The 144179-nt window shown below is 43.4% G+C and overlaps 4 protein-coding genes across 4 annotated transcripts; all 4 read right to left on the reverse strand.

The window, feature by feature from the left end:
- Positions 1–24194: 24194 nt before the first annotated feature.
- Positions 24195–49811, reverse strand: LOC105946392 (vomeronasal type-2 receptor 26; the record flags this gene model as incomplete). Its single annotated transcript, XM_018089655.2, has 3 exons — positions 49608–49811; positions 29390–29513; positions 24195–24886 (listed from the first exon to the last, which is right to left on the reverse strand). Coding segments are annotated over exons 1-3 (1020 nt in total), but the record flags the coding sequence as incomplete, so codon positions are not given.
- Positions 49812–50137: 326 nt separating this feature from the next.
- LOC100492199 (vomeronasal type-2 receptor 26) lies at positions 50138–72868 on the reverse strand. Its single transcript, XM_031895142.1, has 6 exons — positions 72618–72868; positions 64607–64898; positions 57724–58527; positions 57097–57324; positions 56322–56445; positions 50138–51045 (listed from the first exon to the last, which is right to left on the reverse strand). The coding sequence occupies exons 1-6, from the start codon at positions 72866–72868 to the stop codon at positions 50138–50140; spliced, it is 2607 nt and encodes an 868-aa protein (XP_031751002.1).
- Positions 72869–87004: 14136 nt separating this feature from the next.
- LOC116408369 (vomeronasal type-2 receptor 26-like) lies at positions 87005–87538 on the reverse strand (the record flags this gene model as incomplete). The annotated part of the gene is made up of 1 exon (XM_031895143.1): positions 87005–87538. A coding segment is annotated over one exon (534 nt), but the record flags the coding sequence as incomplete, so codon positions are not given.
- Positions 87539–103540: 16002 nt separating this feature from the next.
- Positions 103541–125649, reverse strand: LOC116408370 (vomeronasal type-2 receptor 26-like). The gene is made up of 2 exons (XM_031895144.1): positions 124820–125649; positions 103541–104024 (listed from the first exon to the last, which is right to left on the reverse strand). Exons 1-2 carry the CDS (start codon positions 125647–125649, stop codon positions 103541–103543), a joined length of 1314 nt encoding a protein of 437 aa, XP_031751004.1.
- Between the last annotated feature and the right edge of the window lie 18530 nt (positions 125650–144179).

The raw sequence follows: 144179 nt of genomic DNA on the forward strand, positions 1-144179 counted from the left end.
ATGCTGGGAGACAAGCTGACAGGAAGGAAGATCTGCAGAGGAAATGCTGGGAGAGGAGCTGATAGGAAGGAAGACCTGCAGAGAATGTGCTGGAAGAGGAGCTGACAGGAAGGAAGGCCTGCAGAGGAAGTGCTGGGAGACAAACTGACAGGAAGGAAGGCCTGCAGAGAAAGTGCTGGGAGACGAGCTGACAGGAAGGAAGGCCTGCAGAGAAAGTGCTGGGAGAGGAGCTGACAGGAAGGAAGACCTGTAGAGGAAGTGCTGGGAGAGGAGCTGATAGGAAGGAAGACCTGCAGAGAAAGTGCTGGGAGAAGAGATGGAAGGAAGGAAGGCCTGCACAGGAAGTGGTGGGAGAGGAGCTGACAGGAAGGAAGGTTTACAGAGGAAGTGCTAGGAGAGGAGCAGGCAGGAAGGAAGACCTGTAGAGGAAGTGCTGGGAGAGGAGCTGATAGGAAGGAAGAGCTGTAGAGGAAGTGCTGGGAGAGGAGCTGATAGGAAGGAAGACCTACAAGGAAAGTGCTGGGAGAGGAGCTGGAAGGAAGGAAGGCCTGCACAGGAAGTGGTGGGAGAGGAGCTGACAGGAAGGAAGGCCTACAGAGGAAGTGCTAGGAGAGGAGCTGACAGGAAGGGAGGCCTGCAGAGAAAGTGCTGGAAGAGGAGCTGGAGGAAGGTCTGCAGAGGAAGTGTTGGGAGAGGAGCTGACAGGAAGGAAGGCCTGCAGAGAAAGTGCTTGTAGAGAAGCTGACAGGAAGGAAGGCCTGCAGAGGAAGTGCTGGGAGAGGAGCTGAAAAGAAAGGAAGGCCTGCAGAGGTATTGCTGAGAGAGGAGCTGACAGAAAGAAAGGCCTGCAGAGATATTGCTGAGAGAAGAGCTGACAGGAGGAAAGGCCTGCAGAGGAAGTGGTGGGAGAGGATCTGACAGAAAGGAAGGCTGCCAGAGGTAGTGCTGGAAGTGGAGCTGACAGGAAGGAAGGCCTGCAGAGGTAGTGCTGAGAGAGGAGCTGACAGGAAGGAAGGCCTGCAGAGGTAGTGCTAGAAGAGGAGCTTACAGGAAGGAAGGCCTGTAGAGGTAGTGCTGAGAGAGGATCTGACAGAAAGGAATGCTGCCAGAGGTAGTGCTGGAAGGGGAGCTGACAGGAAGGAAGGCCTGCAGAGGTAGTGCTGAGAGAGGAGCTGACAGGAAGAAAGGCCTGCAGAGGATATGCTGGGAGAGGAGCTGACAGGAAGAAAGGCCTGCAGAGATATTGCTGAGAGAAGAGCTGACAGGAGGAAAGGCCTGCAGAGGAAGTGGTGGGAGAGGATCTGACAGAAAGGAAGGCTGCCAGAGGTAGTGCTGGAAGTGGAGCTGACAGGAAGGAAGGCCTGCAGAGGTAGTGCTGAGAGAGGAGCTGACAGGAAGAAAGGCCTGCAGAGGAAATGCTGGGAGAGGATCTGACAGAAAGAAAAGGCTTCCAGAGGTAGTGCTGAGAGAGGAGCTGAGAGGAAGAAAGGCCTGAAGAGGAAATGCTGGGAGAGGAGCTGACAGGAAGAAAGGCCTGCAGAGGAAATGCTGGGAGAGGATCTGGCAGAAAGAAAAGGCATCCAGAGGTAGTGCTGAAAGAGGAGCTGACAGGAAGGAAGGCCTGTAGAGGAAGTGCTGGGAGAAAAACTGACAGGAAGGAAGGCCTGCAGAGGAAGTCCTGGGAGAGTAGCTGACAGGAAGGAAGGCCTGCAGAGGTAGTGCTGGGAGAGGAGCTGACAGGAAAGAAGGCCTGCAGAGGATGTGTTGGGAGAGGAGCTTACAGTAAGGAAGGACTGCAGAGGAAGTGCTAAGAGAGGATCTGACAGGAAGGAAGGCCTGCAGAGGATGTGTTGGGAGAGGAGCTGACAGGAAGGAAGGCCTGCAGAGGAAGTGCTAAGAGAGGAACTGACAGGAAGGAAGGCCTGCAGAGGAAGTGCTAAGAGAGGAACTGACAGGAAATAAGGCCTGCAGAGGAAGTGCTGGGATTAGATCTGACAAGAAGGTAGGCCTTCAAAGGAAATGCTGGGAGAGGAGGTGACAGGAAGGAAGGCCTGCAGAGGAAGTCCTGGGAGAGTAGCTGACAGGATGGAAGGCCTGCATAGGTAGTGCTGGAAGAGGAGCTGACAGGAAAGAAGGCCTGCAGAGGTAGTGCTGGGAGAGGAGCTGACAGGAAGGAAGGTCTGCAGAGGTAGTGCTGGGAGAGGAGCTGACAGGAAGCAAGGCCTGCAGAGGTATGGCGTAGAGAGTAGCTGACAGGAAGGAAGGCCTGCAGAGGTAGTGCTGGGAGATGAGCTGACAGGAAGCAAGGCCTGCAGAGGTAGAGCGTAGAGAGTAGCTGACAGGAAGTAAGGTCTGCAGAGATAGTGCTGGGAGAGGGGCTGACAGGAAGGAAGGCCTGCAGAGGAAGTGCTGGGATATGAGCAGACAGGAATGAAGGCCTGCAGAGGTAGAGCGTAAAGAGTAGCTGACAGGAAGGAAGGCCTGCAGAGGAAGTGTTGGGAGAGGAGCTGACAGGAAGGATGGCCTGGAGATGAAGTGCTGGGAGAGGAGCTGACAGGAAAGAAGGCCTGCAGAGGAAGTGTTGGGAGAGGAGCTGACAGGAAAGAAGGCCTGCAGAGGAAGTGCTGGGAGAGGAACTGACAGGAAGGAAGACCTGCAGAGGAAGTGCTGGGAGAGGAGCTGACAGGAAGAAAGGCCAGCAGAGGTAGTGCTGGGAGAGGAGCTGACAGGATGGATGGCCTGCATAGGTACTGCTGAGAGAGGAGCTGACAGGAAGGAAGACCTGCAGAGGAAGTGCTGGGAGAGGAACTGACAGGAAGGAAGACCTGCAGAGGAAGTGCTGGGAGAGGAGCTGACAGGAAGGAAGGCCAGCAGAGGAAGTGCTGAGAGAGGAGCTTACAGTAAGGAAGGCCTGCAGAGGAAGTGCTAAGAGAGGATCTGACAGGAAGGAAGGCCTGCAGAGGAAGTGCTAAGAGAGGAACTGACAGGAAGGAAGGCCTGCAGAGGATGTGTTGGGAGAGGATCTGACAGAAAGGAAGGCTGCCAGAGGTAGTGCTGGAAGTGGAGCTGACAGGAAGGAAGGCCTGCAGAGGTAGTGCTGAGAGAGGAGCTGACAGGAACGAAGGCCTGCAGAGGTAGTGCTAGAAGAGGAGCTGACAGGAAGGAAGGCCTCCAGAGGTAGTGCTGAGAGAGGATCTGACAGAAAGGAATGCTGCCAGAGGTAGTGCTGGAAGGGCAGCTGACAGGAAGGAAGGCCTGCAGAGGTAGTGCTGAGAGAGGAGCTGACAGGAAGAAAGGCCTGCAGAGGTAGTGCTGAGAGAGGAGCTGACAGGAAGGAAGGCCTGCAGAGGCAATGCTAGAAGAGGAGCTTACAGGAAGGAAGGCCTGCAGATGATGTGCTGAGAGAGGAGCTGACAGGAAGAAAGGCCTGCAGAGGTAGTGCTGGGAGAGGATCTGACAGAAAGGAAGGCTTCCAGAGGTAGTGCTGAGAGAGGAGCTGACAGGAAGGAAGGCCTGCAGAGGAAGTGCTGGGAGAAAAACTGACAGGAAGGAAGGCCTGCAGAGGAAGTCCTGGGAGAGTAGCTGACAGGACGGATGGCCTGCAGAGGTAGTGCTGGGAGAGTAGCTGAAAGGAATGAAGGTCTGCAGAGGTAGTGCTGGGAGAGGAGCTGACAGGAAAGAAGGCCTGCAGAGGAAGTGCTGGGAGAGGGGCTGACAGGAAGGAAGGCCTGCAGAGGAAGTGCTGGGATTTGAGCTGACACGAAGGAAGGCCTGCAGGGGTAGAGCGTAGAGAGTAGCTGACAGGAAGGAAGGCCTGCAGAGGAATTGCTGGGAGAGGGGCTGACAGGAAGGAAGGCCTGCAGAGGAATTGCTGGGAGAGGGGCTGACAGGAAGGAAGGCCTGCAGAGGAAGTGCTGGGATATGAGCTGACAGGAAGGAAGGCCTGCAGAGGAAGTGTTGGGAGAGGAGCTAACAGGAAGCAAGGCCTGCAGAGGTAGTGCTGTGAGAGGGGCTGACAGAAAGGAAGGCCTGCAGAGGAATTGCTGGGATATGAGCTGACAGGAAGGAAGGCCTGCAGGGGTAGAGCGTAGAGAGTAGCTGACAGGAAGTAAGGCCTGCAGAGGAAGTGCTGTGAGAGGGGCTGACAGGAAGGAAGGCCTGCAGAGGAATTGCTGGGATATGAGCTGACAGGAAGGAAGGCCTGCAGGGGTAGAGCGTAGAGAGTAGCTGACAGGAAGTAAGGCCTGCAGAGGAAGTGCTGGGAGAGGGGCTGACAGGAAGGAAGGCCTGCAGAGGAATTGCTGGGATATGAGCTGACAGGAAGGAAGGCCTGCAGGGGTGGAGCGTAGAGAGTAGCTGACAGGAAGGAAGGCCTGCAGAGGTAGTGCTGAGAGAGGAGCTGAAAGGAAGAAAGGCCTTCAGAGGTACTGCTGAGAGAGGAGCTGACAGGAAGGAAGGCCTGTAGAGGTAGTGCTGGGAGAGGATCTGACAGAAAGGAAGGCCTGCAGAGGTAGTGCTGAGAGAGGAGCTGAGAGGAAGAAAGGCCTGCAGAGGAAATGCTGGGAAAGGAGCTGACAGGAAGAAAGGCCTGCAGAGGAAATGCTGGGAGAGGATCTGACAGAAAGAAAAGGCTTGCAGAGGTAGTGCTGAGAGAGGAGCTGACAGGAAGGAAGGCCTGCAGAGGAATTGCTGGGAGAGGGGCTGACAGGAAGGAAGTCCTGCAGAGGAATTGCTGGGAGAGGGGCTGACAGGAAGGAAGGCCTGCAGAGGAAGTGCTGGGATATGAGCTGACAAGAAGGAAGGCCTGCAGAGGAAGTGTTGGGAGAGGAGCTAACAGGAAGCAAGGCCTGCAGAGGTAGAGCGTAGAGAGTAGCTGACAGGAAGTAAGGCCTGCAGAGGAAGTGCTGTGAGAGGGGCTGACAGGAAGGAAGGCCTGCAGAGGAATTGCTGGGATATGAGCTGACAGGAAGGAAGGCCTGCAGGGGTAGAGCGTAGAGAGTAGCTGACAGGAAGTAAGGCCTGCAGAGGAAGTGCTGGGAGAGGGGCTGACAGGAAGGAAGGCCTGCAGAGGAATTGCTGGGATATGACCTGACAGGAAGGAAGGCCTGCAGGGGTGGAGCGTAGAGAGTAGCTGACAGGAAGGAAGGCCTGCAGAGGTAGTGCTGAGAGAGGAGCTGAAAGGAAGAAAGGCCTTCAGAGGTACTGCTGAGAGAGGAGCTGACAGGAAGGAAGGCCTGTAGAGGTAGTGCTGGGAGAGGATCTGACAGAAAGGAAGGCTTCCAGAGGTAGTGCTGAGAGAGAAGCTGAGAGGAAGAAAGGCCTGCAGAGGAAATGCTGGGAAAGGAGCTGACAGGAAGAAAGGCCTGCAGAGGAAATGCTGGGAGAGGATCTGACAGAAAGAAAAGGCTTCCAGAGGTAGTGCTGAGAGAGGAGCTGACAGGAAGGAAGGCCTGCAGAGGAAGTGCTGGGAGAAAAACTGACAGGAAGGAAGGCCTGCAGAGGAAGTCCTGGGAGAGTAGCTGACAGGAAGGAAGGCCTGCAGAGGTAGTGCTGGGAGAGGAGCTGAAAGGAAAGAAGGCCTGCAGAGGTAGTGCTGGGAGAGGAGCTGACAGGAAAGAAGGCCTGCAGAGGAAGTGCTGGGAGAGGGGCTGATAGGAAGGAAGGCCTGCAGAGGTAGTGCTGGGAGAGGAGCTGACAGGAAAGAAGGCCTGCAGAGGAAGTGCTGGGAGAGGGGCTGATAGGAAGGAAGGCCTGCAGAGGAAGTGCTGGGATATGAGCTGACAGGAAGGAAGGCCTGCAGATGAAGTGTTGGGAGAGGAGCTGACAGGAAGCAAGGCCTGTAGAGGTAGAGCGTAGAGAGTAGCTGACAGGAAGTAAGGCCTGCAGAGGAAGTGCTGGGATATGAGCTGACAGGAAGGAAGGCCTGCAGGGGTGGAGCGTAGAGAGTAGCTGACAGGAAGTAAGGCCTGTAGAGGAAGTGCTGGGAGAGGGGTTGACAGGAAGGAAGGCCTGCAGAGGAAGTGCTGGGATATGAGCTGACAGGAAGGAAGGCCTGCAGAGATGGAGCGTAGAGAGTAGCTGACAGGAAGGAAGGCCTGCAGAGGAAGTTTTTGGAGAGGAGCTGACAGGAAGGAATGCCTGAAGAGGAAGTGCTGGGATATGAGCTGACAGGAAGGAAGGCCTGCAGATGAAGTGTTGGGAGAGGAGCTGACAGGAAGCAAGGCCTGTAGAGGTAGAGCGTAGAGAGTAGCTGACAGGAAGTAAGGCCTGCAGAGGAAGTGCTGGGATATGAGCTGACAGGAAGGAAGGCCTGCAGGGGTGGAGCGTAGAGAGTAGCTGACAGGAAGTAAGGCCTGCAGAGGAAGTGCTGGGAGAGGGGTTGACAGGAAGGAAGGCCTGCAGAGGAAGTGCTGGGATATGAGCTGACAGGAAGGAAGGCCTGCAGAGATGGAGCGTAGAGAGTAGCTGACAGGAAGGAAGGCCTGCAGAGGAAGTTTTTGGAGAGGAGCTGACAGGAAGGAATGCCTGAAGAGGAAGTGCTGGGAGAGGAGCTGACAGGAAGGAAGGCCTGCAGTCGTAGTACTGGGAGAGGAGCTGACAGGAAGGAAGGCCTTCAGAGGAAGTGTTGAGAGAGGAGCTGACAGGAAAGAAGGCCTGCAGAGGAAGTGTTGGGAGAGGAGCTTACAGGAAAGAAGGCCTGCAGAGGAAGTGCTGGGAGAGAAACTGACAGTAAGGAAGACCTGCAGAGGAAGTGCTGGGAGAGGAGCTGACAGGAAGGAAGGCCAGCAGAGGTAGTGCTGCGAGAGGAGCTGACAGGATGGAAGGCCTGCATAGGTAGTGCTGAGAGAGGAGCTGACAGGAAGAAAGACCTGCAGAGGAAGTGCTGGGAGAGGAACTGACAGGAAGGAAGACCTGCAGTGGAAGTGCTGGAAGAGGAGCTGACAGGAAGGAAGGCCAGCAGAGGTAGTGCTGGGAGAAAAGCTGACAGGAAGGAAGGCCTGCAGAGGAAGTGCTGTGAGAGGAACTGAGAGGAAGGATGGCCTGCAGAGGATGTGTTGGGAGAGGAGCTTACAGTAAGGAAGGCCTGCAGAGGAAGAGCTAAGAGAGGATCTGACAGGAAGGAAGGCCTGCAGAGGATGTGTTGGGAGAGGAGCTGACAGGAAGGAAGGCCTGCAGAGGAAGTGCTAAGAGAGGAACTGACAGGAAGGAAGGCCTGCAGAGGATGTGTTGGGAGAGGATCTGACAGAAAGGAAGGCTGCCAGAGGTAGTGCTGGAAGTGGAGCTGACAGGAAGGAAGGCCGGCAGAGGTAGTGCTGAGAGAGGATCTGACAGAAAGGAAGGCTGCCAGAGGTAGTGCTGGAAGTGGAGCTGACAGGAAGGAAGGCCTGCAGAGGTAGTGCTGAGAGAGGAGCTGACAGGAAGAAAGGCCTGCAGAGAAAATGCTGGGAGAGGATCTGACAGAAAGAAAAGGCTTCCAGAGGTAGTGCTGAGAGAGGAGCTGACAGGAAGGAAGGCCTGCAGAGGATGTCTGGGAGAAAAACTGACAGGAAGGAAGGCCTGCAGAGGAAGTCCTGGGAAAGTAGCTGACAGGAAGGAAGGCCTGCAGAGGTAGTGCTGGGAGAGGAGCTGACAGGAAGGAAGGCCTGCAGAGGTAGTGCTGGGAGAGGAGCTGACAGGAAGGAAGGCCTGCAGAGGTAGTGCTGAGAGAGTAGCTGACAGGAATGAAGGTCTGCAGAGGTAGTGTTGGGAGAGGAGCTGACAGGAAAGAAGGCCTGCAGAGGAAGTGCTGGGAGAGGGGCTGACAGGAAGGAAGGCCTGCAGAGGAAGTGCTGGGATATGAGCTGACAGGAAGGAAGGCCTGCAGGGGTAGAGCGTAGAGAGTAGCTGACAGGAAGGAAGGCCTGCAGAGGAAGTGCTGGGAGAGGGGCTGACAGGAAGGAAGGCCTGCAGAGGAAACGCTGGGATATGAGCTGACAGGAAGGAAGGCCTGCAGAGGAAGTGTTGGGAGAGGAGCTGACAGGAAGCAAGGCCTGCAGAGGTAGAGCGTAGAGAGTAGCTGACAGGAAGTAAGGCCTGCAGAGGAAGTGCTGGGAGAGGGGCTGACAGGAAGGAAGGCCTGCAGAGGAAGTGTTGGGATATGAGCTGACAGGAAGGAAGGACTGCAGGGGTAGAACATAGAGAGTAGCTGACAGGAAGAAAGTCCAGCAGAGGAAGTGCTGGGAGAGGGGCTGACAGGAAGGAAGGCCTGCAGAGGAATTGCTGGGATATGAGCTGACAGGAAGGAAGGCCTGCAGGGGTGGAGCGTAGAGAGTAGCTGACAGGAAGGAAGGCCTGAAGAGGTAGTGCTGAGAGAGGAGCTGACAGGAAGAAAGGCCTGCAGAGGTAGTGCTGAGAGAAGAGCTGACAGGAAGGAAGGCCTGCAGAGGCAATGCTAGAAGATGAGCTTACAGGAAGGAAGGCCTGCAGAGGATGTGCTGAGAGAGGAGCTGACAGGAAGAAAGGCCTGCAGAGGAAGTGCTGGGAGAGGATCTGACAGAAAGGAAGGCTTCAAGAGGTAGTGCTGAGAGAGGAGCTGAGAGGAAGAAAGGCCTGCAGAGGAAATGCTGGGAGAGGATCTGACAGAAAGGAAGGCTTCCAGAGGTAGTGCTGAGAGAGGAGCTGAGAGAAAGAAAGGCCTGCAGAGGAAGTGTTGGGAGAGGAGTTGACAGGAAGCAAGGCCTGCAGAGGAAGTGTTGGAGAGTAGCTGACAGGAAGGAAGGCCTGCAGAGGTAGTGGTGGGAGAGTAGCTGACAGGAATGAAGGTCTGCAGAGGTAGTGCTGGGAGAGGATCTGACAGAAAGGAAGGCTTCCAGAGGTAGTGCTGAGAGAGGAGCTGAGAGGAAGGAAGGCCTGCAGAGGAAGTGTTGGGAGAGGAGTTGACAGGAAGCAAGGCCTGCAGAGGAAGTGTTGGGAGAGTAGCTGACAGGAAGGAAGGCCTGCAGAGGTAGTGGTGGGAGAGTAGCTGACAGGAATGAAGGTCTGCAGAGGTAGTGCTGGGAGAGGAGCTGACAGGAAAGAAGGCCTGCAGAGGAAGTGCTGGGAGAGGGGCTGACAGGAAGGAAGGCCTGCAGAGGAAGTGCTGGGATATGAGCTGACAGGAAGGAAGGCCTGCAGGAGTAGAGCGTAGAGAGTAGCTGACAGGAAGGAAGGCCTGCAGAGGAAGTGCTGGGAGAGGGGCTGACAGGAAGGAAGGCCTGCAGAGGATGTCTGGGAGAAAAACTGACAGGAAGGAAGGCCTGCAGAGGAAGTCCTGGGAGAGTAGCTGAAAGGAAGGAAGGCCTGCAGAGGTAGTGCTGAGAGAGTAGCTGACAGGAATAAAGGTCTGCAGAGGTAGTGTTGGGAGAGGAGCTGACAGGAAAGAAGGCCTGCAGAGGAAGTGCTGGGAGAGGGGCTGACAGGAAGGAAGGCCTGCAGAGGAAGTGCTGGGATATGAGCTGACAGGAAGGAAGGCCTACAGGGGTAGAGCGTAGAGAGTAGCTGACAGGAAGGAAGGCCTGCAGAGGAAGTGCTGGGAGAGGGGCTGACAGGAAGGAAGGCCTGCAGAGGAACGCTGGATATGAGCTGACAGGAAGGAAGGCCTGCAGAGGAAGTGTTGGGAGAGGAGCTGACAGGAAGCAAGGCCTGCAGAGGTAGAGCGTAGAGAGTAGCTGACAGGAAGTAAGGCCTGCAGAGGAAGTGCTGGGAGAGGGGCTGACAGGAAGGAAGGCCTGCAGAGGTAGTGCTGAGAGAGTAGCTGACAGGAATAAAGGTCTGCAGAGGTAGTGTTGGGAGAGGAGCTGACAGGAAAGAAGGCCTGCAGAGGAAGTGCTGGGAGAGGGGCTGACAGGAAGGAAGGCCTGCAGAGGAAGTGCTGGGATATGAGCTGACAGGAAGGAAGGCCTGCAGGGGTAGAGCGTAAAGAGTAGCTGACAGGAAGGAAGGCCTGCAGAGGTAGTGCTGAGAGAGGAGCTGACAGGAAGAAAGGCCTGCAGAGAAAATGCTGGGAGAGGATCTGACAGAAAGAAAAGGCTTCCAGAGGTAGTGCTGAGAGAGGAGCTGACAGGAAGGAAGGCCTGCAGAGGATGTCTGGGAGAAAAACTGACAGGAAGGAAGGCCTGCAGAGGAAGTCCTGGGAAAGTAGCTGACAGGAAGGAAGGCCTGCAGAGGTAGTGCTGGGAGAGGAGCTGACAGGAAGGAAGGCCTGCAGAGGTAGTGCTGGGAGAGGAGCTGACAGGAAGGAAGGCCTGCAGAGGTAGTGCTGAGAGAGTAGCTGACAGGAATGAAGGTCTGCAGAGGTAGTGTTGGGAGAGGAGCTGACAGGAAAGAAGGCCTGCAGAGGAAGTGCTGGGAGAGGGGCTGACAGGAAGGAAGGCCTGCAGAGGAAGTGCTGGGATATGAGCTGACAGGAAGGAAGGCCTGCAGGGGTAGAGCGTAGAGAGTAGCTGACAGGAAGGAAGGCCTGCAGAGGAAGTGCTGGGAGAGGGGCTGACAGGAAGGAAGGCCTGCAGAGGAAACGCTGGGATATGAGCTGACAGGAAGGAAGGCCTGCAGAGGAAGTGTTGGGAGAGGAGCTGACAGGAAGCAAGGCCTGCAGAGGTAGAGCGTAGAGAGTAGCTGACAGGAAGTAAGGCCTGCAGAGGAAGTGCTGGGAGAGGGGCTGACAGGAAGGAAGGCCTGCAGAGGAAGTGTTGGGATATGAGCTGACAGGAAGGAAGGACTGCAGGGGTAGAACATAGAGAGTAGCTGACAGGAAGTAAGTCCAGCAGAGGAAGTGCTGGGAGAGGGGCTGACAGGAAGGAAGGCCTGCAGAGGAATTGCTGGGATATGAGCTGACAGGAAGGAAGGCCTGCAGGGGTGGAGCGTAGAGAGTAGCTGACAGGAAGGAAGGCCTGAAGAGGTAGTGCTGAGAGAGGAGCTGACAGGAAGAAAGGCCTGCAGAGGTAGTGCTGAGAGAAGAGCTGACAGGAAGGAAGGCCTGCAGAGGCAATGCTAGAAGATGAGCTTACAGGAAGGAAGGCCTGCAGAGGATGTGCTGAGAGAGGAGCTGACAGGAAGAAAGGCCTGCAGAGGAAGTGCTGGGAGAGGATCTGACAGAAAGGAAGGCTTCCAGAGGTAGTGCTGAGAGAGGAGCTGAGAGGAAGAAAGGCCTGCAGAGGAAATGCTGGGAGAGGATCTGACAGAAAGGAAGGCTTCCAGTGGTAGTGCTGAGAGAGGAGCTGAGAGAAAGAAAGGCCTGCAGAGGAAGTGTTGGGAGAGGAGTTGACAGGAAGCAAGGCCTGCAGAGGAAGTGTTGGGAGAGTAGCTGACAGGAAGGAAGGCCTGCAGAGGTAGTGGTGGGAGAGTAGCTGACAGGAATGAAGGTCTGCAGAGGTAGTGCTGGGAGAGGATCTGACAGAAAGGAAGGCTTCCAGAGGTAGTGCTGAGAGAGGAGCTGAGAGGAAGGAAGGCCTGCAGAGGAAGTGTTGGGAGAGGAGTTGACAGGAAGCAAGGCCTGCAGAGGAAGTGTTGGGAGAGTAGCTGACAGGAAGGAAGGCCTGCAGAGGTAGTGGTGGGAGAGTAGCTGACAGGAATGAAGGTCTGCAGAGGTAGTGCTGGGAGAGGAGCTGACAGGAAAGAAGGCCTGCAGAGGAAGTGCTGGGAGAGGGGCTGACAGGAAGGAAGGCCTGCAGAGGAAGTGCTGGGATATGAGCTGACAGGAAGGAAGGCCTGCAGGAGTAGAGCGTAGAGAGTAGCTGACAGGAAGGAAGGCCTGCAGAGGAAGTGCTGGGAGAGGGGCTGACAGGAAGGAAGGCCTGCAGAGGATGTCTGGGAGAAAAACTGACAGGAAGGAAGGCCTGCAGAGGAAGTCCTGGGAGAGTAGCTGACAGGAAGGAAGGCCTGCAGAGGTAGTGCTGAGAGAGTAGCTGACAGGAATAAAGGTCTGCAGAGGTAGTGTTGGGAGAGGAGCTGACAGGAAAGAAGGCCTGCAGAGGAAGTGCTGGGAGAGGGGCTGACAGGAAGGAAGGCCTGCAGAGGAAGTGCTGGGATATGAGCTGACAGGAAGGAAGGCCTGCAGGGGTAGAGCGTAGAGAGTAGCTGACAGGAAGGAAGGCCTGCAGAGGAAGTGCTGGGAGAGGGGCTGACAGGAAGGAAGGCCTGCAGAGGAAACGCTGGGATATGAGCTGACAGGAAGGAAGGCCTGCAGAGGAAGTGTTGGGAGAGGAGCTGACAGGAAGCAAGGCCTGCAGAGGTAGAGCGTAGAGAGTAGCTGACAGGAAGTAAGGCCTGCAGAGGAAGTGCTGGGAGAGGGGCTGACAGGAAGGAAGGCCTGCAGAGGTAGTGCTGAGAGAGTAGCTGACAGGAATAAAGGTCTGCAGAGGTAGTGTTGGGAGAGGAGCTGACAGGAAAGAAGGCCTGCAGAGGAAGTGCTGGGAGAGGGGCTGACAGGAAGGAAGGCCTGCAGAGGAAGTGCTGGGATATGAGCTGACAGGAAGGAAGGCCTGCAGGGGTAGAGCGTAAAGAGTAGCTGACAGGAAGGAAGGCCTGCAGAGGAAGTGCTGGGAGAGGGGCTGACAGGAAGGAAGGCCTGCAGAGGAAATGCTGGGATATGAGCTGACAGGAAGGAAGGCCTGCAGAGGAAGTGTTGGGAGAGGAGCTGACAGGAAGCAAGGCCTGCAGAGGTAGAGCGTAGAGAGTAGCTGACAGGAAGTAAGGCCTGCAGAGGAAGTGCTGGGAGAGGGGCTGACAGGAAGGAAGGCCTGCAGAGGAAGTGTTGGGATATGAGCTGACAGGAAGGAAGGCCTGCAGGGGTAGAACATAGAGAGTAGCTGACAGGAAGTAAGTCCTGCAGAGGAAGTGCTGGGAGAGGGGCTGACAGGAAGGAAGGCCTGCAGAGGAATTGCTGGGATATGAGCTGACAGGAAGGAAGGCCTGCAGGGGTGGAGCGTAGAGAGTAGCTGACAGGAAGGAAGGCCTGCAGAGGTAGTGCTGAGAGAGGAGCTGACAGGAAGAAAGGCCTGCAGAGGTAGTGCTGAGAGAAGAGCTGACAGGAAGGAAGGCCTGCAGAGGCAATGCTAGAAGATGAGCTTACAGGAAGGAAGGCCTGCAGAGGATGTGCTGAGAGAGGAGCTGACAGAAAGGAAGGCCTGCAGAGGAAGTTTTGGGAGAGGAGCTGACAGGAAGGAAGGCCTGCAGAGGAAGTGCTGGGAGAGGAGCTGAAAGGAAGGATGGCCTGGAGATGAAGTGCTGGGAGAGGAGCTGACAGGAAGGAAGGCCTGCAGTCGTAGTGCTGGGAGAGGAGCTGACTGGAAGGAAGGCCTTCAGAGGAAGTGTTGGGAGAGGAGCTGACAGGAAGAAGGGCCTGCAGAGGAAGTGTTGGGAGAGGAGCTTACAGGAAAGAAGGCCTGCAGAGGAAGTGCTGGGAGAGGAACTGACAGGAAGGAAGACCTGCAGAGGATGTGTTGGGAGAGAAGCTGACAGGAAATAAGGCCTTCAGAGGAAGTGCTGGGATAGGATCTTACAAGAAGGTAGGCCTTCAAAGGAAGTGCTGGGAGAGGAGGTGACAGGAAGGAAGGCCTGCAGAGGAAGTCCTGGGAGAGTAGCTGACAGGATGGAAGGCCTGCATAGGTAGTGCTGGAAGAGGAGCTGACAGGAAGGAAGGCCTGCAGAGGTAGTGCTGGGAGAGGAGCTGACAGGAAGGAAGGCCTGCAGAGGTAGTGCTGGGAGAGGAGCTGACAGGAAGAAAGGTCTGCAGAGGTAGTGCTGGGAGAGGAGCTGACAGGAAGCAAGGCCTGCAGAGGTAGAGCGTAGAGAGTAGCTGACAGGAAGGAAGGCCTGCAGAGGTAGTGCTGGGAGATGAGCTGACAGGAAGCAAGGCCTGCAGAGGTAGAGCGTAGAGAGTAGCTGACAGGAAGTAAGGTCTGCAGAGGTAGTGCTGGGAGAGGGGCTGACAGGAAGGAAGGCCTGCAGAGGAAGTGCTGGGATATGAGCTGACAGGAACGAAGGCCTGCAGAGGTAGAGTGTAAAGAGTAGCTGACAGGAAGGAAGGCCTGCAGAGGAAGTGTTGGGAGAGGAGCTGACAGGAAGGAAGGCCTGCAGAGGAAGTGCTGGGAGAGGAGCTGACAGGAAGGAAGGCCTGCAGAGGAAGTGCTGGGAGAGGAGCTGACAGGAAGGAAGGCCTGCAGAGGAAGTGCTGGGAGAGGAGCTGACAGGAAGGAAGGCCAGCAGAGGTAGTGCTGCGAGAGGAGCTGACAGGATGGAAGGCCTGCATAGGTAGTGCTGAGAGAGGAGCTGACAGGAAGAAAGACCTGCAGAGGAAGTGCTGGGAGAGGAACTGACAGGAAGGTAGACCTGCAGTGGAAGTGCTGGAAGAGGAGCTGAGAGGAAGGAAGGCCAGCAGAGGTAGTGCTGGGAGAAAAGCTGAAAGGAAGGAAGGCCTGCAGAGGAAGTGCTGTGAGAGGAACTGAGAGGAAGGATGGCCTGCAGAGGATGTGTTGGGAGAGGAGCTTACAGTAAGGAAGGCCTGCAGAGGAAGAGCTAAGAGAGGATCTGACAGGAAGGAAGGCCTGCAGAGGATGTGTTGGGAGAGGAGCTGACAGGAAGGAAGGCCTGCAGAGGAAGTGCTAAGAGAGGAACTGACAGGAAGGAAGGCCTGCAGAGGATGTGTTGGGAGAGGATCTGACAGAAAGGAAGGCTGCCAGAGGTAGTGCTGGAAGTGGAGCTGACAGGAAGGAAGGCCGGCAGAGGTAGTGCTGAGAGAGGAGCTGACAGGAAGGAAGGCCTGCAGAGGTAGTGCTAGAAGAGGAGCTTACAGGAAGGAATGCCTGAAGAGGTAGTGCTGAGAGAGGATCTGACAGAAAGGAATGCTTTCAGAGGTAGTGCTGAGAGAGGATCTGACAGAAAGGAAGGCTGCCAGAGGTAGTGCTGGAAGTGGAGCTGACAGGAAGGAAGGCCTGCAGAGGTAGTGCTGAGAGAGGAGCTGACAGGAAGAAAGGCCTGCAGAGAAAATGCTGGGAGAGGATCTGACAGAAAGAAAAGGCTTCCAGAGGTAGTGCTGAGAGAGGAGCTGACAGGAAGGAAGGCCTGCAGAGGATGTCTGGGAGAAAAACTGACAGGAAGGAAGGCCTGCAGAGGAAGTCCTGGGAATGTAGCTGACAGGAAGGAAGGCCTGCAGAGGTAGTGCTGGGAGAGGAGCTGACAGGAAGGAAGGCCTGCAGAGGTAGTGCTGGGAGAGGAGCTGACAGGAAGGAAGGCCTGCAGAGGTAGTGCTGAGAGAGTAGCTGACAGGAATGAAGGTCTGCAGAGGTAGTGTTGGGAGAGGAGCTGACAGGAAAGAAGGCCTGCAGAGGAAGTGCTGGGAGAGGGGCTGACAGGAAGGAAGGCCTGCAGAGGAAGTGCTGGGATATGAGCTGACAGGAAGGAAGGCCTGCAGGGGTAGAGCGTAGAGAGTAGCTGACAGGAAGGAAGGCCTGCAGAGGAAGTGCTGGGAGAGGGGCTGACAGGAAGGAAGGCCTGCAGAGGAAACGCTGGGATATGAGCTGACAGGAAGGAAGGCCTGCAGAGGAAGTGTTGGGAGAGGAGCTGACAGGAAGCAAGGCCTGCAGAGGTAGAGCGTAGAGAGTAGCTGACAGGAAGTAAGGCCTGCAGAGGAAGTGCTGGGAGAGGGGCTGACAGGAAGGAAGGCCTGCAGAGGAAGTGTTGGGATATGAGCTGACAGGAAGGAAGGACTGCAGGGGTAGAACATAGAGAGTAGCTGACAGGAAGTAAGTCCAGCAGAGGAAGTGCTGGGAGAGGGGCTGACAGGAAGGAAGGCCTGCAGAGGAATTGCTGGGATATGAGCTGACAGGAAGGAAGGCCTGCAGGGGTGGAGCGTAGAGAGTAGCTGACAGGAAGGAAGGCCTGAAGAGGTAGTGCTGAGAGAGGAGCTGACAGGAAGAAAGGCCTGCAGAGGTAGTGCTGAGAGAAGAGCTGACAGGAAGGAAGGCCTGCAGAGGCAATGCTAGAAGATGAGCTTACAGGAAGGAAGGCCTGCAGAGGATGTGCTGAGAGAGGAGCTGACAGGAAGAAAGGCCTGCAGAGGAAGTGCTGGGAGAGGATCTGACAGAAAGGAAGGCTTCCAGAGGTAGTGCTGAGAGAGGAGCTGAGAGGAAGAAAGGCCTGCAGAGGAAATGCTGGGAGAGGATCTGACAGAAAGGAAGGCTTCCAGAGGTAGTGCTGAGAGAGGAGCTGAGAGAAAGAAAGGCCTGCAGAGGAAGTGTTGGGAGAGGAGTTGACAGGAAGCAAGGCCTGCAGAGGAAGTGTTGGGAGAGTAGCTGACAGGAAGGAAGGCCTGCAGAGGTAGTGGTGGGAGAGTAGCTGACAGGAATGAAGGTCTGCAGAGGTAGTGCTGGGAGAGGATCTGACAGAAAGGAAGGCTTCCAGAGGTAGTGCTGAGAGAGGAGCTGAGAGGAAGGAAGGCCTGCAGAGGAAGTGTTGGAAGAGGAGTTGACAGGAAGCAAGGCCTGCAGAGGAAGTGTTGGGAGAGTAGCTGACAGGAAGGAAGGCCTGCAGAGGTAGTGGTGGGAGAGTAGCTGACAGGAATGAAGGTCTGCAGAGGTAGTGCTGGGAGAGGAGCTGACAGGAAAGAAGGCCTGCAGAGGAAGTGCTGGGAGAGGGGCTGACAGGAAGGAAGGCCTGCAGAGGAAGTGCTGGGATATGAGCTGACAGGAAGGAAGGCCTGCAGGAGTAGAGCGTAGAGAGTAGCTGACAGGAAGGAAGGCCTGCAGAGGAAGTGCTGGGAGAGGGGCTGACAGGAAGGAAGGCCTGCAGAGGATGTCTGGGAGAAAAACTGACAGGAAGGAAGGCCTGCAGAGGAAGTCCTGGGAGAGTAGCTGACAGGAAGGAAGGCCTGCAGAGGTAGTGCTGAGAGAGTAGCTGACAGGAATAAAGGTCTGCAGAGGTAGTGTTGGGAGAGGAGCTGACAGGAAAGAAGGCCTGCAGAGGAAGTGCTGGGAGAGGGGCTGACAGGAAGGAAGGCCTGCAGAGGAAGTGCTGGGATATGAGCTGACAGGAAGGAAGGCCTGCAGGGGTAGAGCGTAGAGAGTAGCTGACAGGAAGGAAGGCCTGCAGAGGAAGTGCTGGGAGAGGGGCTGACAGGAAGGAAGGCCTGCAGAGGAAACGCTGGGATATGAGCTGACAGGAAGGAAGGCCTGCAGAGGAAGTGTTGGGAGAGGAGCTGACAGGAAGCAAGGCCTGCAGAGGTAGAGCGTAGAGAGTAGCTGACAGGAAGTAAGGCCTGCAGAGGAAGTGCTGGGAGAGGGGCTGACAGGAAGGAAGGCCTGCAGAGGTAGTGCTGAGAGAGTAGCTGACAGGAATAAAGGTCTGCAGAGGTAGTGTTGGGAGAGGAGCTGACAGGAAAGAAGGCCTGCAGAGGAAGTGCTGGGAGAGGGGCTGACAGGAAGGAAGGCCTGCAGAGGAAGTGCTGGGATATGAGCTGACAGGAAGGAAGGCCTGCAGGGGTAGAGCGTAAAGAGTAGCTGACAGGAAGGAAGGCCTGCAGAGGAAGTGCTGGGAGAGGGGCTGACAGGAAGGAAGGCCTGCAGAGGAAACGCTGGGATATGAGCTGACAGGAAGGAAGGCCTGCAGAGGAAGTGTTGGGAGAGGAGCTGACAGGAAGCAAGGCCTGCAGAGGTAGAGCGTAGAGAGTAGCTGACAGGAAGTAAGGCCTGCAGAGGAAGTGCTGGGAGAGGGGCTGACAGGAAGGAAGGCCTGCAGAGGAAGTGTTGGGATATGAGCTGACAGGAAGGAAGGCCTGCAGGGGTAGAACATAGAGAGTAGCTGACAGGAAGTAAGTCCTGCAGAGGAAGTGCTGGGAGAGGGGCTGACAGGAAGGAAGGCCTGCAGAGGAATTGCTGGGATATGAGCTGACAGGAAGGAAGGCCTGCAGGGGTGGAGCGTAGAGAGTAGCTGACAGGAAGGAAGGCCTGCAGAGGTAGTGCTGAGAGAGGAGCTGACAGGAAGAAAGGCCTGCAGAGGTAGTGCTGAGAGAAGAGCTGACAGGAAGGAAGGCCTGCAGAGGCAATGCTAGAAGATGAGCTTACAGGAAGGAAGGCCTGCAGAGGATGTGCTGAGAGAGGAGCTGACAGAAAGGAAGGCCTGCAGAGGAAGTTTTGGGAGAGGAGCTGACAGGAAGGAAGGCCTGCAGAGGAAGTGCTGGGAGAGGAGCTGAAAGGAAGGATGGCCTGGAGATGAAGTGCTGGGAGAGGAGCTGACAGGAAGGAAGGCCTGCAGTCGTAGTGCTGGGAGAGGAGCTGACTGGAAGGAAGGCCTTCAGAGGAAGTGTTGGGAGAGGAGCTGACAGGAAGGAAGGCCTGCAGAGGAAGTGTTGGGAGAGGAGCTTACAGGAAAGAAGGCCTGCAGAGGAAGTGCTGGGAGAGGAACTGACAGGAAGGAAGACCTGCAGAGGATGTGTTGGGAGAGAAGCTGACAGGAAATAAGGCCTTCAGAGGAAGTGCTGGGATAGGATCTTACAAGAAGGTAGGCCTTCAAAGGAAGTGCTGGGAGAGGAGGTGACAGGAAGGAAGGCCTGCAGAGGAAGTCCTGGGAGAGTAGCTGACAGGATGGAAGGCCTGCATAGGTAGTGCTGGAAGAGGAGCTGACAGGAAGGAAGGCCTGCAGAGGTAGTGCTGGGAGAGGAGCTGACAGGAAGGAAGGCCTGCAGAGGTAGTGCTGGGAGAGGAGCTGACAGGAAGAAAGGTCTGCAGAGGTAGTGCTGGGAGAGGAGCTGACAGGAAGCAAGGCCTGCAGAGGTAGAGCGTAGAGAGTAGCTGACAGGAAGGAAGGCCTGCAGAGGTAGTGCTGGGAGATGAGCTGACAGGAAGCAAGGCCTGCAGAGGTAGAGCGTAGAGAGTAGCTGACAGGAAGTAAGGTCTGCAGAGGTAGTGCTGGGAGAGGGGCTGACAGGAAGGAAGGCCTGCAGAGGAAGTGCTGGGATATGAGCTGACAGGAACGAAGGCCTGCAGAGGTAGAGTGTAAAGAGTAGCTGACAGGAAGGAAGGCCTGCAGAGGAAGTGTTGGGAGAGGAGCTGACAGGAAGGAAGGCCTGCAGAGGAAGTGCTGGGAGAGGAGCTGACAGGAAGGAAGGCCTGCAGAGGAAGTGCTGGGAGAGGAGCTGACAGGAAGGAAGGCCTGCAGAGGAAGTGCTGGGAGAGGAGCTGACAGGAAGGAAGGCCTGCAGAGGAAGTGCTGGGAGAGGAGCTGACAGGAAGGAAGGCCTGCAGAGGAAGTGCTGGGAGAGGAGCTGACAGGAAGGAAGGCCTGCAGATGATGTGCTGGGAGAGGAGCTGACAGGAAGGAAGGCCTGCAGACGTAGTGCTGGGAGAGGAGCTGACAGGAAGGAAGGCCTGTAGAGTTAGTGCTGGAAGAGGAGCTGAGAGGAAGTAAGGCCTGCAGAGGTAGTGCTGGGAGAGGAGCTGGCAGGAATGAAGGCCTGCAGAGGATGTGCTGGGAGAGGGGCTGGCAGGAAGGAAGGCATGCAAATAAAGAGCTGGGAGAAAAGCTGACAGGAAGGAAGGTCTGCAGAGGAAGTGCTGGGAGAGGAGCTGACAGGAAGGAAGGTCTGCAGAGGATATGCTGGGAGATGATCTGAAAGGAAGGAAGGAAGGACTGCAGAGGTAGTGCTGGGAGAGGATATGAAAGAAAGGAAGGATTGCAGAGGTAGTGCTGGGAGAGGAGCTGACAGGAAGGATGGCCTGCAAAGAAAGTGCTGGGAGAAAAGCTGACAGGAAGGAAGGCCTGCAGAGGTAGTGCTGGGAGAGAATCTGAAAGAAAGGAAGGACTGCAGAGGTAGTGCTGGGAGACGAGCTGACAGAAAGGAAGGCCTGCAGAGGAAGTACTGGGAGAGGAGCTGACAGGAAGGAAGGCCTGCAGAGGATATGCTGGGAGAGGATCTGAAAGGATGGAAGGAAGGACTGCAGAGGTAGTGCTGGGAGAGGATATTAAAGAAAGGAAGGACTGCAGAGGTAGTGCTGGGAGAGGAGCTGACAGGAAGGAATGTCTGCAGAGGAAGTGCTGGGAGAGGAGCTGACAGGAAGGATGGCATGCAAAGAAAGTGCTGGGAGAAAAGCTGACAGGAAGGAAGGCCTGCAGAGGTAGTGCTGGGAGAGGAGCTGGCAGAAAGGAAGGCCTGTAGAGCAGTGCTGTCCAACTTCTGCGGTGCCGAGGGCCGGAATTTCTCTTGCATACATAGTGGAGGGCCGCTAATGGAAGCCAGTTTTGGCCACTCCCCCATTTTAATCCACACCCACTTCAAACCACACCCATTTTATCACTATGGTCGCTGCAGGAATATCAACCATCATTCATATGTTAAAGAATTATATTATGTCATATTAAGACACACCCTTAAATCCATATGCCTCCTCCTCCCCTGTGGATAGCACAGCAACCCCCAGCATATAATTACACACCTTAGGGACCATTTAATGGCTATTTCCAACTGCTAACAAACTCCCAGAACAAACCCCTGCCAGGTTCACCTCCCACAGGCAGCATAGGGTAGGCAGAGTATGGCACACACAGGCAGCACTCTGCCTGTCCTATGCTGCCTGTGTGTGCCATACTCTGCCTGTCCTATGCTGCCTGTGGGTGCCATCCTCTGCCTGCTCTGCCTGTTTGTGCCATACCCTCCCTGCCCTATGCTACCTATGTGCCATACTCTGCCTACCCTATGCTGCCTATACACATAGGCCAGGCAGTACATACAATGAGGTGTGAAGAGGTGAACAATGTGAGTGATTACAGCCTGAGCCTGAGGTGTGAACACTGCAGGGGGGGAACAATGCAGAGATTAAAAGGTGTGAACAACACAGGGGTTTACATGTTTAAACAATACAGAGGGATTACAGCCTGAATCTGAGGTGAGAACCATGCAGGGGGCCAGTTAATCACAGTACTGATACCATTTAAAGCTAACACAAAATTAAGCCATCAAAGCAGCCAGAGAGGTGGGGGGCCACACAGAGGGGGGTCGAGGGCCGCATGCGGCCCGCGGGCCGCCAGTTGGACAGCACTGCTGTAGAGGATGTGCTGGGAGAGAATCTGAAAGAAAGGAAGGACTGCAGAGGTAGTGCTGGGAGATGAGCTGACAGGAAGGAAGGCCTGCAGAGGAAGTACTGGGAGAGGAGCTGACAGGAAGGAAGGCCTGCAGAGGATGTGCTGGTAGAGTATATGAAAGAAAGGAAGGACTGCAGAGGTAGTGCTGGTAGAGTAGCTCACAGGAAGGAAGGCCTTCAGAGGATGTGCTGGGGAGGATATGAAAAAAGGAAGGACTGCAGAGGATGTGCTGGGAGAGGATATGAAAGAAAGGAAGGACTGCAGAGGTAGTGCTGGGAGAGTAGCTCACAGGAAGGAAGGCCTTCAGAGGATGTGCTGGGAGAGGAGCTGACAGGAAGGAAGGCCTGCAGAGCATTGGCTGGGAGAGGATATGAAAGAAAGGAAGGACTGCAGAGGTAGTGCTGGGAGAGTAGCTCACAGGAAGGAAGGCCTTCAGAGGATGTGCTGGGAGAGGAGCTGACAGGAAGGAAGGCCTGCAGAGCATGTGCTGGGAGAGGATATGAAAGAAAGGAAGGACTGCAGAGGTAGTGCTGGGAGAGTAGCTCACAGGAAGGAAGGCCTTCAGAGAAAGTGCTGGGAGAGAAGCAGTAACACTTGGCAAGGTCAACAAATCCCAGGAAATGTGCATTAGGTAAACCTCAGACTAAATACCTGGGGTACGTAGTAGGTAGTAGTAGGGATGAATGTGATAGAGAAATGTTATAGAGGAAGAATGTTTGGCAGATAAATGCACCATTGAATCACTAATATGCTACCTGCCAATTGTATAAAATCGCAAACCGCAGATTGATGCTGTGTATTTGTAAGGTTGCCACCTCTCTGGTTTTTACCTGGACAGCCCGGTGTTTGAAAGGAAGGAGAGACTGGAAGAGTGTGAGGCAAAGCCCAGAGCAAGGTCCATGCACCTCTACACATTGTTACCTGGTGAGAGAGTCAGTTGGGGTGACAGACAAACAGATTTACTTGTTTAAAATGAATATGTTTCATCAAACAAGGCAGAGAGTGTGGGGATGAATACTGACCCCAAGTCATCAGGGATATAATGAGCCACTGCCGATGTTTCAGTGCACTAAACAGTTGTGCCTCTGGGCAATGGCCTGTGATTAAGGACATGGGAGAGGTCCCAAAGACAACAGAAATGTGTCTGTAAAATACAAACCGGATTCCAAAAAAGTTGGGACACTAAACAAATTGTGAATAAAAACTGAATGCAATGATATGGAGGTGCCAACTTCTACTATTTTATTCAGAATAGAACATAAATCACGGAACAAAAGTTTAAACTGAGAAAATGTACCATTTTAAGGGAAAAATATGTTGATTCAGAATTTCATGGTGTCAACAAATCCCAAAAAAGTTGGGACAAGTAGCAATAAGAGGCTGGAAAAAGTAAATTTGAGCATAACGAAGAGCTGGAAGACCAAATAACACTAATTAGGTCAATTGGCAACATGATTGGGTATAAAGAGAGCTTCTCAGAGTGGAAGTGTCTCTCAGAAGCCAAGATGGGTAAGAGGATCACCAATTCCCACAATGTTGCGCAGAAAGATAGTGGAGCAATATCAGAAAGGTGTTACCCAGCAAAAAATTGCAAAGATTTTGTATCTATCATCATCAAATGTGCATGACATCATCCGAAGATTCAGAGAATCTGGAATAATCTCTGTGCGTAAGGGTGAAGGCCGTAAAACCATACTGGATGCCGTTGCCAGCTGAAACTCTACAGTGCAAAGAAGAAGCCATTTCTAAGCAAGATCCACAAGCTCATGCATTTTCACTGGGCCAGGGATCATTTAAAATGGAGTGTGGCAAAATGGAAGACTGTTCTGTGGTCAGACGAGTCACGATTCGAAGTTCTTTTTGGAAATCTGGGACGCCATGTCATCCGGACCAAAGAGGACAAGGACAACCCAAGTTGTTATCAATGCTCAGTTCAGAAGCCTGCATCTCTGATGGTATGGGGTTGCATGAGTACGTGTGGCATGGGCAGCTTGCATGTCTGGAAAGGCAGCATCAATGCAGAAAAATATATTCAGGTTCTAGAACAACATATGCTCCCATCCAGACGTCATCTCTTTCAGGGAAGACCCTGCATTTTTCAACAAGATCATGCCAGACCACATTCTGCATCAATCACAACATCATGGCTGCGTAGGAGAAGGATCCGGGTACTGAAATGGCCAGTCTGCAGTCCAGATCTTTCACCTATAGAGAACATTTGGTGCATCAGAAAGAGGAAGGTGCGACAAAGAAGGCCCAAGACGATTGAACAGTTAGAAGCCTGTATTAGACAAGAATGGGAGAGCATTCCTATTCCTAAACTTGAGAAACTGGTCTCCTCGGTCCCCAGACATCTGTTGAGTGTTGTAAGAAGAAAGGGAGGTGCCACACAGTGGTGAAAATGGCCTTGTCCCAACTTTTTTGGGATTTGTTGACACCATGAAATTCTGAATCAACATATTTTTCCCTTAAAATGGTACATTTTCTCAGTTTAAACCTTTGTTCCGTGATTAATGTTCTATTCTGAATAAAATATTAGAAGTTGGCACCTCCACATCATTGCGTTCAGTTTTTATTCACAATTTGTTTAGTGTCCCAACTTTTTTGGAATCCGGTTTGTATATAAATATTAGAAAACACCAGGGGGTACAATCATTATACAAAGGCCAAAGGTTTTAAGACAATAATAGGCACTTGAATTACAGGACTTTAGAATATATTTAACATTAAAGTGGTGCACTACTTCTTATAATACAGAAATTAATCATGTAGCATGTGATACCACTAAGTGACACATATATGGATATAATTTACAGGTTATTTCTGGCTTTTAAAAATGTATATGCATAATAACTACATAGTATGCACAACTTGTAATGGTGTTTGTAATATTATTTCTATTAGTTTCTAAGCAAACTAGTTTTCATATTCAGTTCTGGCCTGAGTAGTATTGTGTAACATTTGGGCAGAAATATACAGGCTAAAAGCCCCGCGCTTGAGGTGAGTATGGCAAATATCTCCACACACACAGTGTTTTTGCCTTTGGTGCTCAGATAGGCCGGGATCATTGTGATCCAAACACTGCAGAAGAGCAGCATGCTGAAAGTGATGTACTTGGCCTCATTAAAACTGTCCGGTAAGCTCCGAGCTAAAAATGCTAAAACAAAACTAACAGCTGCCAGAAGCCCCATATACCCAATTACTGAGTAAAAGCCAATAGCTGAGCCCTCATTGCACTGAATGATGATGGTTCCAGGGGAAGTGTGAATGTCCAGTTCCTGAAAGGGAGGAGAAATGGCCAACCAAGTCATGCAGATGATTATTTGAATGGATGAGCAGAACAAGACTACAGAATTGGACAGTTTGACTCCCAGCCATTTTCTCCATGAGCTCCCTGGCTTGGTGGCTTTGAAAGCAACACAAACCATGATAGTCTTGGCCAGGAGAGAAGAGACAGCTATGGAGAAGGTGATTCCAAAAGTGATGATGCGCAGCATGCAGGTTATATCCACAGGGCGACCGAGGAACAGAAGCACACTGAGGAAGCTCAGCTTGATGGAGACAAGGAGGACGAAGCTCAGGCCCCTGTTGTTGGCTCTCACAATGGGGGTGTTGCGGTGTTTAGTAAAAACTCCCAATATTTGCCCAGTAATAAGTAGAAAAAGAACTGAGATGAATGAAAAAATGATAGATATTACATCATCACTGTATGAAAGAAATTCTTCAGTCTTGGCAATACATTGAATCTTCTTCTCATTAGGCCATTCCATATCTGGGCATTGGATACAGCTCTCACTGTCTGTATATGTAGAAAAGAAATTGTGGTAAAATATATATGTCAGATAATGACATAGAGGCATGCTAGACTTCAAAGAATTGTCCCTTAAACACTCAAACTATATAGCTTATTTAGTTATAGGTAGGTGCAAGAGATAAAGCTGCACTAAATTGTCCCCTTTGAGCAGTGATCCCCACCCCTTGGATGTTGCTCTCAGTGCCCCCCAAACAAGGGAGTTATTTTTGAATTCCTGACTTGGGGGCAAGTTTTGGATGAATTAAAATAAGATTTACCACCAAATAAAGCCCCCCTGTAAGCTGATAGGGTGCATAGAGGCTGCCTAATAGCCAATCAAAGCCATAATTTGGCTCCTCCATGAACTTTTATGGTTCTTGTGTTGCTCTCCAAGTCTTTTTACATTTGACTGTGGCTCATGAGTAAGAAAGGTTGGGGACCTTTTTTTGTACATCAGATGTAATGCAAAGTACAGCACCCAATGTTGCTGGGTTACAAGCAATAAGCACAGGGCTCCAGATTTGCCTTACAGATACAGGTGGTCCTTCTTGTGCACATAGGGGGTGTGCATGATGCATATATGTGGGTTTCCATGGGCTGCCTACATGCATCCCCGTATAGTAGGTGCAACTACCACATGTATGTTTGCATGTTTATTGTTTTTACTGTGTTTTTATGAAAGTATAGTAATTTTAGGGTTGATGGGTGGGTGTGTTGACCCTAGTTTTTTCCCTACTTTTGGTCACTTATCTTGTTTCACTACCTATCCAATGTGGAATTATGTATGGTTGTAATTTTTAGTAGTGCAATTTGCCTGTTAAGTTGATAAACATAATTTTTCTCCATATTGGAACACAGGAGGGTCCATGATAGGCTGCTGGGATTGTAGGGAAGAGGTTTGCCATCAGGGTTTGGTATAGTCAGAAAATGGCTACTATGAAAAAAATCTATTGCAAACTACTTGGACCAGATGCTGCGATACCTGAAATATTCAACCACCACCTGTTATGGCAAGTGTATGATGAACATTATTCATAGTCCATATGCATGCTCTCTTAAATCACTTTAAGGTTCAAGAGACAGAACAAATTTATCTGTCTCAGGCCAGGACCTCTACTCCTCTTATTTTACAGAATATCCTGATACAAGTTGTAGATTTCAGACTCCTCATCAGTTTCCTACTGAAAAGTAACAGGTTGCCTACATTGCTGCTTTGTTTGTTAGGAAGGATTTTGCCTTTTTTTTCCATATAGGAAAGAGATTGCCATCTCGTCCATATTGTTGCAGCCTTTTTGGCCACCTTTCAAGAGATCTCCGATGCCCCTTGATGCAAGTTTAAAGCTTCCATACATCTTATGAAGATTTCCAAAGGGTTATTCCCTGCAGCAGAATATGCCACAGATTTCTGCACATTCGATGCTGAAGTTTTCTGGAACAATGATGCCTTAATGACATAGTCTGACAACCTTACAGATGAGTTAGCAGCCCAGGATTTTCCCTTCTAAATTCAAGGAACTGGTGTGCTTCATGGCCTGTATTGACACCAGAATAAAGGAAAGATAATCACAGAAACCATGGAGTCGCAAATCGGCGTCTGTCTCTGTTCCAGGTTCCCTTCTGTATCACCCGCTTTAGCTGTATGTTTTTGAGAAGAAAACTGCTTAGATTCTGCCTTCTCAAAGGCCATTTGATGGTCCCATTGACCTTATTCCTGGCCCTGTGGCTTCCACAGGTAGAATCTATCCACTGTCTCTTACAAAGACTTGGACTAGGAAAGAATACATTTAAGACTGAAAGACATTATCCAAACTACACCTACAAGGGGCTTACAACCTTATTTGTATCTGCCAAGGAGATAAGTGGAAAACTGTATTCAATACCAGGGATCATCATTATGTATACCTTGTCATGCCATTCAGCATATGTAATGCTACATCAGTGACATTTTATGTGATCTACTTTAGTCTTTTGTCATGTTCTTCTTAGATGACATCCTGGTGTTTTCTTCCTCTCTGTCTGAACTTACCTATAAAGTCATACTTATTCTACAATGTCCGAGTGAGATCCTTTATGCCAAGATGGAGAAGTGTAAATTTCCAAAAAACAATATTTTAGTTCTAAGTTACATCATCTCATCTCATTTTGAGATGAATCCTGCCAAAGTATCTGTCTTGGACTGCCAACTTTAATTGAAAAATATTAAGGGGTTTTCAAAGACAAGTACCTTCTCTTAAATCATCCCCCTTTTTTATTGGTCCCCTTAAGTTTAAAAAAGTTTTTAATCCTATATGTGTTAAATTCAGCCTTCGTTAAAGCATGAAAATCTCCAACTCCTTCCATGTATCCTTGTTTAAATCTATGGTGAAGAATATTTTTTCCTCTGACTTGTCTCCGCCTCCTCCAGTCTCAGTTAAGGGGCACCAGGAGTATTAGGTTCAAGAAATTGTGGATTCCTGTAAGGTTAGAGGTTATACTGAATATTTAATTTAAGGTGTTTGGTCCTGAGGAGAGGGTCTCAGTTTTAGCTAGAGACACTCTTGCTCCCTATTTAGTTAAATTATTGTACAAAATGTTTTCAGGGAAACCTTGGGAGCCCCAAGTGAGGTGCTCAGGGAGATCAGCACACCTTTCTACCTCTTGGTGTGGTGGTCCATGTGCAAATGCACACAAATCGGCACACACACTTAGGCATGTGCAATAATACATGCTTTTTAAAGCACAATGTTGGCACCATCACTTTGGCACCAAATTTGAATTTAAAAGGCCATTTCTGGATGTATTCATTGGCTGAGTTGGCTTTGTGTTCCAACAACCCTTGAGAATTGTGTTCCTGTTGCTCTTCTGGTTATCGACTACGTGCCCATTCCTGATTCTTATTGTTCACTGTCTGTCCTGACTCTAACTCAATTTTTGACCACAATGCTATCTGACCCTTTTTCAATCAAACTTTGCCATGTTTAGGTTCCCTCAGAAAGTTCTGGGCTCCAAAAGGGTGTTGGTGAAGACCAGTCCTGGCAGGGGTCTCCTGCACAATAAAGAGAGTGATCATCCAAATAGTCCCATAGTTCTTGCTTTTTAAAATATGTTTCTGTCATTTTTTTTCTAGAAATTAAAAAAAAAATTAATGACATGAATGGTAGTAATTAACCTGACTATGAATAATAAATTTAATAATGACTTTTTCAGTGACAAAAGGGGAAACCAACATTAAAAATGAATAACTGACTTTTGTTTCTCTCACTTTTCAAATATCCCTCTCTCCATTTCTCTCTCTCTATCACTTTCTCTTTCTCTCTTTTCTCTTTCTGCCTCTCTCTCTCTCTCTCTCTCTCTCTATATATATATATATAGAAAATAATCATCTGTGGCCAGCACACCCTTCAATGTTTCATCAAATTTTTTTTATTGTAGATATATTGTTAAAACCAACGTTTCGGTCCTTATTAGGACCTTTCTCAAGGATAAAACATTGAGAAAGGTAATAATAAGGACCGAAAGGTCCTAATAAGGACCGAAAACATTGTTTTATCCTTGAGAAAGGTCCTAATAAGGACCGAAACGTTGGTTTTAACAATATATCTACAATAAAAAAATTTTTGATGAAACATTGAAGGGTGTGCTGGCCACAGATGATTATTTTCTATACAGACATAATTTTGGCTAGCACCCCGCCGAATATTGAGCCTTGGAGTGCGGACACCATTTGGATTGATATATATATATATATACTACATTCTCTTTGACTCAAGGTATAATACTTTTACTTTACATTTAAAAAAGAAAAAACATCCATTTGTACCAGTTGTGTTGGAGATCTCTCCCTCAGAACATGGAACACAGAGATAACAGCAGGACTGGGCTCCGGGCTTTGGTGCCTTCCTGTAGCCGGGGGGACAGTTGTCTGAACATTGAGCTCTTGGGATCTAGAATAATCATAAAACAATACACAGAAAGCTGTAAGAATTTTCATAGCCAGTAGTAAGTAATATTATGTAATGTAATTAAATGGCAAAATATAACCAATATGCAGGTAAGTGACATATAAAAAAAACATATTATTCAGAACACACTCAATTATGGGAAGTCTATCTCCTGTAGAGGCCTATTTAAACCAATAATTCCAATATTTAAAATGGTTTTATATTTCTCTGTATTAATAAAACAGTACTTGTACTTGAACCTAACTGAAATTTTGGTTATTTTGTTATTTTCATGTTTATTAACTACAACTTAGCACAAAAGCAATCAATGGGTCACATTAGTACTAACCTGGAAAACATTTTGTGATACGGTTGATTGCTGCTACTGTGCACTACATAGACTTATACACTTGTAGAAATGTCCCTTAATTTTCAAGTGATCCAGTCACCCTAATTAAGTATAAAAAGAACAATATTCTTACTTTATTGTTATTTGTCTTCCATTGTATAAATGATGATGTGATGTTCAGCTGCTGATCTGGGGGAGCCCTGGGGGAGAATTCCCCAACAATCTTCCTATTCGGGTCACGCTTAGATGATATAATGTAGTTATAGATCTGTAACCCAGAGATGTACTCCCCATGTTCATCAAACAGGAAGGTTGGTCCAGTTTGGGTGCTGTATTGATGTTTCTTTAAATAACGGTGCAACTCCTACATAAAAAAAGATACTTATTTAAATCAGAATTCATTTGGACACTGCTGACCTGTCAGACATATCAATAAGGCAGTAGCACACGTTCATATATTACTATTATGCTTCCAGCTCATATTACACTGTTAGGGGAGTCAGATAATCCCCTTTGATCTATTGTTAATTTAATTTCTATTATCATACATGTTGAGAATTTTTATAATGATATAGTCATTGCTTTGCACTTTGGTGCATCATCTGGTCCAATGAACAATTCTCTCAATTACACTTTATTCTGCAGCATCTGTTCTACAGTCCAGTATTTCTGGTGACACAGAAGGGGTTCAGAATCTCACATTATAGATTCTTATATCACAACCCTAGTCATACACAGTTTTCTAATATTTAGATAATTACCTGGTACTTATAGGGATACTGTATGGATTCCTTGATAAACAACATCTCATGAAGTGCCTGAGACATCATATCAACTGCCAGATGCACTCGGGGAGAGTTGTACCTTTCTCTGAAATAGGGAAGGTCTGTAATACGCTCCTGCCCAGTGCAGTTACGGAGAGTTTGGAAATAAATATATTGATACAAATCATTCTTATTTTGGTCTTTTGACAAACACAAATAAAAAATTATAAAGATATCTTCAATTAACTTGTCATTCAGGAATTTTGAAAAACCTAAATCCTCTAAAAATCTGCTCATTTCAGGAGTCCCGAGATCATAATGGTAACGTGGCACAAACACCAAACTGTAATTAAATATGTCCATGGCGTATCCAATAATGAAATCGTTATTCCCCCAATTAGATGAGAGGATCAAAGTCTTTTCTTGAAGTACCCTGTTAAGAACAGGTAATTCTATGACAAACATTGTAGAAGCTGTTCCACTAAGTATAATGACACTGGTAGAGGATTCCTTAATTGTCATTTCATGCAGTTTTGGTTTCCTTGTATATTCTATATTGGTCTTAATCCTTATTGTAAACTCAATGCAGACGCCTTCCCTGGAGAGATATTTGGCCAAACTGTGATGTTCTCTCTCCCCACTCATATCATCAGATGTAATTATTCCAACCCAGGTCCAGCCAAAATGTCTCAGTAATTTACTTATAGCAAAATAATTGGCTTCATCACTCTGTACTGTGCGGAATACATAGGGGAAGGTGACTCTGTCTCTGAGCGATGGGTCTGTCGCTCCGTAACTGATCTGTAGATATGGAGAGATGATAAAGCTCCCAACCAAACAAAACTAAACAAGCAACTTTACAGAATAGCAATGAGAAACAGTAAAATATCACCTTTGGGGTTGCCTTGTAAAAGCTAAGATTGTAATTATAAATATTTAGACAAATATCTGAGAAAATAACCTGAAAATAGAAATGTATTTTGTCTTTATTTTAATCCATTCTGCTTTTAATTGTTTTGTCTACATAAACAAAATTAATTCCATGACAACCCTGTTGGGACAATTTTCCTTTCATCCCAAGTTCTGCTCATTGTAACATAGACTTCAGGGTCAGTGGGGAATCACCCTGGGTCAGTTCACGAAGAGCATCTTATGAAGAAACCATTTAAATATATTGTTAATTGAACTTTTTCTCTATTTATCTGTTTCAATTTGGCCCAGTATTCATTTTGCTGCAATGTTTTTAGAGTTGGAAGAAGAAAGGGAGAGAATGAATGCTCCTCACATTCAAGTTCCTATCCTTAGGAAAGATTCCCTAAAACCTACATGCAATATATACTAGCCAAAAAAGTCATGTTAAGATAACATGGATCCTTCAAAACCTGCTCATTTTCTGCAACACTGGCCCAATGGTATCCCACAGAACATCTGCCCCAGAAGGCAGGAGTCAGCATGTAGTAGAGTTCCCTGACAAAGAGCAGAAAACTGCTGTTACTTTATTGTACTACTACTTTATTTGGATACATTTTGTTAGTAACTGACAAGGAATTTGGGGAGTTCATTAATATATAGAAATATATTTTTCACATCAATTCACATTTATGTCTTTAGTAGGGGTGCATCAGATTCATAAGTTTTGCATCTGACTGAATACTGAATCCTATGTAAATGGTTTCTTCCAATACCAAACCAAGTACAAATCCTAATTTTTATATTTAATAAAATTGTATCATCTGTGAACAAAATTTTTGTTGTATTGAATTGTTACACATCAGCCCACATGCTAGCAGCTCCTCCTACTATCCCTGTGTTGTCCAAGGAGCCTACAGAAACTTGTGTGGATCATTCTCTATACCACAATGGAGAAGGAAGTAGTTGAAAAGCTGACTGTACATACATTTATCAGCCACTTAATTCTAAAAGATTATCTAATTATCTAAAAGATAATTTTACATGCCAATCCGCCTCCAAAATGGGTGACCATGGAGGAAACACTTATCAGCCCAGCAAAGCTGGCAGCGATTATATGGCTTCCCTATGTACATAGACCTGAAGGTTTAACTCCTATGCTAGAACAAACCCTAACTATTTGGGACAAGATAAAGCATAAAGCAAAACTGTTCTCCCCCCATTATCCATCTGTCCCGATAGTGGGAAACCCAGAATTCCTCCCAGGATTAGACCAGGGATCTTTCAGGTGGTGGGTATCTAAGGGTCTCACGGTATTAAGGCATATGTATGGAATCTCTGGCCCCTTGAAGTGGGATAGATTCCAACAACTGTACTCCCCCCCGGTGAACTTTTTAGGTACATACAGGTTCAACATTACCTAAAATCCAAATTCAAGGATGCAAATACACCACCCTCAATGTACCTGGAAACAATATGTACCAAATACCCATACTCCAAAGGGGTCTTGTCAAAACTATACAACATTTTATCTGAAACTAATCTCCCACCTACCTTACCGTACGTAAAAGCCTGGGAAAAAGATCTGGGTCATACAATTGATGAAAAGGATTGGCTTAAAGTATGGGACCAAGCAGCGCATAGCTCAATCAATACTGCCCTGCTGGAAGCAGGATACAAAGTTCTTTTATATTGGTACCTGGTCCCAGCCAGGCTATATAAAATAAACAACCAATACAACCCGCAATGTTTAGAAACTATAGAGGGGAAGGCACGGTTTATCACTTATGGTGTCAGTGCCCCAGGGTACAAAGATTTTGGACAAGGGTCCACAAAATGATATTTTCAGTAACAGGAGTTCACCTCCCCAAATCTCCAGAACATGCTTTATTGGGGAAGAAAATACCTAATGTAAATAAATATACTTGGAAGCTGGTAAACCAAATCTGACAATATCAAGATCGTGGAAATCCCCATTCTTGCCTATTCTACAACTAAAAAATAAGGTTAAGTGGATCTACGTTAATGAAAAATTAACCAGTATCTTAATTGATAAGCAAGAACGGTTTCAAAAAGAGTGGGCCCCCTGGGAACAATACTTTACTTCCACTACTTGAACCATGCCTTCCCCATATATAAGTTATATAAATTATGTGGGTTACTTCAGTTATGTAAACCATAGATGGTTAATCATATAATCACCCCTCCAGTAGGAGGGCAGGGAAGCAGAAGGGATAAAGTCAAATCAGATAACGACCTAAGAGTCTCAGGCATAGGTCACGATGGAAGCAAAATGGAATAATGACCAGGTTGGACCCGGATCCCGGAGAAAAGTGGAGAGGAGCAATGAGAGACACCCCACCCGGCATGGTTTAGTTATAGTTTAACTAGTTAAAACCTTAATATTTTTCTCTTGTATGCATCTATATTTTCTGTGTATTTACCCACCATTCCCCGGCAAGTCAGGATTCTGAAAAACAAGACCCTGGCTTGCACATCCCTCCCCACCTACCCAATCCCCCTCCCCACCCCCCTTTTCCCCCCCCTTAAGGAATGACACGTCAAAACCAATTTCGATCAACAATGGTACTCTTTATTGACAAAATTATATACAACTGGAAATGTCATTGTATATGTCATGTACTTTGTTATCTCCAATAAAAAAGTTAAAAATAAAAAAAAAACCTTTACTTTGATATTTTTTTCTCACCTGGGAATATCCATAGAGAGTCAGTATCTGGGCTATGGGTACAGTTGTCTCTGAGGTGAGATCCCCAATAAACCCAGCAATGTGTCTCTTTCCCACACAGGAGTAATTGGGAACCGGCTCCCTGGTACCAGATAATATCTGTAATATGCTCCTCACTGCCTTCCGGGGGTCCCCACAGGAGTCGTATATATGGTACCCCAGGGTCAGGTTGGGTAACCGGGCCGGATCCTTGTTAGTTTGCTCAATGGCATAACGAAAATCCGCCAAGTAGCGGTAAGCCTGTTGATTCGGACTGAGATAATGAATAAATATCTTTACTTTAAAAATTATTATTATTGTCATTACATAGTTACATAGGGTTGAAAAAAGACCAGAATCCATCAAGTTCAACCCTTCCAAGTAAACCCAGTACACACAACCTATACTTACCAATCTATACACTCACATACATAAACTATTTATACAAACATTAATATTAACTGTAGGTATTAGTATCACAATAGCCTTGGATAATCTGATTGTTGAAGAACTCATCCAGGCCCCTCTTAAAGGCATTAACAGAATCTGCCATTACCCCATCACTAGGAAGGGCATTCCCCAACCTCACTGACCTCACCATAAGGAACCCCCTACCCAACATCCCCCGGCAGGGCATTCCCCAACCCCCTCACTGTCCTCACCGTGAGGAACCCCCTACCCAACATCCCCCGGCAGGGCATTCCCCAACCTCACTGCCCTCACCGTGAGGAACCCCCTACCCAACATCCCCCGGCAGGGCATTCCCCAACCCCCTCACTGCCCTCACCATGAGTAACCCCCTACCCAACATCCCCCGGCAGGGCATTCCCCAACCCCCTCACTGCCCTCACCGTGAGGAACCCCCTACCCAACATCCCCCGGCAGGGCATTCCCCAACCCCCTCACCGTGAGTAACCCCCTACCCAACATCCCCCGGCAGGGCATTCCCCAACCTCACTGCCCTCACCGTGAGGAACCCCCTACCCAACATCCCCCGGCAGGGCATTCCCCAACCCCCTCACTGCCCTCACTGTGAGGAACCCCCTACCCAACATCCCCCGGCAGGGCATTCCCCAACCCCCTCACTGCCCTCACCCTGAGGAACCCCCTACCCAACATCCCCCGGCAGGGCATTCCCCAACCCCCTCACTGCCCTCACCGTGAGGAACCCCCTACCCAACATCCCCCGGCAGGGCATTCCCCAACCCCCTCACTGCCCTCACCGTGAGGAACCCCCTACCCAACATCCCCCGGCAGGGCATTCCCCAACCCCCTCACTGCCCTCACCGTGAGGAACCCCCAACCCAACATCCCCCGGCAGGGCATTCCCCAACCCCCTCACTGCCCTCACCATGAGGAACCCCCTACCCAACATCCCCCGGCAGGGCATTCCCCAACCCTCTCACTGCCCTCACCGTGAGGAACCCCCTACCCAACATCCCCCGGCAGGGCATTTCCCAACCCCCTCACTGCCCTCACCGTGAGGAACCCCCTACGCTGCTTCAAATGGAAGCTCGTTTCCTCTAATCTATAGGGGGGGCCTCTGGTGCGCTGATTGTTTTTATGGGAAAAAAGAACATCCCCCATCTGCCTATAATCCCCCCTAATGTACTTGTACAGAGTAATCATGTCCCCTCGCAAGCGCCTCTTTTCCAGAGAAAACAATCCCAACCCTGACAGTCTCACCTCATAGTTTAACCCTTCCATCACCTTTACCAGTTTAGTTGCAGTCTCTGCACTCTCTCCAGCTCATTAATATCCTTCTTAAGAACTGGAGCCCAAAACTGCCCCCATACTCACTGTAACTGCCCCCCATACTCAAGGTGAGGCCTTACCAGGGACCTATAAAAAGACATAATAATGTCAAAGGAAAATGACATAATAATATCTCTATATGTAAGGGACTCTAAACCCAACCGTAAAGCTGCCCCACTGCGCCCCTAGTTCTCTATAGAAGTTGATGAAAAACATAATTACACATGGAAACCAATTCCCCAATGAGAATTCTACTGACTGAAAACTTAATTATAGATGCAAGAGAAGTGACCAATGAGAATGCTGATTCCCAGCACTGTGTCAGGCCCCTTGCTGGTACCTTACATATAGAGATAATTATGGCATTTTTCCCATCATTATATGGCACAGGAATCAGACATGGGGATAAAGGGACAGACTTGTTCAGTGCTGGGAAACTGTGCTTATTGCTCCCAACTCCAATTGTAGGAACAGAGAACAGGGAGCCGGATTTACTCACATCAGCTGGGATTCTCATTGGAGGATTCTTTTGCATTTCAATGCTGCCAATGTGGGCACTGGGGAGCCTGAAAAGTTTTATTGGGCAATATTGCTTTAAATATACAACCCTGTCATATATCTCCATAAAGCAAACAATGTGAGAATGGCTGTGATTCATCCATCAAAGTAATTTCACTATTGGCTGAAGCTTATGGCTCTCACATCTTCAAGTCTGCAATGAGGAATTGGGCAAGATACCAGCAACAAGATAAAAAAATGAAGGGCAGTAGTAGAAACTGCAGAACTGTTGTATTATCTCTTAAATGCTGCACAAATCAACATATTTAGGATATAGATTTTATGATATTTCCTCCTTTTAATGGAAGAGAATTGCCATCATTTGCCTATTTATTTGACTATGGGCTATATTTGTTGGAAATGGAATATCTGGCAATATGTAGGTAATAATCAGAATATCCCAGGAATATACCAATGGTTACCAGCCTTCCATGCCGGCAGGGCCCCTTACTGGCTGCTGTTATCCCCTTTCTTTCCCTTAGTGCCAATAGGAGATAAGACTTACGAAATACAGAGGAATCCATTGGAATTGTCCCATGGAAATGTAACATTAATCATATAGAAATGTGAAGTCATCACCCCTCCGATAATGATGTCTCCTTCCTGCATGTATTCATATTCCTTCAGTGGTTTAATGATCTGCAGGCAACAGGCAGGATTCAGGGGCTGAATCCTAGATCTACAGGGTCCCACACACAGGAATATCAGGTAGATCAGAACTTTCACACAATAAGAGACAGCTGTGACTCCCAGCATTGTACCCCATACAACCCAATGTACCCCAATATAAAGCAGAAGATCGGAAAATTCCCCCAGTAGCAGTCAGTGGCACAGAGAGACACAGGGGCCCCAGGGTTGGGCTGTGTGTGTAGAACAGAGTAAGGGGCCCGGCTCATCCAACCCTCATTTTATAGAGAGCAGAGAGAGGATTTGCCCCAGTAACAGTCAGTGGCACAGAGAGACACAGGGGCCCCAGGGTTGGGCTGTGTGTGTAGAACAGAGTAAGGGGCCCGGCTCATCCAACCCTCATTTTATAGAGAGCAGAGAGAGGATTTGCCCCAGTAACAGTCAGTGGCACAGAGAGACACAGGGGCCCCAGGGTTGGGCTGTGTGTGTAGAACAGAGTAAGGGGCCCGGCTCATCCAACCCTCATTTTATAGAGAGCAGAGAGAGGATTTGCCCCAGTAACAGTCAGTGGCACAGAGAGACACAGGGGCCCCAGGGTTGGGCTGTGTGTGTAGAACAGAGTAAGGGGCCCGGCTCATCCAACCCTCATTTTATAGAGAGCAGAGAGAGGATTTGCCCCAGTAACAGTCAGTGGCACAGAGAGACACAGGGGCCCCAGGGTTGGGCTGTGTGTGTAGAACAGAGTAAGGGGCCCGGCTCATCCAACCCTCATTTTATAGAGAGCAGAGAGAGGATTTGCTCAGTAGAATGAATATAGGCACAGGTACCGTGGGGATCATTGGCTTTTTCTGCAACTATTATTTAGAGTTATTTTCTCTGCTCATGGCCATAAAAAAATTACAGTAAAAGTTAAAACTGAAGCCCTAATGTATACTCTGTATAGCCACATGCCTTCTTTATGATGAAGAAAGAACAGCATGAAACTCCAGCATACACAGTTTTTAGGCAAAAAAGCAAATGGCTCCACCAGTTTCCCTTACTCACCAAATGTTAGGCAGCCACCTCAGTGCAGTGTGCCTGAGTCTGAACAAAGAAGGAGCCAGTGCTACACATTATAACTGCCTTCAGATAAGCTATTGTTTCTCCTACTCCCATGTATATGAATTAGTCATGACTTAGCTGAGCCAGACTTGGATTTTTACTATTGAGTTCTATTTTGATATCAACCACTAGGTGGGGCATGGGAGCATTATTGGCAATGCAGGTGCCAGGGAACTATCTTGCTACCTGCCCATTGTGATTGGCTGCTGGAGGGAAAGGGAGGGTGGTGATATCACTCCAGTTTGCATTGCAGCAGTAAAGTGTGACTGAAGTTATATATATTTGTTTTGCAAATTCGCCCTAGCAATATGTAAAGATCTATGATTAAGTAATCATTGTTACCTGCTCCCCCCATTCTTGAATTTATAATGCTCTCAGAATCTACAAAATTGGCAGCAATGAAATGCATAGCAATATATCTCTAGTTCAAATTATGGGGGTCACCGCCATAGCACCCCCTAGTTTTGCTATGGCAAGTTGGCATAAACAATAATTATAGATGCAAGAACATTCACCAATGAAAATGCTACTGAGAAAAAGTTTCATTATAAATGCAAAAGAACTGACCAATGAGACTGTGTCAGGCCCCTTGCTGGTACCTTACATATAGAGATAATTATGGCATCTATGGAAGTTTGTGTAGGACTCTATGTTGACTTTTCATTATCAAAATCAGTTTCACAAAGATTTAGATTTTGATTTGGTTTCCCCTATAAACTAGAGATCAGTACAATAGATTATATAATTTAAAGACTTTGGTTCCAAGAAGCACACTGGTAACACTCAGGTTACACCAGGGAGGGATTTGCAGAGCTGCTCAGCCATAGGTATTGTGTTCATATAATCAGCATACTTCTACTGTATAAAACTTGGGACAGATAATCAAATCTTATTTTCTGGATATTGCATTGTATTTCCATGTAAATTGTTTCATAAACTGAGGGAAATTATTATTATATGCAATTTTGTTTGCTAATGTGGTGCCGTTATTTAAAAAGGGATCCCATTCTCAGCCTGAAAACTATAGGCCTGTTAGTCCCACATCAGTAGTAGGAAAACTTCTGGAAGGGGTAATAAGGGATAGGGTACTTGAATACATTGCAGTTCACAATACTATTAGTTTGTGCCAGCATGGTTTTATGTGTAACAGATCTTGCCAGACTAATTTAGTTGCCTTTTATGAGGAGGTGAGCAGGAACCTTGATGCTGGAATGGCAGTGGATGGGATCTACTTGGACTTTGCTAAAGCGTTTGATACAGTACCTCACAGAAGGTTAATGATCAAATTGAGAAATATTGGCCTAGAACATAATATTTGTAATTGGATAGAGAACTGGCTGAAGGATAAAGTACACAGAGTGGGGGTAAATGGAACATTTTCTAATTGGGCCAGTGTGGTTAGTGGGTACCGCAGGGGTCAGTCCTTGGTCCTTTGCTTTTTAACTTGTTTATTAATGACCTGGAGGTGGGCATAGACAGTACTGTTTCTATTTTTGCTGATGACACTAAATTGTGCAAAACTATAAGTTCCATGCAGGATGTGCCGCTTTGCAGAGCGATTTGACAAAATTGGAAAACTGGGCAGCAAACTGGGAAATGAGGTTCAATGTTGATAAGTGCAAAGTTATGCACTTTGGTAGGAATAATATAAACGCGAACTATCTACTGAATGGTAGTGTGTTGGGGGTTTCCTTAATGGAGAAGGATCTAGTGGTTTTGTAGATAACAAGTTGTCTAATTCCAGGCAGTGTTATTCTGTGGCTACTAAAGCAAATAAAGTGCTGTCTTGTATAAAAAGGGATGAAACATAATTTTGCCCCTTTATAGGTCCCTGGTAAGGCCTCACCTTGAGTATGGGGGGCAGTTACAGTGAGTATGGGGGGCAGTTTTGGGCTCCAGTCCTTTAGAAGGATATTAATGAGCTGGAGAGAGTGCAGAGACTGCAACTAAACTGGTTAAGGGGATGGAAGGGTTAAACTATGAGGTGAGACTGTCGAGGTTGAGGTTGTTTTCTCTGGAAAAGAGGCGCTTGCGAGGGGACATGATTACTCTGTACAAGTACATTAGAGGGGATTATAGGCAGTTGGGGGATGTTCTTTTTTCCCATAAAAACAATCAATGCACCAGAGGTCACCCCTATAGATTAGAGGAACGGAGCTTCCATTTGAAGCAGCGTAGGTGGTTCCTCACGGTGAGGGCAGTGAGGTTGGGGAATGCCCTGCCGGGGGATGTTGGGTAGGGGGTTCCTCACGGTGAGGGCAGTGAGGGGGTTGGGGAATGCCCTGCGGGGGGATGTTGGGTAGGGGGTTCCTCACGGTGAGGGCAGTGAGGGGGTTGGGGAATGCCCTGCCGGGGGATGTTGGGTAGGGGGTTCCTCACGGTGAGGGCAGTGAGGGGGTTGGGGAATGCCCTGCCGGGGGATGTTGGGTAGGGGGTTCCTCACGGTGAGGGCAGTGAGGGGGTTGGGGAATGCCCTGCCGGGGGATGTTGGGTAGGGGGTTCCTCACGGTGAGGGCAGTGAGGGGGTTGGGGAATGCCCTGCCGGGGGATGTTGGGTAGGGGGTTCCTCATGGTGAGGGCAGTGAGGGGGTTGGGGAATGCCCTGCCGGGGGATGTTGGGTAGGGGGTTCCTCACAGTGAGGGCAGTGAGGGGGTTGGGGAATGCCCTGCCGGGGGATGTTGGGTAGGGGGTTTCACACGGTGAGGGCAGTGAGGTTGGGGAATGCCCTGCCGGGGGATGTTGGGTAGGGGATTCCTCACGGTGAGGGCAGTGAGGAGGTTGGGGAATGCCCTGCCGGGGGATGTTCGGTAGGGGGTTCCTCACGTTGAGGGCAGTGAGGAGGTTGGGGAATGCCCTGCCGGGGGATGTTGGGTAGGGGGTTCCTCACGGTGAGGGCAGTGAGGGGGTTGGGGAATGCCCTGCCGGGGGATGTTGGGTAGGGGGTTCCTCACGGTGAGGGCAGTGAGGGGGTTGGGGAATGCCCTGCCGGGGGATGTTGGGTAGGGGGTTCCTCACGGTGAGGGCAGTGAGGTTGGGGAATGCCCTGCCGGGGGATGTTGGGTAGGGGGTTCCTCATGGTGAGGGCAGTGAGGAGGTTGGGGAATGCCCTGCCGGGGGATGTTGGATAGGGGGTTCCTCACGGTGAGGGCAGTGAGGGGGTTGGGGAATGCCCCTAGTGATGGGGTAATGGCAGACTCTGTTAATGCCTATAAGAGGGGCCTGGCTGAGTTCTTGAACAATCAGAATATCCAAGGCTATTGTGATACTAATCTACAGTTAGTATTAGTGGTTGTATTTATAGTTTATGTATGTGAGTGTATAGATTGGTAGGTGTGGGTTGTGGGTGCTGGGTTTACTTGGATGGGTTGAACTTGATGGACACTGGTCTTTTTTCAACCCTATGTAACTATGTAATTTTGGCATATTTGCCAATAAGGGAAATATTTTACTAACCTTTACCAAATAAGTTCATGAACAAGAGAGTAAATGCATTCTAATCTATAGTTGCATTAGTAAAACCCAATTTTTGGTTTTTATTTAGATAAAGGGTAACAAGGAAAGATGGGAAATTTGATGTGTGAGCTAAAAAGCTGGAATACACTAACATCTGTTAGGGGGATTCACAGAGAGTAAAGGGAAGGCTTAGGCCCTGAGTGATATATAAGGGATATGTAAACATTACACAGATGAAATTCCTGAAGGTTTAACCTTTTTACTGCCAACGACGTATGGGATACATCGTGGCAGTAAAAGGGCTTAAATGCCAATGATGTGTCTCATACGTCGTCGGCACTTAAAGGCTTCTCTCTGCAGAGGGGGCATGTGCCGCCGCTGCAGAGAGTTTCTAGCGATGACAGCCCCCTGGGCAATGAGCCAGGGGGGCTGTCATGTGGGTCCTGTGACTCAATCGTCGCAGGACCCTCCTGGAAGCAGCAGACATGATTGCATTGCGTCTGCTGCTTCCTGCTTCCTACTTCCCCCCAATGCCACCACCCACTGGAGCCTGGAGGACAGAGGTGATTGGGTGCTTCCAGACAGGTAAGGTGTTTTTTGTTTTTGCATTTACACACTTACACACACACTTACATACATTTATACACACTTACATACATTTACACACACTTACAGCACACAATTTAGCAGTTTTTTTCATTTTTCACACTTTTATACACTTATTTACACTCATATACACACTTATAAACTGTCACACAACTTCTACACATGTACACACATGTATCACCAGGACTGAACTGCCGGCCATGCAGGACCTGTACAGACAGCGCTGTAGGAGGAAGATGCAGCAGATCCTCTTTGACCCCGGCCCCCCCAGCCACAGTCTTTTCACACTCCTACCATCAGGCAGGCGGTACAGGAGCATCCAGACCCGCACCAGCAGATACAGAGACAGTTTCTACCCACAAGCCATCAGGCTTCTGAACTGCTGACATTCTGCCTCCCCATAACTACTGGACTCTTCGCAGTGTCACTTTAAGCAAAGCCACTTTAAATCCTCACTGCACAATTTCAAATGTTTCATTGCATTTTTTTTTAATTGTAAATACTTGTACCTTTATTGCACACTTTTATTATATTTATTATTTATATTTTTTTTTGTCTATGTAAAGTTGGGAGGAACACAGGTCAAAAAATTTCATTACAGTAATGATGCTTCATTGTTATTTGTATATGACAATACAACTTGAAACTTGAATTGTATACACAAACACTTTTTTTTTCATTTTACCACTTTGTTTTTAGTTTCTTTTACCTAAAAACTGTTTATTTTGACAGCGTGACTATTGGATGAGATATTCTGACCACTAATTACACTGTCATGTGACTTATTTTGTCGTTTCACTGATTTGCACAATTTTTGTGGTTTTATTGCATTTTATCCCTGTATAAGTGTTCCTGATCTGTTTTTAGCGTAGCTTTGCCAGGTGTAACTTTGGTGTACAAAAATAACTTTACTTATTTTGAATTCATCAGAATGTGTACTTTCCAAAAATATATGGTTTTCTGAGGGTCTCTGTATAGTTAGGGGGGGTTACTGCACATAATACGCTGTCAGGGGGCTCTGTGTGCAAAAGCTGAGTTGGCAGGCAAGAAATCCATATGCACTATTTTCATTTTGGGTTCAGTACATACCACAGACTTTGATATATCTATGCATATTGGGCATCAAACTGTTCAGTAGACCTTAGGTGTTCCTATTTGGGGTGACTTGCCTTTTTACGCAAGAAATTGTGTGAGATAAATGCGGCAAATTGCAACATTTTTAGGCGATTTTCTGAAATGTCATAAAAACCAATAACTTTAGGAAAGCTTTGCAGATTGGTACTTTGGTGTAGAAAGGACTTTTTACTCATGTTGGATTTGTCAGAATGTGTACTTTCCAAAAATATATGGTTTTGTGGGGGTCTCTGTATAGTTAGGGGAAGTTTCGGCACATAAAACACTAACAGGGGGCTCTGTGTGCAAAAGCTGAGTTGGCAGGTGAGAAATCCAAATGCTCTATTTTAATTTTGGGTTCAGTACATACCACAGACTTTGGTATATCTATGTATATTGGGCATCAAACTGTTCAGTAGACCTTAGGTGTTCCTATTTGGGGTGATTTACCTTTATCTGATCATTATCAAGAAATTGTGAGAAATAAATGAGGCAAATTGCAACATTTTTATGTGATTTTCTAAATGTCATATAAATCTGCAAACTTAGGAAAGCTTTACAGCTTGGTACTTTAGAGCAAAAAGAAATATTTACCCATTATAGATTCAGGGGAATGTGTACTTTCCAAAAATATATAGCTTTCTGGGATGAGCGTACTTTTTTTGTAGCATTATCCCACATAAAGGATGTAAATGTGCTGATTTTGCAGGAGCTGAAATTACATTTTAGGTAAACCTATACATATTGGGCATCAAACTGTTCAGTTGACCCCTGGCGTTCAAATTTAGGGGGTTTTATCTTGGTACCTAATGCTATGAGGAAGCTTTGAGGGGATTTTTGGAAATGTCATCAAAATTGCTAACTTTAGAAAAGCTGTGCGGCTTGGCACTTTGGAGTAGAAAGACACGGGTACCCATTTTAGATTCAGGGGAATGTGTACTTTCCAAAAATATATGACTTTCTGGGGTGAGTGTACTTTTTACTAGCTTTATCCCACATATAATGATGTAAATGTGTTGATTTTGCAGGAGCTGAAATGACAGAAATGACAGATCATATGGGGGTATGTTCACATTGGGGCCCCTACATGCCACATACTTAGGTAAACCTATACATATTGGGCATCAAACTGTTCAGTGGACCCCTGGCGTTCATATTTAGGGTGTTTTATTTGGTTACTTTATGACCTGTAGGAGATAAGATACTATAGACTGGAAGCTTTGAAGCGATTTTTTAAAAAAAAAATCACAAATTTTGATAAAAACCAATAACTTTAGGAAAGTATTGCGACTTGGTAGTTTGGAGTAGACAGACAGTTGTGCCTATTCTGGATTCCCCAGAATCTGTTCTTTCCAAAAATGTATAATTTTCTGGGATAAACCTTCTGTTAGTGGAATTTTTGGCCCTGAAATCTAAAGTATGCAGCTTTCTGAAGCAGTGCTTTGGAAATTTGGTAGTGTACTGCTGGGAGTTTTTGACCTATACAAGTGAGAAACCTCTATAAAACTATATATATTTGGTATTGGCACATTCAGGAGACATGGGACTTTCCAAATCAGTTGTATATTCGTGCATAAAATAATTTTTGTTTCTAGTATGTGTGTTTATATTGTGGAAAATTTTTTTTTTTTTTGCATTTTTAGACATTTAGAAGCCTATATCTTGTTACAGAATTGGAATTACACAAAAATTCTACCATATTTTGAAAGCTTAGGTTGTTCTGAAAAAAACAATATATAGTTTTCCAGGGTAAACTAAAAGTCCCCCCAAGGAAAGGCCCCTAAAGTGAAACAGTGCAGAATGTTCAAAAACTGTCTGGCAATACAAGTTCCGCTTTGACCAAAACGGCTGGCAGTAAAAGGGTTAAAGCATGTTGGGATCTTATAAAATTAGTAAAATTAAAGTATCCCAAGTTATATCTTGTTTACTAATTGTGAAATTTGCTCCAAGTTTTTGTGATTTTTTCAGATGGGTTTCTTCCTCTACTGAACAGACCAAGGATAATAAAGGAAATGTGTTGTCTTTTTGTAGCCCATGGACAGACAGTGCATGCAGTGTAGATTTATGGATTGTTTAAGGATTATTTTTAAGGATTGTCTGCTAATCCTTTGTCTCATAAGTTTGTTATATGTTTGTTAGTGAGTAACAGGAGCATGATTGCATGGTTCCAATACAGGAAAATACTAATTAACATTGATTAATCTGCTCTCTGTTACCTACACTGTACTTAATTTATGTGTGTTGAAATTTGAAGGTGCACATTCTGACGTCCTGCGCAGGTTAATAAATTGCTGTTTCAATATAAATTATTATTGATAACGTACATTTTAAACCATTCAAATTATGAATATGTTGGAAGAGTACTCTATATACATCTTATAGACCTTTGATAGTTTGGCTTATCATGTGACCTGGCCAGTTATGTGATGACATGTTTAAAACTATCAAAGACGTATTATAAGATGTATATGTTTAATAACCTTGGAAGTTTCACTATGGATCTGATATTTTTCCTTTTAAGATTATCAACTATATATACATATGTTTTCGTTTTGTGGCTTTTTGAGGTATAAAGTCAGTAGAGATGGTGCATTGTTACAAGAGGTTAACTAACTTAATATAAAGAAGAAATGTTATCTAGATACTATGGGCCTGATTCACTAAAGTGCGATAAAATTTATTGCACGCTTTTTTGCGTTAAATAAGTCGCGATAATTAGCGATTCACGATAGTATTATCGCGTGCGTTAAGTCGCCATTTTCGCATGCGTTAATTTCCGCGCTGAAAAGAATACAATCGCATGATTCACTATAACTATCGCATTCGGCTATGCGAAAATTAACACCTACTATAGGCAGGCGAAAAATTATAGAAAAGTACAGTAAATGAGTTTTTGGCAATAAAATATGGACTTACAGTGTTATTTATTCAAGTCTGTGTCTTTTTACTCAATTTTACTAAAGTCTTGGCATGTATGGAATTTCGCTACTAATATACAGTACTATAGCGGTAAAAATTTAGTCGCCAAAATATACAGTACTGTAGCGGTAAATATGTTGTTGCCAAAATATACAGTACTATAGCGGTGAAAATGTTGTCGTGCAAAATACATTACTAGGTATATTTTGGCGATTTTTTTTTGTCGCGACTTTGTAATCTCGCAACTTGCAGACATTTTGTGGTGATTTTGTAATCTCATGACATGTGCGACTTGGGGCCATTTTGTGTCATTGAGCCTGCAGTCACACTACAGAGAGCATCATGCCTGGGATTTCTCATCTCCTACCAGGGGAGAGGCGCTATATAATCAGCATGCTCCTACGCTCAGGATATGACGACCCGCCGCTGGGGGAATTAGGGGTCCACGCAGGGCCAGAACTAGAGGTAGGCAGAGGAGGCAACTGCCTAGGGCGCAATGATTGGGGGGCGCCAGGCAGAAGCCTCTGTTGCCTACCACTAGTTCCCCTACTTTGCCATTGCCCCCGCCGCTAATGACAAGCGGCGGGGGCAATGACCCATGGCATCGCACCCCCCCAACTGTGCATGCACCCCAACGGAGGGGGCGGGGCGGGCGAGGTGGCCCACTGGGTTGCCTAGGGTGCCTGGATGGCTTGGCCCGTCCCTGGGTCCACGAGAGGAAGAGGGCGATCCTGCGCAAGCTAAGACAAGGTTTGCTCGCCGGGTTGGCCCTTGATGTGGACCTCCACCTGCTCCAGCATCTGTGGTCTGACCTGAAGCGCAGGAATTCAGATCTGGTTGCTGAAATAGCGGAAGGTAATTATTGAACTTTATTATGCTTTTACAGTATACGTTCAGTAAAAGATTTAGCAAGTAATTTGAACTAAAGGTACAAATGTAAGAAATGTCAGGGATGATGAAAGTAACATAGTAACATAGTAAGTTGGGTTGAAAAAGTCCTCATTTTTACATGTTTTCATTTTTCTTTCTAATTATTTTCCCTATTTATGTTTTTCGTACATTCACATAAGAGATTTATAATTTCAACATGAAGGATTAATCATGAAATGCATCACATCATATTCATGAGAATGGCAGGGTAATACAGTGATAGAATTTTAGATTAATATAAATGTGCAGTGTAGCAGTAGCTATAGGCCACACAGGAAAATGACTCTGGATACAGTGGAAGAGGAACAACATCTTTGAAAAGAAGTGCAGGTTTTGGAGTAAAGTGATTTGCAACACAGACTGTGACTGAGGGTGAAATTACCATTGAAGAATAACATTCATAAGGGTTACCTGAGAAATGATTTGATTATGAAATTTATGAACTGTTAACAAAGTGATTCAATCTGTGCCTGGTTCAATCTTTTTTCTAAGATCCGGCTAAAGACTGTGTTATTACTGCTTATTCAAGTCCCACCTTCCTTTCATTGGGTACGGCCTATGTTATGGTTGTTCTACATCAGGGCAGCTGCAAAGATGCCAAGAACCCCAGACATTGGTGATGCCGGTACTGGTACAACTCCCTGATTCTATACAGGTGCTTAGTGGCTGATCTACTATAAGAGCCAAGGCCTAAATCTGTTGGGCCCTACAGGACCAAAGGGTTGTAGGATGCCTGGGATTTACCCAAGCTACAGGGAGCCCATCTGGATTCATTCACAGGAAAAATGATGTATATGCAATAACAAAATGTAACAAGGCATACCAGTAACTTGGTAAAACTGACTCTCAGAATTGAGAACCATATTTTCATTTGCCACTTTTGATGTTTACTGACACACTTTAATGCAAGACCATGAAAGGTGAGGTAAGAAATCCACAATAATTGCAGTCAAATACAGGGCTATGAGCAGAAACTGTAATGAAAGATTTTTAAAGTCAAACCAGGAGGCCGTGAATAGATGACCAGTGGATGGAACCGCCTATAGATTAATTTTAATTCTTTTAAATTATCAGTGTTTACCATCTCATTACATGATATTACATCAGTATTTGCTAATTGCAAAGAATTCCTGGAAATTTGTAGACTGGGTTTTCAGACTCTCCCTCTCATTTTTCTAGGTGTACAAATATTATGTTCTTGTCAAGGGGGAAATGTTAAATATTGGGTATTGGAAAATAAGTTATATTCCAGGCCTGAATGGGTTAACATGTTACAAGTGTGCAACTGACTTGCCATTCACACTATCCCTCACATACCCCATTGTTCCTTAAGTCTAGAATGTGTTCAATAGGAAACATATGGTCTTAGGGGTAATACAGATGCGATCATCGCAGGACCGACCTCCAAGCAGCAGATGCAATTGCATCGCATCTGCTGCTTGCCCTGCTCCTTCCATCTCCTCCAGCGCCACCCATACACTTCCTACTGCACAGGGCTCTGCACCAAGGACCCTCCAGGACCCCCCAAGCAATCCCTGCATTCATCCAGCCCCAGAACAGGTAAGTGTCAATTATTTGTACACTATTATACACACATACAGTACATAGTTTTTTTTTGTTTTTTTCATTTTGCACACTTTAGCAGTTATATACACACTCACATACTGTCACACAATGTTTAGGTGTGTACACACATGTATACACAACCAATCACAAACTTTTTTTTAACGTATTCATTTTACCCCTTTGTCTTTTGTTTTTCCTTAAAAAAACTGTCTATTTTGACAGTGTGACTTATTTTGTTGTTTCATTGATTTGCACAATTTTTGTGGTTTTATTGCATTTTTATCCCTGTATTAGTGTTCCTGATCTGTTTTTAGCATAGCTTTGCCATGTGGTACTTTGGTGTAGAAAAATAACTTTACCTATTTTGAATTCATCAGAATGTGTACTTTCCAAAAATATATGGTTTTCTGGGGGTCTCTGTATAGTTGGCGGGGGTTACAGCACATAATACACTATCAGGGGGCTCTGTGTGCAAAAGCTGAGTTGGCAGGCGAGAAATCCATATACGCTATTTTCATTTTGGGGTCAGTACATACCGCAGACTTTGGTATATCTATGCATATTGGGCATCAAACTGTTCAGTAGACCTTAGGTGTTCCTATTTGGGGTGGTTTGCCTTTGTACGCAAGAAATCGTGTGAGATAAATGTAGCAAATTGCAACATTTTTAGGCAATTTTCTGAAATAAAAGCCACTAATTTTAGGAAAGCTTTTCAAATTGGTACTTTGGTGTAGAAAGGCTTCTTTACCCATGTTGGATTTGTACTTTCCAAAAATATATGGTTTTCTGGGTTTTTCTGTACAGTTAGGGGGTCTTATGGCACATATTATGCAGTCAGGGGCTTTGTTTGGTGATAAAATTCATATGCACTAGGTTTATTTGGGAAAAGATTAGGGTTTTTATGTGTTTTTATTAAAAACTTCACAAGAAAGAATTAACATAACTCAGACCGACATGCCAGCCAATAATCCCAATTTACAACCAAACTTCACCCCCCAGTCCACTGGCCAAATGTCCTGATGAAGAACCTGACAAATGGACAAAAGCTCCTCTCAGTCCTAGGAAGAGTCTATGCATTTGCCATGGATTTCCAGAAGAGGACGATGGAAAATCAAAACTATTTGCATCCATAGGAATTTGTTGCTCATGGTGGTCTGAAGGAGCAAAATCCAAAATAGTGAGCTTGGCAGGTCCAGAAAGCTCCAAGTTCCATGTAAGAACCAAGTCTAATAACAATGTTAAAACTCCTAGAAAACCTGTGAGAAACATATTGTTACCTGAACCATGGCCCCATGGGGATCCCAGTTGAGACCACAAATAACCAGTATGCCAGGCAGCAGCTAACAGGATAAGGGTGGCTAATGTGTGCTCTGGAATCATGGCACTGGGATGCGCAGCTTGGCCAACTCACTTAACCATTGCCCTCACCATGGTTTTTACAGAGGTGTGAGGGTGCCCAATGGTCTGCTTGCACCGGAACTGCCACAGGAAATACTTAAAGACCAACACAATGATGTAAGTGTGGTCAGCACTGTAAGCGGCGTTATCTAGCATTCCATAGGCCAGGTGAGCGTATCCGGCCAGTTTCAGAGAAGGAAGCTGTAACTCTGCTGCTAGGGAACGCCTGACCATTGTTGACACTGGAGGAGCTTCATGCTGGTCCAGAAAGTAGCTGAAATGAGCTGGAACTAGAAATAGTTTGTATATTTATCCCCCAAATGCAAAACTAAAAATGTTATTCATCATCTGATTTATATTAAAAATGTTTCATTAACGTGAAATGCTTCTTTTATATACACTGTTATTTTAAAGATGCAACATCAAATTTACCTGTTAGCTTCTGGTGTCACAAGTGGCATCAATAAATACAGTATGTGAGGCATGGATATATTTTAGCGTCTAATCATAACGTTTATGCATTAAAGTATATAGCACAACTATTAATGGTGTTTTAAATATTACTTACATTTGCTTCTAAGCAAATTACTTTTCATATTTACACCTGGCCTGAGTAGTATTGTGTAGCACTTGGGCAGAAATATACAGGCTAAAAGGCCCGCGCTTGAGGTGAGTATGGCAAATATCTCCACACACACAGTGTTTTTGCCTTTGGTGCTCAGATAGGCCGGGATCATTGTGATCCAAACACTGCAGAAGAGCAGCATGCTGAAAGTGATGTACTTGGCCTCATTAAAACTGTCCGGTAAGCTCCGAGCTAAAAATGCTAAAACAAAACTAACAGCTGCCAGAAGCCCCATATACCCAATAACTGAGTAAAAGCCAATAGCTGAGCCCTCATTGCACTGAATGATGATGGTTCCAGGGGAAGTGTGAATGTCCAGTTCCTGAAAGGGAGGAGAAATGGCCAACCAAGTCATGCAGATGATTATTTGAATGGATGAGCAGAACAAGACTACAGAATTGGACAGTTTGACTCCCAGCCATTTTCTCCATGAGCTCCCTGGCTTGGTGGCTTTGAAAGCAACACAAACCATGATAGTCTTGGCCAGGAGAGAAGAGACAGCTATGGAGAAGGTGATTCCAAAAGTGATGATGCGCAGCATGCAGGTTATATCCACAGGGCGACCGAGGAACAGAAACACACTGAGGAAGCTCAGCTTGATGGAGACAAGGAGGAGGAAGCTCAGGCCCCTGTTGTTGGCTCTCACAATGGGGGTGTTGCAATGTTTAATAAAAACTCCCAATATTTCCCCAGTAATAAGGAGAAAAAAAACTGAGATGAATGAAAAAATGATAGATATTACATCATCACTGTATGAAAGAAATTCTTCCAGCTTGGCAATACATTGAATCTTCTTCTCATTAGGCCATTCCATATCTGGGCATTGGATGCAGCTCTCACTGTCTGTAAATGTAGAAAAGGAAATGTGGTAAAATGTCAGATGACATAATGGCATGCTGGACTTCAAAGAATTGTCCCTTAAGCACTCAAAACTATATAGATTATTTAGTTATAGGTAGGTGTAAGAGCTAAAGTTGCACTAAATTGTCCCCTTAGAGCAGAGATCCCCAACCAGTGACTCGGGGGCAACATGTCACCAACCCCTTGGATGTTGCTTTCAGTGCCCCCAAACCAGGTAGCTATTTTTGAATAAAAACAAGATTTACTACCAAATAAACCCTGTAAGCTGATAGGGTGCATAGAGGCTGCCTAATAGCCAATCAAAGCCCTTATTTGGCACCTCCATGAACTTTTATGGTTCTTGTGTTGCTCTCCAAGTCTTTTTACATTTGACTGTGGCTCATAAGTAAGAAAGCTTGGGGACCTTTGCTGTAGAGCATGTTACACAGTGGAGCCTTATCCATAGTGCAGTACATCTTTTCTGTAACTATGTAAATCATATTTATATCCTGTTGTTCACGTGAAAAAAAATTATTTCAATCTATATCAATGCAGGATTTTGCTTGAGGGGTGCTATTTTGTTTTTCAAAGATCAAGTTTACAAGTTTGACTTATCTTTGTTTGTAAAATAAATTTAAAAATGCAAATATAAAGACTATGTCATGCACGGTATCCCAAAACTCAGAACAAAAGCCAAGGTCCCGGTCTGAACTCACTCTTCCGCCTATAACAGCCACCTTTCACTTTGGGAGGAGCCCTCCGCTACTTGGGTGCCACGAGGACTTATTGTGAGAGGACCAAGGCAAATGTTCTGAGCAAGCTAGGGAACCTAGTGTTATGCAAGGTTTGGGGAGGAGAGACGATATGAACAGGCCGAGGTCAAACTGAACAGGCAGCAAAGTACAAAATCGAATTCCGAAAAAACGTAGTCAGTAACAGGCAGAGGGTCAGTACAGGGGGCAATCAGCAAGGTCAGAGTCAGGCAAGGGTCAAAACACAATCGAGTCACAATCAAGAACAGCAGAAAACAGTAACCAGGATGCGAAACCAAAGTTGGGCGACAAAATTATGCACAGGCACCTTTAAATATTTGAAATTCGCGCCTTGCGTGATGACATCACACGTCGCGCTGGCTTAAAAGGAAGCGCGCGCACCTCTGCTCGCCAGAAAAGCAGGACGTTCACATCAGCGTGCATGGAGAGGCGGGCGTCCCGCCGCCCCACTAGACCACCAGGTACTCTTACATTATCCCCCCTCTAGAGGGGGCCACTGGACCCATTGGTTTTTCAGGAAATTTAGCATAAAATTGTCTGATAAGGCAGTCAGCCTTGACATCAGCGGCAGACACCCAAGCTCTTTCTTCAGGGCATATCCCTTCCAGTGAATAAGAAACTGTAACCCTCCCCTGGAAAAACGTGAATCAACAATTCTTTGTATTTCATACTCGAGTTGACCATGTACCACAACTGGAGGAGGAGGAGAACGCTGGCGAACCACCCTGGCAGGCTTTAAAAGAGAGACATGAAAAGTATTTGAAATTTTAAGTTCGGGAGGAAGTACAGGTATGGGACCCATTATCCAGAATGCTTGGGACCAAGGGTATTCCGGATAAGGGGTCTTTCCGTTGTTTGGATCTCAATACCTTAAGTCTACTAAAAAATCAATAAAACATGAATTAAACCCAATAGGATTGTTTTTCATCCAATAAGGATTAATTATATCTTAGTTGGGATCAATTACAAGGTTCTGTTTTATTTCTACATAGAAAAAGGAAATCAGTTTTAAAATTCTGAATTATTTGATTAAAATAGAGTCTATGGGAGATGGGCATTCCGTAATTCGGAGCTTTCTGGATAATGGGTTTCCGCATAAGGGGTCCGATACCTGTACTAGGCAAAAAGAGGAAGGATTAATGATCTGATGACAAAAGGACCAATACATTTGGGACCAATTTGGCAGAGGGAACCTTAAGTGAAATATTTTTTGAGGATAACCACACTTTATCACCAGCTTGATATTCTGGTGACTCCTTCCGATGCCTATCAGCAGCTCTTTTTTGGGTACTCACGGCCGAAGACAGAGAATTTTGAATTCTCTGCCAAACCTGTGAAAAATGTTCCACCATTGAATTAGCCGCAGAAACGTGTTAAGAAAAACCTCTTGGATGGAGACCATAAAGAATAAAGAAAGGAGACTCCCCGGTGGAAGCAAGAGTGGCATTATTAAATGCAAACTCAGCCCATGGAAGAAACTCTGTCCACTGAGACTGATTATTGGACACATAACACCTCAAATACTGTTCTAGAGACTGGTTAGTTCTTTCAGTTTGACCATTAGTTTGAGGATGATAGGCCAAAGAAAAGGACAGATCAGTACCCAAAAGAGAGAGAAATGCCCTCCAGAACCTAGAGACAAACTGAACCCCCCTATCAGAAACAATATTCAACGGAGCTCCATGGTATTTAAATATATTGGCAATGAAAAGACCAGCCAAAGTTTTGGCAGAGGGGAGGGCGGGAAGGGGAATGAAATGACACATCTTACTAAAGCGATCTACTACCACACAAATAACAGTATTACCATTAGAGGATGGCAGATCAGCAATAAAGACCATGGAAATATGAGTCCACGGCCTCTCAGGAAAAGGGAGTAGTTGTAATAAGCCCTGAGGCAGAGACCTAGATGGTTTGGAGCGTTGGCAAACTGCACAAGAATTAATATACTTGCCAACATCTTGTCAAATAGTAGGCCACCAAAGGGAATGAGATAATAGTGAACAAGTCTTACTTTGGCCAGGATGCCCTGCTATCCTAGAGTCATGAGTCTCAGACAAAACAGCCTCATGTAAATTTTCTGGAACAAAAAGCCTCCCAGATGGTACATTACCAGGCAAGTTAATTTGAGCTTCAGAGAGAGAGGCCAAAAGATCAGGACTCAGAGCAGCCACAATCACTTGCTTAGGGAGAATAGTTTCAGGTTCAAGGTGTTCTTTAGGACAAGAGACAAAACTCCTGGAAAGGGCATCGGCTTTTAAATTCTTGGAGCCAGGTCTATATGTTAGGATAAAATTGAGGGGTGCTATTTTGTTTTTCAAAGATCAAGTTTCCAAGTTTGACTTTCCTTTGTTTGTAAAATAAATTTAAAAATGCAAATATAAAGACTGTGTCACGCACGGTATCCCTAAACTCAGAACACAAGCCAAAGTCCCGGTCTGAGCTCACTCTTCTGCCTATAACAACCACCTTTCACTTCGGGACGAGCCCACCGCTACTCGGGTGCCACTAGGACTTATTGTGAGAGGACCAAGGAAAATGTTCTGAGCAAGCTAGGGAACCTAGTGTTATGCAAGGTTTGGGGAGGAGAGACGATATGAACAGGCCAAGGTCAAACCGAACAGGCAGCGAAGTACAAAATCGAATTCCGGAAAAACGTAGTCAGTAACAGGCAGAGGGTCAGTACAGGCGGCAAACAGCAAGGTCAGGGTCAGGCAAGGGTCAAAAGACGAATCAGAATCAAGAACAGCAGAAAACAGTCATCAGGAGGCGAAACCGAAGTTGGGCGACGAAATTATGCGCAGGCGCCTTTAAATATTTAAAATTCTCTCCTTGCGCGATGACATCACACGTCGCACTGGCTTAAAAGGAACTGCGCGCACCTCCGCTCACAAGAAGAGCAGGACGTGGGCATCGGCGCACATCAGCGCACATGGAGAGGCGGGCATCCCCGCTGCCCCGCTAGACCACTCTTACAGACTGTCATGTTACAAAAAATAAAGTTCCACCATGACAAATCATTTCAAATCCTCATTCTTCCATTATTGTATGTACGTAATAAATGGAAGCTTTCCTGTTGACTGACATCCTTCTTAAGGTCTGGGTCCAAAACTGCCCTAAATACTCAATGTCAGTAGGATGCACCCTTGTAGACCAGTGCACCTTCCCACCTCAGTGCACTGAGCCCTGGGTCCATTTGTATGCTCTCTTCAATCACTTGAAGGTTCAAGAGACAGAGCAAATTCATCTATCTCAGGCCAGGACCTCTACTCCTCTTGACTCCTATTCAGTTCAGTACATTGTTGCTTTGTTTGTTAGGAAAGCTTTTGCCTTGTTTTTTCCCTATAGGAAAGAGATTGCCATCTCATCCATATTGTTGCAGCCTTTTTGGCCACCTTCCAAGACATCTCTGATGCAAGATTAAAGCTTCCATACATCTTATGAAAATTTCCAAAGGGTTATTCCCTGCAGCAGAATATGCCACAGATTTCTGCACATTAGATGCTGAAGTTTTCTGGAACAATGATGCCTTAATGACATAGTCTGACAACCTTACAGATGAGTTAGCAGCCCAGGATTTTCCCTTCTAAATTCAAAGAACTGGTGTACTTCATGGCCTGTATTGAAACCAGAATAAAGGAAAGATAATCACAGAAACCATGGAGTCGCAAGGCGGTGTCTGTCTCTGTTCCAGCTTCTCTTCTGTATCACCCTCTTTAGCTGTATATTTTTGAGAAGAAAAATGCTTAGATTCTGTCTCCTCAAAGGCCATTTGATGGTCCCATTGACCTCATTCTTGGCCTTGTGGCTTCCAGAGGTAGAATCTATCCACTGTCTCTTACAAAGACTTGGACTAGGAAAGAATACTTTTAAGACTGAAAGACATTATCCAAACTACACCTACAAGGGGCTTACAAGCTTATTTGTATCTGCCACGGAGATAAGTGGAAAACTGTATACAATACCAGGGATCATCATTATGTATACCTTGTCATGCCATTCAGCATATGTAATGCTACATCATTTTTTCAGAACCTCATCAGTGACATTTTATGTGATCTACTTTAGTCTTTTGTCATGTTCTTAGATGACATCCTGGTGTTTTCTTCCTCTCTGTCTGAACTTACCTATAAAGTCACTTATTCTACAATGTCTGAGTGAGATCCTTTATGCCAAGATGGAGAAGTGGGGTCTCCTGCTCAATAAAGAGAATGATCATCCCAATAGTCCCATACCATAGTTCCTACTTTTTAAAATATGTTTTTGTTATTTTTTTCATTTTTTACACCGACTAATGAATTTAATAATTACTTTTTCAGTGAATAAGAAAAATCAATAACTGACTTTTGTTTTTCTCTCTTTTCAAATATCCCTCTCTCAATTTCTCTCTCTCTTTTCCACTTTCTCTTTCTCTCTCTCTTCTCTCTCTCTCTGTATTTGCTACATTCTCTCTGACTAAAGGTATAATACTTTTACTTTACATTGTAAAAAACCATGCATTTGTACCAGTTGTGTTGGAGATCTCTCCCTCAGAACATGGGACACAGACATAACAGCAGGACTGGGCTCCGGGCTTTGGTGCCTTCCTGAATCCGGGGGGACAGTTGTCTGAACATTGAGATCTTGGGATCTAGAAATATCATAAAACAATACACAGAAAGCAGTATGAATTTTCATAGTCAGTAGTAAGTAATATTCTGTAATGTAATTAAATGGCAAAATATAACCAATATACAGATAAGTGACATAAAAAAATATACATTTTAGGCAAGTTGAAGGGTGTGGTTTCATAGACTGGGTGATATTACTTCCAATGTATTAGCATTTATTCTTTGTTGCAAATCAGTTGTGTAGATCAGTGCTTATATTGGGCCCAAAAAGGTGAGGAATGCTATGTGTGCTGTGCATAGCCTGTCACAGCAAAAAGGTAAACCCCACCCACAACTATAAGCCACACCCTCTGGTGTAATATGCCTTGTCTACCAACACTTTCGCCACTTCAAAGCAAAACATGTTGTTATTTCCATGTTTAACTATAACTTAGCACAAAAGCAATCAATGGGTCACATTAGTACCACCTGAAAAACATTTAGTGATAAAGTTGATTGGTGGTGGTCTGTGTTTGATTTGCTAGTTCAGCAACAACAGTGCTAGGAATGGACTGAATGATCACCTATAGACTACTGTACACTACATACACACTTGTAGAAATGTCCCTTCATTTTCAGTCTAGGTGTCATCTAGTCACCTTATTTAAGTGTAAAAGGAAAAATATTCTCACTTTATTGTTATTTGTCTTCCATTGTATTAATGATGATGTGATGTTCAGCTGCTGATCTGGGGGGGCCCATGGGGAGAATTCACCAAAGGGCTCTTTGTTTAGGTAACCCTCAACTGATATAATGTAGTTATAGATCTGTAACCCAGAGACGTACTCCCCATGTTCATCAAACAGGAAGTTTGGTCCAGTTTGGGTGCTGTATTGGTGTTTCTTTAAATATCGGTGCAACTCCTATATAAAAAAGATACTTATTTAAATCAGAATTCATTTGGACACTGCTGACCTGTCAGACATATCAATAAGGCAGTAGCACACGTTCATATATTACTATTATGCTTCCAGCTCATATTACACTGTTAGGGGAGTCAGATAATCCCCTTTGATCTATTGTTAATTTAATTTCTATTATCATACATGTTGAGAATTTTTGTAATGATATAGTCATTGCTTTGCACTTTGGTGCATCATCTGGTCCAATGAACAATTCTCTCAATTACACTTTATTCTGCAGCATCTGTTCTACAGTCCAGTATTTCTGGTGACACAGAAGGGGTTCAGAATATCACATTATAGATTCTTATATCACAACCCTAGTCATACACAGTTTTCTAATATTTTGATAATTACCTGGTACTTATAGGGATACTGTATGGATTCCTTGATAAACAACATCTCATGAAGTGCCTGAGACATTATATCAACTGCCAGATGCACTCGGGGAGAATTGGTTTCACAACTGAAATAGGGAAGGTCTGTAATACGCTCCTGCCCAGTGCAGTTATGTAGAGTTTGGAAATAAATATATTGATACAAATCATTCTTATTTTGGTCTTTTGACAAACACAAATAAAAAATTATAAAGATATCTTCAATTAACTTGTCATTTGGGAATTTTGAAAAACCTAAATCCTCTAAAAATCTGCTCATTTCAGGAGTCCCGAGATCATAATGGTAACGTGGCACAAACACCAAACTGCAATTAAATATGTCCATGGCGTATCCAATAATGAAATCGTTATTCCCCCAATTAGATGAGAGGATCAAAGTCTTTTCTTGAAGCACACTGTTCATAATAGGTAACTCTGTGACAAACATTGTAGAAGCTGTTCCACTAAGTATAATGACACTGGTAGAGGATCTCTTAATTGTCATTTCATGTTGTTTTGGTTTCATTGTATGTTTTATATTGGTCTTAATCCTTATTGTAAACTCAATACAGACGCCTTCCCTGGAGAGATATTTGGCCAAACTGTGATGCTCTTCCTCCCCACTCATATCATCAGATGTAATTATTCCAACCCAGGTCCAGCCAAAATGTCTCAGTAATTTACTTATAGCAAAATAATTGGCTTCATCACTTTGTACTGTGCGGAAAATGTACGGGAAGGTGGCTCTGTCTCTGAGCGATGGGTCTGTCGCTCCGTAACTGATCTGTAGATATGGAGAGATGATAAAGCTCCCAACAAAACAAAACTAAACAAGCAACTACAGAATAGCAATGAGAAACAGTAAAATATCACCTTTGGGGTTGCCTTGTAAAAGCTGAGACAAATATCTAAGAGAATAAACTGAAAATAATTATGTATTTGGTCTTTATTGTAATCCATTCTGCTTTTAATTGTTTCATCTACGTAAACAAGATTCATTCCATGACAACCCTGTTGGGACAATTTGCTTTTCATCCCAAGTTCTGCTCATTGTAACATAGACTTCAGGGTCAGTGGGGAATCACCCTGGGTCAGTCCAACATCTCATGGTTCATCTCTTGATGAAACTATTTAAATATATTGTTAATTGTTTAAATAACTTTTCAATCTGGCCCAGAATTCATTTCGCTGCAATGTTTTTAGAGTTGGAAGAAGAAAGGGAGAGAATGACTGCTCCTCACATTCACGTTCTAAGACATTTGACTGTTTGAGTTTAGATACTAATGGGACAGCTCTGAAGTATATGCATTTAGAACACTGAATATATTTGAATCATAGGTGTCGTTTACTGTTGAACAGGACAGAAGTATGTTGGCAGGTACAATAGCCTAACTGACTGCACTGGAAAAGCAATACCTGTTGTTATTGGAAGGAATGGATGTGGAACAGGAATGTGAGTCCCTTTAGGGCACCCTGTGAGTGTTTAATGGTAGCAATATTACAATACTTAAACAACAATACTACTGAATACAGTGACTTTATTCACTTGTCCATTGCTCCACTGGCAGAAGTGAACGCTAGGAGATTGCCTGAAAATGATTGCAGTGTGCTAAGATTAAAAGAACTCCAAACATTGCAAGATACTGGGCTAGGATTGGTCTAGCAGGCTGTCAAAAAGGACCAATACACCATTCAATTCATTGCCAAGTCATGTGGTTTTATCAACCCATGTATGGCCAGAGTAAGACCACATGCTTCTCAAGATATTGCTTTGTCCATCTGAAAGCAGGAGCATTGGCCTCATCTAGGGTTGGTTTAACCCTTTAAGTGCCAGCAGAATTTGACATTTCAGTTCCCCTCAGTGCAAGACATTTTGTAAACATTCTGTGCTCTCTCAATTTAGGGGCTTTTACTGGGGGCAGGGTTAAGTTTAGGTAGGCAAACTATATATTGTTTTTTTCAGGAGAACCTGAGCTTTCCAAATCTGAGTTTTTGTGTATTTCCACTTCTGGAACAAGATTTAGAGCTTGAAATACAAAAAAATGCTATTTTTCATGATATAGTGATTTTTACCAGAAACACATTTTATTTTATTGACAAAAATTCAACTGATTTGGAAAACCTCATGTCGCCTGAACGTGCCAATACCTGATATGTATAGTTTTATTGAGATTTCTGACTTCTATAGATCAAAAACTCCCAGCAGTAAATTACTACATTTTCAAAGCATTACAGCAGAATACGGCAAACTTTAGATTCCAAAGCCAAAAATCCTGCAACATTAGGTTTACCCCAGGAAACTATACATTTTTTAAAAGTACACATTCTGACGAATCAGAAATGGGTAACTATGTCTTCCAACTCCTAAGTACCAAACGGCAATCCTTTACTGAATTTAGCATTTTCTATAAAAAATTATGAAAATTCTAAAAATCTTCCACTTCCACAAGCACCTTATCTCCCACATAACATTAGGAACCAAAAGGACACACACTAAATATGAAAGCCAAGGGTCCGCTGAACAGTTTGATGCCCATTGTGCATAGGATCACCGATGTATCTGGAATTTAGAGACCCCATAAGGAAGTTAGTGCATACAATTTGCCCCGGAGATCTCTTTAGCTACTAAAAATTCAACACATTTACTGCATTTTCTGTGGGATAAAAACACAAAAAAATACATTGACCCCCCAAAACCATATAGTTTTGGAAAGTACACATTCGGACAAATTCAAAATTGGTACCCATGTCTTTCTACTCCAAACTACTGAGTCACAATGCTTTCCCAAAATTGCCAGTTTTGATGAAATACCTAAAAATCACATTAAATCTTCCGCTTTCAAGCACCTTATCTCCCACATAACATTAGGTACCAAAAGAACACACCCTAAATATGAAAGCCAAGGGTCTGCTGAACAGTTTGATGCCCATTGTGCATAGGATCATTAATGTATCTGGCATTTAGAGACCCCAAAAGCATGTTAGTGCATACAAAGTGTATATACGGCAATATAAGCTACCGGCATGTGAATTATGTGCCATAAGACCCCCTAACATTAAGGAGACCCTAGAAAACTATACATTTTCCGAAAGTACACATTCTGACAAAACAAAAATGGGTAAATACAACTTTCTACTGCAAACTACCAAACTACATAGCTATGCTAAATAGAATGGTTTTTATGGCATTTCTGAAAATTGCCACAAAGCTTGCATTTTACCTCATTATGTACCCCACATTTTATAACGTATCAACATAAAACTTTCTAAATATGAAAGCCAGGGGCCTACTGAACAGTTTGATGCCCTATATGCATAGATTGGCCAAACTGCGTGCCTTACAGGGGCACCCAAATAAAAATAGTGCATATGAATTTTCACATAAGACACTCCGGCTCATGCAATTTTTGCACCCGGTATGTGTATTATGTGGCATAAGACCCCCTAACAGTACCGAGACCCTAGAAAACCATATATTTTCTGAGCATACACATTCTGACAAAACAAAAATGGGTAAATACAACTTCCTACTGCAAACTACCAAACTACAAAGCTATGCTAAACAGAACGGTTTTTATGGCATTTCTGAAAATCAGCACAAAGCTTGCATGTTGCCCCATTATATCCCCCACATTTAGTAACGTACCAACATAAAACACTCTAAGTATGAACACCAGGGGTCTACTGAACAGTTTGATGCCCAATATGCATGGATTTACCAAACTATGTGGGGTACACAGGATGCCAAATTGAAATACAGCAGACAAAATATCCATGTGCAAAGACAAGTAATAAAGAAAAATGTGAAATGCAATAAACTTGATAAAAATAAAAAAATCACTAAAATCATTTTTTTGCCTAATAATATCTGTGGTCAGAATAACAGTTTGAGTATTTTGGCTTGGGCAAATAAGTTTTACAGATAAAGTCAAGCAAACAAAAACTATGCATAACTGAAAATGCAATAAAATGGCTAAAAATGCAATAAAATACTTAAAAATGCACCAAAATCACAGAAAATGCACTAGAAACAAATAATAACAAAATAATACACAAAAGGTATTGCGCAGTGTGGTTAGCGAATACACTATACACAATGGCAATAAAAAAATTTTTAAGTTACATAAGTGTGTAAGTATGTATGTGTGTACACATGGTAAAATGTGTTTTGTGTGCATGTGTGTGAGTGTGCAAGTGTGTGTAAGTGTAAGTGCTCTGAATGTTTGGTATCCCCCAACTCCCCTAAAATGTATGTGTTTGTGTAAGTGTGAGTATAAGTGTGTATTAGTGTATTATTAGTGTATTATGTGTGTACGTGTGTTTTTGTGTGTATTTGGCACTTACTTGTGTAGTAGATCATGGATCTGCAGGGAGACAGCAGCAGTCTGGCAGTGAGTAGGAGTGGCAGGAAGCAGGGTGGCGAGCAGAGGGGGGAGCAGAGAAAGGCAGAAGGAGATCAGGAAAGCCAGGCACAGATTGCATGTGCCCGGCTTTTCTTAAGGGGCCCCTGGGCGATCGCGCCCCAGGGGCCACTCCTTCCCCCCTGTAACTACTTTCTGGAGGCTGGGGAACGAGCGGGGAGAGAAGAAGCGGCTTCAAAAGCCGCTCCTCTGCCACCAAAACCGGAAGTGCAGCAGGACGTAGATTCTATGTCCTGTGGCACTGAAAGGTTTAAGGCACCTGTGGACCCACCAGTACCAGTGAAATAACTACCATACAGGAGACTGCTGTTTGGTGCTTTGCCTCCCCTCTGGAGCTTTGAGTTTGCCCTAATAAGGAGGCAGGTGAGCAGTGGAACCTGTTTGTTTCATTGTGGCTACTATGACTATATCAAGGCTGCATCAAGGCATTCAATAGGAATAAAGGGACGCAGTTCTTGTAAAAGCCAAGTACTCTACATGCCACATATATTAGTAATCATGTTACAAAAGTGGAAGTACACATAAACAAATAAAACACATGTTTTGTGTCATTTAAAGGCTTAAGTCATAAAAAAAAACAAAATAATAAATTAAATTACCACATGAGCATCAAATTATCACTTAACTTGTTTTAAAATCCAAAAACAGTCTCCTATCCCATAATAAGCCACATTGTGCCCTGCTGAGCTACAGAGCCTCTACTTATTGTTCTTTCTGTCAGCCATGCCTTCAGCTCTCTAGCTAAGCTGGGACAAGCACATCTTTTCACCTGATACAGATTCATGGTGGAATTAGCAATTTCTGGAGTTGCAACAATTTCCAAAATTCTGAAGAGTTTCAGCATACATTGTTTTGGCAGAAAAAATGTGGTTTTCTGTGCAGACAAAAAGTACAAGAAAAAATGCCCACTGACTCCAAACCATATGGTGCAATAAAAAATACTTCTTTGCACCTTAGTGCATAAGATGCAAATAAAATATACCCTTTGACTCCAATGCATTTGCACAAGAAATATTCTGACTCCAATTGCTGTGATAGTGGCTGAGTTTCCCCCGAGACCCCTCTCCCTGGGCCTGTATGGAGCTGGGCACAACCACTGTGGGCAATCTGTGCCAGATAGCAGAACTCACTAGATACTTGGGATCCACAAAGGTTCTTTATTTGTTGAGGGTGAACAAATGTTGGGGTGGATGACCAAATGCTGAAGGTCAAAAGGAATTTTCCTAACCCACGGAGTAGCTCCTCCCACATGGAAAGCAGGAACAGGAATGGCATGATGGGAGGAACTGACATCAGATATAAGGAAGGGGAATGGGAGAAATAAATACCTTGCAATATGACCTTGGTCACTTGGTGGCAGTGTAACAATGTATATGCATATAAACCATTAACTTAAAGCATAATACACAAATATTAACTGCTCGGGCAGCACAAGGAAAAATTTATTCAGAACAAAAAAACTGAAGCACTTACCAGCATTAAGGTGACCTAAAGAGAAGCAAACATCATTGGTATCAGGAGGCCTTTTATTCTAGAAAGTTGTGCCAACATCCTGCACTTTGATGTCCTTCCCAGAAGCCTCATGTGGAAGTGATTGTATCACGGTGCAAGCAAACGCTGGGGGGGGTGCCCATTCCACAGACACAACAACATAGTCAATTTATCCCCTCCTCTGTGTGCCCTCCCCCCCAACATTCTAAAAAGTGCTTGGATATTGGAGCCCATAATCACTGTATGGTACAATGTTATTAATATGCCCTGTCCTTCAGCTTTCCAATGTATTGGCTTTGTACATGGAATGCAATATATACTAGCCAAAAAAGTCATGTTAAGATAACATGGATCCTTCAAAACCTGCTCATTTTCTGCAACACTGGCCCAATGGTATCCCACAGAACATCTGCCCCAGAAGGCAGGAGTCAGCATGTAGTAGAGTTCCCTGACAAAGAGCAGAAAACTGCTGTTACTTTATTGTACTACTACTTTATTTGGATACATTTTGTTAGTAACTGACTAGGAATTTGGGGAGTTCATTAATATATAGAAATATATTTTTATGCTAATAATGTCCCACCATCAATTCACATTTATGTCTTTAGTAGGGGTGCATCAGATTCATAAGTTTTGCATCTGACTGAATACTGAATCCTATGTAAATGGTTTCTTCCAATACCAAACCAAGTACAAATCCTAATTTTTATGTTTAATAAAATTGTATCATCTGTGAACAAAAGTTTTGTTGTATTGAATTGTTACACATCAGCCCACATGCTAGCAGCTCCTCCTACTATCCCTGTGTTGTCCAAGGAGCCTACAGAAACTTGTGTAGATCATTCTCTTTCCCACGATGGAGAAGGAAGTAGGTTTATACATTTATCAGCCGCTTAATTCTAATTTCAAAACATCTTTAAAAGATTAATTTACTTTGATATTTTTTCTCACCTGGGAATATCCATACAGAGTCAGTATCTGGGCTATGGGTACAGTTGTCTCTGAGGTGAGATCCCCAATAAACCCAGCAATGTTTCTCTTTCCCACACAGGAGTAATTGGGAACCGGCTCCCTGGTACCAGATAATATCTGTAATACGCTCCTCACTGCCTTCCGGGGGTCCCCACAGGAATCGGATATATGGTACCCCAGGGTCAGGTTGGGTAACCGGGCCGGATCCTTGTTAGTTTGCTCAATGGCATAACGAAAATCCACCAAGTAGCGGTAACCCTGTTGATTCTGACTGAGATAATGAATAAATCATCTTTACTTTAAAGATTATTATTGTCATTACGTTTCTAAATATAATAAAGGATTCATGAAGTCCTAAGTACATAATTTTACTACATTGTCCCAGATTTAAATCCTCCACTTGTGCTAAGGTTATTAGTTAGTAGTGATGAGTGAATTATTTCGTCAGGCATGGATTCGCAGCGAATTTTGCCATTGGTGAATTGTTTAGTAAAACTTCTGTGAAAAGTTGCAGCGAAGAAATTTGTCGTGCGTCAAAAAGGCGGGGTTGCATCAAAATCGGGAACAGTCCAATCAGAATTGGGTGTGGTTGCATCAAAATCAGGTGTGGTTGCGTCAAAAATGGGTGCGGGCGACAAAAAAGACACAAGTGACAAAAAAATCATGAGACAAATGCGTTTCACAAATTTTTCGCCATTTTGTGAGTTTTCTTGCCATTTCATGGATTTTATGGCAAAGTGAAACAGGGACAGATTCGCTCATCACTAGCTATTAGTAGACAGTCCATTATCAATGTTCCGTCCTCCCTACGTATTAAGGTGGCTACGCACATGGCGATTTGGGACCATTGGTTGCACAAAAGATTGTTCAATGCGATATCGGTAGACTCACCAACTTGCCATACACGCACTGAATATCATACAAAACAGGGTTTTGTATGATATTATCAGTGCGTGTATGGCTAGCTTTACCCTGGGGCAGTGTGTAGTTTGACATACAGATAAACTCCTCCCTCCATCAACTCACTGAGACAGGTTGGTAGGCTTCAGTTTATTAACAAAGGGGAAAGTGTGAAACTGGGGGAAATATGGCAGCATTTACTATACAGCATAATAAGTACAGTAAACAAAGCATTGGGGTTCATATAATGTACAATCATGTATGAAGGAAAAGAGGCACCTGAGTAGGAGGCCTAGATACCTGGGCAAGAACAGATGTGCCATGAGGTAACTGCACATAAACAGTTAGAAACCTGAATTAAGGCATAAACATGTAAATATCTGCTTGTATTAATAACCTAGGGGCTAGGGATGGATAATACCTACCAACGATGCTTCCACAGGGCTGGATGGGGTAGGATTTATGCAGGATTACAAGTAAGCTGTTGACATTGCTAAGATGGCAGCTATACTGAACCTTTTCCTGTATTACCCATGGTCACATGGTAAAGTATGGTAAATTGAAAAGGACATTTTTTAAAGCAATTACAACCTATACATTAAGAAACCACTAGGTGGCGGAATGAAACAATGTTGGAGGCATAAGATTCACCCTTTTGAAAGTTCTGTTGAAGAAAGCAATAGGATTAGTTCAGAAATAGGTCTAAGGAAAAGTTTAGCATCATTCTGCTTTACAACCTTGACCTCCACTTTCTGGATTTTCCATCCTCACTTGGGAAAACTCTAGTGATAAGCCCTAGATTATAGAAAAGTACAGTTAATGAGCTTTTGGCAATAAAATATGGACTTTGCAGTGGGATTTATTCAAGTCTGTGTTGGCCCCAGAGTGACGCAGGGCAATGGGAATTTTCATAAAAGTAGTTTTACGAACGTAATGCCGTGTATGGCTAATATGACGACTATTTGTACGCGATGTGTTGATTAGCACGCGTTCCGTCAAATACCGCATGAAAATAGTCTTCACGACTTAAACGCAAGCAGCATCCCGTCTAAATTAACGCAAGTATTTTAACGCACCTTAGTGAATCAACCCTACTGTCTTTGGAAATAGCCTTTTCGCCTCTGATGCACTCAAGCTCTTTAGCATATGTTTCCTGCTGTACACTTAGAAGGATGATGTTTCTGGCTTGCTCAAGTTCAGCAACTGTATGTGCCTTTGACAGTAGTGCCAGCCTTTGCAATTGTTGGATGTTGAAGGGAAGTCTTTCTTGAAGAACTTCACTATATGCAGCAGACAGGTAATAGATCTGACTAGAGACTTCCAAGTAGAGGATCTCTTGAAGCGATGGGACCCAAGGTGCATACTTGAAGTATCAGTGTAGAATGCAGACACTTGGGGACGAATCTGTGGATCAGATGGTGTATCAATTAGTTCATACACATCAGCAGGGTAGTTCTGTTCATATGAATAGAGGAAAGAAGGCCCTATAAACCAGGAGGTTTCTTTTAAACAAGCTGCAGGTACAGCTTTTGTCACATAATCTGCTGGATTTTTGTCTGAAGGTACATAGTGCCATTGTTTTTCTGTCTTTCTGCAGCCGCTCGGAAGGCAGAGCAGGCTGAGGTAGCAATATGGAGTTGTCTGGCCGGCTAGTCCTTCCCGCAGCCGCATGGATGGCAAGGCGCAGATACTCCCTCTCAGTCGCCAGTTCGTCCCTCTGGGTCCCCAGGTAGGGTAAGCGAATCTGAGATGATCTTAATTTTGAAAGGCGATATCGATAGCAGCCGCTAACAGATACAGTAATATCAGGCACAGGAGCTTTGAGGCACACTCTTAATCTCTCAAGGTGTGAGTCGTAAGATGGCCGCCGTGACGTCAGCTCCTGCCCCCTCCCCGGTGAAATCTCGTAAACAGCTTTCTTCACACGGGATTTCAGAGCAAAAGAGCGCCAAAATAGTACAGGGTGATTGACAGAGGCGCTGGCCAATGGGAATACTCAGGGGAACCTTTCAAGCCCAAGCTCACGTCCAATTACAGGTTGGAATTTACGAGCAGGCCTGCGGCGCCTTTTACCTATCGCGTCCGGCAGTGCCTGTCAGCAATTTTTAAAGATACACACACAGCAGCTTAGTCCCTCAAGGCAATGGCTCCGGATTAAATGAATTAAATATAATGATCCAAAAAGCATGTTGGGCGCCAAATGTAACACTTGTTTGGCTTAGATATGGCAAACCCAGGCTAGTAATTGGTATAGAGCATGTGTTACATGCAACCTTAATATAAAGGAGTGGGCCCCCGCTAAGTGGGAGTTATTAAATGGAGCTGAGGGTGTTGTTGAACTACAATTAGATAGAGCTTGTGTGGTGCAGATATAATAATGGATGCCAGAAAGGTTCTTGCTGATGAACTAATAACTGGTTTATTGTCCAAGACACTTATGAGGTAGTGCAACAGGGTATTATACTCACACACACAGCAGATTGAACGGTCACAGTGAATAATAGCAGATGTGACACTTAAGGAACAGTATAGCCCACTTGAAGGATATGCAGAATATTAGCTGTGAGCCCAGGATGGATGCCCTTTACTGGAACGGATCCCCTCCAGCCAACTATGGTTCAGGGTAAGGAACTGCCTGAATCCTGCATCTTAACTGTGGTCCCTACAGTAAGGCATACAGAGCCTGGGTTAGACTAAACCCTTACAGTCTCCTTTGTTGGGGCTAATGCTGCCCTTACTTAATAAGCTATCTGTGTTCACCACTCCTAGAGGGTGCTATTAAGTACTTCTGACTGTGCTGGCTTGTTCTCATTCATGGGGCCCTGTCCCCGACTTCAGATAAAGGTAATTCTCTTAACTGGGGCCTTGTGCCTACAGGCTCAATGGTGTGAGGCCTGAGACAACAACAGCCAGAGAGGAAAACACTCCTCCTTGCAAGACACTATATAGTCTTCAAGGGGAGTGGTCAACCTGGGCTAAACCTATTAGGGAAAGCCTAATAACTGTAACCTGAGTGTAGAGGGCTCTGCCCTATAACAGTACAGATAAGGAAAGGTAAGGGATAACACCATAGGGAGCTTAACCCTATGGGTCCCTACAAAAGCTTCCTTTCTTTTATTCCTGCAGCAGGGGTACAAGTGTATTGCCTTGGAATTTGAATTCTAGACAATGCTCCTAAAGAGTCTCTCCATTCTATCCAGACTTGTTCTTTTGCCACTGGGAGTGGGGAATCCCAGTCACAAGATTCTGTTAGTTCTCGTAGTAGAGCTTTGCCTTGAAAAGTCACTGGAGCTGCAAACCCTAGAGGGTCATACAAACTATTTACTGTAGATTATGAGTGAAGGGTTTCTTATCCTTCTTTACTTGAAAAGTAAATGTGTCAGATTTCAAGTCCCAGTTTAGGTCAAGGCTGAGTTGTACAGGTAAAGTGTCTGTTCCCAAATCTAGGTCTCTTAAATCATTAGCTAGGGATGTAGCGAACCTCACAAAAAAAGTTTGCGAACCCGTTCGCGAACTTCCGCCAAAAAGTGCGAACTTTTGCGAATTTTGCGAACCCCATAGACTTCAATGGGAAGGCGAACTTTAAAACCTAGAAAAGCCATTTCTGGCCAGAAAACTGATTTTAAAGTTGTTTAAAGGGTGCCACGACCTGGACAGTGACATGCAGGAGGGGGATCAAGGGCAAAAATGTCTCTGAAAAATACGTTGTTGACACAGCGTTGCGTTTTGTGCTGTAAAGGGCAGAAATCACACTTCATTTCTAAACTTGTGTAATAAACTGCTTTAAAACGTCCGGCGCCTACATGCCAATCAAGTCGTGTAAAGGTTACGGCTGGTTCACACGCAAAGACAAAACGCCGCAGTAGTGGATACGGAATATATTATTGCTGGTGGAAAAACATCACTCAGGTGATTTTATTGCAATGCAATGTCACTACTATGTGTAACGGGTTTGGTTCACTACTATGAATAACAGCAAACAGCACTGGACACGTTAAAGATCAGTAACTTATATTAAAAAAATAATAAAAAATTAATGAAAAAAAAAGTGATCTCTGGTTGGTGCTGGGGGTGAACTACTAGGAGCAGCACACCAGTCCCCCACAGCTAGACTAATAGCACTCGGCTCTATAAATTACAGTAGCAAAGTAAAAAAACAAATAAAAAAAATGATGTGAATGTGTGGTTGGTGCTTAGTGCACTACTATGAGCAGCACACCTGTCTCCAACACACACAGACGGAGCTGCAGTACACAATGAAAAGAAGAGTAACAGTAATCAGAAAATAAAAGCAGTCCTTACATGGACTATTGGGTTACAGCAGATGAGATCAGCACAGGACAGCTTTCCCCAGCAGCTACATACAGAGCAGTAGAAAGTAGATCACTAGTCAGCAAAGCTACCTAAACTGTCCCTCAAATCCCTGCATAGCTCTCTCCCTATGTGCTAATACAGAGCAGTAGAAAGTAGATTACTAGTCAGCAAAGCTACCTAAACTGTCACTCAAACCCCTGCACAGCTCTCTCCCTATGTGCTAATACAGAGCAGTAGAAAGTAGATTACTAGTCAGCAAAGCTACCTAAACTGTCCCTCAAATCCCTGCACAGCTCTCTCCTATACTAACTCTTCAAGCACACACCGGCAGAATGTAAAATGGCTGCTGGGCTTCGGTTTATATATGGAAGGGAGTGGTCCGGGGGTGGTCCAGGAGGGAGAGCTGCCTGATTGGCTGCCATGTATCTGCTGGCTCTGGGGTGAGAGGTCAAAATTTGGCTCCAGCTAAGGCGAACCCAAAATTGCGAACTTCGCTAAAAGTTTGCGAACTTGCAAACACCCGATTTTCGTGCGAATTAGTTCTCCGGCGAACAGTTCGCTACATCTCTATCATTAGCATGACTTGGGAAGGGAAGGCTTTCATTACCTCTATGCTGTTGGAGGCTATTTTGTGCAGCCTGAGGTTAGAACAGGCTAGCATGTTTTGTGTTCTCTTAACTAGACTGATTGCTATCTCCTAAGAGACAAATTGTCTGGCATCTCTGCCATAGTCTATTTCTCCTTCCTGGGCAGAATGTCTGAGCCCATATATGGCCACTGTAGGGGAAGGGCTGTTTCAAAACACATGAACTTTCATGCAGTACTCCAGGACATCTTTTGCCAAATCATTGTCTCTGAACCAAAAGAATCCCAAGAAGTTCCTATGATCTTCTCTCACAAGAAAGCTATGGAACATTTGCTGGATGTCTGCTATAGGCAATAGGATACGCAAACGTATGAGTACTCCCAAGAGTTTCTTGTTGAGGTCAGGACCTGTTAAAAGTACATCATTTAGGGAGACTCCATCATATTTGGAACTGGAATCAAACACAACTCTGATCTGACCTGGCTTCTTTGGGTGGTACACTCCAAAGATTGGCAAGTACCAACATTCTTCTTTACTTTTAATACTGGGAGCAATTTGTGCATGACCATTCTCAAATATTTTTCTCATGAAAGTAAAGAAGTGTTCTGTCATCTCTGGTTTCTTTTGGAATGTGCGAGTGAGGGAAGTAAAACATTTGAGTGCCTCTTCTATGTTATTAGGAAGGCAGCATCTGTGTGGTTTAAAAGGAAGTGGAACTATCCAGCTATTACACAGTGCAGACTGGGCCTCATGCTCATCAGGAACAGGACAGTTTGGCAGTGTGTGGCGTATCTTACTACAACGGTAACAGAGGTTTCCTCATCTCTGTCAGACATTTGAGCTTTTAACTATTCCAACTCTTTGCAAAGTTTCTTATTCTCCTCCAGCAGCTTTGCATCAGCAGGGGACTTCTCTGCATGCCTTTGGGTGGAACTCCTCTTCACCTTCACATAGGCATCAGCCTCCTCCCGCCGAACTCTCTCATCTTATCAGAGCAACATAGCCAGGGGTTAGCGTATCCTGGTAGTGAGCTCTAATCGTCATGGCAACAGGGTCATTATTCAAGTCCCTCTCCTCATTTGGAGAATTCTCAGGTAATCCATTTCAGAGCTTTGGATTACCCCACTACTCACCAGCAGTCTCAGGCCTTGCTCCACCCGCTAGGCAGACAGGTCAGACAGCTCCTCTTTCTGGAAGGTAGAGCTACAGCATCTCTGTAGTACTCGCTATAGAGCCAAATGTCACCTCTAGGACTTTAATAAGGTCACCTGAAGTAGCATCAGGGTAACTAACTAGGTAGGATCTTACCACATCCACAGCAGGACTGCGAAGACTCTTAAAGGGACACTAAACCCAACCATAAAGCTGTCCCACTGCGCCCCCTAGTTCTCTATTGAAGTTGATAAAAAACTTAATTACACATGGAAACCAATTCACCAATAAGAATCTACTGACTGAAAACTTAATTATAGATGCAAGAGAAGTGACCAATGAGAATGCTGATTCCCAGCACTGTGTCAGGCCCCTTGCTGGTACCTTACATATAGAGATAATGATGGCATTTTCCCGTCATTACATGGCACAGGAATCAGACATGGGGATAAAGGGACAGACTTGTTCAGTGCTGGGAAACTGTGCTTATTGCTCCCAACTCCAATTGCAGGAACAGAGAACAGGGAGCCGGATTTACTCACATCAGCTGGGATTCTCATTGGGGGATTCTTTTGCATTTCAATGCTGCCAATGTGGGCACTGGGGAGCCTGAAAAGTTTTATTGTGCAATATTGCTTTAAGAACACACCCCTGTCATTTATCTCTATAAAGCAAACAATGTGAGAATGGCTGTGATTCATCCATCAAAGTAATTTCACTATTGGCTGAAGCACATGGCTCTCACATCTTCAAGTCTGCAATGAGGAATTGGGCAAAGATACCAGCAACAAGATAAAAAAAATGAGGGGCAGTAGTGGAAACTGCAGAACTGTTGTATTATCTCTTAAATGCTGCACAAATCAACATATTTAGGATATAGATTTTATGATATTTCCTCCTTTTAATGGAAGAAAATTGCCATAATTTGCCTATTTATTTGACTATGGGCTATATTTGTTGGAAATGGAATATCTGGCAATATGTAGGTAATAATCAGAATGTCCCATTCCCTTAGTGCCAATAGGAGATAAGACTTACGAAATACAGAGGAATCCATTGGAATTGTCCCATGGAAATGTAACATTAATCATATAGAAATGGGAAGTCATCACCCCTCCGATAATGATATCTCCTTCCTGCATGTATTCATATTCCTTCACTGGTTTAATGATCTGCAGGCGACAGGCAGGATTCAGGGGCTGAACCCCAGATCTACAGGGCCCCACATCCAGGAATATCAGGTAGATCAGCACTTTCACAGAATAACAGACAGCTGTGACTCCCAGCATTGTACCCCCATACAACCCAATGTACCCCAATATAAAGAAGAAGATCAAAGCATTCCCCCAGCAGCAGTCAGTGGCACAGAGAGACACAGGGGCCCCAGGGTTGGGCTGTGTGTGTAGAACAGAGTAAGGGGCCCGGCTCATCCAACCCTCATTTTATAGAGAGCAGAGAGAGGATTTGCCCCAGTAACAGTCAGTGGCACAGAGAGACACAGGGGCCCCAGGGTTGGGCTGTGTGTGTAGAACAGAGTAAGGGGCCCGGCTCATCCAACCCTCATTTTATAGAGAGCAGAGAGAGGATTTGCCCCAGTAACAGTCAGTGGCACAGAGAGACACAGGGGCCCCAGGGTTGGGCTGTGTGTGTAGAACAGAGTAAGGGGCCCGGCTCATCCAACCCTCATTTTATAGAGAGCAGAGAGAGGATTTGCCCCAGTAACAGTCAGTGGCACAGAGAGACACAGGGGCCCCAGGGTTGGGCTGTGTGTGTAGAACAGAGTAAGGGGCCCGGCTCATCCAACCCTCATTTTATAGAGAGCAGAGAGAGGATTTGCCCCTGTAACAGTCAGTGGCACAGAGAGACACAGGGGCCCCAGGGTTAGGCTGTGTGTGTAGAACAGAGTAAGGGGCCCGGCTCATCCAACCCTCATTTTATAGAGAGCAGAGAGAGGATTTGCCCCAGTAACAGTCAGTGGCACAGAGAGACACAGGGGCCCCAGGATTGGGCTGTGTGTGTAGAACAGAGTAAGGGGCCCGGCTCATCCAACCCTCATTTTATAGAGAGCAGAGAGAGGATTTGCCCCAGTAACAGTCAGTGGCACAGAGAGACACAGGGGCCCCAGGGTTGGGCTGTGTGTGTAGAACAGAGTAAGGGGCCCGGCTCATCCAACCCTCATTTTATAGAGAGCAGAGAGAGGATTTGCCCCAGTAACAGTCAGTGGCACAGAGAGACACAGGGGCCCCAGGGTTGGGCTGTGTGTGTAGAACAGAGTAAGGGGCCCGGCTCATCCAACCCTCATTTTATAGAGAACAGAGAGAGGATTTGCTCAGTAGAATGAATATAGGCACAGCCACCGGGGGGATCATTGGCTTTTTCTGCAACTATTATTTAGAGTTATTTTCTCTGCTCATGGCCATAAAAAATCACAGTAAAAGTTAGAACTGATGCCCTAATGTATACTCTGTATAGCCACATGCCTTCTTTTATGAAGAAGAAAGAACAGCATAAAACTCCAGCATACACAGTTTTTAGGCAAACCAGCATATGGCGCCACCAGTTTCCCTTACTCACCAAATGTTAGGCAGCCATCTCAGTGCATTGTGCGTGAGTCTGAGCAAAGAAGGAGCCAGCGCTACACATTAGAACGGCTTTCAGATAAGCTATTGTTTCTCCTACTCCCATGTAACTGGAGGAGTCCCAAGCCGGACTTGGATTTCTTACTACTGAGTGCTATTCTGATACCTACTGGGAGCTGCTATCTTGCTCCCTTCCTATTGTTCTGCTTATCAGCTCTGGGGGTGAGGGGGGGATATCACTCCAACTCTCAGTGCAAGAGTAAAGTGTGCCTGAGTCTGATCTTTCAGAAAGAGCCAGCACTACACATTAGAACTGCTTTCAGATAAGCTATTGTTTCTCCTACTCCCATATAACTGGAGGAGTCCCAAGCCGGACTTGGATTTCTTACTATCGAGTGCTATTCTGATACCTACTGGGAGCTGCTCTCTTGCTCCCTTCCTATTGTTCTGCTGATTGGCTCTGGGGGTGAGGGGGATATCACTACAACTTGCAGCGCAGCGGTAAAGTGTGCCTGAGTCTAAGCTTTCAGAAGGAGCCAGCGCTACACATTAGAACTGCTTTCAGATAAGCTATTGTTTCTACTACTCCCATGTAACTGAAGTAGTCATGACTTAGCTGAGCCGGACTTGGATTTTTACTATTGAGTTATATTTTGATATCAACCACTAAGTGGGGCATGGGAGCATTTTTGGCAATGCAGGTGTCAGGGAACTATCTTGCTACCTGCCCATTGTGCTGCATTGGAGGGAAAGGGAAGGGGTGATATCACTCCAGCTTGCAGTGCTGCAGTAAAGTGTGATTGAAGTTTATCACATGACTGAAGGCACCTCAGTTAAACACCAGGAAGTTTAATGATGATTATATAAATGCCAAAAATTTCAGAAAATTAATTGACCTTTGAGGTACTGCATATCCTAACAAATAAATATTGAAAAATACATTGATCCATTTTTTCTTATAAAATATAATAGAACCATGTGACATGTGACATCACTAGGCCACACATTTGGATATATTTTACAGGTTATTCATGGCATTTGTATATAATAAAATGTACATTCATGCTAATTACACAGTGTAAAGAAGATGAGTTATTGGTGCTTGCAACATAACAGCATTAGAACCATACGGAGAAAGGTAGTCTGATATTAGTCTGATATTTTCTACCAGGTTGGTGTTTACTAATCATTGCTGTAAAGATTTTGTCTTATGATTCACATGTCAGGAGAACTGGCCAATCACATGTGTTCCCCTTTGTATGTATGTACAGTGGAGGAAATAATTATTTGACCCCTCACTGATTTTGTAAGTTTGTCCAATGACAAAGAAATGAAAAGTCTCAGAACAGTATCATTTCAATGGTAGGTTTAACAGTGGCAGATAGCACATCAAAAGGAAAATCGAAAAAATAACTTTAAATAAAAGATAGCAACTGATTTGCATTTCATTGAGTGAAATAAGTTTTTGAACCCCTACCAACCATTAAGAGTTCTGGCTCCCACAGAGTGGTTAGACACTTCTACTCAATTAGTCAACCTCATTAAGGACACCTGTCTTAACTAGTCACCTGTATAAAAGACACCTGTCCACAGAATCAATCAATCAAGCAGACTCCAAACTCTCCAACATGGGAAAGACCAAAGAGCTGTCCAAGGATGTCAGAGACAAAATTGTAGACCTGCACAAGGCTGGAATGGGCTACAAAACCATTAGCAAGAAGCTGGGACAGAAGGTGACAACTGTTGGTGCACAAAATGACCATCAATCGACCTCGCTCTGGGGCTCCACGCAAGATCTCACCTCGTGGGGTGTCAATGATTCTGAGAAAGGTGAAAAAGCATCCTAGAACTACACGGGAGGAGTTAGTTAATGACCTCAAATTAGCAGGGACCACAGTCACCAAGAAAACCATTGGAAACACATTACACCGAAATGGATTAAAATCCTGCAGGGCTCGCAAGGTCCCCCTGCTCAAGAAGGCACATGTGCAGGCCCGTCTGAAGTTTGCCAATGAACACCTGAATGATTCTGTGAGTGACTGGGAGAAGGTGCTGTGGTCTGATGAGACCAAAATAGAGCTCTTTGGCATTAACTCAACTCGCTGTGTTTGGAGGAAGAAAAATGCTGCCTATGACCCCCAAAACACCGTCCCCACCGTCAAGCATGGGGGTGGAAACATTTTGCTTTGGGGGTGTTTTTCTGCTAAGGGCACAGGACAACTTATTCGCATTAACGGGAAAATGGATGGAGCCATGTATCGTGAAATCCTGAACGACAACCTCCTTCCCTCTGCCAGGAAACTGAAAATGGGTCGTGGATGGGTGTTCCAGCACGACAATGACCCAAAACATACAGCAAAGGCAACAAAGGAGTGGCTCAAGAAGAAGCACATTAAGGTCATGGAGTGGCCTAGTCAGTCTCCGGACCTTAATCCAATAGAAAACCTATGGAGGGAGCTCAAGCTCAGAGTTGCACAGAGACAGAAACCTTAGGGATTTAGAGATGATCTGCAAAGAGGAGTGGACCAACATTCCTCCTAAAATGTGCGCAAACTTGCTCATCAATTACAAGAAACGTTTGACCTCTGTGCTTGCAAACAAGGGTTTTTCCACTAAGTATTAAGTCTTTTTTTGTTAGAGGGTTCAAAAACTTATTTCACTCAATGAAATGCAAATCAGTTGCTATCTTTTATTTAAAGTTATTTTTTCGATTTTCCTTTTGATGTGCTATCTGCCACTGTTAAAATAAACCTACCATTGAAATGATACTGTTCTGAGACTTTTCATTTCTTTGTCATTGGACAAACTTACAAAATCAGTGAGGGGTCAAATAATTATTTCCTCCACTGTATGTATGTATGTATATCTTTATTTATAAAGCCCTACTTATGTACGCAGCGCTGTACAGTAGAATACATTCATACAAACAGGGGGTTATTAAGATAATAATAGATAAATACAAAATATAACAATAAATACAAATAAATACAAGATACAGTTACAGTTGCAATAAGTTAAGAGTCAAAGACACAAGAGGAAGGAGGTCCCTGCCCCGTAGAGCTTACAATCTATATGGGAGGGTAACTTACAGACACAAATAGGCAAATATAAGTGCTGTAGGTCACAGTGGGTGACACTACAATGTAAGTGCCAGTTCCTAGATCAGGTGCTGGGCGAGTGCTCCAAAAGGGAGTATTTAAGTTTGGTTTTAAAAAGACTGAGGGAGGATTCTCTCCGGAGGAAATCAGGGAGGGCATTCCCAATGTGAGGGGCAGCAGGGCAGAAAGGGTTAAGGTGGGAAACAGCAGTAGTAGTGGGGGGCGCAACCAAGCGATTGCTCTGCGAGGAACGAAGGAGTCGGCCGGGAACGTACAGAGACACAAGGGAAGAGATGGAGTGAGGAGCAGAGGAGTCGGACAGGAACATACAGAGACACAAGGGAAGAGATGTAGTGAGGAGCAGAGGAGTCGGCCAGGAACGTACAGAGACACAAAGGAAGAGATGTAGTGAGGAGCAGAGGAGTCGGCCAGGAACGTACAGAGACACAAGGGAAGGGATGTAGTGAGGAGCAGAGGAGTCAGCCAGGAATGTACGGAGACACAAGTGAAGAGATGTAGTGAGGAGCAGAGGAATGAAGGGCTTTGAAGGTTAAGATAAGGAGTTTGTAAGATATTCTTTGTTTAATAGGAAGCCACGATAAGGACTTTAGCAGGGGAAGGGCCTGAACTCTCCTGGATGAGAGGAGGTCACAAAACAAAAACTGTAGTACCGTGTTAGTCAGTGTCAAAAATAATAATAAAAAAAACAACAAAACACAAATACAAGAGTATTGTAGAAATGATACCTATATTGGCTAACAATAAAAATACATTGCAAGCTTTCGGAGCTCTAAGGCCCCTTCATCAGGTATTTTGCCTGATGAAGGGGCCTTAGAGCTCCGAAAGCTTGCAATGTATTTTTATTGTTAGCCAATATAGGTATCATTTCTACAATACTCTTGTATTTGTGTTTTGTTGTTTTTTTATTATTATGGATGAGAGGAGGAGAATTCTGGCAGCAGTATTTAATATTGACTGTAGGGGGGAAAGATGGGAGTTAGGGAGGCCGGTTAGTAGCAGGTTACAGTAGTCAAGTTGGGATAGGATGAGAGCATGCATGAACAATAATAAACCTCAATGAAAAAAATATATAGATCTAAGCAGTCATAGAGAAAAGTTTACCCATTGTACAGGGTTGGTCCAGGTGCTCATGCCCCAGACCCTCAGCATAGGGGAGCCATATAGGAACAGATTAGCAAGTTAGCAGGCACTCCAGAACTCCATGTAGGTGAGTTAAAAGCTCAAATCATAAGTAAAATCATGAGTAATTTATTGAGATAATACATAAAAATAAAACATAAATGAATGCTTCTAAGCCTTACCCATTTCGTACCATTCTGGGTAATTAATCATAGGCTACCAGAGAGCATGCATGAGCAGCCTAGCTGTTGCAGTAGAAAGAAAGGGACGGATTTTGGCAATATTGCATAAGAAAATGACAGGTTTTGACAGTGGTGTTAATGTGGTCAGAGAAAGGAGACAGGAGTCAAAGATCACCCCCAAACAATGCGCCGAATTGACAGGGTTGGTGAGGGTGCCTTCAATAGAGATAGAGATGGGGGGGTAGGACCAGGTTTAAGAGGTGGCGTTGGTTCATCCAATTGGAGATAACCAGGAGACAGTTAGAGATTTGACTGTCAGTTTCAACTGTTAATGAAGGGGTCAAAAAATAAATTTGGATATCATCAGCATACAGATGGGATTTAAAGCCAAATAAACGGATGAGATCTCCCAAAGACAGTGTGTAGAGGGAGAACAACAACGGCTCAAGTACAGAACCTTGGGGTACCCCCACATTAAGTACAGAGCCTTGGGGTACCCCTACATTAAGTACAGAGCCTTGGGGTACCCCTACATTAAGTACAGAGCCTTGGGGTACCACCACATTAAGTACAGAGCCTTGGGGTACCCCCACATTAAGTACAGAGCTTTGGGGTACCCCCACATTAAGTACAGAGCCTTGGGGAACCCCCACATTAAGTACAGAGCCTTGGGGTACCCCCACATTAAGTACAGAGCCTTGGGGTACCCCCACATTAAGAGAAACTGGAGACAGTGAGGGAACGGTTAGAGAGGTAGGAAGAGACCCAGGATGCAGCCTGACTACGGAGACCAATCGAATGCAGAATTTGCATCAGGAGGGAGTGGTCAACCGTATCAAACGCAGCCGATAGATCTAGGAGGATTAGTATCGAAAAGTGACCTTTGGCTTTGGCAACCTGAAGATCATTCGTAACTCTGCACAATGCTGTCTCAGTAGAGTGCGCTGGTCGAAAACCAGATTGCAGCGGGTCCAACAGATTATGGGTGTTAAGAAAGTTAGTGATGCGGGAGAGAACAATACGCTTTAAGATTTTGGAGGCAAGAGATAAAAGCGAGACAGGACAGTAGTTAGAGAGACAGGACGGGTCCAGTGTGGCCTTTTTAAGGATGGGCTTGACACAGGCCTGTTTGAAGGAAGAGGGGAAATTTCCAGAAGTCAGAGAAGAGTTGAGGATGTGAGTAAGAGCTGGAGTAAGAATTTGGTGTCTACATTAAGCCAGGGGTGTGGGGTTTTGAGCCCGAGTACGCTTAGGCTAAAGGGGTGCAAATGAGTCAGTGGTGGAGGCTAGTATTCTGTTGTACTTGCTAACCAGGGTATCAGGGTCAAACATCTGGACTGGACCTGAAAGAGTGAGCTAAGGCTGGGAGGTCTATTTCATGTGTCATTTTGAATAAATATGGTGGGGGAAGGAGCAGGTTGGGAAGGAGAGTGAGAGACAGAAAATGTAACCAGGTGATGGTCAGAGAAGGGGAAGGGGACACTGTTAAAATCAGAAAGGGACAGATTTTTGGTAAAGACTAAATCCAGAAAGTGGCCTCCTTATGAGTCGGAGCGTTTGTCCTACTGCTGGAGTTCAAAAGAGGAGGTTAGGCGGAGAAAACATGAGGGCCAGGGTTGCGAGGGATCATCAATGTGGGAGTTGAAGTCCCCATGGATGATTGCAGGGCCGTCAGTAGAGAGGGAAAAAGAGAGCCAGGTTTCATAATCAGAGAGGAAGGTAGCTGGGGAGGAGGCTGACAGGGGCCTGTAAATGACTCCCCCGTACAGAGAGAGGATGGAAGATTTGAAGGGCATGTACCTCAAATGACATACATATATACATACTATAGCAAGTGGGCATAAACCATAATTATAGATGCAAGAAAATTCACCAATGAAAATTCTACTTATAAAAAGTTTCATTATAAATGCAAAAGAAGTGACCAATGAGAATGGTGATTATCAGCACTGTGTCAGGCCCCTTGCTGGTACCTTACATATAGAGATAATGATGGCATTTTCCCGTCATTATATGGCACAGGAATCAGACATGGGGATAAAGGGACAGACTTGTTCAGTGCTGGGAAACTGTGCTTATTGCTCCCAACTCCAATTGCAGGAACAGAGAACAGGGAGCCGGATTTTTTTCATTTTAAAGCAGTCACTGGATGTGGAGATTTGGACGAAAAGTTTTATCACTGCGTATTATCTAATTATGTATATGTTACATTATTATGGGATTTGTAGCAACAACTACAAATTTTGGTTGAGCTGCGCAGTGCAGCAGGGTTTATATCCCCTTTAAGAAGGTGGTTCTCATACCAACTGAAACTTTGGCTTGAAACTTGATAAGCAATTTTGTTTTTTGTCAGATGAACTTTGGGTTTTTGGAAGCAAATGATGTGCCCCATAACATTGCATTCTTAGCATACCTTTTCCTAGCAATGCAGCAAACTATATCTTGTATTGCCTAGGCAATTACAGAGGATTATTCCCTTAGTTTGGTCCAAAGTTCAGTTGTCATGTCTCCAGCACAAGCTTACATCATTTCTGTTATTTGTTTACTCATTTACAGTGAACTCCCTCTGCTGGCTGTTTGATGTATATGCAGGCAACCATTTTCATTATAATCTTTGACCCTTTGCAACCACCATACATCTAACATGTGACTCATTACAATGCATTGTGGGCGTCCAGACTCCATTTTGTAGCCCATGCTGTGGAAGAAGCACACCATATTCCATCTTCTCCCCCATGGTAGCATCACTGGGAAGGAAATGGTCTTCAACCCACATTTAGTCCCCACTACAGCTGCCGGCAGCTCCGAGACACTGTTGGGTACTTGATCTGTGCCAGCGTGTGTTTCATATATCAGTTATATCCTTATGTATATATATATATATATATGTATGTTTGTATGATATGTTGTTTTTTACGGAAGAGCCCTAGGGCCACCAAAAAAAAAAAAATTCTGGTGAATCATGACTTTTAATCTCATAATTATTACTTTTAGGGACAAATTTACTAAGCAATTATGAGATAAAATTGGATTTTTTTTTATTATTTCTAGATAATTTTCGCGATTTACAAGTACATTTTCACCAGAACTCAATTTTATTGTTATTATTCCCAGAACAAGTCAAGTTTTTTGAAAAATAACTCCCATAATTCATTATTTATTAATGTTTAGTTAATTTTTTTTATTAAAAAAAATTCGGCAGGTTTGATCTGTTGAGTACCATTGTTTCTTATGGAGGCTTAGAATAGCAGAGGAATAGAATAGTCAGTGACAGCCTGTCGTTAAAGGACAAATTAATCCCCTCATTGTTTTCCGTTTCACCCAAGTTCAAGGGGAAGTTCATTCCATCATTGTTTTCAGTTTCACCCAGCTTCAAATGGGAACTTAATCATTGTTTTCAGTTTCACACCTTTCAAGGGAAAGTTAATCCCATCAATGTTTTCATTTTCAACTGAAACTTAAACACATTATTGTTTTCCAAGAATGAGCGCCATTGCTCCTAAAATGGCTGCTGGATCAATTCCTGTTTGGGAAAAATGAAAAGGATTCATGGAATTTTCTGAGTTTTAACAATGCTTTCAAAAATTTGGGATTTTTGGGTAGTAAACTTGAAATTTTCGTACATTTTAGAACTCTTTATTTAGAATTTTTTTGGGTGGACCTAGTGCGCTTCCTTAGTTTTTTTTAGTATCATTCTTCATATTCATTGTATTTTATTTCACTTACTGTATTGTACATCACAGTTTCACTTCTTGCCATAACCATCCAGTAAAGTTCTACAGATTTCACCCTTGGTCTCTTTATTGGAGTGTGGGAAGGTTTAGCTGTATGCCAAGCTACTCACTGCCCCAGGGGAACACGTGGTGAGGACAGACCATCATTCATTTCTAGTGATGAGCGAATCTGTTGCATTTCGCTTCACTGAAAAATTTGCGAATCTTTCAAAAGATCCGCGAAACGGCGAAAAAAATAGTCGCCCGTGGCTATTCTTTTGTCGCCCATGGCTATTATTTAGTCGCGTGGTTATTCTTTTGATGCCAGCGACAATTTTTGGAGGTGCCGCGAATCCATGCCTGGCGAAACATGTCACCCATCACTATTCATTTCCCAAAGTTCTTTAACCTTGTTTTTATCTTCTGTATGATGCACATACTATAATAGGTAGTGATGAGCAAATCTGGCACATTTCGCTTCGCCATAAAATTCGCAAAACGGCAAAAAAATTCTGAAATGGCGAAAAATAAGCAAAAGAAAGAACAGGAGATCCTACCCGCACACCCTTAGCTCTCCAAGAGAAAATGGTGCTCGGTGCACACTGCTCGGAGGGATCGGCACCCTCCCAAATTCCAATAGCCACAAAAAAGCACTGGCACTCAAAGCTGCAAAAATGGGACAAGCCCTTTAGAAATCTTTAGAAAAATGGGACAAGCCCTTTAGAAATCTTTAGAAAAATGGGACAAGCCCTTTAGAAATCTTTAGAAAAATGGGACAAGCCCTTTAGAAATCTTTAGAAAAATGGGACAAGCCCTTTAGAAATCTTTAGAAAAATGGAACAAGCCCTTTAGAAATCTTTAGAAAAATGGGACAAGCCCTTTAGAAATCTTTAGAAAAATGGGACAAGCCCTTTAGAAATCTTTAGAAAAATGGGACAAGCCCTTTAGAAATCTTTAGAAAAATGGGACAAGCCCTTTAGAAATCTTTAGAAAAATGGGACAAGCCCTTTAGAAATCTTTAGAAAAATGGGACAAGCCCTTTAGAAATCTTTAGAAAAATGGGACAAGCCCTTTAGAAATCTTTAGAAAAATGGGACAAGCCCTTTAGAAATCTTTAGAAAAATGGGACAAGCCCTTTAGAAATCTTTATTGCAGAGGTGCACCTCCGCAATAAAGATTTCTAAAGGGCTTGTCCCATTTTTGCAGCTTTGAGTGCCAGTGTTTTTTTGTGGCTATTGAAAAATAAGCAAAACACATTCATCGCGTTATTTTTTTTGTCAACCACATTTTTTTGTTGCCTGCCTTTTTTGACACAACTGCGCCCAATTTTGGAGTGGCCGCACCTATTTTGATGTGACTTGGTACTTTGTTGTAGAAGGGCTTCTTTACCCATGTTGGATTTGTCAGAATGTGTACTTTCCAAAAATATATGGTTTTTAGGGGTCACCATACATTTCTGTAGCTTCTACCCCTCATAAAACTGCCATGTGTTTATGAATTAGGTAAAGGAAAGCCATGAAATTAGTGGCACAGGGTATATTTTGGGGTCTGTAAGTGCCATGTGCTTTGATAAACCTATGTATATTGGGCATCAAACTGTTCAGTAGACCTCTGGGGTTCATATTTAGGGTGTTTTATCTTGGTACCTAATGACCTGTAGAAAATAAGATGCTGCATAATGGAAGTTTTGAGGGGATATTTGGAAATGTCATCAAAATCACCAAATTTAGGAAAGCTTTGCGGCTTGGTACTTTGGAGTAGAAAGACATGGGTACCCATTTTGAATTGAGGGAAATGTGTACTTTCTAAAAATATAAGTCCTTCTGGGGTGAGGGGTACTTTTTTGTACCTTTATCCCACATAAAATGATGTAAATGTGTTGATTTTGCAGGAGCTGAAATGATAGAGTATGATACCACATACCGTATATACTCGAGTATAAGCCGATCCGAATATAAGCCGAGGTACCTAATTTTACCTAAGAAAATTGGACTTATTGACTCGAGTGTAAGCCTAGGGTGGGAAATGCAGCCGCTACTAAATAATAAAAGGACACTCAGCGTAACCCCCTGAGAACTCTTCATAAATATATCATGTTGGCAGCTGCAGATAAGGGAAAGGTGGATGGAGGACCCTTTGACCATCCTGCCTTTAAGAGTTACAGCACTGCTGATAACTTCAGGGAAAGAAAAATGCTACAGCAGCAGACAAAAGCAGGTTATTCTCCTTCTTTATGCAGCACATGTTCTCCCTCTGTATGCAGCACCCATTCTCCCTCTGTATGCAGCACCCATTCTCCCTCTGTATGCAGCACCCATTCTCCCTCTTTATGCAGCACATGTTCTCCCTCTGTATGCAGCACCCATTCTCCCTCTGTATGCAGCACCCATTCTCCCTCTGTATGCAGCACCCATTCTCCCTCTGTATGCAGCACCCATTCTCCCTCTTTATGCAGCACCCATTCTCCCTCTGTATGCAGCACCCATTCTCCCTCTGTATGCAGCACCCATTCTCCCTCTGTATGCAGCACCCATTCTCCCTCTTTATGCAGCACATGTTCTCCCTCTGTATGCAGCACCCATTCTCCCTCTGTATGCAGCACCCATTCTCCCTCTGTATGCAGCACCCATTCTCCCTCTGTATGCAGCACCCATTCTCCCTCTGTATGCAGCACCCATTCTCCCTCTTTATGCAGCACCCATTCTCCCTCTGTATGCAGCACCCATTCTCCCTCTGTATGCAGCACCCATTCTCCCTCTGTATGCAGCACCCATTCTCCCTCTTTATGCAGCACCCGTTCTCCCTCTTTATGCAGCACCCGTTCTCCCTCTGTATGCAGCACCCGTTCTCCCTCTTTATGCAGCACTTGTTCTCCCTCTTTATGCAGCACCTGTTCTCCCTCTGTTCCATGTGCACTCCCTCAGTATGCCGACGCTCTCACGCTCTTCCGCTCTCCCTCTGTATGTAGACTTGACTCCATGCGAGCACCTCCTCCATGGACGCGTGATGTAAAATGCCCTTTCAGTTGACTCTATTTCATTGATCCAGCACCTCGCCAGCCATCAGGCACGCAACTTACTCTATTTCATATCCAGAACCGGGAATCCGTTGCGCACACACGTGTCATGTACCTTTCCAGCGATTGGTCGCGTTGCACATATCCACCATACACGTCACGCGCACGAGGGGGGGGCTGGATACGTGCATGCGATTGCGACGGATGCCCAGGGCTGGATATGAATTAGAGTAAGTTGCGTGCCCGATGGCTGGCGAGGTGCTTGATCAATGAAATAGAGTAAGTCAATGCTCGCAAGTGAGCGCACGGCCGGGAGAACGTAACTACCGTATATACCCGAGTATAAGCTGAAGGTGCCTTTTTGAGCACATTATTAGGGCTGAAAAACTCGGCTTATACTCGAGTATATATGGTACTTAGGTAAATCTATGCATATTGGGCATCAGACTGTTCAGGGGACCCCTGGCATTCATATTTAGGGTGTTTTATTTGGTTACTTTATGGCCTGAAGGAGATAAGATACTATAGACTGGAAGCTTTGAAGTGATTTTTAAAAAAATTCACACTTTTTGATAAAAAAACCCAATAACTTTAGGAAAGCATTGCAACTTGGTAGTTTGGAGTAGACAGGCAGTTGTGCCTATTCTGGATTTCCCAGAATCTGTTCTTTCTAAAAATGTATAATTTTTCTGGGATAAACCTTCTGTTAGTGGAGTTATTGGCCTTGAAATCTAAAGTATGCAGCTTTCTGGAGCAGTGCTTTGGGAATTTGGTAGTGTACTGCTGGGAGTTTTTGACCTATACAAGTGAGAAATCTCCATAAAACTATATATATTTGGTATTGGCACATTCAGGAGACATGGGACTTTCCAAATCAGTTGTATTTTCATACATAAAATAATTTTTGTTTCTGGTATGTGTGTTTATATTACAGAAAATATTTTTTTTTCATGTTTTAGATATTTAGAAGCCTATATCTTGTTACAGAATTGGAATTACACAAGAATTCTACCATATTTTGAAAGCTTAGGTTGTTCTGAAAAAAACAATATATAGTTTTCCTGGGTAAACTAAAAGTCCCCCCGAGGAAAGGCCCCTAAAGTGAAACAGTGCAAAATGTTCAAAAACTGTCTGGCAGTAGAAGTTCCGCTTTGATCAAAGTTGAAAGAAAAATTTTAAATGATATCTTTAAAATAAGTGTATAAAAATAATAATAAAGTATTTCACATTGAGAACATTTTAATACAAATAAGATGATAAATCACATTTTTTGTTTAATATTGCCCCACCCCTCTTTCTTTTCTGAGCTCACCTCCTATTGACTGCAAAGATGGTTAGGCACGCGCAGCACACAATCAAAGGGAGAAGGAGAGCTTCGAAAAGAAGAGGAGAGGAGCTTCATGCTATACCAGAAAGTAGCTGAAATGAGCTGGAACTAGAAATATATTGTATATTTATCCCCTTTAATTGCAAAACTAAAAATGTTATTTATCTGATTTACATTACAAATGTTTCATTAACGTGAAATACATTGTTATTTTAAAGATGCAAAATCAAATTTACCTGTCAACTTCTGGTGTCACAAGTGGCATCAATATATACAGTATATAAGGCATGGATATATTTTAGTGTCTATTAATGATGTTTATGCATTACAGTATGTAGCACAACTATTAATGGTGTTTCAAACATTACTTTTAGTTGTTTCTAAGCAAATTCGTTTTTACATTCACATCTGGCCTGAGTAGTATTGTGTAACATTTGGGCAGAAATATACAGGCTAAAAGGCCCGCGCTTGAGGTGAGTATGGCAAATATCTCCACACACACAGTGTTTTTGCCTTTGGTGCTCAGATAGGCCGGGATCATTGTGATCCAAACACTGCAGAAGAGCAGCATGCTGAAAGTGATGTACTTGGCCTCATTAAAACTGTCCGGTAAGCTCCGAGCTAAAAATGCTAAAACAAAACTAACAGCTGCCAGAAGCCCCATATACCCAATAACTGAGTAAAAGCCAATAGCTGAGCCCTCATTGCACTGAATGATGATGGTTCCAGGGGAAGTGTGAATGTCCAGTTCCTGAAAGGGAGGAGAAATGGCCAACCAAGTCATGCAGATGATTATTTGAATGGATGAGCAGAACAAGACTACAGAATTGGACAGTTTGACTCCCAGCCATTTTCTCCATGAGCTCCCTGGCTTGGTGGCTTTGAAAGCAACACAAACCATGATAGTCTTGGCCAGGAGAGAAGAGACAGCTATGGAGAAGGTGATTCCAAAAGTGATGATGCGCAGCATGCAGGTTATATCCACAGGGCGACCGAGGAACAGAAACACACTGAGGAAGCTCAGCTTGATGGAGACAAGGAGGAGGAAGCTCAGGCTCCGGTTGTTGGCTCTCACTATGGGGGAGTCCATATATGTGATGAAGACTCCTAATACCATTTGAGTGATAAGGAAAAATAAAACAGAGACTGTTGAAAAAAATATGGAAATGACATTATTTGTGTATGATAGAAAATCTCTCTTTTTTTCTAAACACTGATCCTTCATCTCATTAGGCCACTCCATATCTGAGCATTGGGTGCAGGTTGGACTGTCTGCATAAAAAGCAAGGAGACAAGAAAATAAAAAAGAATTGATATAAAGTTTTGTTACTAACATACTGTATAAATGTTATTACTATACATTTTGTTTAACAATCAGACAGGAACAACAAATTAAAATAAATTTTTTTTTTATATATTTAGTGTATACAGTATATATATTTAGTGTCCACAAAGGGACACTAAACCCAACCGTAAAGCTGCCCCACTGCGCCCCCTAGTTCTCTCTAGAAGTTGATGAAAAACATAATTACACATGGAAACCAATTCACCAATGAGAATTCTACTGACCAAAAACTTAATTAAAGATACAAGAGAAGTGACCAATGAGAATGCTGATTCCCAGCACTGTGTCAGGCCCCTTGCTAGTACCTTACATATAGAGATAATGATGGCATTTTCTCCCGTCATTATATGGCACAGGAATCAGACATGGGGATAAAGGGACAGACTTGTTCAGTGCTGGGAAACTGTGCTTATTGCTCCCAACTCCAATTGCAGGAACAGAGAACAGGGAGCCGGATTTACTCACATCAGCTGGGATTCTCATTGGAGGATTCTTTTGCATTTCAATGCTGCCAATGCGGGCCCTAGAGAGCTAGGAAAGTTTTATTGTGCAATATTGCTTTAAGAATACACCCCTGATGTTGCTGGACTACAGCTCCAAGCATGCCTCACCCTTCATTATATGTTGGGGTTTGTAGTCCAGCAACAGCTAAGTAACGTTTGGTTGAGCCGCACTGTGCTGCAGGGTTTAGTGCCCCTTTAATTCTGTGAGTTTTTAGGGCACTGTGCTGCACCAAGAGTGGTAATTTTAACAACAGGAATAAAAAATGAGTTTTAGGTGTAACAGCTATTCATTGACTGCCTCAACCATTAAACTTTTATTTCCCAGTTGTTAGGTTTTAATGAAGGCTTGGGGGAGTCAAGTAATAGAAGTAATAAAATTTCATAAAACAACCAGGACAGCGTTATCATACATGGAAACTTTGTTTATTCTTATATGTCCTCTGTGAATGTGTCTCCGCATTTATCTGCATTTATTTAAATAATTATCCTCCATCTTTGTTGCTGTAATGTGCAATGAGAAAATGCTAAGTCCTTTTTAGTAATAAGACATTTCTCCTTACCAGTTCTGTTAGAGATCTCTCCCTCGGAACATGGAACACAATTATAACAGCAGGGCGGGGCTTCTGGTATTGAGATCTTCCTGTATCCTGGGGGGCAACTGTCTGTGCATTGAGATCTTGGGATCTACAAATATTAGAAATAAATGCCAACACACGTTTCTATGATATTTTTCTTACAGCAGTCAGGAACATAACTTAGCAATTAGGTTCAGCTCAATATAATTCGTTAGTGGGAATAAACAGGTAAGAAAGACTTTGATTTGCCCTTGACAATACATCAATATAAATATGCCAGTGCATTTTTGAATGAAAGAGGTGTAAAAGACCATTTTTTTTTGCACTTTGGGTATCGGTAATCATTTCAGGATCACGCCTGTTTCTAAATATATAATATCTGTACAAGCTGTACCACTTGAATTCCAGACTCTGCTTCACTTTCTATTTCTTCTGGGTCTAAACAATTTCAAAGGTACCTTTTAAAATGATTTGGTAAGTAAGATGTGTTTATTTTAACTTTGTAACCCATATCTTCCACCTCCTACACCACAGGAACTTTCTGAAATTGAAAGTCTGAGTCTGTTATTTCCCATAAGATTTTCTTATGAGAAAAATATATCTCCTTTCCAGCATATCAGATCTCCAATAATGAAGTATGACATCAAGAACAAAGGCTTGGTTGCTAGTTATTTTCTGCCTAGCGCTCACTTACAATTAAAAAAACTAGTGAATGTATGTATGATTTATGACCACAAGGACAAGGAAAGATGAGTTGACTAAGAATTGCCAATATGTTGCCCAGTGAATTCAAAAGCCAATTGAATCCACCTTTTCTTGTCTTTTCAACATTCCAGAACCCTAGCTCCAATTCTGCTCAAATGCAAAACTGCTAGATTGCTCAATAAATGTAAATAAATAAGTAGAACAACGTCAACCTAGAACATAATCTGAATATCTCAGTCCATGTTTGAAAATGTGTTTTAATGGACAAGGATAAAAGGGAGAAAGGAGTTGATTGTTATGGATATATCATTTTTTAATATTCTTTGATTAATATTTATGTAATTATAATTTTTTTTAATCAGAACCCATAAGCTGAAATAGAAGATACATGAAGGATATTTTTTCATTTTTTGAATATTATTTGTTCTTTTGTCTACATGTCCAGCAGCTGCTATTTTTAATGAAGTCCTGAATAATAGGTTATGTATACGAGTAGATATTATGTATATTCTTTAATTGGTATAAATATTGTGGTCTGACGTAGTTTACTCTTTAGTGTGTGTATTTTAAAAATGACTGGGGCTCTGAAGAGAGATCTATAGAATAAGAAAGATGTTTCAATGATGGATGACTATTGGGTCAAAAAGGTTGTTTTTTGATATACTGTATGTGAATGGTCATTACAGGTCTGACCTTTAAGCACAAAAGAATATATAGGGATACATTTATTGAAGAACAAATGGTGACAAAAAATAGAATGGATAAAAGACATAGAGAATATTAAGAAAATGGAGGCATTGACAGCCTTTAAATACGGGAGATTGAGAACATATAAAAAAATATGGGCAGATTGGACCTAGGGTGTATGAGCAAGCCTATAAACAATAGTAATAGCAGAACATAATAGTACGTTGGTATAGATATGGAAAGGCACTAAACTAAAGCTGACAAAACTCAATAATTGAATATAGAAAAATTGATGCACTATTACTTGTTTCCCTCCCCAACACCCTTAGCAGCCTACATAGCAAAGTAATTCATACATAAGTCATGTTTGGTACAAATGTATAAGGATATATTATTACAAGTACTGCTGTACAGTTTTCTGATGTCTGATTGTTTTTTCCCCCCTCCTCTCTGTACCCCATATAATCTGAAAAATAAAGACTTACAAAAATGAACAAAGGGTGTACATAGTTTATCATATACATTGAAATACATGTTTTTTACATTTCTTTTGTTACTCAAGATATATGTGTTATTCTAAGTAGGTTATTAGTTTGTTACTTCGGGCAAAACTGATATCTTAAAGAAGATAGATGATGTTATTTAAAGACAAATTGTATGTTTCTGACAGATTAATAAATTACACAAAGATCTAGATCAGCAGTTCTCAACCTATGGGTCGGGACCCCTTTGGGGGTCGAACGACCCTTTCACAGGGGTCGCCTAAGACCACTGGAAAACACATATTTCCGATAGTCTTAGGAATAATTTTATGGTTGGGGGTCACCAAACCATGAGGAACTGTATTAAAGGTTGAGAACCACTGATCTAGATGGATCTCTGAGTCAAGAAAGAGCTCATTCTTTACTCATAGCACAGAGACAGGACAAGGACAAAGACATTTGTTAGCCTTTATTTGCCTTCCAGTCACTCTTCTGCTGCTGGTTCATTGTATCTGCAGACTCTAATTTTGTACAGTTTTGCTAGAAATACATTATTTTACTGCCCTATAAGGTTTGGTGTTGTGGACTGGGATAGAATTTAATTTTTGCCCAAGAATTCAACAACACATGAGGGTGGAACAGGAGACATAAAAGTAGAATGAGCTACGGTAGGAAAAGGGGACAAAACCACTTTATTAAAAATGTAATAAAATTTATTGAAATAAATCCAAAAACATAACATTTAAGCAAATTTTTCACAACAAAATATATTATTAATCTGTACGTTGCCTGTCTGAACAATAGAGCTTTAACAAAGAATTTAAATTGTGTCTTAATTTATTAGATTTACTTTAAAATTTACTTGGAAATGTAATGCACATATATTCAAATTCTTTAGAAAATGATTGTAAAGATGGTGAAGCATATTTTCCACTTTCATTCCAATATTTTTATATATTTGTTTTATACATAGATTAAGAAAAAAAGTGAATTTAATTTACAAAGTTTATTATACTTTTTGAAGAAATAAAACCATTTTCTTTTGTTTGAGGAATAATGGTTAATGCTAATATGATATATATTTTGTCAGAATTCTTTATTTAACTTGATTATTTTATATTTTATTATGGTAATTAGAAATACAAAGTAAAGATAAACAAATTTTACTTATGCAATCATTTTTGAAACATAAAAGGTACCTTTAAAATTTGGTAGAATCCGAAGAAGTGGAATGTAAAACAAAAGGTTCATTTATGAAAAATGTAAGGGTAACTAGTGATGTGCGGGGAGGCCCGGTACCCGTAGGACCCATGGGTTGGGTGGGTTCGGGCCGACCTTGGCACATCAATTGCAGGTTGCAACCTTAGACTGCCGGCTTCCTCCTCTGACTCTAATTTATAGGTTGACATCTGGCACGCCTTTTGTGATGTCATTGTGGGGCGGGGCAGGGAGAGCACGTGTCTATAAATAGAGGGAGGATGCTGTGTTGTGTAGGGTTAGGGTTGAGAGCAGGTGGGTTAGGGTCAGGTGCGGGTTGAGTACTGTATTTCTCAACCCACGTACAGTATCACTAAGGGTAACTTATCAAAATAGTATAGGTGTATTTCTCCTTAATGTAATTATTCCAGCGGCAGGAGCTAAAGCAACTTCCTACCAAACTTCATTCTGAAAACAATTTCACCAGGGATAATATGATGTATTCTCTTTTGGTGCATTGCCAGTTGGTAACTCAATATGTTGTTTATAGGCTTTGACACAGCAATATTTCCCCTTAATTACAAATGTCAGCAGCAAACACCCATCTGGCCTATTCAGTAGAGACCTAAGAAGCCTATTTAACAAATGAAGTGATGAATATGAGAAGATGAGGATGATTGTGGACCACAAGTTATTTCAGGAATATTTTTTCATTTTAAAACGTTATGTATTCAGATATGTATATTTGTAATAACACTGTATCAAAATTAATACTTTTTTTGGCTTTCTTTACATTGCTGAAAATGAAATGATTATTGACATACCAGAGCATTGTAAAACCAATATAGTGTGCATTTAGTTTTTTTAAGATATGCTTGTTCTAGAAACTTGAGAAAAATCACCAAGAGCAAGCATTCTGGGAAAGCTTGGTTTCACATTATTATAATCAAATAAGCCTGATACGTTATGTAACTCCTGTTATATAATCATTGGCTAAAAAGCCGGAAATATTCAACAACCCGGAAAATGAGAAAATGAGTTCATCTAATTGGTGACATCTCAAACAACTAATTGACATATTAAAAACAACTTCATTAGCAATAATGTGAATAACATTGTTCATTGTGACAAAATTACAAATAAAAAAAAGTAAATAAACTCAAATTGAACCACTCTCAATACAAAAGTCACGTATCAAAGTGTCATTTTTATTTTAAAGAAACCATCAATAAACTTATTTTCATCAATGTCAATCTTTTATTGAAAAAAATGAACTGAAAAAATGCGAGTGGGAAAAGGTTGCAAAACCATATTTTTTTTAACTTCTCACACAATAACTGCAATTTCTTTATATTGTCGCACAAAAGCCAGTGTCAAAAACACCTGAAATCCCAGAAAACCATGAAGCAAAGAAAGATCTTCCAATTGTAAAAGGGACATCTGCCATTGACTTCTACATGATTTTGACAGGTTTTAGAGTATTTCCGGATTCAGAAAATGCAAAAAAATGGTGCTATTTTTCAAGCAACTTTTTCAGGTTTTTCGGCAACAAAAAGCCCGACCAAAAAAGTCACGGCTTAGTAAATGCCCCCTAAGCATCAAAGAACACCTTTCAGCTGAAACAATATCACCTATCAAATGTACCATTTAATGTCACCATTTAAATGTAAGAAATTAATAACCAAGTCCCATCTTGACAAAGCTACAATACCATTCAAAATATAAACAAATTATTAAAGTACAGATAAAAGTAAACAAAAGGAATTCTGGGAATGAATTCCAAATTCCTAAAAAAAAGTCCCATTTACATGGGTTTATCCTATAGGCTACAACTCACCCACTGGGTTATAAAGCAGAAGCCGGGATATTAGCTGATCAGATTCCCAACTACAGACCAGTTTCGCCCTTATTGGGGGCTCATCAGTGTAGTGCAGGGTTTCCTGATCAGCTTAGGGAGAGCCAAGAGTGGGGAATTCACAAACAAATCATTAAGGTTGAGGAGACCACCTCATACAGATACAAGTAAACAAAAGGAAAATGCTGCACTGCACTGATGATTTTGATGGATTTTGCTTTAACCCTTTAAGTGCCAGCCGAATTCGTCATTTCAGTTCCCCCCAGTGCCAGACGTTTTGTGAACATTCTGTGCTCTCTCAATGTAGGGGCTTTTACTGGGGGCAGGGTTAAGTTTAGGTAGGCAAACTATATATTGTTTTTTTCAGGAGAACCTGAGCTTTCCAAATCTACCTGAGTTTTTGTGTATTTCCACTTCTGGAACAAGATTTAGAGCTTGAAATACAAAAAAAAAAGAAAAAATGCTATTTTTCATGATATAAGGATTTCTACCAGAAACACATTTTATTTTATGGACAAAAATTCAACTGATTTGGAAAGCCTCATGTCTCCCGAACGTGCCAATACCTGATATGTATAGTTTTATTGAGATTTCTGACTTCTATAGATCAAAAACTCCCAGCAGTAAATTACTAAATTTTCAAAGCATTACAGCAGAATACGGCATACTTTACATTCCAAAGCCAAAAATCCTGGAACATTAGGTTTACCCCAGGAAACCATACATTTTTGAAAACTACACATTCTGACGAATCCGAAATGGGTAACTATGTCTTCCAACTCCTAAGTACCAAACGGCAATGCTTTACTGAATTTAGCATTTTCTATAAAAAATTATGAAAATTCTAAAAAATCACCTCAAATCTTCCATTTTCAAGCACCTTATCTCCCACATAACATTAGGTACGAAGAAAACACACCCTAAATATGAAAGCCAGGGGTCCACTGAACAGTTTGATGCCCATTGTGCATAGGATCACCGATGTATCTGGAATTTAGAGACCCCAAAAGGAAGTTAGTACATACAAATTGCCCAGGAGATCTCTTTAGCTACTGAAAATTCAACACATTTACTGCATTTTCTGTGGGGTAAAAACACAAAAAAATACATTGACCCCCCAAAATCATATATTTTTGGAAAGTACACATTCGGACGAATTCAAAATTGGTACCCATGTCTTTCTACTCCAAACTACTGAGTCGCAATTCTTTCCCAAAATTGCCAGTTTTGATGAAATACCTAAAAATCACATCAAATCTTCCACTTTCAAGCACCTTATCTCCCACATAACATTAGGTACCAAAAGAACACACCCTAAATATGAAAGCCAAGGGTCCACTGAACAGTTTGATGCCCATTGTGCATAGGAACACCAATGTATCTGGCATTTAGAGACCCCATAAGGAAGTTAGTGCATACAAATTGCCCAGGAGATCTCTTTAGCTACTGAAAATTCAATACGTTTGCTGCATTTTCTGTGGGGTAAAAACCCAAAAAAATACATTGACCCCCCAAAACCATATATTTTTGGAAAGTACACATTCGGGCAAATTCAAAATTGGTACCCATGTCTTTCTACTCCAAACTACAGAGTCGCAGTGCTTTCCCAAAATTGCTAGTTTTGGTGAAATACCTGAAAATCACATCAAATCTTCCACTTTCAAGCACCATATCTCCCACATAACATTAGGTACCAAGAAAACACACCCTAAATATGAAAGCCAAGGGTCTGCTGAACAGTTTGATGCCCATTGTGCATAGGATCAGCACTGTATCTGGCATTTAGAGACCCCATAAGGACGTCAGTGCATAGAGATTGCCCCAGAGGTCTCTTTAGCTACTGAAAATTCAACACGTTTACTGCATTTTCTGTGGGGTAAAAACACAAAAAAATACATTGACCCCCCAAAACCATATATTTTTGGAAAGTACACATTCGGGCGAATTCAAAATTGGTACCCATGTCTTTCTACTCCAAACTACAGAGTCGCAGTGCTTTCCCAAAATTGCTAGTTTTGGTGAAATACCTGAAAAACACATCAAATCTTCCACTTTCAAGCACCTTATCTCCCACATAACATTAGCTACCAAGAAAACACACCCGAAATATGAAAGCCTAGGGTCCGCTGAACAGTTTGATGCCCATTGTGCATAGGATCAGCACTGTATCTGGCATTTAGAGACCCCATAAGGACGTCAGTGCATAGAGATTGCCCCAGAGGTCTCTTTAGCTACTGAAAATTCAACACGTCTACTGCATTTTCTGTGGGGTAAAAACCCCAAAAAATACATTGACCCCCCAAAACCATATATTTTTGGAAAGTACACATTCGGGCGAATTCAAAATTGGTACCCATGTCTTTCTACTCCAAACTACAGAGTCGCAGTGCTTTCCCAAAATTGCTAGTTGTGGTGAAATACCTGAAAATCACATCAAATCTTCCACTTCCAAGCACCATATCTCCCACATAACATTAGGTACCAAGAAAACACACCCTAAATATGAAAGCCAAGGGTCCGCTGAACAGTTTGATGCCCATTGTGCATAGGATCAGCACTGTATCTGGCATTTAGAGACCCCATAAGGATGTCAGTGCATAGAGATTGACCGAGAGGTCTCTTTAGCTACTGAAAATTCAACACGTTTACTGCATTTTCTGTGGGGTAAAAACACAAAAAAATACATTGACCCCCCAAAAGCATATATTTTTGGAAAGTACACATTCGGGCGAATTCAAAATTGGTACCCATGTCTTTCTACTCCAAACTACAGAGTCGCAGTGCTTTCCCAAAATTGCTAGTTTTGGTGAAATACCTGAAAATCACATCAAATCTTCCACTTTCCAGCACCATATCTCCCACATAACATTAGGTACCAAGAAAACACACCCTAAATATGAAAGCCAAGGGTCCGCTGAACAGTTTGATGCCCATTGTGCATAGGATCAGCACTGTATCTGGCATTTAGAGACCCCATAAGGACGTCAGTGCATAGAGATTGCCCCAGAGGTCTCTTTAGCTATTGAAAATTCAACACGATTACTGCATTTTCTGTGGGGTAAAAACACACAAAAATACATTGACCCCCCAAAACCATATATTTTTGGAAAGTACACATTCGGGCGAATTCAAAATTGGTACCCATGTCTTTCTACTCCAAACTACAGAGTCGCAGTGCTTTCCCAAAATTGCTAGTTTTGGTGAAATACCTGAAAATCACATCAAATCTTCCACTTTCAAGCACCATATCTCCCACATAACATTAGGTACCAAGAAAACACACCCTAAATATGAAAACCAAGGGTCAGCTGAACAGTTTGATGCCCATTGTGCATAGGATCACCGATGTATCTGGCATTTAGAGACCCCAAAAGGAAGTTAGTGCATACAAAGTGTATACACTGCAATATAAGCTACCGGCATGTGCATTATGCGGCATAAGACCCCCTAACAGTAAGGAGACCCTAGAAAACTATACATTTTCCGAAAGTACACAATCTGACAAAACAAAAATGGGTAAATACATCTTTCTACTGCAAACTACCAAACTACAAAGCTATGCTAAACAGAACGATTTTTTTGACATTTCTGAAAATTGTCACAAAGCTTGCATTTTACCCCATTATGTACCCCCACATTTTGTACCGTATCAACATAAAACATTCTAAATATGAACGCCAGGGGTCTACTGAACAGTTTGATGCCCTATATGCATAGATTTACCAAACTATGTGGGGTACAGGGGCACCCAAGTAAAAATAGTGCATATGAATTTTCACATAAGATGCTTCGGCTCATGCAGTTTTTGCACCCGGTATGTGTATTATGTGCCATACGACCACCTAACAGTAAGGAGACCCTAGAAAACCATATATTTTCCGAAAGTACACATTCTGACAAAACAAAAATGGGTAAATACATCTTTCTACTACAAACTACCAAACTACAAAGCTATGCTAAACAGAACGGTTTTTATGACATTTCTGAAAATTGTCACAAAGCTTGCATTTTACCCCATTATGTACCCCCACATTTTGTACCGTATCAACATAAAACATTCTAAATATGAACTCCAGGGGTCTACTGAATAGTTTGATGCCCTATATGCATAGATTTACCAAACTATGTGGGGTACAGGGGCACCCAAGTAAAAATAGTGCATATGAATTTTCACATAAGATGCTTCGGCTCATGCAGTTTTTGCACCCGGTATGTGTATTATGTGCCATACGACCACCTAACAGTAAGGAGACCCTAGAAAACCATATATTTTCCGAAAGTACACATTCTGACAAAACAAAAATGGGTAAATACATCTTTCTACTACAAACTACCAAACTACAAAGCTATGCTAAACAGAACGGTTTTTATGACATTTCTGAAAATTGTCACAAAGCTTGCATTTTACCCCATTATGTACCCCCACATTTTGTACCGTATCAACATAAAACATTCTAAATATGAACTCCAGGGGTCTACTGAATAGTTTGATGCCCTATATGCATAGATTTACCAAACTATGTGGGGTACAGGGGCACCCAAGTAAAAATAGTGCATATGAATTTTCACATAAGATGCTTCGGCTCATGCAGTTTTTGCACCCGGTATGTGTATTATGTGCCATAAGACCACCTAATAGTAAGGAGACCCTAGAAAACCATATATTTTCCGAAAGTACACATTCTGACAAAACAAAAATGGGTAAATACATCTTTCTACTACAAACTACCAAACTACAAAGCTATGCTAAACAGAACGGTTTTTATGACATTTCTGAAAATTGTCACAAAGCTTGCATTTTACCCCATTATTTACCCCCACATTTTGTACCGTATCAACATAAAACATTCTAAATATGAACGCCAGGGGTCTACTGAACAGTTTGATGCCCTATATGCATAGATTTACCAAACTATGTGGGGTACAGGGGCACCCAAGTAAAAATAGTGCATATGAATTTTCACATAAGATGCTTCGGCTCATGCAGTTTTTGCACCCGGTATGTGTATTATGTGCCATACGACCACCTAACAGTAAGGAGACCCTAGAAAACCATATATTTTCCGAAAGTACACATTCTGACAAAACAAAAATGGGTAAATACATCTTTCTACTACAAACTACCAAACTACAAAGCTATGCTAAACAGAACGGTTTTTATGACATTTCTGAAAATTGTCACAAAGCTTGCATTTTACCCCATTATTTACCCCCACATTTTGTACCGTATCAACATAAAACATTCTAAATATGAACGCCAGGGGTCTACTGAACAGTTTGATGCCCTATATGCATAGATTTACCAAACTATGTGGGGTACAGGGGCACCCAAGTAAAAATAGTGCATATGAATTTTCACATAAGATGCTTCGGCTCATGCAGTTTTTGCACCCGGTATGTGTATTATGTGCCATACGACCACCTAACAGTAAGGAGACCCTAGAAAACCATATATTTTCCGAAAGTACACATTCTGGCAAAACAAAAATGGGTAAATACATCTTTCTATTACAAACTACCAAACTACAAAGCTATGCTAAACAGAACGGTTTTTATGACATTTCTGAAAATTGTCACAAAGCTTGCATTTTACCCCATTATGTACCCCCACATTTTGTACCGTATCAACATAAAACATTCTAAATATGAACGCCAGGGGTCTACTGAACAGTTTGATGCCCTATATGCATAGATTTACCAAACTATGTGGGGTACAGGGGCACCCAAGTAAAAATAGTGCATATGAATTTTCACATAAGATGCTTCGGCTCATGCAGTTTTTGCACCAGGTATGTGTATTATGTGCCATACGACCACCTAACAGTAAGGAGACCCTAGAAAACCATATATTTTCCGAAAGTACACATTCTGACAAAACAAAAATGGGTAAATACATCTTTCTACTACAAACTACCAAACTACAAAGCTATGCTAAACAGAACGGTTTTTATGACATTTCTGAAAATTGTCACAAAGCTTGCATTTTACCCCATTATGTACCCCCACATTTTGTACCGTATCAACATAAAACATTCTAAATATGAACGCCAGGGGTCTACTGAACAGTTTGATGCCCTATATGCATAGATTTACCAAACTATGTGGGGTACAGGGGCACCCAAGTAAAAATAGTGCATATGAATTTTCACATAAGATGCTTCGGCTCATGCCGTTTTTGCACCCGGTATGTGTATTATGTGCCATACGAGCCCCTAACAGTAAAGAGACCCTAGAAACCCATATATTTTCCGAAAGTACACATTCTGACAAAACAAAAATGGGTAAATAAAACTTTCTACTGCAAACTACCAAACTACAAAGCTATGCTAAACAGAACTGTTTTTGTGACATTTCTGAAAATCGTCACAAAGCTTGCATGTTGCCCCATTGTGTACCCCACATTTAGTAACGTACCAACATAAAACACTCTAAGTATGAACGCCACTTGTCTACTGAACAGTTTGATGCCCAATATGAATAGATTTACCAAACTATGTGGGGTACAGAGGATGCCAAATTGAAATACAGCAGACAAAATGTCCATGTGCAAAGACAAGTAACAAAGAACAATGTAAAAAGCAATAAAATTGATAAAGATAAAAAAAAATCACTAAAATCATTTTTTTTTTTGCCTAATAATATCTGCGGGCAGAATAACAGTTTGAGTATTTTGGCTAGGGCAAATAAGTTTTACAGACAAAGTCAAGCAAACAACAACTATGCATAACTGAAAATGCTATAAAATGGCTAAACATGCAGTAAAATACCCAAAAATCCACCAATTTTAATAATTACAAAATTACATAAGTGTGTAAGTGTGTGTGTACATGTGTGTAAAATGTGTTTTGTGTGCATGTGTGCGAGTGTGCAACCAAGTGTGAGTTTTCTCTAAGTGCTGTAAGTGATAAATGTTTGAAAACCTCCCAAAAATGCATGTGTGTGTGTGTAAGTGTGAGTATAAGTGTGTATTAGTGTAATAAATGTGTGATTGTGTGTTTGTGTGTGTATTTGCCACTTACTTGGGGTCTAGAAGATCAGGATCTGCAGGAGAAACTCGATCTGGCCCAGCAGCAGCATCAGCTCATGTGAGGGGGCGTGTCAGGAAGCAGGGGGGCCAGAGGGGGAAGCTTCAGAAGGGAGAGGAGCTGCCGGCAAAGCCACGTGGATGGCAGGTATGTATCATGGGGCCCCTGGGCGATCGCTGCCCAGGGGCCACTCGTTCCCCACCTCTGACTGTTGTCTGGAGGCTGGGGAACGAGTGGGGAGCGAAGGAATGGCTTGAAAAGCCGTTCCTCCGCTCCCAAAACCGGAAGTGCAGCAGGACGTAGAATCTACGTTCTGTGGCACTTTGGTCCTTTGATACACAGGACGTAGATTCTACGTCCTGTGGCACTAAAAAGGTTAAACCCAGTGGGTGAGCTTTAGCCTATAGGATAAACCCATGTAAATGGAATTTTTTTTAGGAGTTTGGAATTCATTCCCAGAATCCCTTTTGTGTACTTTATCTGTATGAGGCAGTCTCCTCAACCTTAATGATTTGTAGAACCACATGGTGACTCTACCTAAGCTGATCAGGAAACCCTGCACTACACTGATGAGCCCCAAGAAGGGCGAAACCGGTCTGTAGTTGGGAATCTGATCAGCTATTATCCTGGCTTCTGCTTTAAACCCAGTGGGTGAGCTTTAGCCTATAGGATAAACCCATGTATTTTTATTTTTTTTTTAGGAATTTGGAATTCATTTCCAGAATTCCATTCATTCAAAATATAAAAATTTATAAAGTGACATGTAAACCCAAATGCATACATTTACTTCCATTGTCCATTATTTTATGTTTGCATGTTTTATTGTGTTTTATCTTTTTACTATATACTTAAAACTTTTCAAATGTAAAAAAATAAAAATGCCTGATGCGTTTCGTGCGCATGTGCACTTAATCATTGGCAGGAGCCTATGATTAGGTGCCTATGATTAATTGCACATGTGCATGAAATGCGTCAGGCATTTTATTTTTAAATGGATAAATAAAGATCGATGTTTTAAGAGTATCTTATTGTTTGGTGTGCTTGGTGTTACCTCTTTTGAATTTATAGGCTGAGTGGCAAGTTACATAGTAAGTTGGGTTGAAAAAAGACATACGTCCATCACGTTCAACCATAATGCCTATATATAACTGCTACTGATCCAGAGGAAGGCGAAAACCCCATCTGAAGCCTCTCTAATTTGCAACAGAGGGGAAATCATGGCCGTTCTTAACACACATGAAGTAAAACTGTAAAATTAAGTCTTCCCTTTATTATAGAAACTGCTTGTTTTGTTAAAGAAATGATAAATTAAAATTTTTTAAATCATTTCTTCCATAGAAATAAGAGTTCAACAATAAAAGATAGTCGGGTGGGCACACACCCTCCCACTGTGATTACAAAAAAAGGGCCACTGACCTAGAAGACAAAATGAACAAAAGAGTTAGTTACCCTGTTCAAAATATTAAACTATTAAATCAAACAGTTTGATTACAAATAAATGTTTTCAGGAAACCATTTCAGTGCTTCTTCCCTTCACTTTTAATGGTTTATGTACCTGAATTTGAAAGGTGAAAATAAGTTAAATTTTTATGCAGTAGGATTAAATAATTAAAAAATAAAATATTCCCCCACCCCCCTCCTTTTTTCTTTTTCCCTCACTTTTGCAACACCTACCTACCATAACTGTACTGCCCTCGCGGCACTGTACTGTGTGTGTGCAGCTAGACAGCTAAACAATAGCCAGAATCTTCAATAAACAGAAGAAGTTCCTTTCTTGTAATATTTATTGGTGGATTCTAACATTTTTATTCTATTTTTTTTTTACGGGCTTTTTGTGAAACTGAAATGCAATACAAACAACAACAATCAGTATGCTGTATATATATAGAGAACAGGTATAAACACACTTCTACATAGGTATATAGGTGTCTTGGTGCAATAACACAGACAATTGATGTCCCAGGACTGGGGAAGAAACACCACACAAGGAGATAACATCCAAAATGAGGCTGAAACACTGAAACTTCCTGTGATATAGGTCACTTCCTGCTGACCTACTAAATGCAGGTTTTTTATAACTGCTTTCATAAAGGTGGCCACTAGGTGGCAATACATCCATCAATCATTGTATTCTGCCAGAATGGTTATGATGGCAGCACACTAACCCTAACCCCTAAGTTAACAGATGCATGGGAAAGATTGTGTGGAATGCGCACAGACTGAATACCGTATATACTCGAGTATAAGCCGAGTTTTCCAGCACTCAAAATGTGCTAAAAAAGGAATCCTCGGCTTGTACTCGAGTCAACTAGTACCAGCGCATCAGTTTCAGGCAGGATGCAGACACGTTGAGCCGCTGGCAACCCCCCAGAGCCCCTCCTGCGTCGCCCGAGCACTCGAAATCAAACAACTGCATACAGGCATCAACCTCCCTCCCCCGTGTCTCTCCTACCGATGTGCACGTCGCCTGCATGTCACTCTGTGTTGCGCCTCCGGATGCTGTCCCGAGCTCTCACAATCCTGCCGAACTTACTAGTACCGGCGCATCAGTTGCAGGCACGTCACGCACACGCAGAGGGAGGGGGGTACTCGGGCGTGACGTGCCTGCAACTGATGCGCCGGTACTAGTAAGTTCGGCAGGATTGTGCGAGCTCGGGACAGCATCCGGAGGCGCGACATAGGACAGAGAGTGACATGCAGGCGACGTGCACATTGGTAGGAGAGGCACGGGGGAGGGAGGTTGATGCCGGCGGCGCGACCTGCCTGCATGCAGTCCACAAGAGACAGTGCTCGGGTGACACGCATGTAGTCAGTAGGAGATAGTGCTCGGGTGATGGGGGGGATGCCGCTGGCGCGACCTGCCTGCATGCAATTGATAAGAGTCAGCGCTGGGGTGACACACGGGGGTGTGAGGGTTTTGCTGCCCACGCGACCTGCCTGCATGCAGTCTGTAGGAGAGTGCTCGGGTGACACGGGGGTGGTGAGTTGCCGGCAGTGCGACGTGTCTGCATGCTCGCTACAGCAACGCAAAATGTTGTTTTGAATAAAAGAGAATCACAGCACAGTAAGTTGTATCTTACAAAATGGTATTAGAATTTACAGAATTTATTGGCTGAGAGGGCATGTAGGAAGATATGAGGTAAGCAGAAGTTTTGATAATTGGAATTTCTTATGGTATCAGTTTTGCTTTTCGATGTGTAGAAAAAACTTATTATTGAAACTTAGCAGTAGCTGCTGCATTTCCCACCCTAGGCTTATACTCGAGTCAATACGTTTTTCCAGTTTTCTTAGGTAAAATTAGGTACCTCGGCTTATATTCGGGTCGGCTTATACTCGAGTATATACGGTATATTAAATAAATATAACATTACAAACCTGATATTAAATCTGTATAAACGGAAATGTACAACCAACTATATTTTCCCTTCTGTATATGTTTATAAAATGAAAAACCTTCAATAAAAACTATTGAAATATAAAAAATAAAATATTCTTACATTTGGCAGAAACGATCCAAATATAAAAAGCATGAATGTTTAAAAGTGTGTAACCAATATAAAAACCTTGAAATCCTAATTTTATTAAAAAAAAATTGTGCATTTACAAATGAAAAAAAAAATTGCAATTTTTTAAACCACTGATTAAATAAAGATTACTTAGGACAGCCCTTATTGACTTCTATGTGACATCACTAGATGTGTTGTATTAGTGTTTTTCTTGGTTTTTACACTTTATAAATAATAAAACATTGTGTTTTCAAGTAATTATTTAAAAGCATGATTTTTAGCATCAAAAAGTGTGTGGCCAAAAAATTCTAGTAAAGGCTGGAAGCAAAAAGTGGTTTTGATAAATTGTTGTTCTTTGGATGGTTTATTGTACATACCATGCAAAAGTACACATGTAAGTGCTAGTAAGGTATAGTCCCTAGACTTTGACATATTTGGATATATGTATATTGACAATTCCTTGATGAAATATCAGTTTTGGCAAAAACAAATTAACAATTTAACCCTTTAGTTAATATGTCCCATTGAAGCCAGTAACCGGAAACCTGCTTGTGCCCAGAGTAAACTGCACACAAGCAACTAGATTGCAGAATCCCAAACAGGATTGCTGCTGAAAAAAAAGAATTAAAATAAACATAAAAAATAAAAAATGAAGACCAATTGTCTCCGAATATCACTAAAAGTGAGTCATAGCTTATGAGACCCAGGAAATTCTGCATAGCTTGTGAGTTAAATGCAGTTTGTTGGACACTGTAGAGCAGAAAGAAAAAAAGAATCTTACTGTGTTGTCTGTTGTCTTCCATGGAATTGCCATTGAGGTTATATTGAGCTGCTGGTCTACTGGTGCCCAAGGGGAGAACTCGCCAACAAAGTTCCTGATCAACTTTTCATCGAGAGTAAAAAAGTTGTTATAGATCTGATATCGAGTGACATACTCTTTATTTTCATCCAACAGGGAGGTTTTGGGTTTAAAATGTTTCTTCAAATAACGGTGCAACTCACCAAAAAAAAAACAAAAAAAAACAAAGTTTGCTTTTTGGTGGAAATTTTTAAAATAAATAACACAATAGGCCTACTCTTTACACTGCGTTAGGGACCTTGATACCCTAGAGTAATGTAGCCCACTTTATAAACAGTTGTGGCACTACCTGCTGATATGTCACTGGTTGGCGCTTCCAGGAGTCCTGAGCCCCGCTTACTATGGGGGAAGCAGGGATTTCTTTGATAATGGCGTGCCTCCACCCAGGGCTCTGCTATGGGAGAACTACAACTCCCACCCTGGGAACTGATGTAGTGTATTAACCCCTCAATAGGATCCACTGGCTGCAGGCTGATTTGCCCCTCCCTGGGGTAACTCCTTACCAGTTGTAGTGGTCCTGGGTACACACACACGGAATACAGCAGATTGCAAATGAACAGATTGATCTTTATTGGGCAGACCTCTCCAGGAGTGTATCATCAGACAGTCAGGGCACATCCACAGGTTACATCAATGCACAAGACCCTCGCTCAAAGGTACCCAGGGTACTCACGCCAGAATGATCTCCTCTAGGAGGTCCCTCCGGTACTACACGCCAAGAGACCCTCTCTTAGGGCTCTCCCCGGTACTCTCGCCAAGCAGACCCTCCACAGAGACTCACCCCCGGTACTACACCCAGGCTACTCTTTAGCAGGATCCTCTTTCTCTTGGAGACTATCTCTCCATTACCTACACACTGTGTGCCCTAAACTTCCAGCTGATGTAATGCTGGTGGGATCTTAATCCCTCTACACTCCTGGAGGGGCAATGCGGCCCATTCTTACCTACCACTCCCTACATGGCACTCCTAGAGTGTCCTAACACAGGGAAACTACTAACTCACAGGGGAGCTCCTCTCTCTAGAGGCTCCCAACTTAAGATGGCTCCCAGCACATGGCTGTTTCCCTTATATGGGCCTATGCACCACCCTGTGGCCATAACCCGAACTGCGGGGATACTCCCCATTAACTATAGATATACCAGGCTATACCCATTGTACCTTAACCATTACCCTCCCGGGGCCTATCCTAGGGGTATACATCATGTGGGGCCCATTTTAGCAAACCCCTACAGTAAGATCTACTGTAATACCAGAATTTTTGCTTTCCCTTGTTCTGCCTTTAGCTAATATTATTATGTAAAGTATAAATCATAGCAGCACCATATTAGCCACTTGAGAGATCAAAGTGAAAACCTATTGTACAGCACTGCGGAATATGTTGGCACTTTATAAATAAATGTTCATAATAATAATAATAATGATAATAATAAATGAATTGGTCCATAAGAAATTTAGGGCCAGATTCAGTTGCATGAGAAAATGTAATCTTATGGTTTATTCCTAATTCAGATCCATTGTTTCCCATAGACTTTAATAGAGTTTTTATGTGATAAACAGTAAGATACGTTTTGTGGGGGAAGAATTGCACCTGGCTCTATGGGAAAATCTAGAACTGAAATAGGAGATAAGCTTTTCTCGTCAAAGAAAAAACTAATTTTTTTCTTGCTAATTACGTCAGTGCTATTATTCTGTATTGATTACTGATTTACTCTTTCTATCCAGGTTCTATACAAAATTAGTTTTATTTTCAAACACAATAACAATGGTGCCTCTGCCTATCTGTCTTTCTCTTCCCTTGGCTCTTTGTTTTAGTTGGACATACATGGGCCCATGTCCTACTCTCTCTGACAGATCTGCCCACAGGCCAAATGCTCAGAGTGTTCAAGGGGCCAAACACTGTATGGGGACCTTTCTATTGTTCTGCTAATTTGTGCAAAGCTGCGGCTCCGCATCACAGTTATCTGTTGATGTGCCATGAAGTGGCCAACATGGTGCCATTTTGGAGTTATTATATTACAGTGAAATCAAACAGGGGGATAAAGGACAGATTTGTTCAGTGCTAGGAAAAATAATTTGGTTATTAATAAGCTCAGGCAATACTGAGCCATAGTCTTGTTTTAGTGCACTGAGTTTAGGGCTATTTTGATCAAGGACCCTGTGCCCTGTGAATTACTATTTATGTTTTAGAATTATATGCCGTTGTAACCTCTAGCAGTTAGGCCCATTTCAAATTAAATGAAATAAATAAATATTGCTGCATTCTCCAACACTTTTGATTACATCAAAGTGGAAAAAAATATAGAGATAAAGTGACAAATTATTAAAAACAGCAACAGCAGATATCGATGTTCACAGCAACGTTCTTTACAGCGGCATCCAATATGGGGGGAGGCCAAAGATAAGTTCCTTCCTCGTATACATACCCACTTTCCCAGGGATGCTGTTGCCATAAGGTGGGTTGAGAAAAAAAGCAGATCCCATCTAACTTCAAAAGCTGAAATTCAGATCTTTTTCCTGCTGTGATGCAGGAAAACTTGGGGGGCAGTATCCACCAGGTCACTTCAGGTTGGCACATACACTAAAAATGCCCCTGCACTTACCTTTAGTTATGAGCAAAATTATTCGCCAGGCATGGATTCATGGTGTTTCACCATAGGCTGAATGTTTCACGAAACAGGTGCAAAAATTTTGCCACTCAACAAAATATTGTTGCCCCCGTCAAAAAAAATTGCTGCCATTTTCGGCATTTCACAAATTTTCCGCCGGAGAAGTGAAACAGAACAGATCCCCTTATCACTACTTACCTTTATGACCTGGGGCTTATATAGGAATGTTTCTCTGTTTGTTACATATTTCTTATTTATATTCATATCATGTAGAGCCCGAGTCATCAGATCAACTGCCAGATGCACTCGGGGTGAGCTGTATTGACCTTCAAAAGGGAGAGGGTCTGTAATACCCTCCTGCCCAGTGCAGTTTTGAAGTATGTGTGTCAAAAAATATTCATGCCACTTGTTCTTATCTGGGTCTCCTGACAAACAAAGAAAAAGATGCATCCATATATCTTCAAGTAACTTGTCTCCTGGGTAATTAGAAGGATGGGAATTCTCTAAAAAGCTCCTCATTTCAGGAGTATCCAGATCATAATGGTACCCGGGCACAAGGACCAGACTGCAATTAAATAATTGTTTTCTGTACCAGATAATCACATCATTAGCTCCCCAGTTTGATGAAAGGATTACTGTCTTCTCAGTGTCCTGCTTGATATCATCCAATAATCGGAAAAAAATAGATAAAATCACTCTTCCACAAAATATTATGACACTTGAAGAGGAGCTTGAAATGACTTTATTGTGCTGATCAACTTTGCCCTGTAATTCATCACTTTGTAGTCTTAATGTGAACTCTATGCAGATGCCGGCGCTGGAGAGATACTTGGCCAGGAGCTTATATTCTTCCTCCCCACTCATATCATCAGATGTAATTATTCCAACCCAGGTCCAGCCAAAATGTCCGAATAATTGCCCTAAAGCATAAAACTCAGCTTTACTGCTTTGTGCTGTGCTGAAAAAGTATGGGAAGGTGATTCTGTCACTGAGCTCTGGGTCTGTAGCTCCATAACTGATCTGTAGGGATAGAGAGAAGGCTACACACTGATGGAGTTCTTACTTAGCAGATACCATTAAAGGACATGTAAAGGCTATTTCACTGTAGGTGCCAAAATGTTAGGTAACCCCAAGTGAAATAGATCACTTTTCCCCAGGCTGGTGCCCCTGTTAGGTGAGAATTGCACCAGCGTTGAAAAAATCTGTCTTAGTGCTGCTCCACCATTTTACTTACCTTTCCACCAGCGTCCCAGGCAAAATCCTGTTTGTGCATGCACAGTAGGGTATACACATTAGTAGTGATGAGTGAATCTGTCCCATTTTGCTTTGCCATAATGAAATGGTAAAAAAATCAAGAAAACACATTTGTTGCACAATTTTTTTGTCGTCTGCGTCTTTTTGGTCGCCCATGTCTTTTTTCTTTGTCCCCCGCGGTTTTTTATTTCTAACTTTTTCTATCGGTGACGTAAAATAAAGTTTACAACAACATTATTACAGTTGTTTTCACTTGTACATGGGGTATAAAAAACAAAGCAAAAAGTAAAAAAAAAAGAAAACAATGCATCACTTATTGTGCAAATGGTTTGGCGTTGGTTAGCAATTCACCAATTATATAACTGTCTGATAGCGAATAATAGAAGATAGAATAGAAAAAAGAAAAAGGAACAGTAAGACAGTAGGAGGTTATTAGTGAAATGCTGGATAGAAACCAGGATATTTAGAAAAAAGAAAGAAAAAAGAGAATATAAGTAAGGAATTCCATTGAGGACCATCCATATCTTGGTTATAGTCGTAATCACAGGGTCGGCGGTTGTCCCCCGTGTTTTTTTATGAGAAAAAAAAAAGAGGAAAAGTTCATAAAACTAGCGAAATGCATTTGTCGCGCAATCAGATTGACTCTACTGTGCATGCCCAGAATGCCAAGCAGTAAGAAAATAATGTTATGAAATGCCAGTTTGGCACTGAGACAGACAGGTGTGGTTCTCTCCTAACAGGAGCACCAGCCTGGAGAACAAAAACATAGCAATCTATTTCATTGGGGGGTGCCTAACACCCCACACCCCAGTGAGATAGATGCAGATGTATCCGTGAACTGGAATAGCTACAGGGGAAGTCTGGGACGCAGTAAAATGGCGGTGCTAAGACAGGTTTTTCTAGAGACTGGTGCAGTTTTCTCCTAACAGGAGCAAACAACAGGGAAAAAAATTATTTTTCTGGGGGGTGCCTAACATTTTGCCCCCCCCTAGGAACTACACTTTACATGTCCTTTAAACATCCACCTCAGGTTTTTATAAAATCTCAAATAGATCTTTACAGTTATTCTTGTAATACTGACATAACATGAAACTGCTTTACTTTAAGTACTTCAGGTACTAAACTAAGATTTTTTTTTCATTTTTGCCTTCTGAAATACTTTGCAATCTTAAAATGGAAGCAATTACAGTATTATATAGTATTTATATAAACTATAGTAGGGTTTCTGTAGCAAACACCCCAGCTGTACCGGTGCAGGAATGGCTGCCCCCGGGGCTACACAGCGGGGTATTTATATAAACTATAGTAGGGTTTCTGTAGCAAACACCCCAGCTGTACCAGTGCAGGAATGGCTGCCCCTGGGGCTACACAGCGGGGTATTTATATAAACTATAGTAGGGTTTCTGTAGCAAACACCCCAGCTGTACCAGTGCAGGAACGGCTGCCCCCGGGGCTACACAGCGGGGTATTTATATAAACTATAGTAGGGTTTCTGTAGCAAACACCCCAGCTGTACCAGTGCAGGAATGGCTGCCCCCGGGGCTACACAGCAGGGTATTTATATAAACTATAGTAGGGTTTCTGTAGCAAACACCCCAGCTGTACCGGTGCAGGAATGGCTGCCCCCGGGGCTACACAGCGGGGTATTTATATAAACTATAGTAGGGTTTCTGTAGCAAACACCCCAGCCATACCTCCCAACTGTCCCGCTTTAAGCGGGACAGTCCCGCTTTCTATAGCTCATCCCGCTGTCCCGGATAGTTCCCTGAATGTCCCGCATTTTCGTAATAGATTACGGAAATGCGGGACATTCATAGAAGGATCCGTGACAGCGGGATGAGCAATCCGACTCCTTGCGCTGCTTCTCTCATGTGGCTCCTTCTCCGGCGGTCACTGGCCCTTTTATAAGGTTGCGCCCATGCGTAATGACGTCACACGTACACACGGGGTGCAACCTTATAAAAGGGCCAGGGGAGCCACAGGAGAGAAGCAGCGGAAGGAGTCAGAGCGTGTATGGGGGCTCTGTGTTTGGGGGGCTCTGTGTTTGGGGGGCTCTGTGTATGGGGGGCTCTGTGCATGGGGGGCTCTGTGTTTGGGGGGCCTCTGTGTATGGGGCCTCTGTGTAGGGGGGTACTGTGTTTGGGGGGGCACTGTGTTTGGGGGGCACTGTATATGGGGGTCTCTGTGTATGGGGGCTCTGTGTATGGGGGGCCTCTGTGTTTGGGGGGCCTCTGTGTATGAGGGGGCACTGTGTATGGGGGGGCTCTGTGTATAAAGGGTACTGTATATAAAGGGTACTGTGTATGGGGGTACTGTATATGGGGGGGCTCTGTGTATGAAGGGCACTGTGTATGGGGGGCTCTGTGGGCTTCCTTAGGTAGTACAGTATGAGGGTATAGCACATTTGCATCTGATCCCATCATTTCAACTATATAAAAGGAGTATTTTTAAAAAAAAATGGGGTGTGTTAATTGGGGCATGGTCACAAAAGTGGGCGTGGCCAAAAAGTTGCCGTGCAGGAACGGCTGCCCCCGGGGCTAAACAGCTGGGTATTTATATAAACTATAGTAGGGTTTCTGTAGCAAACACCCCAGCTGTACCAGTGCAGGAATGGCTGCCCCCGGGGCTACACAGCGGGGTATTTATATAAACTATAGTAGGGTTTCTGTAGCAAACACCCCAGCTGTACCAGTGCAGGAATGGCTGCCCCCGGGGCTACACAGCGGGGTATTTATATAAACTATAGTAGGGTTTCTGTAGCAAACACCCCAGCTGTACCAGTGCAGGAACGGCTGCCCCCGGGGCTACACAGCGGGGTATTTATATAAACTATAGTAGGGTTTCTGTAGCAAACACCCCAGCTGTACCAGTGCAGGAATGGCTGCCCCCGGGGCTACACAGCGGGTATTTATATAAACTATAGTAGGGTTTCTGTAGCAAACACCCCAGCTGTACCAGTGCAGGAATGGCTGCCCCTGGGGCTACACAGCGGGGTATTTATATAAACTATAGTAGGGTTTCTGTAGCAAACACCCCAGCTGTACCAGTGCAGGAATGGCTGCCCCCGGGGCTACACAGCAGGGTATTTATATAAACTATAGTAGGGTTTCTGTAGCAAACACCCCAGCTGTACCAGTGCAGGAATGGCTGCCCCCGGGGCTACACAGCGGGGTATTTATATAAACTATAGTAGGGTTTCTGTAGCAAACACCCCAGCTGTACCAGTGCAGGAACGGCTGCCCCTGGGGCTACACAGCGGGGTATTTATATAAACTATAGTAGGGTTTCTGTAGCAAACACCCCAGCTGTACCAGTGCAGGAATGGCTGCCCCCGGGGCTATACAGCGGGGTATTTATATAAACTATAGTAGGGTTTCTGTAGCAAACACCCCAGCTGTACCAGTGCAGGAACGGCTGCCCCCGGGGCTACACAGCGGGGTATTTATATAAACTATAGTAGGGTTCAAATGATTTAGACATGACTACAAGGTATAAGTTCACATTCATAGTACTGTAAGTTTCTCCTTGCCAAAAAGATATTTATCTCCAAAGCCATTACCTCTTTTCTGCCCACAGATTCAATATTTTCTTCATGTTTATTCTAATAAACACTGTTTCTCTCACCTGGGAATATCCATAGAGAGTCAGAATCTGGGCTATGGGTACAGTTGTCTCTGAGGTGAGATCCCCAATAAACCCAGCAATGTGTCTCTTTCCCACACAGGAGTAATTGGGAACCGGCTCCCTGGTACCAGATAATATCTGTAATACGCTCCTCACAGCCTTCCGGGGGTCCCCACAGGAATTATATATATGGTACCCCAGGGTCAGGTTGGGTAACCGGGCCGGATCCTTGTTAGTTTGCTCAACAGCAAATCGCAAGTCCAAAAAGTGTTTAACATTCTGTTCACTGAAACTGAATAATGTAGATCTGGTTATAGCAAAGCACCATGGCATCTTTTCATCAGACAAAGGATACAAATCTGAAACCTTGCATAAAATTAATGTACCCCATTAGAAGATTCCACTTTGGGTGTAATACACTTCACCTGAAAATGTCCTCCAAACTATCTCTTTGTTAGACAAGTTGTTTGTTTGAACCTGAATAAGTTACAGACTGCCCAGTGAGTGTTGCATGTGAATTAAGTGTTTGGTAGGTGTTAAAACAAAAAGGCGTTTAAATCTATAAAGGCACTATAGGAGGAATTACACACATGGGTACCAGTGGCAATATGGGTCCCAGTATGATTGCTGGTGTATCTGGGGACATGTATGTGGTCCTGGAGCAGCAGTTCCTCAGCATTTACTTGTGAGAGATGCAGGTGGGTTTTCCTCTTGGAATCTGAGGTGCAGAATCTAAGGGGGGGACTGGCAGCACTGAGGGCCTCCCAGACTCCCACCTCTCTCCCCTGCAATCAATCTTAAACTCTGCTGCCAGGATCCTCCTGCTCTCTCCTAAGAGGGATCCTGCTCAGCCTCAATTAAGCTCACTAGCATGGCTGCCTGTCAAGCAAAGGAGCTTACAGAATCCTTCTGCTGACATTCAAAGCCCTTCCCTCCTCTGCTCCTCACTACATTACTTCACTGGTCTCCCTACATGTTCCTGGTCGTCTCCTCCGCTCCTCTCAGAGCCTCCGTCTCTTTACACCATCCACACCCACTGCGCTCTCTCATCTTAACCCTTTCTATCTCGCTGCCCCTTACCTCTGGAACTCTATCCCTGAATCCCTCCGTAGGGAACACTCACCCACTCTCTTTAAGAAAAAATTCAGCTGTTACCTTCTGGAGCACTAATACATTATTTTGCCCAGTCCTGCGCTTAAGGGCAAATGCCCATACCTGGTGCACTCTTACCTTCCAGTTTGTGCCTGTATGTTACCCAACCACTCAGATTGTAAGCTCTACGGGGCAGGGACCTCCTTCCTACTGTGTCTCATACCACATGGCACTTATATATATATATATCCATATATGTATTTATTGTATTTATTTATTATATCACTCATCCTCCCTGTGTGTAATTTTGTATTCTGTAAGACTGTACAGCGCTGCGTACCCTTGTGGCACTTTATAAATAAAGTTATACATACATACATACAAGGGGGCTGCAAACATGTGGGAGAACAGGAGGCTCACTGAGCAACCACTGGCAGGGGCCGGTGTAGTGGGGGGTGGAGAAGGGACAGTGGAGGTTAATGAGGGAGACAAATTTGTGACAGTTAAGAGGGGCAGTAGGGGAAACAAGGGTAGGGGGGCTGGGTCACAGCTTGTACAAACCAGCAGATTTGCCGCTTTAGGTGAAGATGCTGGGGGGCAGCTCTGAGCTGGCATGTATGGGGCAGGCTGACTCTCAGAGCCCCCTGGGAGCCGGCACCTCTACTACAGGTGGGGGGAATAGTGCTAGGAAGGGAAGGCAGGCTATAGTTGTAGGGGATTCAATTATTAGAAAGGTGGATAGGGTAATTTGTCGCAAAAACCCTACATGCCGAACTGTGTGTTGCTTGCCTGGTGCTAGGGTTCGGCATGTGGTGGAACGAGTGGGCAAATTGTTGGGAGGGGCTGGGGAAGACCCGGCGGTTGGGGGTACACATAGGTACCAATGGCAAAGTTAGAGGAGGGGGGAAGTTCTCAAGAACGATTTTAAAATACTGGGGGATAAGTTGAGGGCGAGGACTTCCAAGGTAATTTTCTCAGAGATATTACCTGTGCCACGAGCAACATTAAGAAGGCAGCGGGAGCTTAGGGAGATTAATGCGTGGCTGAGAGATTGGTGCAGGGAGGAGGGCTTTGGGTTTCTCCAGAACTGGGCTGATTTCTCAGTCGGCTACAGGCTCTTTGCCAGGGATGGGGGGCACCTCAATGATGATGGGGCAGCTGCTTTGGGGGAAAAGATGGCTAGCGGGCTGGGAGATTTTAAACTAGGAGTGGGGGGGAGGGTGCAGCGGGAAATTCTGTGGTAGACAGGATAGTAGTGATGAGCAACTCTGTCCCATAAAATTTTTTTTTTTTCTATATTATATGTAATAAATTCCTATATTATATGTTCATGTTATTTTTATGTGGCTTTATCCTATATGGATACTACATAATTTGCTTGTCATTGTATTTATTATAAAATAAATTTTTAAAAAATCCTTAATATTTTCTCCTCCAAAGCTTTCTGAATGTTTCTCCATATTTGGAGGATAAGAATTAGTCTGACTACTCAACCAACCAGCTGCATGATCTCTAAAATGGTCAAATGATTCCTCTAGTTTAAGATCCATATCTAGTGATGAGCGAAATTTTTCCCCAGGTATGGATTTGCTGAGAAATCGTATTTTGCCATTGGCAAATTTTTGTCACAAAACTTTGTCACAAGAGAAATTTGTAAGTGAGGAAAAAGTTGTGGTCCGGTGAAAAAAGTTGTGGTCACATCAAAGAAAAGTCGCAGTCGTATCAAAAAGTCACGGGGTAGCCACATTTCGCTAAATTTTCTGCAGTTTTGCTAAATTGTCGGTGTATAACATAAAAAATTCCTAATTCTACAAGTATGGTCAACGTCATAGAATAGCATAATCTGACAAAATGGAGTACAATGACATTTCTGGAATTATGTTACTGTAAATACCCAGGGAAATACAAGAATATTAAAAAGCTACAAAGTTCTTAACAACCCTTCGGCATGTGCCAAAGTTTAATCCCCATGTCTGATTCCTGTGCCATATAATGACGGGAAAATGCCATCATTATCTCTATATGTAAGGTACCAGCAAGGGGCCTGACACAGTGCTGGGAATCAGCATTCTCATTGGTCAATTGGTTTCCATGTGTAATTATGTGGGACAAATTTATGGTTGGGTTTAGTGTCAAACATACTGTACATGCTAAAGATTATATGGTGGCAGCACATCTGGTGAAGTTCCCTAAAATCAAGGTCTACTGGAATAGCTCTATTGATTTATTGAAACAAATAACACTATACAATTACACCCTGTTACGTTCAGATACTGAGGAGAAGCAATGAAATCGGAATCTGTATACTGGGTAACCTGGGGTATACCCCAAATAGCAGAACCGAGGCATGAAGCCATGATTACGTGATTGCAATGTTTTAATAGAGACAAAATAACAGAAAAGCAACTGGTGCAAGGTGAAAATATAAACAAATATAAAGCCCAGCGACAGGAGCACTCAGCAGGCAGAAACTGAATCCAGTGATCAGGCCAGGCAGCTGGCAAGAAAAGTCGAAGATCAGGCCAAGGTCAAAACCAAGAGATCCACAAGAACAGGTCAAGGAGGGGCACAGGAGTACAGGAACAAGAAACTAGGCAAGGACTCATGAACTGTGAACCAGATGGGGGGCCCGGGACCCCCATCTGGTAAACTCAAAGACCAAGCAAAGAGTAATAGCCAGAGAAGGCTTCTAAAGGGTTTTAACTAAGTGATGAGTTACACATGGGGCTAATAAAGGTAGGCTAAGGAAAGGGAGCAGAAAGCAGGAATAAGAGGTACATAGGTAGAACTAATCAGGTTCAACCATAAGAGCCTCCAGTGGCTCTGTTGGTAAGTTCACAGTCCCAGAAATATATACACCAGAGTTTGAATCCCAGCTGGTCCTGACTCCCCATGAAGCAGCTATACTGTAGCTCCGCTAGGCATCTAATTGAGTTCAATCACAATGTTCCTGTAATATATCAACCCATACCTGCCCTTACGTCTAGGCAGGGACCCTACTGCCAACAATGAGCCCTTTCTCTTCTAACTTGTGCCAGAAAAAAATTGATACTTACTCATAACAAAGCAATCTCTTGGAAATTTCCCCTGGAAGAATTGTGAGAAATGTAGTTAAATGTGCAGCCATCACCCCTCCAATCATGATATCTCCTTCTTGAATATATTCATATTCCTCAACTGCTTTAATGATCTGTAGGCGGCAGGCATCATTGATGGGCCCAGATACACAGGGTTCTACACACAGGGTTATAATGTAGATCAGCACTTTTAGGAAATTGCATTTAACTTTGTGCCACAGCATTTTCCTCCTTGTAGCTCAGTGCAGCCCCATGTAAGGCAGAGGGTTGGAGAGTTCCCCCAGCAGCAGTCAGTGGCACAGAGAGACACAGGGACCCCAGGGTTGGGCTGTGTGTGTAGAACAGAGTAAGGGGCCCGGCTCATCCAACCCTCATTTTATAGAGAGCAGAGAGAGGATTTGCCCCAGTAACAGTCAGTGGCACAGAGAGACACAGGGGCCCCAGGGTTGGGCTGTGTGTGTAGAACAGAGTAAGGGGCCCGGCTCATCCAACCCTCATTTTATAGAGAGCAGAGAGAGGATTTGCCCCAGTAACAGTCAGTGGCACAGAGAGACACAGGGGCCCCAGGGTTGGGCTGTGTGTGTAGAACAGAGTAAGGGGCCCGGCTCATCCAACCCTCATTTTATAGAGAGCAGAGAGAGGATTTGCCCCAGTAACAGTCAGTGGCACAGAGAGACACAGGGGCCCCAGGGTTGGGCTGTGTGTGTAGAACAGAGTAAGGGGCCCGGCTCATCCAACCCTCATTTTATAGAGAGCAGAGAGAGGATTTGCCCCAGTAACAGTCAGTGGCACAGAGAGACACAGGGGCCCCAGGGTTGGGCTGTGTGTGTAGAACAGAGTAAGGGGCCCGGCTCATCCAACCCTCATTTTATAGAGAGCAGAGAGAGGATTTGCCCCAGTAACAGTCAGTGGCACAGAGAGACACAGGGGCCCCAGGGTTGGGCTGTGTGTGTAGAACAGAGTAAGGGGCCCGGCTCATCCAACCCTCATTTTATAGAGAGCAGAGAGAGGATTTGCCCCAGTAACAGTCAGTGGCACAGAGAGACACAGGGGCCCCAGGGTTGGGCTGTGTGTGTAGAACAGAGTAAGGGGCCCGGCTCATCCAACCCTCATTTTATAGAGAGCAGAGAGAGGATTTGCCCCAGTAACAGTCAGTGGCACAGAGAGACACAGGGGCCCCAGGGTTGGGCTGTGTGTGTAGAACAGAGTAAGGGGCCCGGCTCATCCAACCCTCATTTTATAGAGAGCAGAGAGAGGATTTGCCCCAGTAACAGTCAGTGGCACAGAGAGACACAGGGGCCCCAGGGTTGGGCTGTGTGTGTAGAACAGAGTAAGGGGCCCGGCTCATCCAACCCTCATTTTATAGAGAGCAGAGAGAGGATTTGCACAGTAGAATGAATATAGACACCGGCATCTGGGGGAGCTCTGCTTTATTCTGGGAATGGTAAATAAAAAAATCAAGATAAACCAACTGGTTATTTCCTGGCAACATTTTTTCTGTTTCCAAATTTTATTTTTCAGCTTAATTGTCAGATATTCACAAATACTTTCAGTTTAACCCAATGTGCTGCCATTAATGTGCTGAAAAACAGTATGTGATATATTTGCAAAACAAATGGAAATATCCCTTAACCTGTTAACTGCCAACAACGTGCCTGGCACATTGTTGCAGAAAAAGGCTTTAACTGCCAACAACGTGCCTCGCACGTTGTTTGGCAGTTAAAGATGCCACTTCTGCAGAGAGTTCTGAGCGATGACAGCCCCCTGGGCAAGGAGCCAGGGGGGCTGTCATGTCAGCCCTGCCATGTGATCATGGCAGGACCGATCTCCAAGCAGCAGATGCGATCGCATCTGCTGCTTTACCTTCGGCTCTCCCTGCTTCCCCCCCTCCAGCGAGGACCACTGAGGACCCCTCCAGCAATCTATTCAACCATCAAGCTTCAGGACTGGTAAGTGCCCTTTCTTTACACTATTATACACACTTACACACGCTTACAATTACATGTATTTACACACACATACAGCACACAGTTTAGAACAGTTTTTTTTCTTTTTTTTACATTTTGCACACTTTGGCACACATACACACTTATATACACACTTACACACTGTCACACAACTTTTACATATGTACACACATTTTTTTTTGCCACTTTGTTTTTAGTTTCTTTTGACAGCATGACTATTGGATCAGATATTCTGACCACTAATTACACTGTCAAGTGACTTATCTTGTTGTTTCACTGATTTGGACAATTTTTGTGGTTTTATTGCATTTTTTATGCCTGTATTTGTGTTCCTGATCTGTTTTTAGCATAGCTTTGCCAGGTGTAACTTTGGTGTACAAAAATAACTTTACCTATTTTGAATTCATCAGAATGTATACTTTCCAAAAATATATGGTTTCCTGGGGGTCTCTGTATAGTTAGGGGGGTTACTGCACAGGGGGGCTCTCTATGCAAAAGCTGAGTTGGCAGGCGAGAAATCCATATGCGCTATTTTCATTTTGGGGTCAGTACATACCACAGACTTGGGTATATCTATGCATATTGGGTATCAAACTGTTCAGTAGGCCTCTGGTGTTCCTATTTGGGGTGATTTGCCTTTTTACGCAAGAGATTGTGTGAGATAAATGCGGAAAATTGCAAAATTTTTAGGCAATTTTTAGAAATGTCATAAAGACCACTAAATTTAGGAAAGCTTTGCAGATTGGTACTTTGGTGTAGAAAGGACTCCTTACCCATGTTGGATTTGTCAGAATGTGTACTTTCCAAAACGATATGGTTTTCTGGGATTTTCTATACAGTTAGGGGGGTTACAGCACATAATACGCTGAGGGGGCTCTGTGTGCAAAAGCTGAGTTGGCAGGCGAGAAATCCATTTGCGCTATTTTCATTTTGGGGTCAGTACATACCACAGACTTTGGTATATCTATGTATATTGGGCATCAAACTGTTCAGTAGACCTTAGGTGTTCCTATTTGGGGTTATTTGCCGTTATCTGGAAGAAATTGTGTGAGATAAATGCGGCAAATTGCAACATTTTTATGCGATTTTCTGAAATATCATAAAAATTAGCAAACTTAGGAAAGCTTTACAGCTTGGTACTTTGGAGTAAAAAGAAATGTAGATTTCCATTATAGATTTAGGTGAATGTGTACTTTCCAAAAATACATGGCTTTCTAGGGTGAGCGTACTTTTTTTTAGCATTATCCCACATAAAGGATGTAAATGTGTTGATTTTGCAGGAGCTAAAATGACAGATCATATGGGGGTATGTTCCCATTGGGGCACCTACATGCCACATACTTAGGTAAACCTATACATATTGGGCATCAAATTGTTCAGTGGACCCCTGGCGTTCAAATTCAGGGTGTTTTATCTTGGTACCTAATTCTATGTGATATATGAGATGCTGCAAAGTGGAAGCTTTGAGGGGATTTTTGGAAATGTCATCAAAATTGCTAACTTTAGATAAGCTTTGCGACTTGGTAGAAAGACACGGGTACCCATTCAGATTCGGGGGAATGTGTACTTTCCAAAAATATATGACTTTCTGGGGTGAGTGTACTTTTTACTAGCTTTATCCCACGTATAATGATGTAAATGTGTTGATTTTGCAGGAGCTGAAATGACATAAATGATAGATCATATGGGGGTATGTTCCCATTGGGGCTCCTACATGCCACATACTTAGGTAAACCTATACATATTGGGCATCAAACTGTTAAGTGGACCCCTGGCGTTCAAATTCAGGGTGTTTTATCTTGGTACCTAATGCTATATGGGACATAAGATGCTCCAAGTGGAAGCTTTGAGGGAATTTTTGGAAATGTCATAAAAATTGCCAAATTAAGAAAAGCTTTGTGGCTTGGTACCTTGGAGTAGATAAACCTATACATATTGGGCATCAAACTGTTCAGTGGACCCCTGGCATTCATATTTAGGGTGTTTTATTTGGTTACTTTATGACCTGTAGGAGATAAGATACTATAGACTGGAAGCTTTGAAGCGATTTTCACAAATTTCACAAATTTTGATAAAAACCAATAACTTTAGGAAAGCATTGCGACTTGATAGTTTGGAGCAGACAGACAGTTGTGCCTATTCTGTATTCCCCAGAATCTGTTCATTACAAAATTGTATACTTTTCTGGGATAAACTTTCTGTTAGTGGAATTTTTGGCCTTGAAATCTAAAGTATGCAGCTTTCTGGAGCAGTGCTTTGGGAATTTGGTAGTGTACTGCTGGGAGTTTTTGACCTATACAAGTGAGAAATCTCCATAAAACTATATATATTTGGTATTGGCACGTTCAGGAGACATGGGATTTTCCAAATCAGTTGTATTTTTATGCATAAAATAATTTCTGTTCCTGGTATATGTGTTTATATTATGGAAAATCTGATTTTTTTTTTTCATTTTTAGATATTTAGAAGCCAAAAACTGTCTGGCAATACAAGTTCCGCTTTGATCAAAATGGCTGGCAGTGAAAGGGTTAAAAGAGAACTATGCCTCTGGACATTGCTGACTCTCTAAATATATATATATATCACATTAAATTACAGTATGTAAAAACTTTCACTTAAATAAAACATATTTAAAAAAATATTTGCCACTGAATAATCCTTTAATGAAACATTTCCAATATAAGTGCATACATCTGGTATGTGCTCACAAACATACATACATGTTACTGGTTGGTTACATTAGCCAATGAATGGACAGAGGTAGGTCTTTTAAACCCTACTTAGCCTAGAATTCTAGTACTAGTGTAGCAAACACAGAGCATTGGCCTTGGTATGTGCAGGTAGGGAGCGGTGTTGCTGCACAAACAGTATTAAGGATGTCAGAGTTTCTTGAACAAATAACAAAATGTTTATTTAGCAAACACAGAAAGCAGTACACAAGCAGTGCCAATGTAGCAACTGAAGTAAAGCACTTGTAGAGCAGAACACACTGTGACACCCCTGTAGACAGACTTAGCAAGATAACCTCTTTAGTGGACCTGAATCACCTCCAGTAGGAACCTTAGTTGGAGCTCAGAACTTGACTGGTACTATAACAGGGGCTCACAAACCTCTGTCTACATACCTCATTCATGAGGTTTATGTCCCCTGACCCAGACTCCGAAAGTGGTATTATAACAGGAGCTCACCTAAAACTATCTACATCCCTCATTCATGGGGTTCCTGTTCCCCAACTGATTCAACTTCCTTAGGGCACATCTTCTTTACTGGGGCATTTTGTCACAAGCTCCCCCAGCAGACAACCACCTTGTTCAGCAAATGGAGGTCAAAAAGCAAGAACCAAGTGCTCCCAGTCACTATATAAAACAATTATAGAAAGTTGTTATAACCATCCTGGGCCAATAAAGAGAACTATTCCACTCAGGTTACCAGTTTACAGAGGTCAAGGATTTTTAACTGGACCCTTAGATACATAGACATTGATGTTGCGTTAAGAGGACTCTTTATAATTGGCACACATGACTGAAGCAAATATGTAAATGATCACTTCCCACTTAGTATTGAACAAGGCTAAAGTTCAGTAAGTTTCTTAGCTGAAAACACAAACAGGAAGGCAAGAGAGAAGGCAAAGAGAGGCAAGCACTCTCATGAGAATATGATGACCAGCCTTAGGGAAGTATGAGTGCCTGAAGACAGGTTCTTTATCCGCTGTGAGAGATGTAATGGGAAACAAATGGGGGGATACAAATGGCACCAGGTAAAATGCCTGGTTTTACAGCAGGTAATGCTGTGTTGGAGTAAATCTCCCTTTAAGAGTTTGATTTGGCCAGCTGTAGGGAGCTGCCTGATTGGGCTGCAGGTGAGCAGCCAATAAAAGGGCTGTATGAGTTACACAAAGGGAGTTTGAATTGAACTGAGTGAAGGTCACTCTCAGAGCAGGGCACAGAGCAGGAGGGCTGCCTGTGTTAGGAACTCCCAGAGGAGCTGGGGGTGCCTCCTGCCACTGCCAGGGAGCACAGGGAGTTATGACCTGATGGATGAGTGCTGAGAGGAGTCAGCAAGGCTTAATGTGAAGCCTGAGTGTTCCAAAGTGTGGAACTAACCCTGGAAGGTGAGAACCCTGAAGAAGGGACAGATCACAACACTGAACTGTATGTCTTATGTTTCTGTTGGGAAGAATTGGCCCTAAATAAACCTGTGTTTTGCCTGAAGACGTGGTGTCCCTGTCTCTATGCTCCAGATCCTCTGCATGCCTGCCTACCTACCATTGCTAATTCCCCCAAAATTGTGTGTACAGGCAGTCAGCATGTCACACCGCACAACCAATAGTTAGCTTGTTGCACTCACATAATGCCCCTTGGGGAAGACTAACATACAATTACAAATATTCAGTATTTCTACAAGGTCAGCCTATAAAGCTTGTGAGAGCCTAAAACATGATTTGTGCATTTTGGTTCTTAAAGGCATGGTGAGATTACACATGAAATGATTTATATATGCAATATAATATAATTTTTTCAAGAAAAACTACAAATGCGAATATACTCAATAATATTCCTAAAAAACCACGAATAGTCTGAATGTATTAAAGGACAGTGAAAGGTTAATATAAATTAAAAGTAAGTCTAAAGGCATTCTGTTTAAGTACTTACTGCATATCTAAATTCCCAGATCCCCGCTTGCTTCTCTGAGATATGGCGCTGGCAGCCTACAGCAGTGTGAAGCCTACAGTGACATCACTGAAATCTCTCTCCCCTTCCTGTAGGTGCCAGCGGCAGCCTTCCTATTCTCTGAGCATGTGTGTAACTTGATCCTGTCTCCTCTTCTGAGCTACACATGCCCACCAGCCAATCAGAAGTGGATCTGGCAGAGGGGAGGGGGGAGGGAATGAAACACATGGGCAGTATGAAGCAAGGAGGGAAAGGAAGGGAGAATACCTGTTTAGAGATGGCTGCCTGTTCTAGAAAATGTGAAGTAAGTGTGAGTGAGTAACTATGTGATTAGGTGAGCCAAAAGTGTGGCGTTTTTACTAAACAGCATGGGGGCTATTGGGCAGTATGCTTTTTACATTTTGACTTGCATTCTCCTTTAAAGAAAAGACTAAAAACCTACATTGACATAAGTGTAAATGTATTTAATATTAAACAGAAGGCCTTTATGCCATTCCAGCTTGGCACGTCTTAGATAGTAAATGGCCTTTCCCACCCTCGGCAAGAGTAGGAACTAGGAATAATTTGTATATTTATTGCAAACTAAATGTTGTTTATCATGTTATTTATATTAAAAATGTTTTCACAGTGAAATGTTTTTTTTTTATTTACACTGTTTTATAAAAAAAAAAAAAAACATAAAATTTCCCTGTCAACTCTTCGGGGCACATTTAACAATGCTCAAGCCTCCAGAATTTACATCCTTAAACCATGTGAGAGTTCCCAAACTCTTGCATTTTTTTTTCATCCGAATAGCACGCTTTGTGCAAATCGGGTTTTTATTTTCGCCAACAAAAAATTCAAAAGCTTGGCAGGTTTGAGGTGCCACACTTTTTAAATTTTTGTCAGGGAAAAATAAAACCCTGCACGAATCATGTTATTCAGATGAAAGTATTCAGAAGCTTTGGGAACTCTGGCATGAAGGCTTGATAATTCTTAAATGTGCCCCCAGGTGTCACAAATGGCATTGATAATTGAGGCATATAAGGAACGGATATATTTTTGTGTTTAATAACGATATTTATGCATTACAGTATATAGCACAACTATTAATGGTGTTTCAAACATTACTTTTAGTTGTTTCTAAGCAAATTAGTTTTTATATTTACATCTGGCCTGAGTAGTATTGTGTAACATTTGGGCAGAAATATACAGGCTAAAAGGCCCGCGCTTGAGGTGAGTATGGCAAATATCTCCACACACACAGTGTTTTTGCCTTTGGTGCTCAGATAGGCCGGGATCATTGTGATCCAAACACTGCAGAAGAGCAGCATGCTGAAAGTGATGTACTTGGCCTCATTAAAACTGTCCGGTAAGCTCCGAGCTAAAAATGCTAAAACAAAACTAACAGCTGCCAGAAGCCCCATATACCCAATAACTGAGTAAAAGCCAATAGCTGAGCCCTCATTGCACTGAATGATGATGGTTCCAGGGGAAGTGTGAATGTCCAGTTCCTGAAAGGGAGGAGAAATGGCCAACCAAGTCATGCAGATGATTATTTGAATGGATGAGCAGAACAAGACTACAGAATTGGACAGTTTGACTCCCAGCCATTTTCTCCATGAGCTCCCTGGCTTGGTGGCTTTGAAAGCAACACAAACCATGATAGTCTTGGCCAGGAGAGAAGAGACAGCTATGGAGAAGGTGATTCCAAAAGTGATGATGCGCAGCATGCAGGTTATATCCACAGGGCGACCGAGGAACAGAAACACACTGAGGAAGCTCAGCTTGATGGAGACAAGGAGGAGGAAGCTCAGGCTCCGGTTGTTGGCTCTCACTATGGGGGTGCCTCGGTGTATGATGAAGACTCTTAATACCACTTGAGTGATAAGGAAAAACAAAACAGAGACTGTTGAAAAAAATATGGATATTGCATCATTTGTGTAAGATAGAAAGTCTTTCTTTTTTTCTAAACACTGATTCTTCATCTCATTGGGACATTCCATGTCTATACATTGGGTGCAGGTTGGGCTGTCTGAATAAAAAGCAAGGAGACAAGTAAATAAGAAGGAAATTCTATAAATTTTTATTACTAAAATATGTTATTACTATACAATGTATTTAATCAGTCAAGAACAGCAAATTAAAAACAAAATCCTCTTGTTGTCCCATGTAGACTTTTATGTATGTAGTATCCTTATCATATTCAGGGTTTATCTTTACTAAAAAGAGCTAAATCAAAAATACTGAGTCCACAGCCCTGGTAAATTCAGGATATTGTGAGTGGGTCCCTAAGCTCAGTAACTGGTAGCAGCACAGGCCATATGCAGGGAATCAGCAGAAAAGAAGATGGGGCTATTGGGGCTGGGAAAAAAACCCAAAACATTATGCACAACATTTCTGAAAAATGCTTTAACCCTTTTACTGCCAGCTGTTTTGGTCAAAGCGGAACTTGTATTACCAGACAGTTTTTGAATATTTTGCACTGTTTCACTTTAGGGGCCTTTCCTCGGGGGGACTTTTAGTTTACCCAGGAAAACAATATATATGGTTTTTTTTTTCAGAATAAGGTAAGCTTTCAAAATATGTTAGAATTTTTGAGTAATTCCAATTCTGTAATAAGATATAGTCTTCTATATGTCTAAAAATGCAAAAAAAACAACAACAAATTTTCCATAATATAAACACACAGAAACAAAAATTATTTTATGCACGAATATACAACTGATTTGGAAAGTCCCATGTCTCCTGAATGTGCCAATACCAAATATATATAGTTTTATGGAGATTTCTCACTTGTATAGGTCAAAAACTCCCAGCAGTACCTACCAAATTCCCAAAGCACTGCTCCAGAAAGCTGCATACTTTAGATTTCAAGGGCAAAATTTCCACTAACAGAAGGTTTATCCCAGAAAATTGTACATTTTTGGAAAGAACAGATTCTGGGGAATACAGAATAGGCACAACTGTCTGTCTGCTCCAAACTATCAAGTCACAATGCTTTCCTAAATGTATTGGTTTTTATCAAAATTTGTGATTTTTTTTTTTTTTAAATTGCTTCAAAGCTTCCAGTCTATGGTATCTTATCTCCTACAGGTCTTAAAGTAAACAAATAAAACACCCTAAATATGAATGCCAGGGGTCCCCTGAACAGTTTGATGCCCAATATGTATAGGTTTACCTAAGTAGGTGGCATGTAGGGGCCCCAATGTGAACATACCCCTATATGATCTAACATTTCTGTCATTTCAGCTCCTGCAAAATCAACACATTTACATCATTTATGTGGGATAAAACTAGTAAAAAGTACAGTCACCCCAGAAAGTCATATATTTTTGGAAAGTACACATTCCCCCAAATCTAAAATGGGTACCTATGTCTTTCTACTCCAAAGTACCAAGCCGCACAGCTTTTCTAAAGTTAGCAATTTTGATGACATTTCCAAAAATCCCCTCAAAGCTTCCATTTCACAGCATCTTATCTTCCACATAGTGTTAGGTACCAAGATAAAACACCCTAAATATGAATGCCAGGGGTCCACTGAACAGTTTGATGCCCAATATGTATAGGTTTACCTAAGTATGTGGCATGTAGGGGCCCCAATGGGAACATACCCCCATATGATCAACATTTCTGTTATTTCAGCTCCAGCAAAATCAACACATTTACATCATTTATGTGGGATAAAGCTAGTAAAAAGTACACCCCCCCCGAATCTAATTTTGCAATATTGGCAATTTTGATGACATTTCCAAAAATCCCCTCAAAGCTTCCACTTTACAGCATCTTATCTCCTACATAGTGTTAGGTACCAAGATAAAACACCATAAATTTGAATGTCAGGGGTCCACTGAACAGTTTGATGCCCAATATGTATAGGTTTACCGAAGTATGTGGCATGTAGGGGGCCCCAATGGGAACATACCCCCAAATGATCTATCATTTCAGCTCCTGCAAAATCAACACATTTACATCCTTTATGTGGGATAATGCTACAAAAAAAGTACACTCACTCCAGAAAGCCATATATTTTTGGAAAGTACACATTCCCCCGAATCTATAATGGGTAAACATTTTTTTTTGCTCCAAAGTACCAAGCTGTAAAGCTTTCCTAAGTTTGCAGATTTATATGACATTTAGAAAATCACATAAAAATGTTGCAATTTGCCACATTTATCTCTCACAATTTCTTGTGTACAAAGGCAAGTCACCCCAAATAGGAACACCTAAGGCCTACTGAACAGTTTGATGCCCAATATACATAGATATACCAAAGTCTGCGGTATGTACTGACCCCAAAATAAAAAAAGCGCATATGGATTTCTCCCCTGCCAACTCAGCTTTTGCACACAGAGACCCCTGTCAGCGTATTATGTGCCGTAACCCCCCCTAACTATACAGATACACCCACAAAACCATATATTTTTGGAAAGTACACATTCTGACAAATCCAACAAGGGAAAAGAGTCCTTTCTACACCAAAGTACCAATCTGCAAAGCTTTCCTAAAATTATTGGTTTTTATGACATTTCAGAAAATCGCCTAAAAATGTTGCAATTTGCCGCATTTATCTCACACAATTTCTTGTGTACAAAGGCAAATCACCCCAAATAGGAACACCTAAGGTCTACTGAACAGTTTGATGCCCAATATGCATAGATATACCAAAGTCTGTGGTATGTACTGACCCCAAAATGAAAATAGCGCATATGGATTTCTCGCCTGCCAACTCAGCTTTTGCACACAGAGCCCCCTGTCAGTGTATTATGTGCAGTAACCCCCCCTAACTATACAGAGACCCCTGACAGCGTATTATGTGCAGTATGGGACACGTCGTTGGCATTTAAGCCCTTTTACTGCCACAACGTATCCCATACGTCGTTGGCAGTAAAAGAGTTAATGAAACATTTCCCAGCTCTCCAGAGCCAGTGGCTGCATTAATATGCAAAAGAATCCTCCAATGAGAATCCCAGCTGATGTGAGTAAATCCGGCTCCCTGTTTTCTGTTCCTGCAATTGGAGTTGGGAGCAATAAGCACAGTTTCCCAGCACTGAACAAGTCTGTCCCTTTATCCCCATGTCTGATTCCTGTGCCATATAATGACAGGAAAATGCCATCATTATCTCTATATTTTGTGCACTTAATATTAGGTTTTTGTTCACTGGAATTTTCATTGGTTAATTCTCCTGCATCTATAATTACATTTTTCTGATATGAATGGTTTGGTGATGTTGAAAGCTATAGCACAACCAAAACACTAATTTTAAAGGGACACTAAAGCCTAAAAAATGTTTAGCTGTGTGTTTTAAGCCCTTGTATCAACCCAAAGCCACCAAAGCTCTATAGAAATAAAGCCCCGTGCCCCTGAAGATGCCCACAGTAGCTCTCCATCTTTTGCCCAACTACTGCACATGCTCAGTCTGCTCTTGGCTGATGTCACTGAGCTTAGGGATCCACTCACAATATTCTTCTTTCCTATGCTTGCTCTAGTCTCTGCCTGTTCCCTATTAAACATGCACACAGGCCAACCATATACACTCATTACATGTTTCCTTATTTAAAAAAAATCCCTTATTTGATGTTTAACCCAATCCCACCACCTAAGAATATCCCCAAATTTTCTTTCTATATTGCCCCACACTGTACATTTTTTTAAATTCCATTTTAATTTGCTCCTCCCCTAACAGGCTGGTGTTTAGTTTCAAACATCCCTTACCAAACACATGAACTTTCCCAAACAACAGCTCCCACTGTAATAACCCGTGATCTGAAAAAATGTTATTAAAGGACAACTAAAGCCTAAATATGAATATGGCTAGAAATGTTTAGCTATGTGTTTTGGGCCCTTGTACCAGCCCAACATCCCCAAAGCTCTATAGAAATAAAGATTCATGCCCCTGAAGATGCCCACAGTAGCTCTCCATCTTTTGCCTTGCCCAACTACTGCACATGCTCAGTCTGCTCTCAGCTGATGTCAGTGACCTGAGCTTAGGGATCCACTCACAATATTTTTCTTTCCCCTGCCTGCTTGGTCTGGTCACTATTAAACATGCATACTAGCCAACCAATCACAGTCCTGTCTGGCTGCTCTCTTAAAAACTAAAGGCCTTTTGAGCTTGGGGCGAGACTTTAGCTGAATCCTTAGTGGGGCTTCTCTTTCCCCCTTGTAATGATTCCAAATACTGAGCTGTGTAACAAATATAAGTTACAAAGGTTGGAAACAGAGGCAGAAGCTGTGACAAAAGTTTCAGTCACTTTGCTGTTACAAACAGCCCCTCTGGGAATAAACTGCCCCATTGTAAAGGTTTCTCTGTATGTAACACAGTGACTGTATATGCCCCTTACACTCCCCCCCAGGGCTAAGGTACAGAATATTACTAGCTTTAGCACTGGGGCTTGATTTTTTTTTTTTTTTTTTTTTTTCTTTTATATACAACCACACAACAGACCAATAACATCCCTCAAAGTGTTTATGAAGCAGTTGCATGGGGGTGTGTGTGCATTACACACGGGGAGAGGCCAAACTGTGCCAGTAGGTGTATAGGCAGAACAACATGTACAGGGGAACCTCTGCACAAACACTATGTTCCTTCCCAGGCATGCTGATTTGCAAAGTGACTGACACTGAGCTCAGAGTTTGTGTCTCACTATTATAAACAGGCTGTGTATGGCACCCCCAGGCTGTATGGCACCCCCAGTCTGTATGGCACCCCCAGTCTGTATGGCACCCCCAGGCTGTATGGCACCCCCCCAGTCTGCATGGCACCCCCAGTCTGCATGGCACCCCCAGGCTGCATGGCACCCCCAGGCTGCTCAGCTGCCCTTTGCTTTGGTCAGTGTAATGTGAGTATAAGAGAAAGTCATTTGTAGAAGGATAGAATTCAGAATGTGTTTATATTAGAAAAAGCCCCAATTATCTCCTGAGCTGATATTTTGGGGGATGGGGATATGGGAATATTTGGGAGTCTGTAAACAAGTTATGTCTAAATACTGAGCTAAAGCTTGTTTGTATTGATATCCTGTAATACAGTGTGTATAATAGGGCAGCACTAGTTTATATGTACCTGTACCCATGATGCACCTGTGTCTCTGTGCCAATGGGCTCATTTGTAGGTTCCACCTAGTTCTCTATGGAGGTTGAAGGAAAAAAAAATATACACAAAAGCATTGACCAATGAGAATGCTAATTAGATTCCCAGCACTATATCAGCCATTTTGATATTATTTTACATATAGAGATAATGATGGCATTTTCCCGTCATTATATGGCACAGGAATCAGACATGGGGATAAAGGGACAGACTTGTTCAGTGCTGGGAAACTGTGCTTATTGCTCCCAACTCCAATTGCAGGAACAGAGAACAGGGAGCCGGATTTACTCACATCAGCTGGGATTCTCATTGGGGGATTCTTTTGCATATTTGTGCAGCCACTGGCTTTGTGCTGTTGTTTTAATAATTTACTACGTTCCCTAAGCTCCGCCTCCCAACAGCAGCCCAGAGCAAACTGAGCATGTGCAGGAGCCAGATCTTATAGAAGATGGAATAACAAAGTAACAAGATGGCAGCCCCCTGTGGACAACTTTGAAAGCATAAATCATTATTTAAATTAGGCATCTCAACCTCTGGGCTTGTGCAGTAAGTTCATAATGTTTATGTTTATGTTCAGTATATAAAATACAGCATTTCTAATCATTTTCTATTTTAGGGTTTAGTTCTCCTTTAAGATGACTGTCCTAATGCCCCACATTGCAGGAATTATGGCGAGGGGGGCCATGAGGTGGGGCACTGTCCAAAGCCAAGGAAATGTGACATCTGTGCAATGGAAGGTCATTTGTGCAAAAACTGCCCACAGAAAGTCCACCGCTACTTTAGTGAGGTAGTGGCCGAAAGACCATATATACATTCCCCTCCTGCTTTGGTGGTTGTGGAGGAGGTTGTGCCTAAAGCTACAGTGTTTCAGGAGCCTGCTGCCATTGTTAATGCAGTTGCTGATCCTTTGGTGATTGTGGAAGCAGATGTTGTGGAAGAATCGATCAGAAGTATGGAACCTTCTTCCCCTGTTTTGTCCCCTGATGCTGTGGTGATGGAAGGAGATCTGGTGGAGATGTAGTTATGGCTGAAGAATCTCCTGCTTTGAGGTGGGATTTGTGTATGGATTCTGAGCTGTCAGACATGGAAATGGTGTCTTCAAGTGCTGAGGCAGATGGTTACCCATCTCCCAAAAGAGTAAAGTTCACAGATGGAATTAAACATTCGGAGAATCAGTTTGGAGTTCTTATGATGTTAATTCCTCAGCTGATATCCCGTCCTTCCCTACTACTGCAGAGTCATTAGATGTGTCTTTAATCCCAGGTATTGTTCAGTCAAGTGGCTTTCTGGACAATGAAGTGGTTAAAGAGTTTGGGACAACTGTAGGGTTTACTGAGAAAAGTAAAGGCAAATGGAAAGGAAAAAGTGCAAAGAAGAAATTATGTGATTTTATGTTTTTGAGTAACTGTTATTGGCGGTAACTATATCCTCTCTTAAAGGAGAACTAAACCCTAAAATAGAAATCATTAGAAATGCTGTATTTTGTATACTGAACATAAACATAAACATTATGAACTTACTGCACAAGCCCAGAGGTTGAGAAGCCTAATTTAAATAATGATTTATGCTTTCAAAGTTGTCCACAGGGGGCTGCCATCTTGTTACTTTGTTATACCATCTTCTATAAGATCTGGCTCCTGCACATGCTCAGTTTGCTCTGGGCTGCTGTTGGGAGGCGGAGCTTAGGGAACATAGTAAATTATCAAAACAACAGCACAAAGCCAGTGGCTGCATTAATATGCAAAAGAATCCCCCAATGAGAATCCCAGCTGATGTGAGTAAATCCGGCTCCCTGTTCTCTGTTCCTGCAATTGGAGTTGGGAGCAATAAGCACAGTTTCCCAGCACTGAACAAGTCTGTCCCTTTATCCCCATGTCTGATTCCTGTGCCATATAATGACGGGAAAATGCCATCATTATCTCTATATGTAAGATAATATCAAAATGGCTGATATAGTGCTGGGAATCTAATCAGGATTCTCATTGGTCAATGCTTTTGTGTATATATGTTTTCCTTCAACCTCCATAGAGAACTAGGTGGAACCTACAAATGACCCCATTGGCACAGAGACACAGGTGCATCATGGGTACAGGTACATATAAACTAGTGCTGCCCTATTATACACATTGTATTACAGGATATCAATACAAACAAGCTTTAGCTCAGTATTTAGACATAACTTGTTTACAGACTCCCAAATATTCCCATATCCCCATCCCCCAAAATATCAGCTCAGAAAATAATTGAGTTTTTTTCTAATATAAACACATTCTGAATTCTCTCCTTCTACAAATGACTTTCTCTAATACTCACATTACACTGACCAAAGCAAAGGGCAGCTGAGCAGCCTGGGGGTGCCATGCAGCCTGGGGGCGCCATGCAGCCTGGGGGCGCCATGCAGCCTGGGGGCGCCATGCAGACTGGGGGCGCCATGCAGACTGGGGGCGCCATGCAGACTGGGGGGTGCCATGCAGACTGGGGGGGTGCCATGCAGACTGGGGGGGTGCCATGCAGACTGGGGGGGTGCCATGCAGACTGGGGGGGTGCCATGCAGCCTGGGGGGGTGCCATGCAGACTGGGGGGGTGCCATGCAGACTGGGGGGGTGCCATGCAGACTGGGGGGGTGCCATGCAGACTGGGGGGGTGCCATGCAGCCTGGGGGGGCCATGCAGCCTGGGGGGGCCATGCAGCCTGGGGGGGCCATGCAGACTGGGGGGGCCATACAGACTGGGGGGGCCATACAGACTGGGGGGGCCATACACAGCCTGTTTATAATAGTGAGACACAAACTCTGAGCTCAGTGTCAGTCACTTTGCAAATCAGCATGCCTGGGAAGGAACATAGTGTTTGTGCAGAGGTTCCCCTGTACATGTTGTTCTGCCTATACACCTACTGGCACAGTTTGGCCTCTCCCCGTGTGTAATGCACACACACCCCCATGCAGCTTCATAAACACTTTGAGGGATGTTATTGGTCTGTTGTGTGGTTGTATATAAGAGCAAAAAAAAAAAAAAGGCAAGCAAGCAAGCAAGCAAGCAAGCCCCAGTGCTAAAGCTAGTAATATTCTGTACCTTAGCCATGGGGGGGGGAGTGTAAGGGGCATATACAGTCACTGTGTTACATACAGAGAAACCGTTACAATGGGGCAGTTTATTCCCAGAGGGGCTGTTTGTAACAGCAAAGTGACTGAAACTTTTGTCACAGCTTCTGCCTCTGTTTCCAACCTTTGTAACTTATATTTGTTACACAGCTCAGTATTTGGGATCATTACAAGGGGGAAAGAGAAGCCACACTAAGGATTCAGCTAAAGTCTCGCCCCAAGCTCAAAAGGCCTTTAGTTTTTAAGAGTGCAGCCAGACAGGACTGTGATTGGTTGGCTAGTATGCATGTTTAATAGTGACCAGACCAAGCAGGCAGGGGAAAGAAAAATATTGTGAGTGGATCCCTAAGCTCAGGTCACTGACATCAGCCAAGAGCAGACTGAGCATGTGCAGTAGCTGGGCAAGGCAAAAGATGGAGAGCTACTGTGGGCATCTTCAGGGGCATGAATCTTTATTTCTATAGAGCTTTGGGGATGTTGGGCTGGTACAAGGGCCCAAAACACATAGCTAAACATTTCTAGCCATATTCATATTTAGGCTTTAGTTGTCCTTTAAGTATGTTCAAATAACAAACAAGAACAAGATCTGCAATACAACGGCTGCCCTGGGTATGACAAAAACCTTCTATTGCCTCCTAAATAAAAGTTTGCAGGATGATGTTTGACTCCATCTGGTTTAGGTTGAATCGGACCCAAAACTTTGACTTCCCGTTAAAGTAGTCAAACCGATTATATTGCTTAAATTCTCCTCTCACAGAAGAACAGTACTTCCTCAGGAAGGCTACAATCTCATTAACATCCCTGAATGGATTAAGATGAACCACCACCAGCCTTTCCTTCATCAGAAAACCTGGAACCATCAAGATACATTTTATCTCCGGAGCCTTCAGCAGCGGTTTCCCTTTTTCAAAGAAATTCAGGCAATCCCGTTCTTTGAAAAAGGTGATATCACAAATCCCCTGCCACTGGAAATCTTGCAAGCAATAGATCTGCATACGGTCCACACAAAACATCTTGTGCAGCAATGCCTCAAACACCAATTCCAGATTCACCAATCTCCTCTGCGCCACCATCCCACACAATCTTGATTACAACAAAAAAGCTGAGAAGGAATAATTTACATCTTGCTGAAAGCCACATAACAACCAAAACACTTCTCAGCCTGTTTATAATAGTGAGACACAAACTCTGAGCTCAGTGTCAGTCACTTTGCAAATCAGCATGCCTGGGAAGGAACATAGTGTTTGTGCAGAGGTTCCCCTGTACATGTTGTTCTGCCTATACACCTACTGGCACAGTTTGGCCTCTCCCCGTGTGTAATGCACACACACCCCCATGCAACTGGCTTCATAAACACTTTGAGAGAAGTTATTGGTTTATGACCCCACAGCTAAAGCCAATAATGCTCTGTATGTGCATCATTGGGGAGATCATAAGGTGCATATGCCTATCAACATATTACATACAGATCACAAAAGCTGCAAGACAGCGGCTCTTCTTTCTGCGGCGCCTGAGGAGGTTCGGCATGGACTCCAGAATACTCACAAACTTCTATCCATGCACCATTGAGAGTATTCTGTCTGGCTGTATCACCACCTGGTATGGCAGCTGTAATGCTTTGGCAAAGCTCTGCAGGGGGGGGTGAGATCAGCACAGCGCATCCCCAGGACTGAACTGCCGGCCATGCAGGACCTGTACAGACAGCGCTGTAGGAGGAAGATGCAGCAGATCCTCTCTGACCCCGGCCCCCCCAGCCACCCAGCCACCCCAACCCCCCCAGCCACCCAGCCACCCCAACCCCCCCAGCTACAGTCTTTTCACGGTCCTACCATCAGGCAGGCGGTACAGGAGCATCCAGACCCGCACCAGCAGATACAGAGACAGTTTCTACCCACAAGCCATCAGGCTTCTGAACTGCTGACATTCTGCCTCCCCATAACTACTGGACTCTTCCCAGTGTCACTTTAAGCAAAGCCACTTTAAATTCTCACTGCACAATTTCAAATATTTCATTGCATTTTTTTATTGTAAATACTTGTACCTTTATTGCTCACTTTTATTATATTTATTATTTGTATTTTTTTTTGTCTATGTAAAGTTGGGAGGAACACGGGTCAAAAAAATTTCATTACAGTAATGATGCTTCATTGTTATTTGAATATGACAATAAAACTTGAAAATCCTTTGCAATGGTGTATCTTATTCCCAGATGGACTTTTTTATATAAGCAAAGTGATTGAACCTCGTCTCATAGCTTGTGTTCTCTATATAATAACCAGTCAGTGCAGGAATCTCAATTGACTTTGCTTTGGACACAAAAATTTGTGTTTATTGTTATTTTTGTCCCCTGTGACAAATGCTTTTAAATAATTGCGCTGAATTCAGTTTTTCTACTTCTGTCAATATTTCAGTCCTTTCTAACAAGGTGGAAAGAAAAGTCACACACTAAGGGGCTGATTTACTAAGACACGATTTCGAATCCGAATTGGAAAAATTCCGATTGGAAGCGAACATTTTGCGACTTTTTCGTATTTTTTGCGATTTTTTCAGCGTCTTTACAATTTTTGCGTAAAAACGCGAGTTTTTCGGCGTCTTTACGATTTTTGCGTAAAGTCGCGATTTTTTTGTAGCGTTAACACTTGCGCGCAAAGTCGCGCCTTTTTCGTAGCGTTAAAACTTAAAAGGCGCGACGTTTCGCGCAAGTTTTAACGCTACGAAAAAATTGCGACTTTGCGCAACTTTCGTAATGGCTACGAAAAACTCGCGTTTTTACGCAAAAATCGTACAGACGCCGAAAAACTCGCGTTTTTACGCAAAAATCGTAAAGACGCCGAAAAAAAAATCGCAAAATTACCGATCATTACGAAAAAAACGCAATCGGACGCATTCGGCCCGTTCGTGGGTTAGTAAATGTGCCCCTAAGGATTCAGCTAAAGTCTCGCCCCAAGCTCAAAGTGCCAGAGCAGGACTTGAGTTTTTTAGGGAGCAGCCAGACAGGACTGTGATTGGTTGGCTTGTATGCATGTTTAGAAACAAGAATATTGTGAGTGGATCCCTAAGCTCAGTGACATCAGCCAAGAGCAGACTGAGCATGTGCAGTAGTTGGGCAAAAGATGGAGAGCTACTGTGGGCATCTTCAGGGACATGGGGCTTTATTTCTATAGAGCTTTGGGGATGTTGGGCTGGTACAAGGGCCCAAAAAAAAAACACAGCTAAACATTTCTAGCCATATTTTTTGAATGTTTATAACTTCCCAAAACAGAATTTCCTACAACAACCAGGACATCGTTATTATACTTGGAACTGGAACTTTGTTTATCCTTATATGTGATTTGAGAGATATTATAAATGAAACGGTTACATCAAATAAGGCACGCTCTCGTACAAAAAGCTTGTGGCTGTGTCAGAAAAGGCACAGCCGCGTAAAAAGAAAAAAAAAGATTGTCAAAAAAGTTGCGCGGTACCCACATTTCACAAATGTTTTGGCAAATTTTTTGCAGTTTCACAGAGTGCAAAGGGACAGATTCACTCCTCACTATTGATATTAATAGTAATAGTAATACATTTACAATATGATCAACTCAAACTATTTTCTCCTTACCAGTTCTGTTAGAGATCTCTCCCTCGGAACATGGGACACAATTATAACAACAGGGCGGGGCTTCTGGTATTGAGATCTTCCTGTATCCTGGGGGGCAACTGTCTGTGCATTGAGATCTTGGGATCTAAAAATATTAGAAATAAATATCAACATATATTTCTATAATAGGGCAACTGGCAGGGTAGGATGAACTGGGCAGCCACTACTCATTGGGCCTGAGGAAGGCTGTTTGGGACTGTGTACCTAAAATTAGCGATGAGCGAAATATTTCGGCAAGCATAGATTAGTGGCGAATTTCTGTGTTCCGCTATTGGTGGATTTTTATTTTTTTTTTACAAAACAGCTGCAAAAAATTGAAGTGTGCAGCATTTTTTGCATTTTGCGAATTGTTTGTTGTTTTTTTGTAAATTTTTTGGCAAAGCAAAACGGGACAGATTTGCTCATCACTACCTAAAATGCTAGGATCTGTTTTAATTCTCAGTCTGGGCCATATTTACTGTATTGAAGCATCGGTACAGGGACTGTAACCACATATTAATCAAAACACAGTGGGGCCGATTCACTAAAGTCTGAAAAAACGTTGTGCATGTGATATGAGTGATAATGCATGCAAAATGACTTTGACGAATCAGTACTTAAAGGGACACTAAACCCAACCGTAAAGCTGTCCCACTGCGCCCCCTAGTTCTCTATGTTCACCAATGAGAATTCTACTGACTGAAACAATGAGAATGCTGATTCCCAGCACTGTGTCAGGCCCCTTGCTGGTACCTTACATATAGAGATAATTATGGCATTTTCCCGTCATTATATGGCACAGGAATCAGACATGGGGATAAAGGGACAGACTTGTTCAGTGCTGGGAAACTGTGCTTATTGCTCCCAACTCCAATTGCAGGAACAGAGAACAGGGAGCCGGATTTACTCACATCAGCTGGGATTCTCATTGGGGGATTCTTTTGCATTTCAATGCTGCCAATGCGGGCACTGGGGAGCCTGAAAAGTTTTATTGTGCAATATTGCTTTAAGAATACAGCCCTGATGTTGCTGGACTACAGCAACATCAGTTAAATGATTCCCTTTTCTCTGTAATAATAAAACAGTACCTGTACTTGATCCCAACTAAGATATAATTACCCCTTATTGGGGGCAGAACAGCCCTATTGGGTTTATTTCATGGTTAAATGATTCCCTTTTCTCTGTAATAATAAAACAGTACCTGTACTTGATCCCAACTAAGATATAATTACCCCTTATTGGGGCAGAACAGCCCTATTGGGTTTATTTAATGGTTAAATGATTCCCTTTTCTCTGTAATAATAAAACAGTACCTGTACTTGATCCCAACTAAGATATAATTACCCCTTATTGGGGCAGAACAGCCCTATTGGGTTTATTTAATGGTTAAATAATTTCCCTTTTCTCTGTAATAATAAAACAGTACCTGTACTTGATCCCAACTAAGATATAATTACCCCTTATTGGGGGCAGGACAGCCCTATTGGGTTTATTTAATGGTTAAATGATTCCCTTTTCTCTGTAATAATAAAACAGTACCTGTACTTGATCCCAACTAAGATATAATTACCCCTTATTGGGGCAGAACAGCCCTATTGGGTTTATTTAATGGTTAAATAATTTCCCTTTTCTCTGTAATAATAAAACAGTACCTGTACTTGATCCCAACTAAGATATAATTACCCCTTATTGGGGCAGAACAGCCCTATTGGGTTTATTTAATGGTTAAATGATTCCCTTTCTCTGTAATAATAAAACAGTACCTGTACTTGATCCCAACTAAGATATAATTACCCCTTATTGGGGCAGAACAGCCCTATTGGGTTTATTTCATGGTTAAATGATTCCCTTTTCTCTGTAATAATAAAACAGTACCTGTATTTGATCCCAACTAAGATATAATTACCCCTTATTGGGGCAGAACAGCCCTATTGGGTTTATTTAATGGTTAAATGATTCCCTTTCTCTGTAATAATAAAACAGTACCTGTACTTGATCCCAACTAAGATATAATTACCCCTTATTGGGGCAGAACAGCCCTATTGGGTTTATTTCATGGTTAAATGATTCCCTTTTCTCTGTAATAATAAAACAGTACCTGTACTTGATCCCAACTAAGATATAATTACCCCTTATTGGGGGCAGAACAGCCCTATTGGGTTTATTTAATGGTTAAATGATTCCCTTTTCTCTGTAATAATAAAACAGTACCTGTACTTGATCCCAACTAAGATATAATTACCCCTTATTGGGGCAGAACAGCCCTATTGGGTTTATTTAATGGTTAAATGATTCCCTTTTCTCTGTAATAATAAAACAGTACCTGTACTTGATCCCAACTAAGATATAATTACCCCTTATTGGGGCAGAACAGCCCTATTGGGTTTAATTAATGTTTTATTGATTTTATAGTAGACTTAAGATATGCTGATGACCTGTAAGATACATTTGCTTTATTGGATGTGGCAAAAATAAATTCTAGTAAAGGCTGTTAGCAAAAGTGGTTTTGCTGTTTTGATAAATTGTTGTTCTTTGGATGGTTCATTGTACATACCATGCAAAAGTACACATGTTACTGCTAGTAAGGTATATTCCCTAGACCTTGACATATTTGTATATATGTATATTGACAATTCCTTGATGAAATATCAATTTTGGTAAAAACAAATTAACAATTTAACCCTTTACTAAATATGTCCCATTGAAGCCAGTAACCGGAAACCAGCTTGTGCCCAGAGTAACCTGCACACAAGCAACTAGGTTGCTGAAATTCCAAACCGGATTGCTGCTGAAAAAAAGTGAGCTTTATGAGACCCAGGAAATTCTGCAGGGTCGGACTGGGCCGCCGGGACACCAGGAAAAATCCCAGTGGGCCCCGGCGGCCCAGTCCGACCTTTGCCGGCACTCCCCCTACTGACTGTTCCTCCCCTGATGCGTTTGGGGAGGATGTTGGGTGTGGGCCCTGCAGGGGTGGGTTAGGGGGGCCCCTGGGGGGGGATAGGGGACACAGCTGGCTGGGGCACCTGCGCCCCCAGTCCGACCTTGATAGCTTGTGAGTTAAATGCAGTTTGTTGGACGCTTTAGAGCAGAAAGAAAAAAAGAATCTTACTGTGTTCTCTGTTGTCTTCCATGGAATTGCCATTGAGGTTATATTGAGCTGCTGGTCTACTGGTGCCCAAGGGGAGAACTCACCAAGGAAGTTCCTGATCAACCTTTCATCGAGAGTAAAAAAGTTGCTATAGATCCGATATGGAGTGACATAATCTTCATTTTCATCCAACAGGGAGGTTTTGGGTGTAAAAATTTTCTTCAAATAATGGTGCAACTCACCCAAAAAAAAAAAAATTGAGAGAAAGTTGACTTTTTGGTGGAAACATTTAGGGAAATAACATAATAGCCCTACTTCTGTGAAAATTCACAGCAGAAAAATTTGTCGCATGTCAAAAAAGTTGCAGGTGCATAAATATGGGCGTGGTCATGTCAAAATTGACACGGACATGGCAAAAAAAAAAAAAAACCTATTCAGGTTCTATTTAAAAATAGTTCTATTTTCAAAGAAAATAGCAATGGTGCCTCTGCCTATCTGCCTTTCTCTTATCTCCTTCCTTGGCTCTTTGTTTTAGGTGGACATACATGGGCCCATGTCCTACTCTGCGTAGGACATGGGCCCATGTGAGGCCACAGTTTTATTATTATTGTAATTATGTATTACTTACTTTTCCTTGCAGGCCCCATAACTGTTCATATTCCCATCTCTTGTGTAAACCAAGACCCTAAATAAGACCCTAGCAACCGGATAGCTGCTGAAATACCAAATGGAGAAAACCATTAAAAATGAAAGAGGACCTGTTGCAAAGTGTCTCATAATATCAATGTCCACATCATACTAAAAGTTAATTTCAAGGTGAACTACCCTTTAGGCTAACTGATCACAAATGTATGGAGAACCCCTCACACGTATGGATACTTTTACATCCTAAGTATTTTACGGTAAAAAAAAGCTCTCCCACCCGCACTTTTAATTGTATCCCTGGGAGTCAGTTGGAACCACAAGAGGTAGTTGGGAGGTTAGTTTTTTACACCATCAGTAAATCTACTAAGTCTCACATTAGCTGTAGATCAGTCTATGTATGGCCCATCTTTAGCCCCCCAAACAAAAAAGTCACCCTCCGCCTATGGAAACAGATTTACAAAGATCAACCGCCAATAGCCAATAGCCAAGAGCTTAACTGCACCTAGCAGGCTTTTATTAAGTTCTTCAGTACTACTGAGGAGCAATAGCTTTATAAATAATGTCTCTAAATGCCGTGATTGTGCTCTTTCTATAAAGTCTAGACTAGACTAGAAGCTCCCTCTGTTTAATTTAGACAGCAGCTGTCATTTTAGCTTGGTCTGAGGAACTTCCATGCTGCATCTCTCAGCAGAAAGGGGAGGGGGGGACAGAGATGGGAGGGGGAGAGAGGAGAGTGGAACAAGTTGTGCAGACTCTGTGCCCTGAAGGATTTTTAGAATAAAGTCTGACACAGAAGAACAGGACTCAGTGCAGCTTTTCTTTGAGAATGTATGGCTGTATTTACTTTTACTGTATATACCTTTCTGATGAAGCTTAATTAGTTTTAACCATTCTGTCTGGTTGGTACTAAAACTACTCTAAGTTCATAACATTTTGCTGATTAAAATATGGGCTCATTATTGCACCAAGCCCTTGAACTGGCCCTATGTATTGGACTGAATGTGTTAATAAGCAATTTCCCAGTGATAATGAGGTAAAAGTTCATGTCTTTGTATTATGTGAACACAGGTCCCAACTTAATATAACTATAGTGGTTCTGACACTAAAACGTAAGCCTGTTATGTGTGTAGCTACATGATTCCATTGAGATGAAAGATGCTTTTTAGAAAAATATTTTGGTTATTAATAAGCACAGGCAATAACGAGCCATTGTCTTGTTTTAGTGCTTTAGTGTTTAGAGTTGGGGGCTATTTTTATCAAGGACCCTGTGCCCGACCGATACTACACCATTGTTGGAATTATTATTTACGTTTTAGAGTTATATGCCATTATAACCTCTAGCAGTTAGTCGTATTTCCAATGAGATCAACTAAATACTGGAAAACAATTTTGAAAAATTATATTTTTAAAATTGAGTGCCCTCAAATCATTAGATAAATGTCAAATTATTAAAAACAGCTAGAGCAGATATTAATGTAACTTTCTTTACAGAGGCATCTAATATGGGGGGGTCAAAGTTAAGTTCCTTCCTTATATACATACCCACTTTCCCAGGGGTGCTGTTGCCATGAAATGGGCTGAGGAACATACCTCAGGTGGCAAGTTACCAGGCGTGGTAAAAAGCTGATCCTGATAAATTCAAAAGCTACATTTCCAATTTTTAAATGGAAATTGTGGCTCTTTTAGTGCAGAATGTGGTGATGCTGCCCCCCCACCTGCCCTGAGGCAGGAAAACTAAGCTTGTGGGGGGCAGTATCCACCAGGTCACCTCAGGTTGACACATACACTAAAAATGCCCCTGCACTTACCTTTACTACCTGGGGCTTAGATAGGAATCTTTCTCTGTTTGTTACATATTTCTCATTTATATTCATATCATGAAGAGCCCGAGTCATAAGATCAACTGCCAGATGCACTCGGGGAGAGTTGTACTTTCCTCTTAAATAGCGGAGGTCTGTAGTACGTTCCTGCCCAGTGCAGTTATGAAGATAGATTTTGAAAGAATATTCATATAACTTGTTCTTATCTGGGTCTCCTGACAAACAAAAAAAAATAATCATCCCTATATCTTCAAGAAGCTTGTCTCCTGGGTAATTAGAAGGATGGGAATTCTCTAAAAAGCTCCTCATTTCAGGAGTATCCAGATCATAATGGTACCCGGGCACAAGGACCAGACTGCAATTAAATAATTCTTTTCTGTACCAGATAAACTCGTCATTAGCTCCCCAGTTTGATGAAAGGATTGCTGTCTTTTCAGTGTCCATATTGATATCATCCGATAAGTGTAAAAAAATAGATAAAATCACTCTTCCACAAAATATAATGACACTGGAAGAGGAGCTTGCAATGGCTTTGTTGAGCTGAAGTCTTGTGTAACGTATTTCTTTACTTTGTAGTCTTAATGTGAACTCTATGCAGATGCCGGCGCTGGAGAGATACTTGGCCAGGAGCTTATATTCTTCCTCCCCACTCATATCATCAGATGTAATTACTCCAACCCAGGTCCAGCCAAAATGTCTTAATAATTGCCCTAAAGCATGAAACTCAGCTTTATTGCTTTGTACTGTGCGGAAAAAGTAAGGGAAGGCGATTCTGTCACTGAGCAAAGGGTCTGTCGCTCCGTAACTGATCTGTAGGGATAGAGAGAGGGATCAGCACTGATGGAGTTCTTACTTAGCAGATACCATTAAAGGACATGTTAAGGTCATTTTCTATGTTGTCATGCTATTTCTCTTACAATTAATACAGGGAAGAGAAATGCTATGGTCTATGACATTTTCTGTTGTGTTTTGCTGGAAAGTCTTTGCCCTCTAGCACCATAAAGAGTCAGGATTTAACACTAAAAAATGGTGTCTGGACACGGTGAGACAAAATGTGAAAACTTGCTGGCTGCATGTGTAGATGCTGGCTTCCTGCTCTATGGGATTGCCTGTGTAATCACTGGAAGGAGTGGGGGAATGTGACTTAAAGCTGCAGCATCAGAATTTGCAAGG

This window comes from Xenopus tropicalis, chromosome 1 (genome assembly GCF_000004195.4).
Source record: "Xenopus tropicalis strain Nigerian chromosome 1, UCB_Xtro_10.0, whole genome shotgun sequence".
Classification (NCBI taxonomy): Eukaryota; Metazoa; Chordata; class Amphibia; order Anura; family Pipidae; genus Xenopus; species Xenopus tropicalis.

Coding starts and splice junctions, on each gene's coding strand:
- LOC116408370 (XM_031895144.1), bottom strand. CDS start 125,649: ATGGAATGTCCCAATGAGATGAAGAATCAGTGTTTAGAAAAAAAGAAA. Junction 104,025..124,819: donor TGTTACACAATACTACTCAG/GCCAGATGTAAA, acceptor GCGTTGCTGTAG/CGAGCATGCAGACACGTCGC.
- LOC100492199 (XM_031895142.1), bottom strand. CDS start 72,868: ATGCTGGGAGTCACAGCTGTCTGTTATTCTGTGAAAGTGCTGATCTAC. Junction 57,325..57,723: donor AGTATCCCTATAAGTACCAG/GTAATTATCAAA, acceptor TTTATATAGGAG/TTGCACCGATATTTAAAGAA. Junction 56,446..57,096: donor GGAAGACAAATAACAATAAA/GTGAGAATATTT, acceptor TGATATTTCTAG/ATCCCAAGATCTCAATGTTC.